We start from the raw sequence: 144,179 nt of genomic DNA, 5'->3' as shown, positions 1-144,179 counted from the left end.
GTCTACCCTAATATTTACACCATTTAGGTGGTAGTGTATAGGATGTACATAATTAATTAAAATCTAAATTTAAACTGTTTGCTGATAACATATTAATTTAAGTTAATTGTAATGAATTTTTTTAAATAATTAAATTAAATTATTGATATGACAATTTTTTAAATTTTATTTGAACCATCAAACATTGAAGAAAAAAGTTTGAAAAGACAAGTTTACAGAATTAGGAAATTATAAAATACTGATTATTACAATTTTTTATCGATATTTTATTTCATGTTTACTCTCCAATTTGACCTAAAACAATAACAATAATTACTGACTAACATGTAGTTATACAATTTTTTTTAATGATTATTTTATTTTTATAAAAGACACGTACTTTTTGATAATTGGGAGAGGAGTGAGTGCTTGTGGAAGGAATAGAATTTACGACCTTGACAATTTGCAGAAGACACCTAATAATATAGATTCATGTGATGGGTAAATATTCTTTTTCATAGACATTTATCGACGCCACAAATATTTTAATCTTAGTTAATTATGAATGTTATTAATTAAATGAATTTTTAAATTATGCAACTCTTTTGTGTATATAAAATATTGTATTTGCTTTTTAAAAAAATATTTATATAGCATTTTGGATTTTTTAGAAATATTAAATTGGATTTTTTTTATCGATGAATTGCAAATTATATTAAAATAACTACGAGAAATACCAAAACAATACAATTCAAAACTTACGCACAAAAAGAAACAAACATGAAGTTGCACACTAAATACTGCGATGTTGAGAGTGAAGATAAACAACCTCACAAATATAAAATAACGTCCGAAATTTTAAAGAAATCCAAAATAGAATAAGAGAAATCCGGATTTTTAAATCTAAAACAAAAAACTGTCTTAAAAAAACAACCATAAATATGATATCATCCGCCAAGGTTATTTTCTGTTGAAAAATATGATTATTCACGCACTTTCAAATATCCAAAATCAAAAAAAGAGTAATCCATAAATTCTGATCGGCACAATTTGGTAAAAGATCCAACCAATTAGCAAAGAATTCTTCAACGCCGTATTTTTGAGCAACGCCGTACTAAAAAAATTTTTGAGCAACGCCGTACTAAAGTCCAAGATAAGCAGAATTTTTGAGCAACGCCGTACTAAACAAATTTTTCTTTAAATCACAATGTGAAAACAAGTGATTTTACTATCCCTCCATACTACAAAAATCACAGACAAAGTTATCATTTCAAAAAATAAGACAAGAAATTAAAAATGAAAGAGTAGGAACTCTACCATGTAAAGTCAACCAAATGAAGAATTTTACCCGAGGAGGTGTGGTAGATTTTCAGTTCAAAGAGTAGATGTTCAGCAGCTGTAGTTAGACGTGGTCTGAATCGCAAACATTAAGGATAGACACAGTAGCTAGCCTGACATTAGCGACAAAAGCTCAAAAGTTGATATTATTTCATATGATTACCAATTTATGGATTGTGGATTTTCTAGCAATTTAATTGAAATCCAAACTATTCTAGACCACTGAATCCCGCTCTCTCGAATTTAAGATCGGAAAAACTATTAATTAACTAACTAATCAACACCTAACTCACTATCGTGTTATTAAGCTTAAATTAATTAATTAAAATATAATTATGGAGCAAACTCTAACGAATATCTAACATTTCACCCACTCTCGTGTTATGATATTTTAGATTTTTAATTACCAGTCTATTTAATTAAAACTCTCTCAAGTCATTAATTCAACACAATTCTATAATCTAGGTGATTAATCTAAATTACGCATTAAAGTCTATAATTAAAACACGATAAACTGCCAATCAATCCAACATCCAACAAATTAATAAAACATAATCAAATATCAATTCTCGAACGAGGGATTTAGCTATGCATACTAATTAAACAATAACAAGGAGATAAGAAAAAGAAGGATTCATAGTGAAACGATAAATACCATATTCATTAATTTTTGCATAAAAAAACTTCGATTAATAGAAAAATCTTCACTTTTCGAACCATGTCTCGATCGAGATATTTATGGTCTCGATCAAGACCTTTGCTATTTCTTTGATTCTGGTTTGGACTTAGCTGCTTCTCGTTCGAGATGAATTCTTTGACAAATCTCTGCCCAAAAACATAACCTGGTCTCGATCGAAATAGAAGTTTATGAATCGAGACAAGCTTAATTTCCTTAAATCCTGAGTTTTCTCGCTCCGCTTCCTCGCGACTTCACCAATTCCACGATTCCATACTCTTTTCCGCTCAATTAGCTCCACAATCGACATAATCGTTCTTGAAACGCTCACACATAATGTGAAACAAAACACTTACAAATGCATGATAAAATACGATAATGCCACATAATTAGACCCATAAAATATGAGTAATTCTAATCCTATCACTAGTGCAATTAACCTTTCCAAGAATTTTATTCAACACTTTAGATGTAAATACATAGATATTCGCCATAACCGATCCCCGACCATCAATCAACATAAAAATATGGGTGAGTCTCAGGAGACGAATCTACCACAGGTCCCCTCACTAAGGCAGGACATATCTCTAACCATACCAGTGTATGTACAGATGCGCACGCTGTCTCGATAATGCCCATCGAGTAGCCTGTTTCAATCCAGATCCATAATAAATTCGAAAACATTTCGAAAGCTGCGTATACATAAAATATAACAAAATATATAATTTACATAATGAAGCAGTAAATAGTAAATAGTAAATATGAACTCATTGCCAGCGAATCCCCAAAAATAGCATGGCAAGCAACTAAATCTAGTTCGACTCTGAAGCACGAGCAGTCGACGGGTCTAAAAACAAAGAATAAATTATAATAAAAATCAACCCCTAACTCTAAAGAGTACTAGACACGACAAAAGACTAGCACAAACAACCAACAAGCCAAAGCATATAACAATCAAAGAGTAATCACACATACTCAGTCCATAACCAAAGTCATACAATAGCCAAGTCAAATTAAGTTCCCGCTTTGAAAACATAATCCGAAAAATCATTTCAAATAACTTAATTAAAACAATTAAACCAAGTTTAAATTAAAGTGGTGAGTTAACCGAGTTATCACAACTGCCAAGTCTATGCTCACAAATTGAGAGACCCAAATCTAACCCAAACCAAATATTTAACCAAAATAAAACAATAAGTTTAAACTCTAGAAACATTTTAATAAACCATAATCTCATTTTGAAAACAAGGAAACTCAAGATTGCTTAACTAACTAACATTTAACAACACGCACACAAGGTGTTCGATAAAAGTCCTCGATGTACAAACATGCTCAAAATGGATAACACAAGCCTCATAACGTACTAGCATGTAAATAACACTCCAACAAGTTCAAACAACACTAATCATCTCATAAGACATGTTTAAACAACCAAAATCAAATTACGGTAACATGCTCAACACTTGGCCAAGTTTGGTTTAACAAGCATATTATATCACTTTAAAGAAACCAATCCATATCTTAATCCATATTCCAATTACTACTTCAGATTCATAGTATTCGCATATATAACATGTGAAACAAAAAATTAGAGTATGGCAATATAACTCATCAATTCTCATAAATCATATATGACCTAACATGAATCAAAAAATAGACAACATAATCCACAACATCATATTAAATTGATTATGGACAGCCCTAAGTGAAACAAAACAGTTTACAACCACAATCGCTACGCGAACTTCAGATTTAAAGATACAACTTCAACATTTGATTCAATAAACAACCGAATAACGATAACCATAATCTAAACATGTGAGATCAGTTGGCAACATGTATAAATAGCCACAAACAAACCAAAACAGCAGCCATCTCACACAACAATCACAATTTTGAAAAAAATGTAACAACACAAGAATCTTTATGCACAAATCAAAGGGAACAAGAAAGCATACCGCATGAATACAAGGAATAGATATTTCCAGATTAGGGACGAATTCCCAAGGCTACGAATATGAATCTACAATGGACCTATGAATTAAAAAACGCACGATACATAACTAATGATTAAGAATGAAGAATAATGAGAGAAATCGCTTACCGAAGCCAAGAATGTGCAAGAATGAAAGAAAAACCAAAGTGACAGTGTAATATCATCTAGGGTTTATAAAAAAACGAGTGGGGACTGTTTAGGTCGAGATAAAAGGATAGACCCCTAACAGAAATTGAAAGGTCAGGCGCGATGAGAGGTGCGATGGGAGGCGCGTTCGTCCCATCGTGCCTCACCCTATGGCGCTAAATGCCTAGGCGCGATACGAGGCGCGCTGGCTGCATCGTACCTTCCGTCGTGCCTCACCTGAACCGGGCCCAAAAACTCGCAAAACTTGGCATAAGGCCCAACAAGCGACGATGTACCGACCCAGAGTTGAAAAGAGTCAAACAAGGCGATCAAAATATGAAAACGATTAACACAATGTCATAACGTTCTCCGAAAACTAACTGGAAAAGTATGGGGTGTTACGTTCTCCCCTACTCAGGAACAAAATCATCCTCGATTTTAACACAAAGCATTTCAAGCATAAAAACCACATAGTGCGCATATAACAAACATAAAAACACATAAACAACAAACACAAAGTACCTCGAGGAAAAAGAAAAGGACAATGCTTCCGCAAATCGGACCCCATCTCCGAAGTGCACTCCTCAACAGAATGATTACACCATTGAACTTTGACCATCAGAATCTTCTTGTTTCGCAACTTACACACATGTGTATCGACAACCTCAACAGGCTATTCCTCATATGATAACTCTTGGTCAATCTAAACACTCTGGGGTACAATCACATGAGAAGGATCAAAAATGCATTTCCGCAACATAGAAAGATGAAACACTGGATGAACTAACGACATATCTGCTGGCAAAGCCAAATGATAAGACACTGCTCCAACACGCTCTAAAATCTCCTAAGGTTCAATGTTTCTCGGTGCTAACTTTCCTTTAACACCAAAACGGACAACCCCTTCATCGGCAAAACCCGAAGAAACACAAAGTCACCAATCTAAAATTCAATATCCTTCCGTTTAGGATCAGCATAACTCGTACGCCGACTAAAAGCAGTCTCCAACCTACGCTTGATCAAAGGTACCTTTTCTGAGGTAATCTCAATGATTTCTCTCCAGAAAGCTTATGCTCGCCAACCTCCTCCAAATAGATAGGAGATCGATACTTGCGCCCATACAAAGCTTCGTAAGGTTCCATCTCGATACTAGCATGGTAACTGTTGTTGTATGAAAACACAAAGAACAGCAAAAAGATATCCCAGGTAACCTTAAAATCAATCACACACATTCTGAGCATATCCTCCAAAGTCTGAATCATCCTCTCAGACTGACAGTCAATCTCAAGATGAAAAGCGGTAGTAAAATCTAACTTAGAACCCAAAGATTCCTATAATGATTCCCAGAACCTAAAGGTAAAAACCGAACCTCTATCTAAAATAATCGACACTGGTACACCGTTAAGCTAACAATTCTATCAATTTACAATTCTGCCAATCTCAAAGCTGAATATGTAACCTTTAATGGTAAAAAGTGAGCCAGCTTGGTCATACGGTCAACTATAACTCAAATGAAATCACACCCATGTCGGGTACGTGGTAAACTAACCATAAAATTCGTAGTAATCCGCTCTCACTTCCACTCTAGTATAGGTAGTGGTTGCAAATAGCCAAACGGTCTCTAATGTTCCAACTTTACCTGCTGGCAAGTCAAACACTTAGACACAAACTCTACAACGTCCTTTTCTATTACACTCCACAAATACATACCTTTAAGATCATGGTACATTTTAGTAGAACCTGGATGAGCACTGTAAGTTGACATGTGCGCTTCCTCCAAATTCTGGTCCCTCAAACAATCTGTATCCAGAACGCACAATTTAGAACCGTACCTGAGAACTCCATTGGAAATCAAAAAAACAAAATTCCCATCTTGAAGAACCTCGTCCATAATTCATTTCAATTGTGGATCCTCAACTTGAGAAGTTTTAGCCTGATCAATCAAAATAGGTTACACTTGCAAATGAGCTAACAAGTTTCCACCTTTAGAATTCTGAAAACAAAAGCCCGAATCTAGAATCTTAAGCCACTCGTGAATCATAGGCCTACACCCAATCTCATATATATGAGTCAAACTGTCCGAAGACTTTCAACTCAAAGCATCGTCTACCACATTAGCCTTACCCGGATGGTATTGAATGGTGCAATCAAAGTCCTTCAGTAACTCCAACCATCGCCTCTGTCTCAGATTCAACTCACGTTGATCAAAGATATACTTTAAACTTTTGTGATCAGTAAAGACTTCGCAAATCGCACCATAAAAATAATGCCTCCAAATCTTCAAGGCAAAAATCACAGCTGTTAACTCAAGATCATGAGTAGGATAATATACCTCATGCTTTTTTGACTGTCGAGAAGCATAGGCAATCACCTTACCATGTTAGTTTTATTAATGGTGCATATATTTGATAGAAATCCTACAAGAAACTACGATAGTAGCCAGCTAACCCAAGAAAGCTCATGATCTCGGTAACTGGCCTTGGCCTCTGCTAATCCATAACTGCCTCAATCTTCTTTGGATCAACCTTAATCCCATCTTTCGACACAGCGTATCCTAAAAAGGTAACCTGATCCAACCAAAATTAACACTTAAAAAACTTAGCGTACAATTGGTGCTCACGCAACATCTGAGCATAATCCTCAAATGGCAAGCATGTTCCTCCTCGATCTGAGAATAAATCAAAATGTGATCAATAAATACAGTAACAAATCGATCTGAGAAAGGCTTAAAACCCTGATTTAACATATCCATAAACGATGTTGGTGCGTTAGTTAAGCCAAAGGACATAACCAAGCACTCAAAATGCCCATAACGCCTTTAGAAAGAAGTCTTAGGCACATCGACATCACGAATCAAAGTTTGTGATACCCGGATCTCAAGTCGATCTTGGAAAAACACTTCACACCCCGTAACTGGTTAAACAAATCATCGATGCGAGGAAGAGGATATATGTTCTTGACAGTAACCTTATTCAACTGCCGGCAATCAATACACAGTTGAAATGAACCATCATTCTTCTTAACAAACAGAACAAGAGCACCCTATGGAGAAGTACTCAATCTGATAAAAACATTACCCATAAACTCTTGTAACTATTCCTTCAACTCTTTAAGCTCAGCAGGAGCCATCCGATACGACGATATTAAAATAGGAGTTGTACCAGGAATAACATCAATGCAAAACTCAATATCATAATCAGGTGGTAATTTAGGTAACTCCTTTGGAAAAACACCAGTGAACTCATTCACTATTGGGACATTGTTCACATTACCAACGTCCGCATCCACATCATGAACCACAATTAAGAAACCCTGACAATCTTTATTCACAATTCGCTTCGCCTTAATAGCAGATATCAGATTCTTAGGCGTCTCCACTTTCTCCCCTTATAAAGAAAAAGGCAAGCCCCCCAGTTCCGAAACACAACCGATTTCTCCTAATAGTCGATAGTAGCATAAAATGACATCAAAAGATAAAACATCAAGAAAAATCAAATCAGCACTTAAATCTCTACCATGTATAACCACAGACCAAGATAGATAAACAATATCAACCTCAATACCATCAGACATGGGTGTAGACACAGATAAAGGTTCAAGCATACGAGACGGTGTCATACCCAATTTCCCAGCAAAACACAAAGACAGAAAAGAATGGATCGCACCCGCATCAAATAGAACTAAAGCATCAACAAAAGATATCGGGATAATACCTTGCACCATGATATTTGATGCACAAGCATCTTGAGGAGTCAAAGCAAACACTCTAGCTTGACCTTGTCCCTGCTGCTGTGATGTCTGCCCAGTACTATAACTACCAGAACCACGACCACCATTGCCTCGGCCTCCATAACCACTACCTTCGGAAACACGGCTCCGCTAGCCACCAAAAGGGAAACCTAAGTGATAGTGTAATATTGCTCTAGGGTTTATGAAAAACGAGTGGGGGCTGTTTAAGTCGAGATAAGGGGTCTGTTTATAGACCCCTGTCAGAAATTGACTAGGTCAGGCGATATAGGAGGCGTGTTCGTCCCATCGTGCCTTACCCTAAGGCGCTCAATGCCTAGGCGTGACAGAGCCATCACGCTTGCCATCACGCCTCACCTGAACCGGGCCCAAAAACTCACAAAACTTGGCACAAGGCTCAACAGGCGACGACGGACCAACCCAGAGTTGAAAAGAGTCAAACAAGACGATCAAAACATGAAAACGATTAACACAACGTCAGGGCGTTCTCCAAAAACTAACCGGAAAAGTACGGGGTGTCACAGATTTAATAAGTCTTCGTTAAAAACTTTATCTTTCGATTTGAGTTCTTTTATCAGGATTGGGTAAAACTTGTATGGTATTTTCTCCTCCTATGGTTCGATTTGTTAGATTTTTCAAGAATTTTTAGTGTTTGCTCGGGGTTTATATTCAAGTTCTTGTAGATATAAGAAATTGAGAGATCTATTTATTGATCTAAGTTTTTAGAATCTTATTGAATATGAAAATTGGAAAATATTAGGCTTCAGTGGATCGTGCGGATCATCTGTCAAATTGGAAGAAGGATATATCGAAATACCCCGTCCAACACAACTTTGTTCACTGTTGTGTTAATTTTACAGGATTCCTGTCAAGATTTTTTTGCTTTCGATTATTTTATTTTAGTTGTATCTGGAATTTTTGCTTATTTTCCAATAGTTTAAAACTTGAAAGATTATATATTTGCTTTTTGTTATATGACTTTCATAATTTGTTTCTAATGTTCATAAATGGATTCTAACTTTCAACAAAAATATGGATTGATTTTTTTGTTAAGAAGGCATAGTTTGATAAAATTTTGGTAATGAAAAAATTTATAAAAATAAAAACAAGTATGTACTTTTATTAATTTGTTGGGTCAATGGAAAGATTCTTAATACGATAGATTTTCTTTGCTTTCTAGTGCTTGGAGTAGAGTGAAATCAGATTACACAAAGGCATGGCCAAATGCCATAAATGTTGATAGATCTTTATACAGATTTTTGGCAGACATACAATATCATCACAACACGAATGATGGGGATTGGACCTTCATTAAATATTTAGGTATAAAACTTGTACTCCTTATCTTTCATTTGAAAACATTAAGCATATTTTCTACTATTTCAGAAAATATAAGTTTATATTTATTAATAATTATAGTAAAATTATTTGGATTTAAAATAATTATGAAAATAAAAATTGAAATAGTATAGTTTTTAGTATGGGATTATATATATATATATATATATATATATATATATATATATATATATATATATATATATATATATATATATATATATATATATATATATATATATATATATATATATATATATATATTAAGAAAGAGAGAGGTGGTTGTGCACGGGTTTTGGAAATTTTCAAACCTAAATCGAAAACCCAACTGAAAGTATCAAGAACCGAAAAATATTTGTTGACCATTGATTTTCTTCGAACCGAATCGAACCGAAAATGTAAGTGGCACAATTCTAAATCTAAGATAAATCCTCATAGCGAGAACCGTTCTGAATCGAAGAACTGAAACTATAACCGAAGAACCAAAACTATATATAACATATATAAATATATTTAATTTATTACATTCATATTATATTTTTATTGATAAACTTTAAAATTAATTTATAATTTTAAAAAATATATAATAAAAATATTTATTTATATACATAAAAGACTATTACATTTAAATGAATTTATATAGAGTCCAGAATAGAGTTCTGCCATAATTCTGGGCAAACGAGAACCTTGAAACCCTTGCTTCCGCTTATAGGTACATTTGTAAGAAATTTGGATAACTCGAAAACTAAACCCGACGACCTGACATGTAATAGATAACATGCTGCCTTATTCGCAAATTTTACTTACGAAAATAAATATCAGTTATTAATTGTTTTGCTAATTAAGTGCAGTTTTCAATCAATTTTCGATCAAATTTCTCCAATCACCCGCAAACTCACAGCATCTGATTCAACTATCACTCTTCTTCATAAAAAAGAGATAACAAAGCCTTAAACAGCGAAAGGACAACAAACCTTACTCAAAGAAAAGACAAAATAAAACATTCGGAAAAAGACAAACAATGAAAAATAAATAAAACTAATATAATTCATAAACGATTCCATTTTGTTGTTGAAAGATCTTCAATCTATTTTCGCTTCTTGATAATTGAATTGCGATTCGTGGATAAATTTTAATCTATCAAGAAAAAATGAAAAATAATTGACTATTTATTATATTTTTTGAAACTAAATAACATAAATAAAGGATGGCGCGTCAACAGAAAAAACAACCAATTGCCGGATAAAAAATAAAAAAAATAGAAGGCTAGGATTTATATAAAGAGAAAATAAAGGTCTTTTTTTTCTTAAATTATAAGTTTAGATAGGAAATATAATATTGATTTTAACGATGTGATATGTAAAACAAAATATATTTGTGTCTAAATAATACGAAATGAGATATATTAGTAAGGGTGGTCGGAATTCATAAATCGGCGGTTTTGATTCGAACCAAGCGGTTTACGGTTTAAAAAACAATTAAATTTGGCCATGAGCTCCCTCGTGGCCGGTTCAAGGTTGGACAATTTTGGCTCATAGTTCCGGTTTTGGCAGTTCCAAAAGTAAAGATTCTCTTTTTTAAATCTAAGATAAATACTTAAAATTAAGTTAAAATTTAAACTAAATTTAATATAGATTACAATCAAATTTTTATTTTATCATAAATTTTGGATAATTAATTATTTATATATGGTTGATATGATTATCTATGGTTATAAAATAAAATAAATGGTTATTATTTAAAAAGAATAATAAATTAAAATATATTGACAAAATATTTTATATGTTTATAGTTGTATATATTATAAATAAATATAGGATGCTATATAAATAATTAATTCTATAAATACAAATATAATAAATAATTTGAAATTTATATTTTAAAAAAATAATATAAGATTCGAAACTAGAACTGACAATCCAAATTTTAAAAATATTGAACCGCCTCGAATCCGGACTCTTTCCGATTTCTGGCCGGTTTTGACCCACTTTAAAATATGAACGAATTCAAATCGAATTTGATCCGACCGATTTATAGTTCTACCCGGTTCATAACCACCTCTATATATGCATGGAGTGATAATTAAAGTTTTGAATTACATTTGTCTTTGGATCCGTACAAACTGAGCTTTTGCCAAGCTGTAAGCATTCAACCATGGGTGGTGGTGGCCTTTTGCTTAAGCTATTATACATTATCCTGTGCAACCGTACATTACATAAATTACAAATATTTAGCAAACGTACAATGCATCAACATTTAATCTCTTTTTTAAATAATGCACATCGTCTAGCAGTACTATTCTTTATTATACATTGTGCTTATGCACCAACAAGGCTGCTGCTAGCGTAGTAGTTAAAAGTGTTTAAATAAGGTTAAAAAGTCTTAAATTATCAAAAAAAAAAAGAGTTAAAAAGTCTTAGTTTAATTTATCTAGTTGCTGTCTTCTTTCACATCTCTACCTCCGCCGCTGTATGCAGCTGAAGAGAAATTATATAGTAGTAATATCTACGGCATGTAAAATTGAACCAAAACCAATTAATGTAACCTATTCGATATATTTAGTTTCGTTTAAAATGATGAAAGTTTCAGAATTTCTAATTGGCTTAAGACATTATTTAACCCCTAAATTTTACCATTTTGTTCTCTGCGACCTCTAAATTAATTTCATGTTCCGTTGGACCTCATAGCTATTTATTTTTGTTCTATTTAACCCCTCAAACTATACTTTTTGTTATTTAACCCCTTAACTATTCTTTTTTCCACCATTAAATTTTACGATGGCGACAGACCGGTGGAACCGGTGGAACACTAACTCCAGCCGACGGAACCAACAAGCTCCGTTCACCTCAGCCGTCAGCTCCCATTCTCAGCATATTAGCAACCACGCAACAGGTTCACAGGAATGCCAGACTTCGGAGAGAGATTTCATCCCTACTGCAAATCATGGAAACCCTAGCATCTTGGATTCTCATGCACGTAGCGAGGCATTAGCCAATCAAAAGTTGATTTACTTCGAAAATTTCCCAAAACGTGGAGGTTTCGAGATTTAGAAAGGTATTCGCTAGTTTTGGAGTTATGGGAAGAGTTTCATTAGCAACGAAACTCTCCAAACGCAACTGCAGTTTCGGGTTTCTTCAGCCAGATTCCGATAAACCAATGGATTGGTTGCTTGGCCAATTGAATATGGTGGCTATTGGCAAGTTTAAACTGCGGGCATACGTCTCTAGATTTCCGGCCAAGAATTCGACTTCATCTCCTAGAGAAGAAGTCAGGAAGATCCTGCCACCAAAGATCATTAGCTCTCCCTCCTTTCGTGATGGACGGTCTTCAAAGGATGTCGTTTCTGTTCAATACAAGCAACCACGGCTATTGAATGAATTGAGGAAGACAGGGAAGGAACAAATTCAGACTATGGTTTGGACAAATACTTTAACTGGTTCAGAGACGATGGAATGGATGTTGAGATCCATTGTTGTGCGAGCCAATGATATTCAGGATATCCTGAAAACGAAAACCTTCCTGGTTAATAAGAATATTTTAGTTCAAAACGTTTCTCTAATGGGGGGGGGGGGGGAATTTTGTTCTCCTAACGTTTAAAACAATTCTTGAAGCTGAGGATTTTATGATTAATATAGGGTCATCTCTCTCCGATTGTTTTCAATCGTTCGCTTGGGCGGAAGATCATAACAATTCGTTTCTGCGTTTGGTATGGATTACTGGAATCCCGATTTTCTTATGGAGTTCAGCAACATTCAAGGCGGTGAGAGATGTTATGGGTGAAACAATTGTCGTTCATTAGTTAATAGAGGAGAGGAAAAGGTTGGACTGTGGCCTTGTTCTAATTTCAACCCTGTAAGTTCATTAATCACTCTATTAACCTGAGAATCGGTAAGGAGATGATCTCAGTTTCAGCATCTGAAACCTGTGCACCATTGAAGTTTGAGGAACCTGCGCTTTCCCTGTTTTCCAATGATTCTGTAGCAAAAGTGGAGTTTTTGAAATCCTAGGAAAGCTCAGAGGAGAGGATGCATTCCTCATTTGGGGGTATTAATTTATTGAGCTCGTTTAATACGGTGGTCCCGGATTCTGCTGTTGACCTTGCAAACCGTGATTCTTTTGAAGAACAGCTTCTCGGAGGGCCGAAGAAAGCCAAGCCGATTTTCTAAGCGATAACAAGAATTCCTCATTAGGAAACGACCCGTTCCTTTTCTTATCTGAGAATATGCCTGTTAGTAGTATGTGCCCTAGGGCCATTTGATCATGTATATTTGTAGAACTAATCCTAATGGCAAAGATATATATGTTCTAATTGAACTAAGTGTCTCATCAACTAAGTGTTCATTTATTACGTATTGTCCTTATCACATTGTGATAGAATCTATTCTTAAGGTGTTAAGAATATGAGTTACAGATTTTATTATACATGTGATCTAAATAACAGTTCATGATCGATGGGGTCCTACGAATAAGGGCATCGTATTATCCCGGAAAGATTGTCACCTCTGTTTATTCTCCTGATTAGTAAGGAGTTACTAATTATAGGAAGTAGTGAGTCTCATACTACTTGATGGAGATCAGGATAAACATGTGGACACTCAAGATGTTGAGTGGGTCGAACAAGTGACGCTAGATGACTTATACATGGTATTTCATCAAAGTCAATTTAATGTCATCTAGTTCATAATTGTACATATGTCCTTTGACTTGCGGTGACACTATCTTGTATATAGGTGATTAGAGTTTGATACTCCTTATCCCTAGATCTTTCATGAGCTAGGGTCGCGGGATGTGTTGGCTCTAGTTAGTTGTATATGGAGATAGGGGTTTAACCAAGAGAGGATTTATCACTCCGGATGAACGGAGAAAAGATTCTATGCTATCTCAAATTGTTCTTGATGGATGATAAAACCTGCGCGGGTGCATATGACTTACTTAGAAAGTTGTTTCTAGAGGAAGCCATATTTATCAAGAATAAGAACTGAGATGAGGTCATATGATTAAGACAAACAGTGTTTGACTTAACCGTGACACTAGTCGAGATCAGAATCTTAGATGAAGGGAATTTTGAGTGTACGGTAATTATGAACATTGGTTCATAAAGAATGCATCGAAACATTCATATCTATTTGGGGGTCGTGATATGTTGCTAGACGTCACTCACGATCTACGAGAATTAATAATTAATGGGATTTAATTATTTAATATAAGAAAGGCGTTTCTTATGACTCTCGTTGCCATATAGATGTGAACCTAGTTAGTCACACACAATAGGGTGTGCAACCGATTGAGTTTACGAGAGATCGATTTCATATAGATACTAGCATATCTCGGAAATTAATCTAAGATGAAAAACAAGTATAAATTAGGGACTAATTTATAAGAGTTATAAATTAGTAAGCACCTAATTGTATTTTAACCAAGTTAATGTGATGATGTCATGTGATGATGTCACGATGATGTCATGTGATGATGTCACGTGATGATGTCATGTGATGATGTCACGATGATGTCATGTGATGATGTCACGATGATGTCATGTGATGATGTCACGATGATGTCATGTATGTCTCTATGTGTGACACCTAGCATCCAACGTGTCAGAAGGTGGCAACATCTATGCTTGATGTGTGACACCTAGCATGTGATGTGTCAGATGATGGTAACACCTATGCTTGGTGTGTGACACCTAGCATGTGAGGTGTCGAATGGTGGCAACACCTTTGCTTGGTGTGTGACACCTAGCATGTGAGGTGTTGCATTCTTAAGCAAAGCTCTACCCTATAAATAGAGGTTGTCTTTGCTCATTTAACACAACAACACACCACACTTAAGAGAGCATATTTGAAGGAGTTCAAGTAGTCATCAATCACAGAAAAGCTTGGAGAAAGTTTTTCATACAACCCAGCAAAGACGTAATCGAGGCGAGAGTTTGAGCTTAGGGTTGCTCGGCAAGAGAAACTCTTGCAGATTACTTCAAGGCAAGGATTCAATCGGACGCATACTCGTGTGGACGAGCTTGAGGTCGCCGTACTATCGGGACTACAAGAATCGTTGGAGAATCGACATAGGTATTCTTCTTACGGTTTCTAGATGCGTGCTTTAATTATTAGATGATACGACGATCCATTTGTTATTGATATGATCAATTTCTGGATCCGAATTGTTGGAATTCCAATTTCCAATTGAAATATACGATTCGGACCCTCACGTCCCGCTGCACCAACAATGCCTGTGAGGAGGGATGTGGAAACAGATTCGAAAGCTCAAGTAGAGGAAATTAACCGGAACAACATTGTTGAGAAATCAGGGACGCTTTTAGTTGATTTATCATCACAAAAGGAAGGGACCTCACTAGACGATACACAACAGATTAATATACAGCCCATTGGAGATCAGTTGGATAGGAGTGACAGATTGGTTTCAGATCATAATGAAGATAACCAGCTGGGAGTATTCGATAGCTTGGGGCAGAATAATTTGACTCTAAATGCAGAAAATACGACCCCAGTAGCACCTAGAACCAAATTTGCATGTAAACCTTTGAGGAAAATCAATATCTTAGGTGCTATAGAGAACTGTTCAGACTCTCAAGTGGAAGACGATAGGGAACTCTCAGATACAGACATTGTTAACATGTGTCGGTTGAACAAAATGTCAATAGTTCAGGATTGCACATATTTACCGGGTGACGAAGCTACTATGATGTGACATGATTTGGGAATTTTTGATAGAAAATCTAAATCAGGAACAAAGTCAAAACTGGCACATAAATTGGCTCAGACAGCCGACAGACAGTAATTTTTTTCCTTTTTAAAGTTTTTTTTCAGTTACTATGTCGTTGCCATTATCTTTTTGTATGCAAGAATTTTTTTTTCAATTATATACATATGCTGATGTGGCACTCATTTGTTGGTGTGATTTTGTTGAGGTGGAATCATTTTTGGTAGCCATATCATCATATTATGACCTCGTGTATCGAATTGAAAAAAAACTTCTTAGATATAATTGACATGTTTTAAAGTTCGTGATTAAATTGAGAAAACAGATATATTTTATAAATTTTTACAACATAATTCTTTTTTTCTATTAGAGTAAATTATTGGAGTTGTAAATAAATTATTCATGTAATCAGTAAAAAGAATTGGATTGATGAAGGAGAAATATAAGGGTTTTACTATTCGCCGCCCCTTTTTACTTAACACCGTCCATGCAAAAGACATTTCTGCCCTTGTAACAAAATTTTTTAAAAAAAAGTTCTCTCAATTCATTCGAACACACTCGAACAAATACGTAAAAAGTCGAGTAAAATGACAGATAACAAGTACAATTCGTCGGGGAACGAGTATCGACGTTCGGAAACAAGTTTTTCCGGCTTTTCCGAGGTAAAAATAGTTTTTTAAAATTTTTATTTAAATTTTTTTAAGGGGGGACGATCCCATTTCATGTCCTCTCCAGAGGAGGGGATGCCGGCGTCCGGTGTCCCCTCCTCCGGAGAGGACGTAAAACGCAACGTCCCCTCCGGAGGAGAGGACGCCAAAAATTGGCGTCCCCTCCTCCGGAGAGGACGTCGGCGTCTGCATGAAGGGGGAGTCGTCCCCCTTCAAGGGTTTCCGGCTCCGACCGAAATGTCGTGGCCGGAAATTATTTTTTTTAAAAAAAAAAACGTTAAAATAATTTTTTTTTAATAATTACAGTGATTTTTTTATTACATATTATTACGATTTGTTAAACGTAATTATTTATGTTTTACAGGTTCATTTAGAAGATTATGGCGGTGACGGAATTGATTACAGCGATTGGTTTAAGCCAGGACATGGGTTTGATACTGATGTTGAAGCAATTACTTGGGTTAAGAGTACTGCTATAAGGATTGGATTTGAATTAGTCATTTCGTCACATAAGAACGAGGGGAAAAAAAGCTTCTACGATGTGCTCGGGGTGAGCGTTACAGAGGTTCGGTCACAGATTTTGATTCATTCGTACGGAAAAATACGAAGACAAAAGCGTGTCAGTGCAAATTTAAAATTGTTGTCAAATTAGGAAAGACTGCATGGTTTATACTTACGAATCCTGGTGTTTCGAGTACACACAACCATGCTTTAGCTGTGTATCCTGAAGGATACCGTCAGATGAGTGGGCTGAGTGGCAAGGCGAAAGAAATTGTGCGAGATATGAGTGCGGCACAAGTGAAGCCGTGTTCTATTATGGCAGCTTTAAAAGAAAAAGTACCATCTAATAACCCTACAATAAGGCAAGTGTACAACTACAGAGAGACTTTGAGAAAGTCTAGTTTTGAGGGTAGAGATGTGGTTGCGCAATTTTATCACATGGCTCAGCAAAATGATTATGTACACTGGACTCTTGCTGAGGAGGATACAGGTGTGGTGACCCATATTTTCATGGCATCCTGATTCAGTGAGACTACTTCGTTCGTACTACTGGATCATCGACATGGACTCCACGTACAAGACGAACAAGTACAAGCTGCCTTTTTTTGAGATTATTGGAATGACTCCTTGCAACAAGAACTTCATAATTGCATATGCAATTATGAAGAATGAGACTGAGGGGAGCTACAGATGGGTATTGGAGAGACTGAGGTATTTGATTATAATTATGTTATTTATTATTTTAAAATTATGATATTCAAATTCAAATTACTTATTAAATCATCGGGCAATACTGCAGGTGCTTGATTGGGGAACATATTCATCCGAGCGCTATTCTTACTGATCGAGAACTGGGGCTTATCAGACCAGTGTCAGAGGTTTTCCCATGTTCTTCTCATCTACTATGTACGTGGCACATAAATAAGGATGTAGAAGATAGAGTGTACAGAATCAGTGGGAAAAACCAAGAATTTGCTGAAATTTTCAAGAATAGTACCTGGAAGAAAATTATCAGAGCGCCAACTTTTGATCAATATAACATAGTTGTGGAACACTTCAGAGATCGGTTTAATGGTTTTTCAGGGTTGATACAGTACATTGAGAGGACTTGGTTGGTGCACAGAGAGAAGTTCGTATCTTGCTGGACGGACTTAGTCCTATATTTTGGAAACACCACCACATGTAGAGTCGAGAGCACACATGCTCAGCTTAAGCAGTGGCTCAACTCTAGCACCGGTGCTCTGGACACAGTCTGGACGAAGGTCGACAAAGTTATACAGTCGCAGCTGACAGATATCCGGTAATATTATTGTCGAGTAATATTAGTACTTATATAAATTATGTTGTCATTATTAATAATATAAATGTTGCATATTTAATAAATTCTCTGGATACTCACATCTAAAAAATAACAAGTCCATAATCATAAAAAAAAGTACTAATAAAATAAACACACAACATATACTAACAGCACTCAGTCAGCACTACGCCAAGCGGCAATGACTCTCTCCCAAGTAGCGCTAGCCTCCTCCGTCTCAGTCTCCAACTCTGGAATGCCGTCAAACTCGCAGTGCTGTCTATGTTGGGCGGTAATTGTGCTGACTTTTCCGAGGAAATGCTCGAACTCCCTGGTCAGCAGCGTCATCCACTGTAACACCATAAAATAGACAAGTTAATTCAATATGTTAAATATATGTAATATTCACTAAATTATAAAATGAAAACTTACATAATCGTTGTTGCTGCGGGGAGGATGTGATCGTGGAAGATCTCCGCCAGGAAGGACACGGGGATGCGAATGTCGCTCGTACCAGTCCAAGTACGCTTGATGACATCCTCCAGCAATAACATGGGCTTCCTCAAATCTCATTAACTGCAGCTTGTAAATGGTCGGAAAAGCGTTCCACATGTCAACCGCAATCGTCACACTCATGTCCACAGAGTACTTGAGTGACCTCCAGGACCTAACAGCCGCTATTGGCCGACAAATTGGCACAGGTACAGTCTGCACATAACCCAGTTGTCGCAGCACCCTAGAAGGCATATATGGCTCGACAATGTCCCGATACGCTATCCACCCATAATATGCAGTGTGCTCTACGCTGGCAGCAGGCTCGCCGCCAAAAGGGAGCCACGTGATCTGTTAAAAAATCAAAAGACAAAAATTAAAATATAGCGATCGTAATAAAATTAAATTTAACTAATAAATTAACAAATTTACATACCTCCTCAGCAGTCAGCAGGTCCAAACGAGCTCGTAAGGACCGAAGTCGGGTGCCTGAACACTCTGACGCAGTAGCACTCCAGCTGGAAGCTCGAGGAAGATGAGACTGGATCAACAGCCGCTCTCGCTGGGGTCGAAAGCATGGAAAGTACTCATAAATCCATGTCTGAAGCAGTGTCAGACACCCAGTCAAACCCGAGCAATTTCCTCTTGATGAGATTCCAAGCTGCCGATAGAGATAAGCAAGTGTAGCTGAGCCCCAGGAAAATGTACTCGTATCTGTGACTTCATCCCGCACCTCCCATATGGTTGCAGGTCTAATCTGATGGCCACTCTTGTCAATGAATAAAGTGCAACCTAACGTCAACCAGATCCAGGCTATCGCCTCCACCTCTATAGTACGGCCACGCCTACATAAATTGATGATCGACTCAATCAACACACCTCCCTGGGCAAAATGCTTGGTCGTCTTACTCACCAGATCCTCTGGTGAAATACCTAAAATCTGTACGCAGTAAGCCATCAGCTGAGCCTTATTCGGCTGACCTGAAAACATAATTTTGCAATTTAAATAAATATCACACAATAGGTATATTAAATTTCTAGAAAAAATTGGGCAGTACTTCCCCTAAAATGAGCATCACCCATTTTTCAGGGAAGTCCTGCAAGGAAATTACAATTCACAAACCAAAACACAATCCACATTAAACAACTAATTGGTCTAAATATTTTATTAAATAACAAAATAACCTAAAATAATTAAATTATCCTAAATAACATTAAATTTACCTAAAATAATAATGTGACCTAATTAAACAATTATTAAACCTAATAAAATACAAAATCTCAAATTAAATATTTTAATAGTAAATTTTAATTTTAACGCAAAATTTAAATGTGAAAAATATAATAAAATATCGCACCTGAAATCATAGCTCCACCAACTGGAATGCGAAGAATATGCCACACGTCATGTAATGTGATGGTCATCTCCCCGAATGGCATGTGAAAAGAGTTTGTATCTGGCTGTCATCGCTCCACAAATGCAGAAAGGAGCGGGATATCCAGATGATCAAACATGATAAAGGGGAGATGTGATAACTCAGTCCCGTCTATCAGCACCTTGACCTCCTCTGAGGCCGTCACATACCATTGTCTCAGCTTCCGAAGAGCTCCATGTCTAGTCTGACACTTCAGCACGCCTCTGTCCGCCCCCATCCCATAGCCGAGAAGCGACATGTCCGAGAAAACTAGGAATAACAGTGTCATCCTTGGGTCCACCAGGTACTGGACCAGTAACGGTCCAGACGTCAACCTCTTCGGGTCGTCTGTTCGACCCTGAAAGTAACATTAAATATAATTAAATTATATTTAAATTTTTTAACAACATTATTAAATTAATTAAAATAATTTAATTATATTTACCTGATGACGAGTCGCCAACGAACCGACCACCTGCACCCTTCTTCCGTTTAGAAATGTAAATTTTTTCACTTGCCTCGTCCTCTGAGCTCTCAAAATCATCAGACTCTCTAAGATCATCAACAGACATGCGTCTGTTATCGGGAGAAGTATGTGTCAGTTGCGTCGATTGGTTCTTCCGTCGAGCTGAGGCAGAAACTTTACGCGTAATAATGTGACGGGCTCCCGACCCCCCTAACTCTGGGGCCAAAAACGACTTCCCTTTCCCTCTACGTTTTCCGCCCTGCAATTATAAAAATTTAAATATAAATTACAGAAATAATATATAATCTATATTAAATCGAATAAATTTCTAAAATCATTTAACTTATTTAAAATAATTATTATTTTATAATTTTTTTTAAAATAAAAAATAAAATAATTATTAATTTTATATTTTTTTGAAAAAAATATATATAATTTCCGGCTGCGACTTTTCAGTCGCAGCCGGAAAGGCTGCCGTCCGGCGTCCCCTCCGGAGGAGGGGACGTGGATCTCCCACGTTTCCTCCGGAAGAGGGAACGTGGATCTCCCACGTTCCCTCTTCCGAAGGGGACGAACGGCGTCCCCTCCGGAAGAGGGGACGCCGTTTTCCGGCGTCCTCTCCTTCGGAGGGGACGTGAAACGGCGACATCCCTTCTAAAACCGAATTTAAAAAAAAAATCAAAATTAAAAAAAAAAACTTACCGGGGGTTGTCGATCTTCATCTCGTTCGGAATCCGACATTTCCGTAGAATATGAGTTTGAATACGGTTGAATGAGTTGAGAGAATTTAGGTTTTTTGTTTATGATTTGGTTTTCTATTCAAAAAGTGAAAAGGGTAAAAAGATAATGTGTATGGGAGTTGTTAAGTAAAAACGGGCGGTAGCAATCCAGAAATATAACTTGTTCGTTTATGCAAATTGTGTTATAAACTTAACGATAATATAGATAATGCTTGTAGACTAAACTAATGAATATTTAGTGAACACTTAATAATGCAATAAGAGAGCAAATATTTGGGAGGATTTTACTACTTTTGTAAGTATATTTTCACTTGTAAATTTTACATGGAATGGAACCTATTTATAGGCAATTTCACCCACCATGTAATTAATGCATTTACATGCATGTCAAATATGGAGGGTTGAAATATTTTCACCTAATTAGATAGGTAACTTGAATTTGTCATCCATAATATTCACACACTATTCATAACACTCCCCCTTGGATGACAAAATGTTTATTCTAAATTACGCTATGTCGTACTGCCTCATTAAAAACCTCACTAAAGAAAAACCCAATGGGATAAAAACTTTAGTTAGGAAAAAAGAGTGCAGTGCGTAATTTCTCCCCCTCATTGCAACAGAGATAATCCTTCATGTATTTCGCAGATGGCGCATTCCAATATTATGAACATGTTTTCTAAATATTGCTGTAGGAAGTGCCTTCGTGAAGAGATCAGATGAATTATTATTTGATTGAACATACTGGATGTCAATTTCTTGATTCTTTATAAGTTCTTGAGTGTATGAAAAGAATCTTGGAGGTATATGTTTGGTTCTGTCACTCTTGACGTATCCTTCCTTGATTTGTGCTATACATGCAGCATTATCTTCATATAGAACAGTTGGACTCTTATGGACTGGAAGACCACAAGATTCTTGAATGTGTTGTGTTATTGATCTGAGCCACACACATTCCCTACTTGCTTCATGTAATGCAATAAGTTCAGCATGATTTGAGGAAGTGGCTACAATTGTTTGTTTCTGTGACCGCCAAGAAATTGCAGTATCTCCACTTGTAAATACATATCCAGTTTGAGACTTAACCTTATGAGGATCAGACAAATAACCTGCATCTGCATAACCAATCAATTCTAGATTTGAATCGTTAGAATAAAATAAACCAAGATCAGTGCTTCCACGAAGATAACGTAATATATGTTTGATTCCATTCCAATGTCTCTTCGTGGGAGCTGAACTGAATCTTGCTAATAAATTGACAGAAAAGGATATGTTAGGACGAGTGCAATTAGCGAGATACATAAGTGCTCCGATTGCACTGAGATATGGTACTTCAGGACCAAGAATATCCTCATTTTCTCCACAAGGACGAAATGGATCAGTTTCAACATTCAGTGATCGATTAACCATAGGAGTACTTAAAGGATTTGCTTTATCCATACCAAAACGTTTTAAGATCTTTTCTATATAATTTGACTGATGCACTAATACGCCATTGTGCATATGTTCAATTTGTAAACCAAGACAATATTTGGTTTTTCCAAGATCTTTCATTTCAAATTCTTCTTTTAAGTACACACTTGCTTTATTGATCTCACTGTCTGTTCCAATAATATTTAAATCGTCAACATAGACGGCTATAATCACAAATCCCGATGTTGATTTCTTGATAAAAACACATGGGCAAATAAGGTTATTCACATAGCCTTTATTTATCAAATAATCGCTTAAACGATTATACCACATGCGCCCTGACTGTTTTAACCCATACAAAGATCTTTGCAATTTGATTGAATACATTTCTTTGGGTTTTCTATTTAATGCTTCAGGCATTTTAAATCCTTCAGGGACCTTAATATAAATATCGCTATCTAGCGATCCATACAAGTATGCTGTTACAACATCCATGAGACGCATTTCTAATTTCTTAGAAACTGCAAGACTGATCAAATATCGAAATGTAATTGCATCCATGACAGGAGAATATGTTTCATCATAATCAATTCCAGGTCTTTGAGAAAAGTCTTGAGCAACAAGTCTAGCTTTATATCTTGTGATTTCATTTTTCTCATTTCGTTTTCGTACAAAGACCCATTTGTAACCTACCGGGTTCACATCTTTAGGTGTGAGGACAACAGGTCCAAACACACTTCTCTTGTTAAGAGATTCTAATTCAACTTGCATAGCGTTTTTCCATTTATCCCAATCATGTCTATTTTGACATTCAATAACCGATCTCGGTTCGGGATCCTCATTTCTATTTATGATATCACATGCAACAGCATAAGAGAAAATTTCGTCAATATTTTTCATTGTGTCTCGATTCCAAACAATCTTTGTATTATTGTAATTAATCGAGATTTCTTCGTTATTCTCATTTGTGTCCTCTTCTAGGGTACTGTCTTGATTAATTACATTCATATCCTCTTCTGGGGCATTGCCTTGGTTAACCTCATTTATTTCTTCTTCTGGAGTATTTTCTTTATCTTGTGTTTCTTCAGGAACACCTTTCTCTTTGCTAGCATGATCGAGATTTTCTGCTCCTTTTCTTTTCCTAGGATTTTTATTTCTTGAACCGATCGGTCTTCCACGCTTCTGGCGTGTCTTTGATTCATGAGCGACTTTATTTTCAGAATTCTCTTTTGGAATCTCAACTCTAGCAGGGGCATTAACTGCTGGTATATATGATTTAGTCACTCTCTTTGTATCTGTAAATGCATCAGGTAATTGATTTGCAACAGCTTGCAAATGCACAATCTTTTGAACTTCTGTTTCACATTGTTTTGTGCAAGGATCAAGATGCAATAATGAAGGTTCACACCATGCAATATTTTTATCTGATTGTTTATTTTCTCCCTCTAATGGTGGGAACTCTTCTTCATTAAAATGACAATCGGCGAAACGTGCTGTAAAAACATCACCTGTTAAAGGTTCAAGATACCTAATTATGGATGCAGACACATAACCAACGTATATTCCCAATCTTCTTTGAGGACCCATTTTTATGCGTTGTGGTGGTGCAATTGGCACGTATACAGCACAACCAAAAACCCTAAGATGGGCAATATCTGGTTCTTGACCAAATGCTAATTGTAATGGGGAGTATTTATGATATGCACTAGGTCTAACACGAATTAATGATGCAGCATGTAATATAGCATGTCCCCATATAGAGATAGGTAGCTTAGTTCTCATCATTAATGGTCTAGCAATAAGCTGAAGGCGCTTAATTAGAGATTCAGCTAAACCATTCTGTGTATGTACGTGTGCAACAGGATGCTCAACTGTGATTCCAACAGACATGCAATAATCATTGAATGTTTGAGATGTGAATTCACCAGCATTATCAAGTCTTACCCTTTTAATTGTGTAATCAGGGAATTGAACACGCAATTTAATAATTTGAGCAAGAAATCTTGCAAATGCAACATTGCGAGTTGATAATAAACAAACATGTGACCATCTGCTGGATGCGTCAATCAATACCATAAAGTATCTGAATGGTCCACATGGTGGATGAATTGGCCCACATATATCACCTTGAATTCTTTCAAGAAATAAAGGTGATTCATTCTCAATTTTAGCCGGTGAAGGTCTCACAATTAATTTTCCAATAGAACAAGCTGTACATGACATATTACTTACTTGGGGAATTTTCTCACCTTTCAGTGGATGTCCTCGTGCACTGTCAATTATTCTCCGCATCATTATTGATCCTGGATGACCCAATCTTTCATGCCATAATTTTAGTATTGAAGCATCACAATACTTTTTCTTTTCAGCCATATGTGATTCGACCACATTTATATATGTATAATATAAACCAGAAGAAAATGTGGGTAATTTTTCAATTACATGCTTCTTACCTGAAACATTTGTTGTAATATGAAGATATTCCATATTATCATCATTTTTTGTCTCAATATGGAATTTATTCAGACGAATATCTTTAAAACTCAACAAGTTTCTTTGAGACTTGGGGGAAAATAATGCTTCATTAATGGTAAGTACAGTTCCCCCTTGTAATAGAATAGTAGCTCTTCCGGAGCCTTCAATTAATTTTACCTTACCAGATATTGTACTGACATTTGTCTGACATCTTTTAAGATTTGAAAAATATTTTTGGTGTTTGAGTATAGTGTGGGTTGTCGCACTATCCACAAGACATATGTCTTCATTACTGAACTTGGACGAAACAACATGCTGAGAATTATCCATATGCTTCTTAATTCAAACAAAGAAAAATTCATCATAAGAAATTATAGAATAACACAACAATACATAAGTAAATAATAAAAACATTACAATACATGCTGGATTAGTTTTCATTATTATTGTTCTCAAGAAAATTAGAAACATCTAAATGTGTCATGTCTATAGAGTCATTATGCATTAGACTGTGGTCAAAATCATCATCAGCAACAAAATTTGTTTCTATATTCTTTCCATTTTCCTTGAGGGAAGCTTGGTAAAGCTCAACAAGATGTTTGGGCGTACGACAGGTACGCGACCAATGCCCAGTCATGCCACATCGATAACATTTACTATCGACATTTTTCACTTGATGTTTGTATTGTCCACTGTTTCTGTTTTCTTGTTTCTCCTCCTTCTTATCCCACTTCTGGTGGTGATTCTTATGCTTAAAGGAGTTATTATAACCGACATGGTTGTAATTATTTCCACCTCGACCATAACCATGACCACGACCACGACCACGGCCACGACCACGAGGAGATCTATATGCGCTCGCATTTACTTCAGGAAATGGAGCAGAACCAGTGGGTCGTGCCGCATGATTTTTCATTAACAGCTCGTTATTCTGCTCAGCCACTAGAAGGCAAGAAATCAGCTCTGAATATTTCTTAAACCCTTTCTCACGATACTGCTGCTGGAGTACCACATTAGATGCATGAAAAGTGGAGAATGTTTTTTCTAATAAATCTTCATCAGTAATTGTTTCTCCACACAATTTTAGCTTTGAGCTAATTCGGAATATTGCAGAATTGTATTCACTAACACTTTTAAAATCCTGCAATCTTAAATGCATCCAGTCATAACGAGCTTTTGGAAGAATTACAGTCTTCTGATGGTCGAAGCGTTCTTTTAAACTATTCCAGAGAACAAGTGGATTATCTTCACTGAGATATTCATTTTTTAATCCTTCATCAAGATGATGGCGAAGGAAGATCATTGCTTTTGCACGATCTTGAGTAGAGGCATTATTTCCCTCTTTAATAGTGTCCTCATGACCAGAGGCTTGCAGATGTATTTTAGCATTTAGTATCCATGACAGATAATTTTTTCCAGATACATCAAGTGCCGTTAATTCAAGCTTTGTAAGGTTTGACATGATTAAACTATCACATGAAAAATAAATATAATTAGAACTAATATTTATTTATGCGATAAAAACATAGAAATAATAATCATTTATTTTTAAGAGTAAACAAACAAGTACAACCATCATATTTTTGGCTTATAAATATGCATAATCAACAATTATTGCAGCAACTAGTAAAGGTAGAACAATAAATACAAAAATACCTAAATATAAATAAAATTCTTTCCACGGAAGATTAAATATACCAATGAGTATTAAATTAAGTAACATAATAAAAATAATCCAAAATAGCTTCATTTTTGAATTTTTGAAGATTAAGAGATGAAAAATTGTGTAGTGAAAATAAATAGTAAAGTGAGTATATATAGAGAAAAATATAACCGTTTTATTACCGTTATATAGCCGTTTGTTACCGTTATGTAGCCGTTAGGTTATTTTATATTTTTTTTTGAATAAAATTATTTAGATGAGGACAACAATGGATTAAATTTAATTATGGTATAAAAATATTTATATTTATACTATTAGTGTCAACTAAATAAAATCGTTTATAGCAAGGGGATTACCACTCAAGCATCAACGATTAAAATTAAATTATCAAAAAATTATTTATAGGAGGCTTAGCCTTCCATATAAAAATTAATAACATAGATATAAACATAATAAATTAAATATTAAGTAAATAAAATTTATAGGAGGTATAACCTTCCATTAATTAAATAATTAGACAAGTATTAAAGTTAGAGATTTACCTTTGGAATACTTTACCGAATTTTCTTGGATTAGAGAATCGTAAACTGATAGAACGATCGTGCTGATAACGTGTTATAAACTTAACGATAATATAGATAATGCTTGTAGACTAAACTAATGAATATTTAGTGAACACTTAATAATGCAATAAGAGAGCAAATATTTGGGAGGATTTTACTACTTTTGTAAGTATATTTTCACTTGTAAATTTTACGTGGAATGGAACCTATTTATAGGCAATTTCACCCACCATGTAATTAATGCATTTACATGCATGTCAAATATGGAGGGTTGAAATATTTTCACCTAATTAGATAGGTAATTTGAATTTGTCATCCATAATATTCACAAACTATTCATAACAAATTGATCATTGATGTACAAGTTGAATTCGAATTTGAATTCAATTGGCTCGTTTCCTATTTTTAGCTTAGAGATGAATAAATTAATAATAGTAATAAAAAGATAATCAAATGATTTAATTATCCCCATGAAAAACGCATGATGCTTGAGGTCCCCCATTATCAATTGCAATATATACTAATTGGGTAAGAAGACGTAAATCACAACCTTGGATTAATTAAAAATAGCTAGAGTATAATTTAGTTTAAACTAAATATTAAAATAAATGCTATCATTCTTGATGGTACGTACTTAAATCAAAACGCAACATATATATATAAATTATGAAAAATAATGGATCTATCAATAAAAACATTATTATTTTAGATAATGGATCTATCAATAAGCGCTAAGCAGCAAACTACTAGATCGTGGGTTCGATTCCTCTCACAAGCGCTCCCCACTCTTCAAATTATAAAAAAAAATATCCAATTTATATATCAATTAAGCAGCTAGCAGATCATAATAATATATTTGTTATAGATAAATTATTTTATCTTTAGAATATCTTTAAATTTTTTTGTATGTCTTTATCTTTTCTTTTAGTTGAGAAAAGAAAAGGCAGATGCATTAAAATGTCAACCTAACAGAAATAATTAGCGGTCGAATAATTTGATTTCTTATCTTATGCTACAAGCAAGCATAGCTTAAAAATAATTATATTTTTTCTTAATTTCCTTTCAAATAAAAACAAACTAACTAAGATATATTATTATTGGCCTGAAATTAATTATAAAAAGTACTAAAAGTTGAGAGTTTTATAGAGACAGTGCAGGTGACGTGAAGAAATGGCATTTTTTTTTTCATGTTTCATAAATAAAAAGACCATAGTCAATAGGACCATAGGCTATACATTATTAAATTTATTTTTACTTTAATTAATAAAAAAAATTAAAAAGTCTAACCCATGCGTGGCTTTAAATGGTCCTCTCCTCTCGTATTTATTTGCAATTTCAATCATATAATCTTCCACACGAACTAGCTTCCCGCCAATGGGTCCCAAAAATTCTTTTGTACAATTAAATTTAGAATCATTTCTTTTAGAAATATTTTTCAAAATTGCATAAAATAATTTATGAAAAAGTATAACCACTTACTAAACTGCATATAAAGTTAGATTTACCATTTCAAAAATATAATAAAAAAAAATCTAATATTTTAAAGATTATATTTCTTTGACTACACTTATATATTACAAATTATACACCTTCAGTCGGAATTTATAGATCACCTTATTATATTTAGCATTTCAAATAAAGGACCACCTTCGATCAGTGACGGATAAGGACTTTACTTTTAGTAGGATCCAAATTTCAAAATAAAATTAAAAAAAATATTTACACAAATTAACATAAATATGTCATAACATTTCTTTTCGATCTTTTATTTGATGAAATAATTGTAGAATTTTATTATTAATTTTTACAAACTCATCTTTTTCAATATGCTAAAATAAAACAATCATTTAGTAAGTTATTTTTTATCTAATCGAACTTCTAATAAAATTCATCATAGAAATTTTTTGTTTTAAATGATGTCATATTGTGATAAGACTTACGCGACTTATATAATCTTTACCTTTAATTTATTAATAACTAAAATGTAATTTTTTTATATAATTTAAATGTATTAAAAAGTTGAATTTTAGATGTTGTGATCAAAATATATTATTTATTTAGTTGCTAATATAGTTTATTTATTTATAAAAACTTTGTTAGCTAAAATTTAATTAGAATTACTTATTAATATTTAGTCTTCGAGCAGGGGGCGGAGGCACATATACTATAGAAGGAGTCCTGACCCCTTCCAACTTTCATTTTTCACCAAAAAAATCCTTTATTTTTTCTGTTTTTATTAAAAATTACACCATTAATATTAGATTTTTATATGGATGGCCCCTCTCAATTGTTATATTATTTAAAAAATATAGACTTATGTATAATTTTGCCCCCCTTTAAAACGCAATCCTGACTCCGCCCCTGTCTTCAAGAAAGATGTTTATTTTAGAAAGACTATTATATATAAAACATTTTTTTTCTCTAATCCGTGCACACATATGCTATAATATTGTTACTACCCTTTTGATATGAGATTGTCATTATTATCAAATTCTGGACATTATCTCTAATGTTAATTAATCAAAATGCACTAAACAAAGCCAAAGAAGAACCATATAAATACGTTGAAAAAAATATTTTCAAAATAAAATTCAGGGGGATCCAGTGATCCGTATTTATATTTGTTAAATAGATTTAATAACTAAAATTTCCATTTATTTTTAATAAATATGTATAATTATTCTCAAATAAATTGATGATATTACATTTCAATATAAAATTTACTAATAAAAATTAGTTATTCATATATTATTTATATATTTATTAAATATAAAAATATAATAAAATAAATTAAAAATGAAGTATAACTAATTTAAGTATATTTTTTAATTTTTTGTGCTGCTCATGGGGCTTATTATTTGAAGATGACAGGAATAATAAAATATAATTTGTAAAAGTCGAGACACTAGAGCCTCTCAGTTTTTTGTGAATGAAACACTAGAAACTGAATTCTCTTCATTTGGCGCGATTTATTGACCTTTGAATTTGATTTTGGTACTTTACAATTTGTTTCCACAACTTTATTTGTTCTAGTCTTCAAAGTACAGCTTTGAATCAATAACAACAATTACTTTGTATATCTTTAAAAGAAAGTTAGGATTTATCACTTATACGTTTTTAACACTGCACTCAGAATATATATATATATATATATATATATATATATATATATATATATATATATATATATATATATATAACTCATTTCTAAATTTCTCTATTTTTTATTTATTTAATTTTGTTAATTTTATTTTTTTAGTTAGTCTCTATAATTTTTACTTTTTATTTATTCAGTTTCTGTATTTTTTTTCATCTAAATCCTTTATAAATTTATTATATATTTATTTTATTAGTTCTTTTAAAAAAATTTATTTACTTCGTCCCTAATCTATTTTTAAAAAATAAATCATTGCGAAATTTAATTGTAGAGGAGTCCAAGTAAACAAAAAGTATAAAATACTAACTATAAAAGTAAAGTAGACCAGAGACCGAGTAAATAAAAACTAAAAAATATAAGGATCTAGGGAAGGGTTAAACCTATATATTTACATAAGTGTACTTAATGCAATGTCGGAAGAAAGGACCTAGCCCCGCAACATTAAAAAAATTATCTAAATCAGTATAAGAAAATTTTACGTCCTGCAACTTGGTCTCTCAAATTTTTAAAAATTATTTCCCCATATATAGTACATAGGGTGTGCGTCGATCGGTTCGGTTCAGTTAATATTTTGAACAAATTCGTGTTTTTAAGTACTTATATTTTAAAACCAAATTATAGAAATTTTATAATAAAACCAAAAAATATACTATCGTAATTTTTCGGTCGGTTCGCTTCGGGTTCGGTTTTGTCATTCGGTTTAGGCCTTCAATTGGGCCAAGGCCAGTGCCTTTATATTGAACAAAAATAAAACCAATTTTACTATTAAGACTACAAAAAAATGAACTGATCTATTACTATTTGTATACATCTTTCCAAAGTTGCAAAAAATATACAAAATTACAATTTAGCAATAAACATATTACAGAATCACAAATTTACAGCAATAAATGTTCATATATGCAAAAAAATATGAACTTCAGAGTTCAGATCGCATCAGATCCCACCAAAATACAATCCATAAGCTGATTGTGTGATTCATCAAGCAGCTCAGCTGTGTGCAGGAGCAGGAGAAGCAGGTAATTACACAGACTACAAAACAAAAACTAAACAATTAAACACTAAACCTACTAAATACTAGTTAATAATTAAAAGATAAACAAAAAGCAGGGGCTCAGAAATATGCTTATTATTTATTCGTAATGCGAACTAAGACATGGTGGCTAAAAATGTGCCATTTCATCATATCAATAAAGAAGGCATGACAAAATCTGAGAATGGTGGAAGTTTCATCATTGCCCAAAACTAAAAATTTCAAAATATCACTTAAATAATTTGAAAGTAAAACTTGAAAGTTGAAACTAGAAATTTCAGAATAGGTCAACTACTTTGAAATAGGACATTTCAGATGAGGTATCTGACTCAGTCATGAATCAGAAAGCAGGAATCAGAAAATAGACTCAATATAAAAAATGCAAGTTAAAACTATAATTCGAAACAAGAAATTTTATTACAGAGCAGTCAATACAAAATATGAAAGTTTGAAAACAGGAATTTCAAAAAAGATCAAACTCAGCATAAAACACTCAAGTTTAATCAATGTTATAGACATTATAAAAGGACTAACATAAACTGTTTTGAAAGAGTCAGAAAACCATACTTTTAGTTTTGCTTCCCACCACCAATTTAGGAAAAATTCAGATTCATAAGGGACATAGCAATTACTGATGCTTTTCAGAAGGGTCAGAGGGAGAGGATCCATCAAAGGGACATAAGCTTCATAGCTTTTCAGAGTCTCAAAGAATCATAGCTTCTGATTTCAAAAGAGGCAAGAGACATTGGAACAGATTAGTTCCTTCAGTTTGGCTTCCACCATATTAAAGCTCCAAACTACATATGATGAACTTGTGTTCCAAAAGCAAAAAGATTGATCATATCATACTTTGTTTCAGAAAGTAGGAGGGCCAACATTTGGCAACTCTGAAAAGCCAAAACCAAAAGAAAAGGAAGTTCAGAATTAAACAGATAATGAGTAATGCCAAACATGAAATAAAAATAGATAGAAGTACATAACCTTACTCAAATATCTGAAGCTCATCGATTGACTCTTCGATAACTAGAGGGGTTTTATTTGCTTGTCTAAGCCAATCCTCGGTACAGATGAGTGCCAATTTAGGAGTCAGGGAACTCCTGAAGAAATCGAGAACTCTACCACCATTACTGAATGCAGACTCAGACGCCACGGTGGAAATGGGAACAGCAAGTATATCTCGGGCAAGTCGAGAGAGAACTAGAAAGCGTGATGAGTTATGCTTCCACCAATTTAGAACCTCAAGATCATCATCATCCTCAATCAAATCCTCACTTAGATAAACATCTAACTCACTCCTTCGAGCACTTGAGGCTCCCATTTACCTCTTGTGCTGCTTGAATTGTGCCTTCATTACTGAAGGATATTTATTTTTTTTAGCACTAGGGACATAATGCTAAGTTCATGCCCTTTTCAGGTTGTGACAAGTGAGTCTCAGAGCTTACCTCAGTGACAGAAATATTGCTCCCACTAGATGCATACAAATTTTTATATTCATTAAACAACAAGTTAAGCTCATCAACAACAGACTTGTATAATACAGCACCATTAACATTCCCAAACATAATACAGAGAGAGTATTCCATGCCCTCTAACTTAGCTGAAGGATCAAACACATAGGCAAAAAAATTTAACTTGTTAATTTTATCAAGATCGCCCTAATATTTTTTAAACTTCAGTTTCATTTCCCCACCCGAATTGTTAACCTCAAAATCCTCACTTAACATCATATCACACAAGACAACATTTAAATAACAGATTTCTTGAAAATGCATGTCTGAAGTAACATACAAAGAACCAGATATTCGCAAGGTGACATAATAAATGTGTGAAAGACAGTCTGCAAACTTCCTAACCACCTCCCAGGTTAGGGAATCAGGAACACTCCCACCCAAATTGCTCTTAAATGAAGATTCATCCTCATCATATTTTTCAAATGCTTTCTCATATAAACAGACAGTTGAAAGCATTAAAAATGTTGAATTCCAGCGAGTAGGTACGTTAAGACATAATCCCTTTTTAGTTTCTACTCCTATAAACTCAGCAGCTTCCTTAAATTTTTTAAGTCTAGCAGGACTATTTCTTATGTACCTCACACAATGTCCAACCTTTTTAACAGACTCATTAACATCTTTCAAACCATCACGAACAACTAAATTTAAAATATGAGCAATACAACGCATATGTAAATATTTTCCTTTAGCTACAACAGTTACCCAAGACAGCATCATTTTCTTAAACACAGAGACAGCAACATCATTACTACTGGCAATGTCCATGGTAATAGAAAAAACATTCTTTACACCCCAATCAACAACATAATTTTTCAAACATTTAGCAATATATTCACCCCATATGATCACTAACAGGCATAAAAGCAATTATACGCTTATGCAATTTCCAGGCATCATCAATCCAGTGACAAGTGACACACATGTAGTTTATTCTTTGAATGCTAGTCCAAGTGTCAGTTGTAATACTAACCCTTTGACTATGATCTTTTAAAAAAGATTTAAGTTTTATCTTCTCATCAGCATAAAGTTTAAACACATCTCTGGATACAGTCCATCTTGAAGGTATTTTAAACCTAGGACATGTTGTACTCATCAACTTTCTGAACCCTATGCCTTCAACAAACCTAAGGGGCAAATCATCAACAATAATCATGTAAGCTAAGGCCTCCCTAATAGCATCTTGACGAAATTTCCAAGCCACTATGTTTACTTTATCACCAACATCATCAAGAGCATTACAATTAACAGTCTGCAAAGTTAATAAGGTCTGCCTAGTTTGTTTACTCTGAGGGTTTTTCAAACAAGCAAGCATATGTGCCCTTAGGGTTGAGGTCCCATTAATTTTACTATGACACTGGCAGACTTTAGCACAATACAAACATTTAGCAGAAACTACCCTACCATCATCATCAAAAATACTTTCAAAATGGTCCCAAACAGATGACCTTCTAACAATAGGCTTCCTTTTTTTTGTATTAGGCTCAACTACATTCTCTTATTGAGTCTGTGTTGAATCCTCAATATTACCCACAGTAGCAGAAGCACCATCAACAGGAGCAATAGGACTGGGAGCAACATTGCTCTCAGTCCCAATTCGCTCAACCATTAGAATCTGCAAAAGTAAGATCAAGCCACAACTACTTAGGTATCCATTTCAGAATCAAAGAAACAACAAACCACAAACAAAATCACAAAGACAGTCTGATCAATCAAGTGCATACCTGTGAATTGGTTTCCATCTGCCAACAGAAGGACTTAGGCTTCCACTTTTATAAAAACCAGATAATCACAGATATACGGGTAGATCACAAGCTTCCATTAAAAATGGCAAATATGTACAGAGAAAAATAAAATTGTCAAATACTGACTAATAGATCATCACAACACATCTCAGAAAATCAACATAATAAAGAGAGCAAACGAATTTAAAAAGATGCTACCTTTGATCAATGGCACAAATCAATAGATTTAGGCTTCCACCCCTTTAGGTTCTCCATATATGTCAAAAGAGAAACACAAACAGAAGTGTCAAAAACCATGAAATCAACCACCAAACTCAAAAAAATAACGAAACAAAGACAGAGACAAAGTAGGTAGTACCTTAGGTCACAAATACCTCAGAAATTGAAGCTTTGCTCCAACAAATCCATTATATCAAGTTCAAAACATGTGTATAATTAAATAAAGAACAGAAATAAGTGAACAATGCAGAACAACCAAAAATCTGTAACTCAAATCGTATATAATAAGTTATAGATCTGGAAAATTTGAAAAACTCGCCATTTGTGAACAATCAGTTCCTTTTCTTCCTGAATCATCATTAACAAATCATTAATAAGATTCTCAGACTCATAAATGACAGAGGCAGAGCAACGAAGAGTCCAAGAGCCACAAATAAAGATCAGAAAATGGCTTAAACAGGCCTAATTAAGTGATGGAAGATGATAATCAATCGAGAAGCCACTGATTTAGAGCAGTAATCGTTAAACAAAGAGATATGGGAGTAATTTTAGGGTTTGGTTGGGTGTTGTGGGTATACAGAGAGTTCAGTTCATCAGAGAGGATGAGAGGATGAGAGAGGCGAGAGACTCAGTTTGAGTGGAAGTGAGAATGTGAGAAGAGAGTGATTTTAGGGTTAGGGTTTTTTTAAAGGGAGTTTATATATCAGGGCAAAACTCACCGTTTTGCCCAGGAAAAATACACGCATGCAAAGGTTTGGAACCTTTTGCACACGTGCCAGGGGTAGGATAAAACGACATCGTTTTATTCCTTCGGTTTTTCGGTTACTTCGGTCAATTACAGACCCTAACTGAACCGAATATCGTTTAACTGAATTTCTTCCCCTCCCCATCCAAATAGCACCGTTTCACCGAATTACCGAACCAAAGACCATGATTCGGTCTGGTTCGGTTCGATTATTTCGGTTGATACGGTTTTTGCACAGCCCTAATAGTACATACTGCGATTTGGCTACCTTATATAAATTTTTGGTTTTGTTACTGACTTAATGCAATTAGAATATAATAACTATAATGACATTAAAAATTCGTATTCACAAGGACTATAAATACTAATAATAACTAAAAATATAAGTAAATAACTAATGAAAATAAATGGCAACTAAACTATCAGATTAAGAAAAAAAATTATCGAATAACTAATGAAAAGCTAACAATCTATATGAGAGTTCTTTTAATATCACGTGCATAAATTTAAACTGATCTAGAAATTTCCATAGCCAAGTTGAATTTAAATAATATTTCCATAACCACGGTTATCCAAATCATGACGAATCGAACGGGCCGATTTGAGTAATAACTTCTCTTACGATTATGATCTGTTGCTCAACCAAATTTTATGGAACAAAAATCATAAAATTGAAGAGAACGTCGATAATTTTAATTTGACATAAAGAACGTCAAATTTTAATGTCGAAATAGGGAGATATGAACCGTTAAAGATAGACGTACTTAAAACCGTCCTTATTGTAATTATCCAAAATATTTTTTTATGATTCCCATATTTTTATGGGCTTCCCCAAATATTTAAATCCTCCTTTTAAATTTAAATATCGCTTCTCATAATACTGGTTGTCAAAATCGTGACACGTAGCTTAATTTAAAAATTAGAAATTTTGGCATATCACGCACGTCAGCAATAGTGGATCTGCCTGCCATGTCAACATGGGTTTCGAGACCAAACCGGACCAGTAATTTCTAGACCCGTTTTCCGCTTTCTTTGGACACAAAATCAACTCTGATTTGAATTAGTGGATTTGTATCGACCAGAGAAGCAATTTTTGTGTTTTGATCGGAATCTGGATGTATCAACAGACAAATCATAGAAAACCGCTAATACTCCAGAAAGAGGTTTAAAAATATTTCTAACTTTATATGTACAACACCTGCAATTGGATATGTTTATATTGTTTATAGCTTTGAATCTATGTACAGACGGACCATTATTAATTGGATTAATCAGACTAATGACAATAACTTAGTATAAAGCTAACAAATCACATAAAAAATTTAGGACTATCATGAAAAATGTAATTAATGGTATATAGAAATTTAAGATGAAAATAATAAAATTAATGTCATATTAATCTCCGGTTTAGGATATTTATGCATGCAAATGGAATAAAATCCACTTATGTTTGTATATATGTGTTACAAAACCCCATGATAAGATGTTTATTTAGGAGTAATTACTACTTGTTCATGTGCCAGTACAGATCGAGTCATATGTGCATTTTATATAATACATGTTTACATTTTCACTATTTTTCAGTTATTTACATTTTCAGCCCTTTAATTTTGAATGTATTGTTATTTGGATTACCTATTTTGATGAGATGTTTTTTCGGAATATGTTTTTTAAATCGGTAAAATCAATAAAACAAGTACAAGTGTTTTGATAGTGTCCATAAATTTGTCTTTTGGTCTGATGCACAATAATCTCATCCACGAGCGTGTGAGGTTATCTAAGTCAGTATAACTATTTTTTATCTTAAACCTTCATCAACATTTACACATAAATGTGCCTATTCATCACCACATCTTCCATTAATACATTGATAAATCAGTCCCATAACTAAATAAAAAAATATAAATTTTAAGATATTAATATTTAATCTTATAAAAATTTGTATATTCCATATTATTTCAAAAAATTGCTATTATAGAAAACTTTATAAAATATTTCTTCATATAAGAACTATGATAAATATAGTTTATAATATAATGAATTGTATCTTATTTTTAATTAATTATATTCTTTTATTTTTATTTGCTTTTTGGATTTAATTGTCATAACCCGTAAATTGACGAACTAAACAATTAAAATTATTTATATCCATTTTAACCATATTTATGGATAGATAAAATAATTTTACCTTTAAATTATCATAATTGAATATAACAATAACTACATCTCATTACAAAATCACTAAATTTATCATACTAATAAAAGTTATTACATGGATGAAGTAAATAAAGAGCACAAATACTAGATTAATAGACAAAAAAACACATTTTAAAATTCAATCCAAACCATTAAATTTATAATCTCAAAGAGAAAACAAATTAAAAAAATTAGCCAACACAAAAATACTAAGTTTCTGAGCGATTTCCTAACAAATCACCGACGTCAAAGGTGCATGCTCCAAATATAAAACCAAAATCAATACAGCAGAGGATATTTTTTATGTTGTCCTAAGTGGGGACACTGCCAAATTTAATTGGTTGGTGAGGGCAAACACAGTCCACTATATTAATATTAGCTACACGTCTTCTTGTCGGACCACCACCACCTCCTCCTCCTCCTCCACCACAACCTCCGCCGCCGCCACCACTACCACCAACAATAAATAAATAAATTATATTTATGTTAATCAACGCCATTTACGCTTGGAAACACTCTTTTATCTTGCACCAACCAACCCCACGACAACAGAAATGGTTTCTTTAATTTATGTGTTTACAACTTTAATCATTGTTTAGTTAGTTAATTACTTATTTTGTCTGAGTTTTCGTCTTCTCACTATGATTTTAATTATATTTTTAAATTTGTTTGGTAGGGAACTTTGGATAAAACAGAATAATCTTTTATTTGTTTATTATTTTGCTTCTTGTAGTGCTTTCTTCAAAGTTTATAATTTGGGTATAGGACAGAATAGGGTTACATTAATATTTAATTCTATACCATAATGATAAATTAAATTAAATAAAAGAGAATGTAGTAGGTTGTATGGCAATGGGGAATATATTATATTAGTTTATTATGCACATCAAGCTCGTTACTACAAGAGTGGTTCTTTGAATTCGGATTTATTCATCAATATTATAAGTTTTAAAGACAATTCCAATAATAAAAAAAGAGTGGAGAACTAGTGCTATTTATCTATGTTAGAAGATGAAGTTTGTACATTCTATTTGAAATACTATAATTATAGAAATACTAAAAAAAACAAAGGTAAGCAATAGAAAATAATTATTTGATTGTTTTGTACTAATTTGTCAAAAAAAATTGATTTTATAGGTTAAATTTAGATACTTAACTGAATCTTTATTCTCCATTTTTTGCCATACTTTAATAATTTGACATACTATATGATCAAAAAATGTGGATATAGAAAAAACAATATTTAGATGTACAATAGTTTTAATATATGTATAAATGACTTTAATAAACACTTCATGTTTAGCCATTTTAATTAATTAATTATAATATTTTTTATTTTTATGTCAAATAAGAATAATATTATTATATTGATAAATTAATTAAAAATAAAATTGAATCAATAATTAAATTTATTGATATAGTATAATTTCATTCGTAATTGAGTTATATATAAAATGTATTTTTTAATCAATTAAAACGAATGAAAATAAATTGTTTGATTTTATTATAAGTTCATGGCCAAATATCTTAAAAAGGTCAGACCTTTTATAAAAGTAGGGATGGCAATGGGGCGGGGTGGGGACGGAGAAGCCATCCCCATCCCCATCCCCGCGTCTATGGGGAAGCCCCATCCCCGTCCCCGTTTAATTAATGGGGATAAAATCATCCCCGTCCCCATCCCCATGGATTCCCCATCTCCATGGGGATCCCCGTTCCCCATACAATTAAATATAATTTATAAATAATTTTATTATTTTTATAAGATATTTGAAAAAAAAATTATTATAGAAAATACTATTACCTTTTATAATATTATATATTTAAAACTGAATAAAAACTAATAAAAAAAATTATGTTAAATTATTTAAAATTATAAATAACATACTAAAACTTATAATATAATATAAATATACATAAATATAAATCGGATTCCCACGGGGACGGGGATGGGGATTCCCATGGGATGGGGACTATACTCCCCGTCCCCTCCCCATCTCCGTGGTTGGGGAATGATTTTCCCCCATCCCCGTACCCATGGGAGTAATTGGTGGAGATTCCCCGCCCCATTAGGGGCAGGTCCCTACGGGGAACGGGGAATCCCCTCCCCATTGCCAGCCCTATATAAAAGTTTCACAAAAGTCCTGACCTTTCAATTTTGTCGATTTTGGCCAAAAATATATTATTTGGTTTCAATTGTGGTCAACTCTCAATTTAATTTCAATTTGCCTATGTGGCTCCTACATGGCATGCACATATATTGAAAGGTCAGGACTTTTGTGAAACCAAATAATCCATTTTTGGTAGAGGTGGCAAATGGGTGGGTATGGGTTGGGTTTAAATGGGTAGGGTTATAAATGGGTGATCTACCCATTTATGACCCGTTTTAATTTTATATGGGTGCCCATACCCATGTAACCCTGTATGACCCTAACCCACCCATTAATCCACTTAATATGTATAATGTTAAAAATTGACTTTTTAAAATTTAAATTATATTACATTTTAATTGTACATCTTGTGAGAATTAATAATTTTTAGAGAGGATATGTTCTAGGAAAAAATACTTCCCGAAAAAAAATTCTGGAAATCCGGGAAAAAAATGTGGGAAAATTTTTTTTTTCGACAAAAAAAAAATTTCTGGATAAAAAAAATATTTTCTGAAAAATAACTATTTTCTGGGAAAAAATCATGGAAAAAATATATTTTCCGACAAAAAAAAATTTCTGAAAAAAAAAAAAGATTTCTAGATAAAGAAAAATCTCTGGATAAAATTATTTTTTGAAAAAAAATTTTAAAAAAAAAATATTTTCTGGAAAAAAAATTTCTGGAAAAAAATATTTTCTGAATAAATAAAATTTCTGAAAAAAATTATTTTTGAAAAAAAAATTCCGAAAAAAAATATTTTTTGGAAAAAATATTTCCCAAAAAATAAAATATTTTCTGAAAAAAAATTATTATCGAAAAAATTATTTTAGTTTATTATGACTTTTGAATATTGATTTTGAAATTTAAAATTTATTTGATATTATAAAAAAAACTCAAATACTCCTAAATTGACATGTGTCATTCAACCAATTTTGCTTATTGAATTATTATGGGTAGAGTGTGGGTACCCATGTTAAACCCTTTTATAACCCCTATTTTAATGGGTTGGAAGATTTTTACCCATTTACTACCCATTTAACATATAACTACCCTTTTATACTCCATACCCTTTATACAATGGGTGGGTATGGGTGAAAATTGCCACCTCTAATTTTTTGCCACAGTTGACAAAATTGAAAGGCCGGGATTTTTGTGAAACCAAATAATCAGTTTTTAGATAAAATCGATAAAATTAAAAGGTTGGAATTTTTGTAAAATTTTTATAAAAAATTTGGCCTTTTTACGACATTTAGCCTAAATTCATTGTGGATTTTGTTTTTGATCGATAAATAAAATCTAATTATGTTAAATTATGTTAGCAGAGTGAAGGTCGAACCTAACCTTAAGATGCGCTTGGAAGGACTCGGCCATTAGGCCAAGCCTTCACTGGCCAGTGTTGACCCTTTTGCTATAAGTTAAAGTACATGAGAAAACGAAAATAATAAATTTAGAGGTATAAATTAATGATTGGTTTTTGTTTTATTTGATTTTCTTTCAAATGGATACGTCCAATATATGGAAAGCAACCGACAATAAAATTCATAAAGATAATAGTAGCATGATTATTATAATAGAGAATAATTTTGATAGACAATAATCAGAAATAAAAAAAATTACATATATTAAAGTATCGGATATTAAATTCTGTAGATCACTAAACTTTCCTCAAATTACAGAAAGATCACTAAAAAAACTTTTGTTACAAAATGGTCATTGAACTATAACTTTTATTACAAAGGGGTTCAACCATCTAAAACGTTGCGTTTTAAGCAAAAACGCAACATTTTTACTTACGTGGAAAGCCAAATTTACAAAAAGGAACATAGTTCAATGACCTTTTTGTAATAAGAGGTATTATCTAGTGACATTTTTGTAATTCACGAAAAGTTTAGTGTTGTTTTTGTAACAACATAAACATTTTTGTAGTAAAAAGTATAGTTCAATGATCATTTTGTAACAAAAAAAATTTTAGTGATCTTTCTGTAATTTGAGTAAAGTCTAATGATCATCAGAGTTTAATATCCTTAAAGTATCTCTAAGTATATATTTTTTAAAAAAAACTTGTATATAAAAATATAAAATTTTCAATTGTAATTCAGCGGACTCTTTAAAATATGACACTTTATTTAATAAATATTAATTAATTTAATTATATATTATTTTTTTTGTTTTTATTTTATTTTATTTTTATTTTTTTATGTTGAAATAAAATCAAAACACATTTTTAGAAATAAAAAGATAATTTATTTTTTTGAATTTAAAATTATAAACAAAACACACTCTCTATTTTAACTTTGGCTAAATCACCAAAAAAAACCTCAATCTTTTATTCCCTTTTCATTTGCACTCCGACGTTGTAATTTTGTCTAATTCACCCAGATCTGGTTCGTTTTTCTCGTGACGAACCAGTTCGTCTCGAGGAAGACGAACATGTTTACGAAAAAAATAATTTTTGTTTAAAAAAAATTATTTGAATTTATAAAAATCATTTGAATTTAGAAAAAGTATTTAATAATAAATTAGATACATTTAATTGTTGTTTCTTAGGTGGGGGACAAAGTATTATTTGGCATTTTTTAAGTAGAAAAACAGGTTTACGAAAAAAATAATTTTTGTTTAAAAAAAATTATTTGAATTTATAAAAATCATTTGAATTTAGAAAAAGTATTTAATAATAAATTAGATACATTTAATTGTTGTTTCTTAGGTGGGGGACAAAGTAATTATTTGGCATTTTTTAAGTAGAAAATGGTCAATTTAATTTCCATGGTGTAATTGGAAAATAAAGGTGCGAATTTAGGTGAATTTGACAAAATTACAATGTATAAATGCAAGCTAAAAGGTCGAGAATTTTTGGTGATTAAACCTTTAAATTTACATTAAAAAAATTCATTGGACCTCTATTTTAACATTAAACTTCAAAATAAGGGTAATTGATTCTGAAGGTTATTGAATTTTCGAGTTTTTTCATTTCAGTCATTAAACTAACTTTTTTATTTTTGATCACTGAACTTTCAATTTTTGCATTTTGATATTTTCCGGCCAAAAATTCTTTGGTGGCAGCTGGAGTTAATTGTTTTTTACCTGAAAACTTGCTATATATGCATAATTTGACTTTAAAACTCATTTTTAAAGTAAAATTATATATATGTGGTAAATTTTTAAAGTAAAACTAGCAAAATCCGGTTGTCACATGTCAATTTCCGGCTGCCACCTAAGCATTTTTGGCCGAAAATATTAAAATGAAAAAAAATAAAAGTTTAATGATCGAAAAGAAAAAGGAAATAGTTTGATGACTGAAATAAAAAAAAAAACTGGAAAGTTCAGTGATGGTCAGAATTAATTATCCCCAAAATAAAGAGTTAGACTATTTTAGACAGTCTATTAAATATAGGTCAAATGTCTAAAAAAATACCAAACCTTTCATGAAAGTTTCACAAAAATTCAAACCTTTCAATTTTATCCAATTTGTCCTCGCATGATTTCGTTTTAATTTTGTCCAATTATATAATTTTGCTCATGTGGCGCTTATGTAGCGCTGATGTGGCATTGCCACACATCAGCATCATATAAGTAAAATTGTGTAGTTGGACAAAATTGAAACAAAATCATGCATTTTATGACAAATTGGATAAAATTAAAAAGTTGCACTTTTGTGAAATTTTCATGAAACATTTGGTCTTTTTTAATTATTTGGCCTTAGAAATACTCTTATGTCCTCACTGCCTTTCCATTAACAGGATAAATACACAAACAATAGAGAAATAGAAACAAATGAGTAAAGGATCAATCCTTTTTTTAACTTTGTGATTCATAGTCAACTAATTTACTTTCATCCATTTTAAAACTTAACCATGATGTGTGATTATCTATCTATACTAGGATTAATTACATATAAAATCACGATCTTTACATGAAATTTTAAAAATAACACGACTTTTAAAACGTGTCAATTCAAGGCATCACTTTTCATTTCTTTTCAAAAACAACGTGGGTAAATTTTTAGGTAAAACTTTACTGACTTGTACACCCGATAAGAGTGCCACGTGTCATGCCACGTCATGATAAAAACGCAATAATAGTTTGCTGATGTTGTTTTTGAAAATAAACGAAAGGTGGTGCCCTAAATTGACACATTTTAAAGATTTTTTATTTTTGCAATTTCGTATAAAGATGGTGATTTTATATATAATTAACTCTATATACTGTTGGAACAGTTTATGAAATGGAACGAAATTACCAAACACCGTTTCTGGCTGAGTCGCGAACTAGGTCGCTCTCTTTAAGATGTTTCGCGGCTCTGCCTCTAATGGTGCAAGCAGTCGTACGTACCACATCGTCCCCAGGATAAAACAGCCACACCTCCGATGAACACTGCACTTTGTTCAGCGGTCAATTACACTCTTTCTATTTCGTATTGCTCAAGAACTGTTTTTGTTTAATGAAAATAGCTGTTGTAAAAGATGTTTTTGTCAGATGGGGAAGACAGCAGTTTATAGATAATAGAAAACTGAAACGGTAAAAAACAATAAATCAAAACGTTTTCCTTTAATAAATCAAAGAGTCAAATCGTGGGAGGAAAATTAGGGATTGTGTTTTATTCAAAAAATAAAACGTTACAAAAAGATTTCAGAAAAAAAAAAAATTTATTAAGTGCTAAAACCAAACCTAACCTGACCAGCCTGCCGACGGACGGACGGACGGCGCGCGCGCGCGTGTGGTAAATTGGGTAGGATGTAACTCCTAGCCCATCCACAAAACTGGGTACCCCTTGGGACCCAAACCTAAGAGTGAGTGAACACATTTATAAGCTCAATTAAATGAGCACTCCTAAGCAATGTGGGATTCCACAATGCTCTCTTTTTTCTCATTAGCACTTTTCTTTTCCTTATCTTTTTAAATTCAATTTTGTACCAACAATTTCCCACTTTGAATTTTAAAAATAATTTCTCGAGCAATTTCTGATCTAATAAAGATTGCGCATAAGCAAAGGTATCTTTCGATTTGAACCTTTGCGTGGTGTGTTAGATTCTGATTCAACAAGAGTGACTCGTAGTCTTAAACTCTATCTCGGACATCTAACCACACACATCCTTTTCTAAGAGTGTATTCAAAAGCCCGTGCATTTATGGCCATGCACGTCTATCCCAGTTAAGTGAACGATCCACAAAGGTGAAGCTATCAAGAGTACTCCCGTAGCTAGGTACTCCACTCCAAATGGAGTATAGACTTCATTAAGAGATTCTATTAACTCATCCTCTAATCGCTTCAGGAATCATGCCTCAATTTTGCATGTTTTGGCTCATATCATTCATAACTTGTTATTACCCATTGAACCTATTTCTTGGGATCTCCAGTCAGTTAGGTTGGGTTACCATTATGGATGATTCATTTTATAGGCAATAGTCACATTCCCTTGGAAGTTTTATGGACTTTCTCTCTAGCTAATCCTTTCGTCAAAGGATCTGCTAAGTTATCATCAGTGCGTACATGATCCACTCTAACAGCTCCTATTGAGATAAATTCTCTAACAGTGCTGTGCTTACGACGTATCTGTCGTTTCTTACCATTATAATAACGGTTCTCAATTTTTGCAATAGCCGCGGTACTATCGCAATGGATCAACACAGCTGGTATCGGTCTTTCCCATAAAGGAATCTCAGCTAGCAGGCTTCTTAGCCATCCTGCTTCTTCACTAGCAGCATCTAGTGCTATCATTTCTGACTCCATCGTAGATTGAGCCAGACTCGTATGTTTCTTTGATTTCCAAGAAACAGCTCCACCAGCTATACTAAAAATATATCCGCTCGTTGCTTTGGAATCATCTGACAATGTATTCCAATCTGCATAATTGTACCCTTCAAGTACAGCAGGATGCTTCAGATAATGTAATCCAAGATTCATTGTTCTTTTAAGGTATCTCATTACCCTTTCAATAGCATTCCAATGCTCAATACTAGGTCTACTAGTAAACCTGCACAATAATCCAACGACATATGTAATGTCGGGTCTAGTACAATCAGTGGCATACCGAAGGCTGCCAAGGATGCTCGCATATTCAGACTGTCGTACACTATCACCAGTATTCTTAAAAAGTTTTACACTTGGATCATAAGGTGTACATGCAGGTTTACAGTCGAAGTAGTTATATTTCTTTAGAATCTTCTCAACATAGTGAGATTGATCTAAAGAAATTCCTTTTTCAGATCTAGTTATCTTTATGCCAAGAATGACATTCGCTTCACCTAGATCTTTCATATCAAAGTTGGCACCCAACATTGATTTCACAGCATTCACAACATGAATATTTGATCCAAAGATCAACAAGTCATCCACATATAAACATATGAAAGTACAAAGCTCATTCTCAGATTTGTAATATATACATTTGTCACTTTTATTCACTTTAAAACCATTTGAGATGACAAGATTATCAAATTTCTCATGCCATTGCTTAGGTGCCTGTTTTAGACCATACAAAGATTTGTCCAACTTGCACACTATCTGTTCTTGTCCATGTATCACAAAACCTTCAGGTTGGTCCATGTCAATTTCTTCCTCCAATTCACCATTCAAAAAAGCGGTCTTAACATTCATTTGATGTACTACCAAATCATAGAGTGCAGCGATCGAAATCAGCACTCTAATGGATGTTATTCTAGTAACTGGTGAATAGGTATCAAAGAAATCAACATTTTCACGTTGTCTATAACCCTTAGCCACAAGTCGAGCTTTATATTTATCAACTGTGCCATCAGGTTTCATTTTTTTTTTCAAAATCCACTTACAACCTATGGTTTTGCAACCGGGGGGTAAATCAGTCAAATGCCAAGTCTTATTGGATTCCAAAGATTCCATCTCTTCATTTATGGCTTCTTGCCAAAGATCAGCATCTAAAGAAGTTAGAGCTTCCTGGAGGTTTGCAGGATCCTCCTATAAAGAATAGACTTGGAAATCTGGACCAAAGTCTTTCGAGATTCTAGCTCTTTTACTCCTTCTGATCTCTGATTCTATATCATCTGTAATCTCATTATTCCTGACAACAGGAATGCTACTAGATGATTCGCCCCCACTATTTCCTAATTTAAAAGGAAATTTCTGTTCATAAAAATCAGCATCCACGAATTCAATAATCACTCGTGTAGTCAAGTCATAAAATCTGTATGCCTTGCTATTGACTGTATATCCAATGAATACACATTCATAGGCTCTACTTGCTAATTTTATTTGTTTTGGATCAGGAATCCTAACATAGGCCAAACAGCCCCATGTTCTCAAATAAGACAAATTTGGTTGTCTTTTCTTTAAAATCTCATAAGGTGAAATCTTATTGTTCGATTTTGGTACTCTGTTTAGCACGTAGCCAACAGTCAATAATATTTCACCCCACCAATAAGAAGCAGCACCTGAGTTTAATAAAATAGACACTACAGCTTCTGTAAATGTTCTATTTTTTCTTTCTGCTTTACCGTTCATTTCAGGAGAATAAGGTGCAGTTCTTTCATGTACTATACCATGCGAGTTATAGAAATCTATAAACAAGCTTCATATTCAGTGCTCTATCACTGCGAAATCTTTCGATTTTCTTATTGAATTGATTTTCAATTTCTGTAACAAATAACTTGAACATATCAAGTGTATCACTCTTATTTTTCATCCAGTACACAAAAGTAAAATCAGAACAATCATCAATAAAAGTGATAAAATAACGCTTGCCATTTCTAGTCAAGTTTCCATCAAGTTCACATATATCAGAATGAATTAAATCTAATGGTTCAGATTCTCTAATTACTAATCTATGTGAAGTTTTCGTTATTTTAGCCTGACTGCAAAATTCACATTTTTAAAAATCATTCAAAGTCATTTTAGGAATTAATCCTAGGTTACTCATATTATTAATAATCTGTTTATTAACATGACAAAGTCTAGCATGCCAAACATTAAAATCAGACAACAAGTAAACTGAAGTAGATACTTTATTAATTTCAACATTCATCTTGAACATAGTCTTACAAGCATAACCCTTTCCCACAAAAATACCATTCTTAGTGATGGTGTACATATCACCCCCAATAGTTTGAAAAAACCCAGTCTTGTTGAGAAGATAGCCAGACACCAGATTCCCTCATCATGGGAGTATGCATTACATCCTTCAAGATTAATGTCTTCCCTGAAGTGAACTTCAGTTCGACACTTCCAATTCCAGCAACAGTAGTGGTGTGAGTGTTACCCAACAGCACTTTCTTATCTTCAACAGCAGTGTATGTCTTAAACATAGCACGATCATGACAGACATGGCGAGATGCGCCTGTGTCTACCCACCACCCTTCTGATCCACCAACAAGGTTGATCTCAGATATCATCTCAGTGATCATAGCCACAAACGGCTCTTCAGTTAGGTTAGCCTGAAGGGCTGCCCCTGGTCTGTTCCGACACTTGCGTGCCATATGACCCGGTTTTCCACAGTTGAAACACAAAAACTGTGGCGGATCATTTCTGATAAGTGGTTGCTGTCTCACAATATGGTTCCGAGTAGGATTACCATTCTGATTATTTCTGTTACGATTCACATTTTGGTTCGAGTTCCCATTGCGATTCTGATTCTTAAATTTTTTGCCATTAGGCTTCAGAACCGCAGAACTGAACTTTCTGTTGTTGTTTGAAACAACAAGCACCTCATCTTTCTGGTCCTGTTTTCTCGTCTCTTCCTCAATACGAAGGCGAGTAATCAAACTTTCTAGTAAAAATTCTTTGGTTTTGTGCCTGAGAGAGTTCTTAAAATCCTTCCACGAAGGGGGCAGTTTATCAATCAATACAGCAACTTGAAATTGTTCATCAAGGACTATACCTTCAGAGATTATCTTATGTGCAATTTTCTACAATTCATGTGACTGAGCCTCGACTGATTTTTCATCCGTCATCTGATATTTCAGATAGCGACTGACAGCATACTTCTTTGTTCCAGCCTCCTCCGTATCATACTTCCTTTGCAGCGCCTCCCAGATTTCAGTAGCTGACTTATAATTATCTGAATTATAATAGTCATACAAATCATCACACAAAGCATTCAGAATATAGTTTTTGCATAAATAGCCATTGTTAAGCCACTGTTGAATATCAGCAGTTTGTTTATCCAGTTCATCACCATCGGCAGTATCAGCAACAACAGGTAAAGGAGTAGTAAGAACAGCAGCAACATTTTTCATGGTGAGAAAAAATAAAGTTTTCTGCCTCCATCTTTTAAAATGGAGACCCTCAAAACGGAACGGTTTGTTAACATCAAAGCGACCAGAATCTAAACCAGAAACATCATCATTAGCCATCGCAGAAACTGTATGCGTCTTAAAATTGTTGGAACAGTTTATGAAATGGAACGAAATTACCAAACACCGTTTCTGGTTGAGTCGCGGACTAGGTCGCTCTCTTTAAGACGTTTCGCGGCTCTGCCTCTAATGGTGCAAGCAGTCGTACGTACCACGTCGTCCCCAGGATAAAACAGCCACACCTCCGATGAACACTGTATTTTGTTCAGCGGTCAATTACACTCTTTCTATTTCGTATTGCTCAAGAACTGTTTTTGTTTAATGAAAATAGCTGTTGTAAAAGATGTTTTTGTCTGATGGAAAAGACAGCAGTTTATAGATAATAGAAAACTGAAACGGTAAAAAACAATAAATCAAAACGTTTTCCTTTAATAAATCAAAGAGTCAAATCGTGGGAGGAAAATCAGGGATTGTATTTTAGTTAAAAAATAAAACGTTACAAAAAAAAATTCAGAAATAAAAAATTTATTAAGTGCTAAAACCTGACCAGACTATCCGGCCGACGGATGGCGCGCGCGTGTGGTAAATTAGGTAGGATGTAACTCCTAACCCATCCACAAAACTGGGTACCCCTTGTGGTCCAAACTCAAGAGTGAGTGAACACATTTATAAGATCAATTAAATGAGCTTTCCTAAGCAACGTGGGATTCCACAATGCTCTCTTTTTTCTCATTAGCACTTTTCTTTATATACTATATATAAAAATACAGATGGGGGAAGACAGACAAATTTACCTAAAAAAAATTTCGAATGTATTTAATAATAGGTTTGTTAGTCTTTTCTTAATTAATAATAAAGATAAGATACTATTAGTAAGGAAGTAGTTGAATTTGATTTTAACAAGTAATTATTATATTGATTAGTATACATAGTACGTATGATTCACTATATTTTCTAATTATTACCTAAAATTGTGGTAATTTCTACTAATTGATAAATTAATAAAAGGTGCGTTTTTTTTTAATTCTGAATGTGCTATTTAGTAACTGGATTTCATTTCTTGTCCAAAAATCGTATTACACTTTTATATGACTTGCTATAATAAAATTTTGTATCCAATGATCTAGATTTTATATATTTTAAAAATTGTAAACTATAAGAATATTTATATCAAAAATTTAATAAATAAATAAATAAATTGACGGGTCAGATTACGAACGGATGGAGGGAGGGACATGCAAAATTACTAAATAGCCTTTTATATATAATTACTAATTGATTAGTTAATTAAAGGTTTTATGGTAATTGTCTAATTACCGATCACTACATGAAATACTAGAATTCACAGCAAACATTTTTAACTGCTAATAGTGCTAAAATTGTTACTATTAACATATATCTACAAAAAAAATGTGGCATGTTGCTACTAATAAAACGTTGCCTTAAGTAATTGATAACAAAATTTACTGTAAAATGCTGATATAATTTAACTAATGGCAGCAACTTTCGAAATCAATGCTGCAAAATATTTTTTAGCAGTAAAAAAAATTAGCTGTAAAAGAATTTATTGTCAAATATAGAATTCCTTGTAGTGGATATAATGTAGTTAGAGTTTAATTTGAATAAGTAAATACTAGTCCTATGTACAACAAAGATTCTATACAAGACAGCTTACTAAGTTATTTTAAACTTCTAATTGCAATAGGATTAGGTAAATGAAAAGAAGGAATGAAGTAAAAACAAGGGACTATCGATAATTTCAAATTCAAACTTCTACTTTACAAAATATAATTACTAGAGTTAGAATAATGAGTAAAATAAACTACTACAAATATTTAATTATTTCATATTAGCAATAATAATGTTTTAATCATTTCAAATTTATTTAACATTTTATACTTAAATACAAATTATAATTAAACATAAATATGATTATCCTAATCTATAGTAAATATTATTGTCATTGTTTGACGAGTCACACTACGAGTCACGTGTGAAACACGTAAAACGACATTGGTTGATTAAAACGGCCGAAAGTGAATTATTTAGCCCCGAATCACAAATTAGGGATCAGATTGACCCTTTAATAAAAAAAATCAAAAATGATATATAAATGAACCAGAAAAGATCGGCCTCACCACCTAGAGGCAATCTATGGCCAATTAGAAATACTAAGACCTCTACTGTTATTGAATCCCTTGGGCAGAAATAGATGGAATATAGCAATCCTGAAGATGAAATAAACAGGCAAAAATTTGATTGATGATTATTATTATACACTATACACAATCCATTACATGGCAAGTTCACTAAGATGAAGAGTATGAGAAGCGACTAGTTTCATTAGTATGAGAAGAAACTAGTATGTAGGGGTGAGCAAAAACCGAACCACTCCGCAAAACCGATCCAAACCGAGTCGAAAAAAATTGTGGAGTGGTTAAATCGGTTTACTCGGTGTGATTTGGTTTGGGATTTTTGATTTCTGCGGTTTTCGGTTCTGATCTGGTTTTAGGGCGCGGTTAACCGAACCGAAAACCGAAATTACAAAATGACGTCGTTTTGTTTTAGGGGTTAGGGGGTATAAATACTCTCCTTAAAATTTTCCTAAACCTAATTCACTCAGAAACACCGACACTCGCAGCCCTAATTCTATCGCTCTCCCCTCTCTCCTCTCTGAGTCCTCTCAACTCTTTTCTTCTCTACCCTCTCTCTTAGTCTCAGTCGATGAAACCCTAAAACACTCTTCTCTCTGGCTTATATTCTTCTCTTTAATGGATTCAATGTTTGTTGAACGCTGTTAGAGACCTGGTCAGTCATCGTTCTTCTCTATTACATCAAAGTGAAACCCTAATTCACTTTGTTGTTTTGCAACTTTGCTAATCGGTTTTCAGAATTTTAATTGATAAAATCTCTGGTGATTTTGAGAAGAAATGCTAGACCTTTAAGGTAAACAGGTTCGATTTGTAATTTTTTTTAATTTATTGCATTAAAATTGGTTTTAAACAATTTGGGCTAACTTTTTTTTATCTCTTTGTTTATTTTGTACAGATCCTGCATTTCTTACCAAAAAGACCAGATTATAAGGTATATTTGAGATTAAATTTTTATACTTTGTGCTTTCTTCGTTTATTATGGGGTTTATCATTCTGGTACTCCATCAGATTTCTATATTTGCTTATTTAGTATCTTCTGTTTTTCTATCTTTCATGAACAACTTCTCGAAGGTTACTTGGCCAATGGTCTTCGGTGGAAGCTTTAAAACGTTAACCTTAAGGTAATATGACTTTTGCTGAATCTAATGGTTGGTTTTGGCTCTCTGAGTTTTGAGTTCTGTTCTGCTTGTATAATTTTAATGGTTGGTTTTGGCTCTCTGAGTTTTGAGTTCTGTTCTGCTTGTATAATTTTAATGGTTGGTTTTGGCTCTCTGAGTACTGATTTATGTTCTGTTCTGCTTGTATATTTCTTAATGGTTGGCTGTCTGAGTCTTTGTTGCATTTTTATCAATTTTGTAGATGGAACCTGATTTGGTGATTCATCAAATCGATAGCCAACTTGAGCCTGCAAATGGCCAAGAACAAGCTGATGTGGAAGCATTAAATGCTAGTCAAGAAGCTATACCTGACCCTGTCCTTGTTTCTGATGGCCAAAAGGAAAATGCTAATGTGGAAGCAAATCAGAAAAAGAGAAAAGTATCACAACAAAGATCAGTGGTATGGGACCACTTTGATTCCATTAAAGATACAAAGGGTGTGATCTTGCAAGCAAAATGTAAGTACTGTGCCCGTATCTATAATTGTCATGCCAAAAAAATGGAACATCTACTTTGAGGGGTCATATGCTTAGATGTACTAAACACCCACACACTATTGAAACTAGGCAAGCCCTTTTATCTTTTCAGCCTGTTGTGAATGATGGTTGTGTTGCTGCTCCTGAAATGTTTAATGTTGCTTCATGGAAGTTTGATCGAGATGTAATTAGGCAAGCTGTTGCATATATGATTATTGTTGATGAATTGCCCTTTAAGTTTGTTGAGAAACAGGGTTTTAGGAAGCTAATGAGTGTTGCTTGTCCTCTGTTTAAAATTCCTTCTAGGTTTACTGTGAATAGAGACTGTTATTCCATGTTTGTTGAAGAGAGATTGAAATTGAAAAATATTTTGAAAACAAGTACACAAAGAATTAGTCTAACTAGTGATTCATGGACTTCCAATCAAAGACTAAATTACATGTGTGTCACTGCCCATTACATTGATGATGATTGGAAGCTTAATAAAAAAATCATCTCTTTTGTGCCTTGTTCTAAACATAAAGGAGAGCATTTGGCTAAGGCATTAGAAACTTGTTTGCAAGAGTGGGGGCTTAAAAACATTTTCTCTGTGACCCTTGATAATGTTGAGAATAATACTGCTGTTCTGACTTTCTTTATGAAAAAATTGTTGACTTGGGGGTGTACTTCTGTAAGATGTAAATATGCACACATGAGATGTATTGCTCACATCCTTAACCTTGTTGTTTCTGATGGTCTAAAGGAGTCTGGTAACTCATTTGAAAAGGTTAGGAGGGCAGTTAGATACATTAAAAATTCACCCCTAAGATTGAGTAAATTTAAAGAATGTAAAGAGTCAACTGAAACTGTGTGTAAGCGTTCGTTGTGTCTAGATGTCCCAACTAGGTGGAATTCAACTTATCTTATGTTGAGTACTGCTTTGTTGTATCAAAAGGTGTTTGAAGAGTATGAGGAAATGGAGTCTAGTTTTAAGAAAGACTTGGGTGATGATGTGCCTAGTAGTAGTGACTGGGAATATGTTAGGGAGTTATGTGGTATGTTAGAGTGTTTCTATAAAATGACATTGAGAATTTCTGGTTCTCTTTATGTGACCTCTAACAACCATTTTAATGAGATATCTGATCTGTCAACAATTCTCCAAGATTGGATTGCTTCTACTGATGTGTCTCTGAGGGCCATGGGACTTAAAATGAAAGCTAAGTTCAATAAGTACTGGGGTGATCCAATAGTTATGAACAAATTGATCTTTTTTGCTAACATTTTAGATCCCAGGAATAGAGTTGTGTACATGGAATATACCTTGAGTGAGATGTATGGTGCCCTAGAAGGGAAATTTTTGTTTAAGTGTGTGATGGATGACTTGGTTGAGTTATTTAATGACTATGATGTGCAATACAAGAAAGAAATGGCTGTTGCTGGCCAGACTGGCTCCTCATCTGAAACTCAGGGCCAATTCTCTCAAGCCAATTCTGTGTTAAAAGAACGGTTCTTGCAGCAAATGTTGGAGACTGGTGGTGTGGGTGGAAGCAAGAAATCTGAACTTGATATTTACTTAAGTGAGGCAGTAGCTCCTAATGATGGGAATTTTGATATTCTGAGATGGTGGAAGTACAATTCTCAGAGATTCCCAGTCCTATCCAGGATTGCTAGAGATGTACTTGCAGTACCAGTCTCCACAGTTGCTTCAGAGTCTGCTTTTAGCACTGGTGGTAGAGTGCTTGATGATTTTAGGAGTTGTTTAACTCCTAAAATTGTGGAGGCTTTAATTTGCACTCAAGATTGGCTAAGGGACCCCTCAAAGCCTGTTTCAATTGAGCAGACTTTGGAAGAATTGGAAGAGCTAGAAGCAGGTAAATCAAATCTATCTATATCTTATTTCTGTTTAATTTTTGTTTTTTTTCTATAATGTTTGCTAACTTGTTCATTTTTATTCTGCAGGTTTTCAAGATCCAGCAAATGCTAAAAATGATTAACAGTTTGTCTTTGACTGTTTAATCTCTTTTATTTAACTTGCTGAATTGAATTCCTGATCCTTGGAAGCTCCTATTGGCTTATGTGATATCCTTACTGCATTTTTGATATTTGATGCTTAGTATATCTATTCTTGCCTTGCTGCATCATAATAATGGTATTTGGCATATAGACATTGTAGAAATCTTGGCTGGTATGATGTTTATGCTGTGATTTACTTTGATTTCTCTGTCTGTTTCTGCTAATGGCTATGATGATGCTTCCACATTTAAGTTAATACTATAAGTTATGAACTGTGAGGCATTTTATTATTGCCACTTTTTTATGATCTTAAGTGTTTATACTTAATGCACTTTTCATATCTGAGCCTTATTAGCAAATGACATTGATGAGATCTGTCTAAAATATAGTCACTGCAATTTAGAGTCACTGCATATTGTGTTTGATTTCTCTGTCTTATGTTAATATATCATTTCATTTTGGCAATGATGAAGCTTCCACTTCAAGTCTAGAATTGCTCAACTTTTAATTGTGTGACATAAGTAATTTGTTGCCTTTATGAAAGTTGAGTGAATCTAATGACTTAACTTATGCAAGCTGAGCCTAATTCTGATTTATTACTAGTTTATACTTTCATTTTAAGTCAGTTTTTCCTTTTTATTTCTCATTCACTGCCTTCTTTCTTTTTGCAGGTTTTTTGACTTCATTTTTTGGGAACTAATTGGTGGGATGAGATCATTTTTTGGTAGAAGAAGTGAAGTGAAGATTACTTCCATTTTTTGTAGATTAGTTCCATTTTTTGTACAACTTATACAAGTTGTTAATTGGCCTGTAAAATTTATTAAACTTTGTGGGCCTGTATTTTTTGTAGTCTGTATTTATATTTAGGTCTATATATTTATAGGCCCTCTATTTTTTTGGGTAAAAGGCCTTACACATATTTCTTAGGCCTTTTAAAACAGACTGTATATTTATATTTGTATATTAAAAGTTTTTAAAAATTAAAGTTTATTATTAATTTTGAATAGTGTGTGAACCGACCGAACCGGACCGAAAATTCGGTTATCCGAACCGAAAAAACCGTGCACCGAAGTAGTGCGGTTTGATTTCCACTTAAGTAGGGGTGGTTTGGTTCGGTTTTAACATTTTACACACCGAACCGAACCGAACCGAGCTCACCCCTACTAGTATGGATTCGTTTTAACACTCGTCGTCATGATCAAATTCGACTTCATAAGCTCAGCGTTTTAACACTCGTAGCCAAAGAGAGGGGTATAACCCGTCGCCAGCCGATTGTAACATTCACATTTTGCTCTCTGAAACAGCCCTTTTTACAAAACCTGCTCTGCAGACTGCATCCATAGTTCATAGAACAAGGGCCAATAACCTGTCACAGCTTGCAAACAATCAAATCTTGGAAATCATCAAGTCAGCCCTATCCTTGCTTCACCAGAAAACTGGGCTGTATGGGTTTTGAGAGAAGAGCAGGAGTTTCAAAATATTTGAGTATAATAGAATACCATGCATCGAAGATTGATTGATTGCCTTCCCGGTAAGAAAGAGAGGACAAGACGCTGTCATCTATCTCGACCAATTTTCATACCATCAAAACTCAAAACCAACTGAGGAAAGGATAGGACCATTTGCAACAATTTGACACATAACAGACCCAAAACCAATACCACTTAATAGTGATTTTGGACAACTTGTTTCTGATCAGGATCAGTGGTAATTTGAAAATCAACCAAGTGCATCTAATTCCTCGTTCAAAGCAACAGCTAAAGAAACAGCATGATCACAAATCCAAGAATTAGGGGGTGGGCAGTATAGCAATTCAATCAAGGCCTGGTTATACTGTAATAAACTAACAGACCGCTTCCCATATCCTTTCTTGTGACACATTCTTCTAACCTTAAAGACATGCTCGCACAGGTTGCCCATTTCTGTCAAACTGCAATCACAAATAGCAAAATCTGAATCAGGATTCCAGACAACATGAGTCTTATCTCTATCAAGCTGGTAACTCACTTTCGCACATTTCCCTTCCATCGCAACATCCATGTCAGCAATCTTAGATGCTTTCTGCCAAGCTGTCAAATCGCTGTTCCACTCATCTTTCCAGTATCTTGCAAATTCTTCCTTTTCTGAATACTCATTAAGCCAGAAGTAGGAATGCACATTTGTCTCTAACGTATCGACCAACCAATCAGCACGCTGATATATGCTAGGACCCTCCTCCTTCAGTATCCTCACTTTCAACTGATTGTGGTAAAGCTCCATCGCAGCACAGGTCTCCTGGCTAGCCAGCGGAAGCGTTTTCAGTGGAGTTGTCCAAATCCAAGAAGGAATAGTTTAGTATTTTAAAAGACAGAAATCTAATTAAAATTTAAGTGTCCCATGCCATCAGAAGCATATTTCAAGTACACCATGCCGTTCCTCTAATCTTCATTGCAACTACTCATTGTCTCTTGCTCTTAGCTAGTGAGACAAAAGAGTTAGACTATAGAAAACAATGGTGCCATTCTACTAAAGTAAATAATGAATTACTTGAAATGACAAAAGAAAAGTTGAAAAACCTAATCTAGGATGCCAGACTGCCTTGAAGTAATCCATGAAATCAGAGCCATCGACAAAATCTCCTATGACCTCAAACAAATCTACAGTTCCGTGTCCTCTACAAATATCATCTATCATATCTCCAAGACGTCTCGACATTTGCACACGCAACTCTGTCTCTATGCATCTCTTTACTAAGTTCTTATCCCAAGCATGACGGAAAAAGAGTACTGAAATACATCCCTGAAAACAAATGAAGCCAGAATTACAGGATCTAAATTTGGAAATCTACTATGAGCACAGAAAACAATGACAAAGAATTCCATCCTAAGTTATGCTCTAGTAGTGTGCCACAGCTACTTAGTTAGACAACATTGATAAGGATTAAACCAATCAACTTCAGTACATTTTAAAATTTAAAATAATTCCATCATCTGATCTAACAGACCCATATTTAATAATTAGTTCTTACGTCCTAGCACTTTATAAGTTAACCACTTTATTGCTTCCAAAATTGTAAGATTTGCCTCAGGTAGACAAAGTTATATAATAATCACTGTAGAATCGTCAAATAGAGAATAGTAGGTTTAAGCATCTGGCATGTCAATGGATAGTATTTGCTAGGCTGCTAAACTTAATCCACAATTCTGGAAACACCAGACTTTGCAAAAACAAGATAAAACAAATGGGAGTACCAAAAATGATCGTAAGGATGTCTGTTAAAGGATTATCCACTATGAACCCAACCAAGTTCCATGTAGGGTCTTTTGTACAAACCCTATTGTAAAGTGCCCTCATCCATTTATATGCTTCTGCACTAGCAAATCTTGGAGTTATTATCCAAGCTACTGGAATGGCCTTCTTCTCGGCATTGAACACGACAAGGCTGTGAACAGGAATCTAAAAGAAATGAAGAATGAGCAAACAGTTAATCTGTTCCATAATATTTACAATGACACTGGGGACTAGACAAAAGCAGAAAGTACAAACCTTTAATTTGTTTGTCCCAAACCTTGAATCAGAAGCTATAAGACTGTGATTGCCAATTATTCTACGCAGTTCGAGCTCGAGCTCCTAAAATAGAAGTTAATCTAGTTCAAGTCGAGTTGCAAGTTTCAGATTTCAGAGTCGAGTCGAGCTTGGCAATGTTTCGACCCGACCAGACTCGATTAAACTAACATAAGTTCATAGTCCAGTAATCAAGTGAATGCTGAATCACTACTACAATAATAATTTGGAAAAACTTACAGTGTGTACTCAAGAATGCCATCAACTTTTTGCTTGTAAGAAGATTGAGGAGGTCGGCGTCGTCTTGCTTCCACATGAAATCTTCTTGGGAAATAATATTTAGCACATTCACCTCTTACAAAAGCAGTCACCCCATCGAAAGGGATAAGAGCAAGTCTATCTATATAGTCACTCCAACCATCAGAAACATGAACAATTATCAAAATAAACTTAATCTTTTCACTACAGGAATTCTTTTTACAAATTTAGGCCCGCAGTAAAAAGAAGAATAGCATTAAATCTTATAATACATACCATGACTAGATAAACTAAAACAAAGGTTTCAAAGATACATCGTAGATTCTATATATATAAAAATCAAATTTTGTGGAATGATGCACTTACAGATTCAATATCTTCTCTCATGCGTCTAAGTTTCATGTTGGAGATGCCTAACCGTTCATCCATGTCATCAATACAATTGGTTGCAGCCTCAAGCCCATGCAGCACCTAAAATATCCAATAATGAACAATCATTAACCAGGATAGAGCAGACAATGTTACATGACTTCACAAGTTACACAAATAAGTATATAAGCAATGAATACAACTGAAGAAGCTAAAGGTTGAATAAATCAACCACAACAGACTTGGGAAATTAACAGTTCACAGTTCACATTCTTCAAGAACTCATACTGAATGAATTCACAGCATAGAATATAGGATATACTAAACTCGTGCACAGAATTATACTACTGAAGGAAATTCCACCTTTTCTATCAAAGGTTCACTTTCTAAGATGGCATGAACATTGGCAGCTTCAAGAGCAAGAAGTTCAAGAGGCAGACTCCATCAGTTCTTACCCGACTTCTCAAGTAAAGGGCTGAAATCCACATAACTTCTACTAAAAAGAACAGCCTGCAACGTCAACACACAGCTTCTGACATTATACATCCACCCTGCATTTCTTTAGCGTTTGACAGCACATCTAACTCCCTCGCTTTTTGAGTAATAATACCAGTAAAGGGAATGGTTGAATTCATCATATTGTGAAGCTTCGAAATCTTCTTCACTTCTCCACAATTAACACGACTCTCAACCAACTTGACAAAATTGGTTAAATTTTGATCTGCAAATAACTCTTGCATCTCGCCTAAAAAGTAAATTGCCTTTTCCACATCTCCCTGTTTACAAAAACCATAAATCAAGGTAGAGTAGGTAATGATGGAAGGAGAAATTCCTTCTTTTAACATCTTGTTTCTCAAATCCAAGGCTTCTCTAGTACTACCATTCTTACAGTATGCATCAATCAGTATATTATAAGTAATAACATTAGGAGCTAAGCCCTTCAAATGAAGTTTATTAAAAAGCCTATGGGCTCGATCCAGATTCCCTGATTTACAAAGGCCAGTCATCAAAGCGTTATAAGTGATTATGTTTGGAGAAAGACCCCATTTCATCATCATCTCATCACGTAATTTGAAAGAATCATTCACATTACCAGCAGCTGAACATCCATGAATCAAGGTACAGTATGTGAAATTATCTGGACTAAATCCTCTCTGCAACAAACTCGAGAAAAATCTTCTCGCATCATCAACCTTGCCAGACTTGCAAAGCCCTGCAATAGCTATATTGTATACCACTCTATTGGGCAAAGCAAAACTTTGGGCACTTCCATCTATAGTGTCTGCAATTTTCTGACTGTCTAGAAATCCATTATCTGCCTTGCAAAACCTATCAAAACATCCACGATCTACAAAAACATCCAAATCCACCATCTTCTGCAACAGCATATTTGCTTCATCTATTCTACCAAGTCGATACAGACTACTGACAATTTTACTGCAAATAGTAACATTTGGAGAAAACCCCTTTTCAATCATATCAAAATACGCACTAAAAGCTTTATCCAGTCTCCCTTCATCACACCAACCAGCAATAAGGGTACCATAAGTGACAACATCAGGAGATAATCCCTTAATGCTGATCTCAGAAAGAAGATCCATCACTTTACTAGTTCTCTTACACTTAAAAAGTGCCCTAATAAGAGAATTATACAGTTCAATTGAAGGAAAAATTGATTCCTTTTCCATTTGCTCTTTAACTCTAAGAGCTTCTTCAACATTTCCAAGTTTAGAATATCCATCACTTAGAGTTCTATATGTTACTCCGTCTGGTTTACAACCGAGTTCCTTCATTTTGTTAAAGATCTCCTCTGCTTCAACCATCTTCTCCATTTTACAGAACCCATTAATCATTGTATTGAAAGCATACGTACTTCTGCCAAAACCCCTTGCTAGAATACCATTCCACAAGGTCGAAGCCCTTGAAAAATCTCCCAACTTGAAGAGCCCATCAAGCAAAGTACAATAGCTGACCTCGTCAGGAGCCACACCTTTTTTTATCATCGACTGCCAAAGGTGCAAAGCATCCTGAAAGGCGCCAACACGACATAAACCCTTTAGAAGAGTATTATGAGCTACAACAGTTAGTTGTATTCCATCTTGAAGCATCTCATTGAAAATCCTGATAGCCTTACTGGTAAGACCCTGCCTTAAATATCCATCCATGAGAGTACTATAGCTGTAAGAATCTGGTTTTAAGCACCAGTCTCCCATATGCATCAACACCTTCTCCGCCTCACAAACTTGACCATTTTTACAGAAACCGTAGACCAAAGAATTACAAATAAATAAATTCATCTTTAATCCCATTTTCAACATCTCATCTCGAAGCCTAATAGCGTCATCCATTTTACCAGCATGAGAATACCCATCAATCAAAACACCATACGCATATTCATCCAGTACAATACCCTCACATTCCTTCATCTCTCTAAGCACCTTCTCCGCTTCTATCAACTTAGATTGCCTACAATAACCTTTAATCAATGTCGTATATGTAACCTCACTTCGCAAAATCCCCTTTTCACTCATCAATCTCAAAACCATATTAGCTCTATCCATATTGCCAACACTAACACAGCCATCAATCAAGCTATTAAAAGTGACAACATTCAACTCAAAGCCAAAATGATCCATTTCCTTGACAAAATCAAAAGCTCTATCCACTTTTCCTTGCTTGCAATAAGCATTAACCATAATCGAACACGTAAAAACATCAGGCACAATCCCTAACCTATTAATCTGATCATAAACAAGAATTGCACTACTACTTTGACCTTGTTTAACCAAACAACTCAGCAAACTATTACAAGACCGCAAACTCGGGACACAGCCGTACTTACCCATATTATCAAACACATAGAGTGCATTCTTGATAATACCTCTCTCACAATATATCTTCAAAATCATATCAAAAACAGTAGGGGAAAACTTAAAATGTTTATAAACCCTAACAAGCTCATTCCAAGCAATAGTAGAAGAGTAATCATTCTTACAAATGGATACCAATTGGTTCAGATACGACCTGGTTTCGTCGTACATTCGAGCGCGTGACAAAATGTGAACGAGCTTGCAGTAGGAGTTGATGTTCGGTCTGAAGTTGGGCTGTGTGGAGGCTAATTTAAAGAAATTTAAGGAAGCATTAGGGTTTAATTTGAGTTTAAGAAGAAGGGAATCGAGAAGAGCATCGGAGAATTCGAAATTCAGTTTGCTGAGAGCTTCGCAGCGGCCGAGAATAAGGAGGCGGGTGATGCGGTTGAGGAGTTCGGGTCGGGTGAGCTTGGATTCGTGGCGGGGCTTCCATTTGTGCATTGGAGAAGAAGAACTGAGAAATTAAGGCAAACCAATTGGGTTTTGGGTAATAATTTAAGGGACCTAATTAATTTTGTTGGAAATGAAAAAAGTGTGCCATGCAAAGATTTAAGGCTGAATACATAGTTTGACCCCTGAACTTGTACCCTTTTACCCATCAAACCTCTAAACATAACGTCTCTCCTATCGAACCTCTGAACTTGTCAAATAATCCGATTTGACCCCTGAACTTGATAAAAACGTAAATATTGAACCCCTCCGTACACAATTTCTTCTAGAATGTTTCAAGTGACAGGTGACACAGAGGGGTTCAATATTTACGTATTTATCAAGTTTAGGGGTTAAATCGGATTATTTAACAAGTTCAGAGGTTCGATAGGTGAGACATTAAGTTTAGAGGTTAGATGGGTAAAAGGGTACAAGTTCAGAGGTCAAACTATGTATTAAGCCAAGATTTAATCGTTTTAATCCAATTATCAAACGAAAATAGAAAATAGATTATCAAATTTTAGATGATGTAAAGGAAAAGAACATTGATGTAGGATATTTTTATTTTTAATTAAGTTTATTTAACTATTCATTCAATATTAAATAACTAATTCTATAATTCCATAAAAAAAATAACTAATTCTATAAAATCTAAAAAAATAAAATTATATATAATTAAATTCCTTATATTAATTTTATAAATTCATTTAAACCAAAAATACTAGAATTTGTTAGTCTAGAATTTAGGGGAAGATTACAAAACTAGACAAAAAGTGGAAGAAAACAACGAAAATGCTAAGCTTGCTGAAATATTACATGAGCACCTTAAAAAACTGAAATTTTACATTTAATACCTTTCTAATGAGAATGCAACACATGGCATACACAAAAAAATAAAAATAAAAGTGAAAACGCGTCAGAATATGTCAGAAACGCGTCTGACATGCGTCTGACACGCGCGTCAGAACTGTGTGTCAGCCACGCGTCAGGTTTTCAAAACTATTCAAACATGTATCATTTATGTATCTGTTATGTATCAGATATGTATCAAGTATATATTTGATTATTATTTTTTCATATTTTTAAAACAAAAATAAATAAATAAATTATTAATATGTATTATTTATGTGTGTCTAAGGTGTATGTATAATATATTTTAAATTAAAAGATATATGTATCACGTGCTTTAATTAAAATTCATACATCAAATAATATCAATAACTTTTTGATATGTTACTATCCACTATAAATTGAAATATAAAAATAATAAGTTATAATTTTTTTAACTCAACTTTTATCAATATAACATCTTTATATAAATGAATATACAAAAAAAGAACTAATAACAATATTTATCCCCTTCATTAAATTTATCGTCATTGATAAACATACTATATATTTTATTTATATATTTTATTTATGTGTCTCAAAATTATATTATTAATATGTATTATTTATGTATCACAAAAACTATTTAAAACGGAAACAATTTACTTCACGACTCTTTTCATTTACTAACTCTAATAAATTACAGTCACTACTATCAACGATGTATCAGAGATCTATCGATAATTTATCAGCGAATTGGAGTTTAATCCATGAAATTTTAGAAACAACTCGGATATAATTTGTGTTCATCTCAAAGACAATTTAAAAACATTCTCTAAAAATAATACGGTATACTAAACTTCTTGCTAAAAAATTTGTTGAAATCATAAATTATAAATAAAAATAAACATATGAGAGAAGTTAACAAATAATAATTTTAATACTACATCTCAAAATACACACATAATACATATATTAAAATAAAAAATATACGTCTAAACAATTTCTGATATGTACAAAAGATGTATCGAATATGTATAGTATTTGTATTTGAGTTATATATTTAACGCATTGAATATATAACTTACGGGTAGTTGAAATGTATTTATAACATATATTAAAATAAAAAATATATCGCATGCTTCATAAATTATATAAATTATTTATCAATGATACATATTAAGGATATATTTATCATGTTTTAATTGTATATGGAAGATGGATCTAAAAAATATATCTAAAAGACACACACACACACACACACACACACACACACACACATATATATATATACATATATATATATATATGTAAATATTATTTGAGTTGTTTCTGATATGTATTGATGATGTATCCGAGATGTATTGAAAATGTATAGAAGATGTACCGAAAATGTATCTCGAAGGCATTGAGATACGACCATTGACGAGAAGACGCATATCAAAAATATATTTATCATGTATAAATTGTATATTAAAAATTTATCTATAAATACATCTAAGAAACATGTCAAACACGTCTAATGAATTAATATATATTTAAAAGTAAATGTATTTGAACTGTTTTTGACATGTATCTGATATGTAGACAGTCACATACTATTAATGAAATTTAATAAAAAAAATATCTCAGATACAGCTATACAACATACTTGATACATAATTTTATATTTATTTAACGTAACAATATAAAAACGATTTATTTACTTCTAGTAGATGGATTGAATGACGAGGTTTATTAGGTTTGGTTGCAACAAACTTTCACAGTTCTTCTGGCTGTTAATACCTGATTACTAGCCCTCTTAAAAGTTCTAATCTCTTCCTCTACATCTTTATCCCACGATGTATTAGAGATGTATAATAATATATCAGAGACAACTCAGATACATTTTTTATACATCTCAGAGATAATTTAGATACATTTTCTAAAAAAACCGATATATTAAACTTTTCATTAAAGATATTGTTAAAACCATAAACTACAAATATACTGATGGTATATCTATGACGTAACTAAGAGACAATGACATAACTAAATTAAATATTAGTCAATCATTAGAGTTATTTGATTTCATAGCAAAATAGAAGTCTTAGTTAACCCATCCTCAAAGCCCAAACCTAACTGATGCACATACTGAGGATTTTCTCCCACAACAATGATTAAATATGCACCTTAATCAAAAGGCTTTCAAAAACCATAAAAATTGAATCTTGAAGAGATTCAGTAGCACAAGGCACTAACAGATCAGTTAATCTGAAACAAGTTAACGACCAATTAACAAGCGACGGGTATGTTCCCTCGGTAATCCGTCGATAGCTTTGATTACCGACGGATAAATCAGGCTATACTTTCTAGTAGTGGAGGATGGTGGTATTTCATGCGGATAAATAAGACAAAACAAATATTTTTTAAAAGCAAACAAAATTAATAAAAATTTAATAATAATTATTACATATAAAATAATTCAATTCGATAGATAAATTATTTATTTTTTATTTGTTGCATAATATTAATTTATTGATAATTATAATGAAAGATCTAATTATTCAAATATATTTATTTTTTATTTTTATCCTATTTTTAATTATTTGTTAAAATATTTAAAAAATATGAGATTTAATTTATAATGTAAAAATCGTGAGCAATCGAGGAAAACATATATATTATTATGAAAGAAATAAAATGATAAAAGAACATGAGAGCAATACACATATTTATGAGAAGGAAAATATAGCTCAGCTATAGACATAGTGGAGTGGATATGTTAATGTTGGAGTGTGTAAATTCTTATCCATGTGTTTTTTTTATCAATTCTACTTCCACGTGGTGGCTTAGGAAGAAAGCGTATGATATGTGATAAATAAATCAACTTAGCTGTTAATTGTAACTGTAAAATTAGCATTAGTGTAAAGATTAGGTAAGGTTAGCATTATTGAAAAGATCACCCGTGTTTAGAATTCTTTTGTAATTTTCTCAGAATTTAGACTTCTATGTATTTGGCAAATCATGAATATTTTTAGAGGAAATTACACCATTTACCAAAAAAAATGAAAATAATTACAAAAGTATATGTTGATTTTTTTCATTTACAAAAATATTAATAATATTTACAAAAGTACAAAAAAATAAAAAATAATATCAAACATACGGTGTATACTGTGGGTATAATGTTAGTATACTAATAAACTAACATTATATCAACATTGTACCAAAATTATACCAACATTATACATACTGAGATTTTATTAATATTAAATAAAAATTTACCAAAATTACATCAAATCGTATACTGAAAATTAAATTAATAATATACCAAAATTATACCATCAGTATATCAAGAGTATACAAATTTTCTAGTTCATTACCAACTATAGTGAAAAATACACATAAAAAAATACATGTTATCAACTAGAAAATATATATAAAAATTTATAATCAATATACCAAAAATATACTGAAATTATACCAATAATAAACCAAATATTATTTTTAAATTATCTGATTTATAGTTTTAATATTCCAAAATTATACCATAATTATACCGACATTATACAAATCGTACTTTTGTAATTAATTTTCATTTTTTGATACTTTTGTAATTAATTTTAAATCAGTCGTATTTTTGTAAATAAAAAAAGTTTACAGATACTTTTGTAAATATTTTTAAAATTTTAGGTACTTTTGTCATCGTCCCATATTTTTATGCTGTTCTCAATAAAATTTAGAGGTATAAATTAATCATTGGACTTTTGTTTTCTTTGATCTTCTTTCAAATGGATACGTCCAATGTGTGCAAAGCAATCGACAACGAAATTCATAAAGTTAATAGTAGCATGATTATTATAATGGGGAGCATTTTTGATAGAGAATAACCAGAAAAAAATGGAAAAATTCACGAAAAAATAAAATTGAATGAGCAATCTTCAAAAAAAAAAAATGGATGAGCAAAGGGTCAGTTTAGTTTTTAAATGTATGACTCGGATTAGATCAATTATTAATAAAATTAAATCATCCCGATTACTAAACTTGTTCATAATTTACAATTTTATCCTTATTTGACAGTGTCCTTAATTGAACAAAAACAATTGAAAGTAAATTATTTAACCCCAATTGCAAGTTCAGAAACTGGACTGACCTTTTTAATAAAATATAAATATATACAAATGGACCAGAAAAGATCAGCCTAACCTGTGACTAACTTGAAATACTAACACCTCTACTGTTGTGTTCTAGGGCAAAATTATATGGAATATATTATATAACCATCCTGGAGATGAAACAAACAGGCAATAATGCATTGTATTTACAGCAAGCACTAAAATTCATGAAAATTTGATTGATGATTATTATACACTATACACCAAGTTCAGGAAAGAAAAATGGATTCTTTCTCCATTCCATGGCAAGTTCAGTAAGATGAAGAGAGTATGAGAAGAAACTAGTTTTTTATTAGCATGAGAAGAAACTAGTATCGATTCATAAGCTCACCGTTTTAACACTCGTTGCCATGATCAAATTCGGCTTCATCTCTTCCAAAGAGAGGGGCATAACCAGTCGCACTGCCAATTGTAACATTCACATTTTGCTCTCTGAAACAGCCCTTTTTACAAGATCTGCTCTGCATCCATAGTTCATAAAACAAGGGCCAATAACCTGTCACAGCTTGCAAACAATCAAATCTTGGAAATCGTCAAGTCAACCCTATTCTTGCTTCACCAGAAAAGTGGGCTTTATGGGTTTTGAGAGGAGTTGTTTCAAAACATTTGAGTATCATAGAATACCAAGCATGCAAGAACGATTGATTGCCTTCCCCATAAGAAAGAGAGGACAAGACTCTGTTATCTATCTCGACCAATTTTCGTACCATCAAAACTCAAAACCGACTGAAGAAAGGATAGGCCCATTTGCAACAATTTGACAGATCAGGCCCAAACCAAGACCACTTAAGACTGATTTTGGATTGGCTCAAATGAGTTCGGTTTAAGCCGAATTACAGTGTGCGCAACTTGTTTCTGAACAGGATCAGTGGTGATTTAAAAATCAACCAAGTGCATCCAATTCCTTGTTCACAGCGACTGCTAGAGAAACAGCATGATCACGAATCCAAGAATTAGGGGGTGGGCTGTATAGCAACTCAATCAAGGCCTGGTTATACTGAAATAGACTAATAGATGGCTTCCTGTATCCTTTCTCGTGACACATTCTTCTAACTTTAAAGACATGCTCGCACAAGTTGCCCATTTCTGCCAAACTGCAATCACAAATAGCAAAATTTGAACCAGGATTCCAGACAACATGAACCTTATCTCTTTCAAGCTGGTAACTAACTTTCGCACATTTCCCTTCAATCACAACATCAACGTCAGCAATCTTTGATGCTTTCTGCCAAGCTGTCAAACCGCTGCCCCACTCATCTTTCCAGTATCTTGCAAAATCTTCCTTTTCTGAATACTCATCAAGCCAGAAGTAGGAATGTACTTTTGTCTCTAACTTATCAACCAACCAATCAGCACGCTGATATATGCTAGGATCCTCCTCCTTCAGTATCCTCACTTTCAACTGATTGTGGTAAAGCTCCATCGCAGCACAGGTCTCCTGGCTAGCCAGCGGAAGCGATTTCAGTGCAGCTGTCCAAATCCCTTGTATAAAAGAAAGGAAAAGTTTAGTGTTTTAAAGAAAAAATTCTAGTTCAAAAAATTCATGTGTCCCATGCCGTCGGGGACATATTTCAAGTGAATCATGCAGTCCCTCTAATCCTCATTGCAACTATTAATCGTCTCTTATTCTTAGCTATGGAGATAAAGAGTTTGACAGTAAAAAAAAAAATGGTGCCATTCCACTAAAGTAAATAATGAATTACTTGAAATGACAAAAGAAAAGTTGAACAACCTAATCTAGGACGCCAGACTGCCTTGAAGTAATCCATAAAATCAGAGCCATCAACAAAATCTTCGATAAAATCGTCAAACAAATCTACAGTTCCATGTCCTCTGCAAATATCATCTACCATATCTCCAAGACGTCTCGACATTTGAACACGCATCTCTGTCTCTGTGCATCTCTTTACTAAGTTCTTATGCCAAGCATGACGGACCCGCCAAAAAGATATCAGTACAGAGCACTGAAATACATCCCTGAAAACAAATAAAGCCAGAATTACAGGATCTAAATTTGGAAATTTACTATGAGCTTAGAGAACAATGACAAAGAATTTCATCCTAAGTAAGGCTCTAGTGTGCCACAGCTACTTAGTAAAACAACATTGATAAGGATTATACCAATCAAGGTGAAAACTTCAGCAGAGTTTAAAACTTAAAATAATTCCATCATCCTGATCTAACAGACCCCCATTTAATAATTAGTTGCTTAAATCCTAGCACTTTATAAGTTAAACACTGTAGTGCTTACAAAATTGTAAGATTTGCTTCACGTAGACAGAATAATATAATAATCACTGTAGAATCGTCAAATAGACAATAGTAGTTATAAGCATCTGGCATGTCAATGGATGGTATTTGCTAGGCTGCTAAACTTAATCCACAATTCTGGAAACACCAGACCTTTCAAAAACAAGATAAAATAGAATGGGAGTACTAAATGGGAGTACTAAAAATTAACACACCAATCTTAAGAAGTTCTCATTATTCTCCAAATGACAAGATCCGAAGAATAATTTCTCTACTCGCCACTACTTCAGGAAGCTCGCACTCATCGCATGCTATATAAAATTTACTAATCTTAAAAGAAAGGTCAGCTGCCAACCTGATTGTAAGGATGTCTGTTAAAGGATCATCCACTATGAACCCAACCAAGTTCCATGTAGGGTCTTTTGTACGAACCCTATTGTAAAGTGCTCTCATCCATTTATATGCATCTGCACTAGCAAATCTTGGAGTTATTATCCAAGCTACTGGAATGGCCTTCTTCTCGGCATTGAAGACGACAAGGCTGTGAACAGGAAACTAAAGGAAATGAAGAACAAGCAAACAGTTAGTCTGTTCCATAATATTTACAATGACATTGGGGACTAGACAAAAGCAGAAAGTACAAACCTTTAATTTGTTTGTACCAAACCTAGAATCAGATGCTATAAGACTGCGATTGCCAAACCGAATCATTTGCTGCAACTGCCACTCCGTTTGGATACCCAAAGTGAAAGGATCTCTATCACTAAAATCTTGATAGTAGAAGACATGACTTTGGTTCTTTTCAACCCACATGCTAATGCTTACTGCATCATCCATGTCCAGTTCATAAGTAGAACGGCGGATGTTCCTTTCTTGTCTCCGTACATACCTATGATTTAAAAGATCATCACGATTGCGCGGACCACCTTGTTTCTCTACTGATTCAGTGTGCCTTTGCATTATTGTCTCCACAGAAATGCCAGCATACAGTAAAGACAGAACCCGAAGGCGAAGCTCCTCAGAAATAGAAGGTGCATACATTGCACGGGTCCCTTCAGCCTTTTTATCCTGCGGACCATGGCACGGTAAGCCCTTCTTATCCACATGCTTGTCCTGATTATAAATAACAAGCGCTACCGATGGTTCAGCTATTAACCGCTTGACAATAAAGTGGCAGGTGCAGCCTCTTTTAGTATTCGGTCGACCAGCATTTTTCTTCTTCGGCACATAAGTAGTCCTACTTGGCCGCACAACGCCACCTTTCCGATGATCATCAGGACCAAAAGAACACCAATACCTAAAATGATAGTACCCAAAACATATATAATTGGAGTCGAGTTTCGAGCTGAATGACTACTACAAATATAATAGGGAAAAACTTACAGAGTGTACTCAAGAACGCCGTCAACTTTCTGCTTGTAAGAAGAATGAGGAGGACGGCGTCGTCTTGCTTCGACATGAAATCGTGTTGGGCAATCTTTATTAGCAGATTCACCCCTGACAAAATCAGCGACCCTGTCGAAAGGGATAAGGGCAAGTCTGTCTATATTGTCACGCCAGCCTTCAATCTTGGACCAGACCAGATCGTCTGCTGAAAATTCCGGAGATGGAGGACTCTGTACTGGAAGAGACAGTATCTCGTCCCATCTCGCCATCTTACCCAATCAAAATTACTAATTTGTCACATTCAGTTCACTCATTCAAATAAACAAACTCCTTCAACTTGGCATAAAATATCCAAATTGGTATTTTTAACTTCTTTTTTCTGGAAAAAAAGCAGACTGAAATTGAAATGTTTAGCACTGTGTAAGCAGTAAGCTGATGAAGCTGTCCCCTAGGGTTTTTTTTTTTTTTTTTTGCCAAATCCCCTAGGGCTTACATGGAGGACAATTGGGGATAATTCGACGATCACGACGTCGTTTTGAGACAGAATAATGAAAGTCATTTAACCCCTTCAACCTGGCATAAAATATCAAAATTGTCTCAAGTGGTATTTTTTGTTGAGAAAATTACACCAAATCACCCAAAAACTCAAAAGTTTGTATAAATCACCTAACTTTTTTTTTTTTGCAAAAATCCATTAATTTTAAAAGATTCTTTTCATCCCTACCTTTTAATAGTTGTGATGAAAAGAATCTTTTTAATGGTTGGTGGTCTGACCATTTTTAATGGTTGGTGGTCTGACCATTTTTAATGGTTGGACCAATACTTGTTTAATAATTAAAAATTAAATAAAACATCATATTGGGATTAGGGGATTTGAACTCTTGACCTCTTACAAGAATGATCAAGTGTTTTGCCATTAAGGCAAAGGCTTATTGTTGTCAACATTTGCTCTATAATGTATATATATATATTATATACATCTGATTATAAATTTATTAGAATGAAATTATTTTTATAGTATAAATTAAATATAAACTAAATATCAGTTTAAATTAAAGTTACTATTAAATAAGTCTAATTTAATTTATTTAATAAATATTTACACAGTAAAAATATAAAATATACATATATTTATATTTTACACTCTTTATTAATACATGAGTAAGACTAGTAAGATATTTCACTTGTTAAAATTAAAAAATATAATGGTTTGTTGGTCAAACCCGAGGTGGTCGTGATCGGATACGTGGTGGTGGGACCCGCCATTGTGGGCAAAAATTCAATATAAACCTAATAACGACTTAATGTCAACTCAATGACAACTTAATGTTAACTTTATTATTTATACTATTAAAAATAATTTATAAAATGACAAATAAAGTAATAGTAATTTAAAAGCAAACTATCTAAGATTTTATTGACATGAGTCGAAAGTAAATTTAAAATAAATGAACTGAATATAAATTTAATATGAACTCAATGTCAACTTAATATAAACTCAAAGTAAACTTAATGTGAACTTAATATAAATTTATGTCAACTTAATGTAAATTTAATGTTCACTAAATATCAACTCAAAGTAAATATTTTGATAAATAATTATAAATTTTAAATGAAATTATTCTTTTATTATAATAGTAAAATTATTTTTTTATAATTCATACTTTTAAAAATAAATTAATTGTAGAATGAAAGTATATTATTTAAGATTTTTCGCAATGATTTATGTAAATTTAATGTCAACTCAACGTCGAATCAATGTAAACTCAATGATGACTCAGTGTCAACCCAATATAAACCTAATGTCAACTCAACGTCGAATCAATGTAAACTCAATGATGACTCAATGTCAACTCAATATAAACTTAATATGAACTGAATATAAACTTAATATGAACTCAATGTCAACTCAATATAAACTCAAAGTAAACTTAATGTGAACTTAATATAAATTTATGTCAATTTAATGTAAATTTAATGTTCACTAGATATCAACTCAAAGTAAATATTTTGATAAATAATTATAAATTTTAAATGAAATTATTTTTTATTATAATAGTAAAATTATTTTTTTATAATTCATACTTTTAAAAATAAACTAATTGTATATTGAAAGTAAATTATTTAAGATTTTTTGCAATTATTTTTGTAAATTAATATCAACTTAACGTCAAATCAATGTAAATTCAATGATGATTCAGTGTCAACCCAATGTAAATCTAATGTCAACTCAACGTCGAATCAATGTGAACTCAGTGATGACTCAATGTCAACTCAATATAAACCTAATATCAACTAAATGTAAACTTAATATAAATTAAACTTAATATCAACTCAATGTCGACTCAATGTCAAGTGAATGTAAATCTAATATCAACTCAATGTAAAATTGATGTAAACTACATGTCAATTCAAAGTAAATGTTTTAGTAAATTATTATAATTTTAAAAATTAACTTAATATCAACTCAACGTCGACTTAATATCAACTCAATGTCAACTCAATGTAAACGTAATGTCAATTCAATGTAATCCTAATGTCAACTCAGTGTAAATATCATGTCAATGCAATGCAAACCTAATGTCAACTCAATATAAATTTAATGTCAATCCAAAAAAAGTAAATTATTTTAATTTTGAAATGTAACTTAATATCAACTCAATGTAAACTCGATGTGAACCTAATGTCAACTCAATGTAAACTTGATGAAGGTTACATGTCAATTTGAAGCAATTTTTTTAGTAATTTATTATAATTTTAAAAACTAACTTAACTTATATAATTTATTTTGAGTTTATATCGAGTTGACATTAAGTTAATTGTGTTTCTAATACATTAATTTATAAATTTATTTTAACTTAATTTACTTTAAGTTAATATTTAATTTACACTAGTATTAATTTAATTAGAATAAATTAATTTAAATTTTAACAAGCGTAATATTTTATTAGTATTTTATAATAATATATTATTTATAATCAACCATTTTAATATGTTTATATTTAGTTTAAATGCTTTCTTATACATTATTAAAGAGTATATGTATATATATAAAAGAGTAAATAAAGACAACAAACATGTCTTGCCTTGATGGTTAGACACATGGACAAAGAGTGAGAGGTCATGGGTTCTATTCCTACTAATAGCAAATTTGTATTTTATTTAATTCTTTTAAAATCTCACCACTATAGTTGATTGTCGTTGACCGTTGGTTGACCGCGGTGGTCCGGCCGTTGACCGGCGTTGACCGGCGTTGACCGCGGTGGTCCGGCCGTTGACCGCGGTGGTCCGGCCGTTGACCGGCGTTGACCGCGGTGGTCCGACCGGTCGGACCGAAAATTGGTCGGTGGCGGTTGGTTAGTTTGTCTAACCAAATCCACATTTGCCACGTGTTATCATTTGATTGATTCAAACATAGACCAATGAAATGTTGACAAATATCAAGGACAATATTGTCTCATTTTTTTTATTTTGGATTATGAGGGATTTTTGTAAACTTTTTATTTTTTTTGAGAGATTTTTGCCAAAATCAAAATGGTGAGGGAAAAGTGAAACACCATAGCATTTTTAGGGGATTTATGTAAAAAACCCTTTTTTGTTTGGGTTCTTTTCATAAACACTTGAAATAGATAACTATATTTTTTTATACGCTGGAAAATAAACTGTGGCAGAGATACTCTTTTCTAAAAGACATGTTTCCATTTATACGCTTTTCTCTCTGGGCTTATTATAACAAAGCAAAAATCAGTCTTTTTTATGGTTAGAAAAATTAAATTCACGCAGATCTTTAACGGTATTTGCTTTCGGCCGTTGGAATTTGGAAAAATTCGACGATTGAATTTGCGGGAAGGAAAAGGAGTAAATTGCAGCACTACTCTCGGTCTCGAGCGCTTCAGATTTCAGTTGGGTTAAAAATCAAAGCAAAATTCTGGCTGAATTTTAATCCAGTTTTAAAACTTGTAGAGATGTTTGAAATTTAAGCCAGTTTGTCTCAACAAGAGATTATGAATTATAAGCTTTTTTCGTGTAGGTAAAAATGTTAGATGATGAACTATGAGTGAGCTTAGAAGCAATATAATTTTGTATTAATATTTTTCATTATTAAACATCTTTTTATTGTTGAATATAATTAGTGTGTGTTTTCGGTTTATAGAGCTGATAACAATAGAGATTGTAAAATTTATTTATTTGTCCAAATTTGCAAATTTGAATATACTGTGAATATAAATTAAGCTTGCTTGTAACATGTTCGATAGAATGTCTCAAAGACGATTTTAACTTATTTTGATGGTCTTAATACATTTGCGACAATGCTTGTTATATATTTACATGTTATTTCCTTCATTTGTGATTTATATGATTGATTTGTTCAACGTTTGTTTTTGATTTGAGAAATAAGTATCTATTTTTTTCTGCATTTTATTTCAGTGATTGTATGCACAACAATGATATGTTTACTTATATTTAAAATGATGTTGTTTATGAACATAACTTAAAGTACAATATGAAAAATATAAAGTGAATGACATTATACTATTTTTTCTTGTCAAATTGTTTATTTTTCTTATTGAAATTTAGAATAATACTGTTTAGCTGGTAACTTTTTGCTATTGGAGCTCCTATATTCTTAATGAATTTACTTGCAATTTCTTAATATAATATTCTAGTATGATTTAAGTAGCTTTTGAGTAGCTCAGTGATTGCTCAATGGTTGTTGTTTTTTTGGTTGCTCACTTGTTGTTTTTTAGTTGTTAATTGGTTGTTTTTTAGTAGCTCATTAGTTGCTTATTTAGTTTTTGTTGCATACAAATATAATCAAACATTTTTAATAACATTATTTATATTAATATTAGTTAAAAATCGATGTCATTTATAATTATCTTACAAAGTTGTAAGATTTTTAGAAATTTGAAGCGACACTTATTATATAGTACAAAAATAAAAATATAAAAATATATATAAAAAATAGGAATGACAATCAAAACAATTATAATCAAGACAATAACAATAGGAGTGACAACCTCAACAATAATAATAGGTCAGTAGTTGATAAAAATGGAAATATATTGTATGACTGTCTCTTCATTAATTTTGTAGCCTCTCTAGATGGAAAAAGTTAAAAACCTCATTTTAAGACAAAGATCAAGAAATTTCATAAACATAGAGAGTAGCATCAAATCTCCAAGATAATAAAGTCTGGGCATTCCTATCCAGTGAATGTCGTCCGACAACCATAGCAAGGCCTGCATTGCAAATCTTTTTTTCAATTATCATTAACATCTCAATCCATCATGTTCCGTTATTACATTAAGTCCAAACAATTGCATATTTTCTGAATATAATCAAAACTTGTACTTTTGACGAAGCTAAAAGATGCAACTATCCTGGTATTTAGTTGAAAATCATTGTAATATCTTCTTATAACATATCAGAAGGTTACTCCGAATAGTGCACAACTAATAAATGTAAGTGTTGAATGGAGTATTTGTTAGAGAATGAAGTTGACTTGCATGAGTCTGTCAAGGGTGCCAACAACTACAGATATAGAATAGTACAGTCTTATTTTTTGTTAATCACCAAAGAAAGCAATTTACTAGAATTTCAAAGAGAGGTAAACCCAGATACATGCCCCAAGGGCTACTCAACTGGCACAAAAGCAACATGCCAAGCAAAACAAAAGCAAAGAAAAACAGACTAAGAACACCAGCAAGATTATCTCCTATCCCAACATCTAGTCATAACTTTAGCCTTGATTCTCTGGAAAATATGACTGCTTGAACTCTTCTTCTGATTGAAAATGAAGTTGTTTCTAGCACCCTAAATGTGGTACACAACAGCTGCAAACATAAGCTTTCTCAACTTAGCTTTTCTGTTTCTGCTACTAGTTCTTTTGCAAAACTATAATACAGAGTCTTGAATGCACCTTTTCTAAAGAATTTATCTGACTGAATAAGAAAACCAAACATAAATAAATTAATGAATCAAGTAAATTCAACCAGTAAAAAGACAACAAAATAAACACCATTTTCATTCTATATTAGTCCAAAAGAAACACCATTTTCTGATATCCAATTTTTTCAGCTTCTTCCTCGGCTTTCTCACTTATGGTTGCCATTGTTTTCTTCTTTTTTATTTTCTTTTTGATTTTTCTAGTGTTTAACAGCTAAATTTATAATTAGTTTCCTTGAATTAAAGAAGAAACATTAAACAAAAACAATTATTATTGTAATTTAGAAATAAGAAATATAAACCTTAGATTTAAAATAATGAGAAAAAACTCTAGATTTTAGATGATTTATTTAGGTATTGAAATCAAAATCTGGTTTGAAGCGAGAGAAGAACATCAGGCTCGAATAATAATTTGATTATTAATACAAAGAAAAGATGAATAATAGATATAAGAAAAGAATCTGTTTTGTTAAAGAAGATGGCTTTAGATTAGAAAGCGTATAACTGCATAAACAAAAGTAAAAAAATGCACGCTTGAAAACGAAAAAGATGAAGGAGTATCTTTGAAAAGAATAGATAAAAAAGCGTAGGATGTGTAATTTCCTCTTTTTGTTTTTTAACAAACAAAGGCTCGTTTTGCCCCTCAACTTGGCACAAAATAACAACAAAAGGTAAATTCGTGGCTTTAGGTACAAACCCCACATTTTGGCTAGTTTGACTCGTTTTATCCATAGCTGATATGGCACAAAATAATTAGAGTAATTGGAGCTGAGCTGACAACTAATTAGGGTAATCGACACAAATCCGCTAAAAGTGGTCAAATTTTATATTTTTACCTCCGCCTTTTTATTTTGGCAGGAATCTCTCAATAAACTAAAAAAGTTTTCACAGTTTCTTCGTAACCCAAAATATATATAAAAAAATAGGACAATTATAACCTTTCGTTAGATCTTTTAACATTAAGGTTAGAACTGTTAACCAACGACCACCGGCAGCATATTTATGGAATAAGCTCAAGAAAAAATGGAAGAAGATAAGGTTTTAAACTGAAAAGGGGTTATTAGTAGAAAACGGAGTAAAAAGGCCATAGAAATTCATATCTATAACTATTTCTTTGAGAGAAATTAGAAATACAAAAAGAGTTGTTGCTCGAAGGATTAGAGACAAAAGGTCTACTTATTTAAATCAACCAGTTAAGAGTCAAAATCAGAATATGGTGGTCGGAGGGAGTATGACGGTGTTCGACAATGAGAGCTATGATGGTCAATATAAACAGCATGACATGGATTGATTTGCAGCAACAAAGCCTTCTGGGTCGAGTCGGTCGGGTCGGTTCAGCAGTTAGGAATGGCAATGGGGCGGGGTGGGGGTGGGGAAGCTATCCCCTTCCCCGCGTCTATAAGGAATCCCCATCCCCGTCCCATTTATTTGATGGGGATTAATCATCCATCCCCATCCTCGTTCCTGTGGATTCCTCATCCCCATGGGGCTCCCCACATCCCCGCATAATTTCCATATAAATATTTAAATCTTTCTATTATTTTCATGATATATTTGAGAAAAAATATGAACTATTCAATATTAATAATTTAAAAAATATAAATTAAATTATACCAAAAATTAATTAATCATCTGAAATATTCAACAATTTTAAATATTAAAATAAAATAATCAAAATAAAATAAAAAATTGTTAAAAATTATTACTCAATATTATGATAATTAAATAAAATTATTAAAAATTATGAATAATATATTAAAAATTGTAACAAATTATATAAAAAATTATATAAAAATAGATCGGGTCCCCATGGGGACGAGGATGGGGATCCCCGTGGGGTGGGGACTACATCCCCCGTCCCCTCCCCATCCCCGTGGATGGGGAATAATCTTCCCCCATCCCCGTACCCGTGGGGACAATTGGTGGGGATTCTCCGCCCCATTAGGGCGGGTCCCCATGGAGATCGGGGAATCTCCTCCCCGTTGCGAAAGGTCTACTTATTTAAATCAACCAGTTAAGAGTCAAAATCAGAATATAGTGGTCGGAGGGAGTATGACGGTGTTCGACAATAAGAGTTATGATGGTCTATATAGACAGCATGACATGGATTGACTTGCAGCAGCAAATCCTTCTTGGTCGAGTCGTTCGGGTCGGTTCAGCAGCAGAGCTAGCAAAGAGGTTGTTCCACACATCATCATCAAGATAGATAAGCAACAAAAGCCTAATGAGATCAACTTGCATCCCTAACACTATTTAGAAGAAGTTATTCCACTCATCAACGAGATGGATAAGGCAGAATGATCCATGTGTTTGCTTAGCTACCTGAAACATGGTCTGAATTAGTTTAATGGCTGATATTGAGGCATTTAGTTTCTTACTTATTTATTAGAAGTCTATGGAAAGAAAAAGTTCCAATTTAATGAGAAGTAATTAGAGTGGTTAACTTTTAAGAATGATGAAACAAAGTAAAGAAATGAGTTGTTTGTGAGTTTTAATATTGTTTTTATTCACAACAAATGTAAAATTGGATTTAATCTTGGAATATTAAAGTTTTCTTGTTCTCATTTTACACAGGATTCAAAGTTTCAACTGGATTTTTCCAGCGTCTACCAAGCTATAAAATGTAATATTGATTGCACCCGCGACGATGAAAAAGAACAGTGCATTCAAGAGAGACGGTATGCCGAATTGAGGATTAGTGGTAGTGTTTTTGGTGAGAACATTGTATCATTTGGCAATCAAACTCAACTTGTGCCTTAACATGTTATTTTTTGGTATGAAAATGTAGAAACCGCTGACCTTTATAATCAATGTGTTGTTTGAAATTTGTAGTTCTCTGTCAAAGAACGACTTTCATAACTATTAAGGTTTAAGAAGATAATATTTGTTTTGAACTATTAAGGTTTAAGAAGATAATATTTGCAATTAAAAACAGATTTTTATGAAGTTTAAGATGACATAATGTTGGCTAAAAGCGCAACTTGTAATAATCCGGAAGTCGGTACCGATCCCACGAGGAGTGAATTTAGAGCGATTGACGAGAGTGAACTTTAGTTGCTAATCAATTTGTTTAGCACAATAAACAATTGGAATTTGAATTCAAGTATCAATCTAACACTAGCAATTAACTAATACTAAACTTGCAATTAACAACCAATCAATTCTACAAGACTAAAGCAATTTAACAATACCGAATAACTCAAATAATAAAGGGGTTAGGAGGTCAAAACTACACTTAGGTCATGCAATCAAAAGGGTTCGAGTCTAGGGCTTCAAAACGTGAACCGAGCGTTCCTAAAGCATAACTCCCGCTCTCTCGAGCCTCAAAGAGTTACAAAACCACAAACAAGCCAACCAACCAAGCCTAATCCACTCTCGCGGTACTAAACACGATTAACAATCCACTCTAAGGTTTCCTAATCTCTAACCCACTCTCATGGTGTCATTAATTAGGATCCTAATTGATCTATCAAATTAATAAACCTTCTCTCAAAGTGTTAACCAACCTAGAATCATGCTTTAGGTAACTAATCTAAAACAAGCATTAGGGATATCAATTAGAACAACAACAATAAGCCCAAACCCTAACCCAAATCATACATTTCTAAACTTCATTTCAACCCCCAAACAAGGGGATTTAGCCAACCATGGCTAAATCAACAACCATCAAACAATAAGAACAATAAATCATTAAAGAGATAGATCTAATTACCTTTGTAGAAACCCAAGCAAATATCATTCAATAAGATAATACTTCAATAATAAATGAGAATAAATCTTCAATAGAAAAACAAAAGCATTCAACAATGGAGTAATTGCAAAATGTAGAAGATGGCTCAAAAGCCCTAGGATTTCTAAAACTAGAAGAATATTCAAAGTACACCAAATAGAATAATGTATAGGGAATGATTGTTAACCTAAAATAGAGATAAGAGGCCTTATATATGGCTCACAAAAGAGGAAATAAAGTTCCTAGTACCTAGGTGTGTTGGGCCAAATCCGGAATGGGTCCACCTTGTCTTTTAGCATGAAAAAGATCCAAATCTCATGTGTCTTCAGGTGGAGCTCGATCGAGCTCCTTCATTAACCAGCTCAGAGCTCGATCGAGCTCAAGGTGCGAAGTTCCTAAGCTTGATTCGAGCAAGACAGCTCGATCGAGCCCTAGGAGCTCGATGGGAAAATCTCTGCAGAACTGCTGACTTTAAATCTTCATAACTCCTCGTAGACACCTCCAAATGGGCTGATTCTTGAACCGTTGGAAAGATCCGGATGTCTACTTTAACTTTCATGAAGAAGACGAATTCATTTGAAGCTTCTAGCTGGTTAAAATTCATCAATTAGTGCAGCGGGGTCAGATTTTCACATGCGTTCTTGCCATCTTTTTGATCCACTACTTAGCCTTTTCTCGGATTTGTTGATTCTAACTTCATTTAGGCCCAAAAGACTCCGTTTTTGCTCCATTTCACCTACAATGCACACACACACGCAATAAGGTACCGAAATAACAGAAAAGCGTGGCAAAACAAGTGGAAGCAATACGGAAAATACCTAGAAACATCGAAGTATTTTACTCCTATCAAACCTCCTCACACTAAACCTTGCTTGTCCTCAAGCAAGAATGTATTAAAAATACAACTCACTAACAAGTTTGGCAATATTGAACAAGTATCAACAATCGTATTCCCGAATCAAGAATGAACAAATGCAAATGTCTAGCATCAACAACTATACACAATGCAAACAAATGATCAATGTATTTGTAATGACATATTCCGGAGACAAAGAGAATACAATTGCATTAGCCTAAGGTCGATCTCGAATAGTCAAGTTATCACCATCATCTACGGGACATGCGAATATTTGGTCAACAAAATATTGGGCAAGTTATGGCAAATCAAACATAAGCATTGAACAAAGGCAATAAAATCCTCACAAGGTGTCACTCTATCACACAAGTGTATAAAGCAAAAGTTGAAGCACACAACACACGAAATTCCCATAGGTTTGCTCATAGTCCTAAACTCCACTACTTAGCTCGGTGATTGACAATTATCATGTGGACTTTGCATGGGTTGTAACGTGGCCAAGGGTCGGGGTAGGTCAAAGTTGATAATTCAGGCTAAAACTTGACTTGAAACTAGTTATTATATTAACATCGAGTTTTTAGGCTAGCTTGGAATTTTAGCATAATTGAACTTTTCTTTTTATTCTAACGCCTTTATTTCTTTTCTTGCTTTCTATTTTTGTATTTTTCTTTTCTTTTCTCACTTTTTTGTTTTTTTAAATTTTTTCTTTCTTTTTCTTCCTTAGGCGTAGATTAGAATTTTTTTCTTTCTTTGGAGCTCAAGTTCACACTTCTTCATTTTCATCAAGCTAATACCCTCTCCTCCTCACACTAGTTCTCAAGTCAAGTTCGGGTGATTAAAAGTGGAAATTGAAAAACGGATTATGATGTGTATGTGGAAAATATCAACAAAGGTCTATGCCCAAATTTGGCTATCTAGAGGTAAAAGGTAAGCTTTAAAGTGGTCTCTAGAAATGGTTACACCTAATGCCACACTCATCTAATTATCAATCACTTAACCATGCAATCTCGAATGGACACCGAGCAAATTCTAGGAATTTCGGACAAAACGACACTCACAATAATCAATTAGGCTAAAAAATGCTCAATCATAAATGTGGTGTTATGCCTTATGCTCAATTCCTATGTTCTCATGCCAAATTATGCCTAAAATTAAGATAACAAATTTTTTTCAAAATTACCGCAAATCATGCATCCGTATTAAGCTAAACCGTCATTTTCAAGAATCAACAACTAAAGGTCAATTTCATCCCTATCCCTTCGCAACATATCATCCCAATACACATCTCGTTAAGCAAGCATTTGAGAATAATTGTTTAGGCTAGAAACATGCATCATAACATTCAATCACAAGAGAGAGCAAAAGTTGATACATTCAAATACTTGCCAAATTCACTAACTTTCACTACAACATTTCACGCTTGGTACAAGAGTTTAGTGGAGGCGACTCAAACATCCTACAACATACTAGACTCAAAACGACACAACATAAGGAAAACACACCAACAAAAAGCGATAAATAAACACACAACATAAAGCGATAAAGATAAAGCGAGATACAATTTCACACCCCTCCTCACACTATTTCTAGCTTAGTCCCTAAGCAAGAAATAACATAAAAGCAAGAAATTGTATGAGATATAGTTAGAAAAAGCAAATCTCGCTAGTCAAATGTCGGTGGATCTGGAGATGGTGTAGGTGAAGGATAGCGTGGCCCTCCTTGGGCATTGAAGTAATCTCTAAGCTTCTCCTCTTGGCGTCTTTGCCTAGCCCGTATGTATTTCCACATTTCCCTTTGCTCTTTCATGAATCGGCGTTGTTCCGCCTCGAAACTTTCCGGCGCTTGTGGTTGCTCTTGAAATTCGCCCTCGGGAAAAGACTACCACACCGGAAATTGCTCACCACCTTGATCTTCACCTTGGGCGCTTGATTCTGCCACGTTTTTATCTTTCCTCCTCACACTCTCCTTTTGTGGCCTTTAAATAGGTGCTTCCTCTTGCTCTCTAGTAGGCTCCTTTCTAGCACCATGGCGAGCCACATAAGCGACCCTCTTAAAATAAGGCACAATTTTGCCATGTTTGACAAATGATGATGCCGCAAGGTGCTCCACATTTATCATTCTTGGAGCTTCTAACTTCACCTTGCTCCAATCGAAATCCTCAATCTTCCTTGCTAAAAACGTCACAAACCACCCATAACCATTCTTCTTGTTTGTCTCCGGTGCCTTAAACAACAACTTCATGAACCGGAAAACGGAGTTCACTTGGCACTCAATATCTTCAGGATGGAGCATTGCATGAAATGCTAGCAAATCCTCCCTTTGCACTTTACTATAGTCATTCCGGCCACAAAATGTGTGACCATACCATTTCATCACTACTACCCACGCGGTATCCTTGACCTCATTGATTTTTTCCGTGTTGGAGTTGTAGGGAGTAAGATCTGTGAGCTCCTTCCAAACAGTGTTCACATCATATTCCATCCCCGAATGCCAAGACTTGATTCCGCTATCGACCATGTTGAAATCATCTTCCATTTCCTCCCATGAGTAAGTACATTCATGCCCATTTAACCGATAAGAAAATTGATACTTGAACCCTTCGGTTAGGTGTAGTGTGGTAAAGAACTCATATGTCAAAGCTTCACTATATTCATGTGATAGTTCCGCCACCTTATCCAATTGCAAAGTATCGAGATAATCCTTGACTTCCTCTCGAATTCCCAATTTGTCCATCGCGTCCCAATCAATTTGAAAAGGAGTTGCAAGCCCTTTTTTGATAAGTTGCTCAAATCGCTCGCCTTCCGCAACGGAGCGAATTTCAAAAGGTGCATTAAATCGCTTGGTGAGCGAAGCCGGCGTGTTGGAACTGAAAGTCCTTGAACCGGAGGCAGTGAGCTTTCTTGGAGCACGAGTGGTTTGAGTAGGGCGATCTTGAGGTTACTTGGAGCTTCCATGAGATCGGGTTGGCTTTTTAGTGTTACCATAGCTAGAGCAAGCAAAAAGGTAGACGGAAATGCGATAATATTGAAGCTTCGCCGGAGTTTAGTGGTGTTTGTAGGTGATGGAGAGTGTTTAGCTATGGTGTTCTTGAAGAGAGATGAAAAGTGTAGAGATTCTAATCTTGGAAAAGAAGTGAAGAAGAAGATGGAGTGGGAATGGACATTTATGGCAAAGAAACACACTTGCTTTTGAATTTGAAAGTTGAAAGGCGTAGATTATGCCACTTCACCTATCCAAGTCACATGCATTTCTTTTAAAAGGTGTAGATGATGCCAACTCACCCATCCATGTGAAATTTCTTGGACCAATAAGCTTAAGACCCCAAAAAATCAAATTTCCCCCTTCTTTATAAGTGGGGCTCGATCGAGCCCCTTCATTTAACTCTAGGGCTCGATCGAGCCTGTGGTGCGTGTTGGTAAAAATACGCAAGCGTACGTATGCCAACTTGTAATATAGACTGCGAAGTCCAGATATCGTACCCACAGAGAAAGCTTCTAAATACAACCAGTTAGGAGACTCGATTTGGATAGTTGAAAAGATATTTTTATTTTGTTGTGTAAATTAAAGACAAAATTAAACTAGTGTAAATTAATAAACTAAAGCTGAAATTAAATTGATGTTAAACAATAATAGGTAAAGCAGGGATTATTAACTTTCATTATGTTGTTCAATCAGATTGGAATATGGATTTGGTTGTTTTACTAAGGTTCATGCTAATCGTAAGCACCTAAAATTCTCTCTCGAGCAATTGCAGGCAAAAACGGTCAATTAAACAATCAATAGGCAACTACTCACTCTCGTGTTATAATTAACCTAAATAATTAATTGATTGATGTTTGTGAAGCAAACCCTAAGAACACGTATTTGTCAATTCACTCTCGTGCAATTAACTCCTACGTTCTTAATTATATTGGTCTATTTCAGTTTTACTCTCTCAAGCTAAAACCAAAAGACAGGACAATGAATAAATTGGCCAAATAGATTCAAGCGTTAAGAACAATAATTAAAACATAATAACAACAACCCACAAATCCAATTTGTTTAAACAGACATAAATCCCATTAATAATCCCCACGATGGGTTTAGTTACTCATGATCAAAGATAAACCAACAATATAATATATGAAATTCATAATTGATAAGATAAACAATGATAAAGATCTCTCTGAATTATCGTACCTTAATTGCATAAAAATCCCAATATAATATTGAAGAATAAAATCCAGCTCAAAGAGTAATCAAATCGAAGAACGATGAACTAATACTGAAATTAAGCTAATCTAGTGTTTTTAGTCTAATACAATGGTAGCGAACTAAGCGAACCCTAATTTGGTTGTAAAAACCACTATATATACCCGTTGTCAGCCTTAAATTCGTATTTTGGTGAAGTCCCGAAGTTGCCCTTTCATAATTTTAGAATCGGAATGAAAGATCGGGGTCAAAATGTAATTTTAGACAACTCAGCAGGTAGGCACGTTGCTACTATAGTGCCTTCCATCTCGCCTCCTCTTCAAGTAAAAGACCAAACAGAGGCACGATGCGAGGCACGATGCCACCATCGTGCATTCCATCTCGCCTTCCACAAAACATGAATAAAACTAGGGGCACGATGCGAGGCACGTTGCTTCCATCGTGCCTTCCATCTTCCCTCAGGCAAAATCTCAGAAACAGCTCCGAAACTAACTCGAAATGCCTATCCGACTCCAGTCTTGCTTAAACTTCACCGTATTGCTCCGATTAGGTCCGAAACTCCGTGAAATCTACGTGGTAGTACCTGAAACGCTCAAACAAGAAATGAGACCCAATATGCATAAAAATGATCACTAAACACACGTAAATAACTCGTAAAACAACGGTAATATAGGAGTAATTCTACTCCTTTCAGTGCGAAGCTCATAAGAGCTTGGGGCTGTCAATTGCTCGATCGAGCCCTTCTTTTAAAAAGTGGGGCTCGATCGAGCTCCTCCGTTTGAGGCTCGGAAAAAATCGATTTTTTTCGCAAAATTCCTACACACCAAAAACGAAACACACCCGGCATTAACTTGAACAAAAACAAAGAAATCAAACACATAAAAACAAAGAAATCAAACACCTAAAAATGCAAAATCACAAACTAAAAACATGAAATGAAAGCTGAAAAAAAAAATCGAACCTCTCGAGATTGCGTCTCGAGTGCGCTTGTTTAAAGTCGAAAGCTCGACTATCACACGGTGGACTCAAGTAGGAGTAGTGAAAGAGACCTCGTCTTCCACTCGGTTAGTCAAAGGCCCAAGATACGGCTTACACCGGTGGCCATTAACCTTGGAAGTTTCACCCTTAGAATTCTCCAATTCCACCGCACCGTGATTCGCCACATTCCGGATTTTGAATGGGCCACTCCATCGAGATTTCAATTTTCCCGAAAACAACCTGAAACGTGAATTGTAAAGAAGTACAAACGAACCAACCTCTAAGACCTTTTGGGAGATGTGAGAATCATGCCATCGCTTCATTTTCTCTTTATAGAGCTTTGCGTTCTCATATGCCATGAAGCGGAATTCATCCAACTCATTCAATTGTAGCAACCGCTTTTCCCCCGCCGCTTTAAAGTCGAAGTTAAACTTCTTTATAGCCCAATATGCTCTATGCTCAAGATCTAAGGGAAGATGACACGCCTTCCCATAGACAATACGGAACGGAGACATCCCAAGTGGAGTTTTGTAGGCCGTTCTATAAGCCCACAATGCATCATCCAATTTCAATGACCAATATTTCCGTGATCCATTCACCGTCTTCTCTAAAATTCTCTTCAATTAACGGTTTGAAACCTCCACTTGGCCACTAGTTTGGGGATGGTACGGTGTAGCTACCCGGTGATGCACATTGTACTTCCTCATAAGAGCTTGAAATTGCCGGTTGCAAAAATGCGAGCCACCGTCACTAATAATCACTCTAGGAGTCCCAAACCGATTCATTAGCCGCTTAAGAAAATTCAATACCACCTTGGCGTCGTTAGTAGGTAAAGGCTCCGCTTCCACCCATTTCGAGACATAGTCCACACACACCAAAATATATTGATTTTTAAATGACATGGGAAAGGGCCCCATAAAGTCTATACCCCATACATCAAATATCTCCACTTCTTGAATTGAGGTTAAGGGCATCTCATCACGCTTGGATATGTTACCCACCCGTTGACAACGGTCACAATGGTCAACAAACTCCTTGGCATCCCGAAATAGAGTAGGCCAAAAGAACCTGCTCTCAAGCACTCTAGCGGAGGTTCTTACCGACCCATAGTGTCCGGTTTCGTGAAAAGAGCTTAAGATTGGCATCATTTCTCCCAATGCTACACACCTTCGAAGCATCCCATCCCCACAAATATTAAACAAAAAAGATTCATCCCATAAGTACCTTTTAACATCGGACAAGAACTTCTTTCTTTGATGAGATGTCATCCCCGGAGGCATGACTTCTGATGAAAGGTAATTAGCAAAATCGGCATACCACGGTGTTTCCACTTCCCGAATCATCATGAGCGTTTCATCCGGAAACCGCTCATTAATCTCCACGGCAATAGGAATTGGCTCCGGATTCTCGAATCTCGATAGGTGGTGTGCCACCACATTCTTCGTTCCTTTTTTGTCTCAGATCTCTATATCAAACTCTTGCATTAGGAGAATCCATCGAATAAGCCTAGGCTTTGCGTCCTTTTTAGTGAAAAGATATCTCAAGGCGGCATGATCGGTATAGATTATGGACTTCGATCCAAGCAAATATTGCCGAAATTTGTCCAAGGCAAACACTACCGCCAACATTTCTTTTTCGATAGTAGTGTAATTGAGTTGTGCTCCCGCTATTGTCCGACTAGCATAGTAGATCACATGCACCTTCTTATCTTTCCTTTGACCCAATACACACCCCAGGGCTTGATCGCTTGCATCACACATAAGCTCAAAGGGCAAGCTCCAATCCGGAGGCGAAATAATAGGCGCGGTCACAAGAGCCTCTTTCAATTTCTCAAACGCTTCATGACACTCTTTGGTAAAATCAAAAGGGGCATCTTTCACTAGCAAACTTGTCAATGGCCGTGCAATAGATGAGAAATCCTTGATGAACCGGCGATAGAAACCCGCATGGCCCAAGAATGCCCGGATACCTTAAACCGTGACCGGAGCAACTAATTTCTTAATAACCTCCGTTTTTGCTCTATCAACCTCAATACCCGCTTCCGAGATCTTATGCCTAAGTACAATTCCCTCCTCCATCATGAAATGACATTTCTCCCAATTAAGCACCAAGTTGGTCTCCTCACATCTTGCCAACACACGCTCTAGATTTGCCAAACAACCATCAAACGAATCACCAAAAACGGAGAAATCATCCATAAATACCTCCATTATGTCTTCAACCATATCATTGAAGATTGAGGTCATGCATCGTTGAAATGTGGCGGGTGCATTGCATAAACCGAAAGGCATTCGTCGGTATGCAAAGGTACCGTAGGGGCATGTGAAGGTTGTCTTTTCTTGGTCTTCCGGGAAAATTAATATTTGGTTGTATCCGGAGTACCCATCAAGGAAGCAATAGAACTTGTGACCCGCTACTCTCTCTAACATTTGGTCGATAAATGGTAGCGGAAAGTGATCTTTGCGGGTTTCCGCATTGAGCTTTCGATAATCGATGCATACCCGCCAACCGGTTACCGTCCTTGTGGATATTTGCTCTCCTTTTTCACCATTGTGATACCACCCTTTTTAGGCACATATTGAATTGGGCTTACCCACTCACTATCAGAAATAGGGTATATTATTCCGGCGTCGAGGAGCTTGACAATTTCTTTATGCACTACCTCCTTCATATTCGGATTTAGTCTCCGTTTTTGTGGACTTATACCTCGAATGTCGGAGATTTGCCACCCGATGGCTAACACATGCTCTTTCACTACTTGCACAACCCTACTCTCTTGTTCCTTAGAAAGCTTGTTGGAGATGATTATCGGCAAGGTCTCATTCTCCCCAACAAAGGTGTACCGGAGATGAGATGGAAGCGGCTTCATTTCAACAATAGGAGGTGCCTTATAAGATGGTGGCGTCACACCCGTGCTCTTGCCCAATTCCTTCGGTTGAGGCTCATTTTCTTTGGTATAATCATCACTTGGCTCATCGGATTAAAACGTGACTTGAGCGACCCCAAAAGAAAACTTTTTTTTCTCAAAACTGGGGAGCTCGATCGAGCTCCTTGTGCGAAGGGTAGAGCTCGATCGAGCTTCTTGTGCGAAGCCCTCCTTTGTGCAAAACTGGGAGGGCTCGATCGAGCAGATAGGAGCTCGATCGAGCTTCACTGATGAACCCTCACTTTTCTCGAAAATTTCCCCCGTTTCTTGATTCAAAGCTTCCATGTTTGCTTCAAGTTGATCCGTCACAAGATTATCCACTAAATCAACTCTCATGCAATCCTCCTCCTCGATGGTACCCCTCATAACCTTCTTCATATCAAACACAACTGTTTCTTCATCAATTCGCAAGGTTAACTTCCCACCATGCACATCAATTAAAGCTCTTCCGGTGTTCATAATGGGTCGCCCTAAGATCACTGGGCACTCCTTATCAACCGCATAGTCCAATCAACCGGAAAGATGAACTTATCTACTTTGACAAGCACATCCTCAATAATCCCAAACGACCTTTTCAACGAATGATCCGCTATTTGGAGTACCATCGAGGTGCTTTTCACGGTTTGGTCTCCACATAGTGTCCTAAAAAGAGTTAAAGGCATAAGATTAATACTAGCACCAAGATCACATAGACAATTTATTGAACTCATATTTCCTATAGTGCAGGGTATAGAAAAACTCCCTGGATTCTTCAACTTAGCCGGTAGATCATTTAAGATGATTGAGCTACACACTTCCGGAATGGGAATTGTTGCGCTACTCTCCCAACTCCGTTTGTTGGTAATGATATCCTTCAAGAACTTGGCATATTGTGGCATCTCTCGGAGTGCATCCGCCAAGCTAAGATTAATTTGCAATTTCTTGAAAATCTCAAGGAACTAATGAAACTTTTCGTTCCCTTGAGCTTTCCTTAACCGGCTTGGGAACGGAACCGGTGGTACAAACGGTGGCGGCAGCGGTGGCCTCACATAAGGCTCTTCAACCTCAATAACCACTTCCTCACAATCTCTTGGTAACTCTTGACTTGAGCTTGCTACATCAACAACAACTTGAGGCTCATCCTCATCAACAACTTGTTTCTTGCCATTGGCCTTTTCCAAGTTCCTCCCATTCCGAAGCTCTATCGCTTTTAGGTGCTCCCTTGGGTTGTTCTCCGTAGTAGAGGGCAATCCCCCTTGTGGTCTACCTTGAAGATTGATAGCAAGTTGTGAGATTTGAGTTTCAAGCATTTGATTAGTGGCGGCTTGGTTCTTTTGAAGTTGCTTCATCTCTCTAAGCTCCTCCATCAACTTGGCAAGCATATTCCCTTCATCCATATTTCTTTGAGGTTGAAAACCGGGGGGATGTTGAGGTCTAGCACCCGAATTGTTGCCATGACCTTGATTGTGATGGTACTTTCCTTGTTGTTGGGGAGGTCTATTTCCACCTTGGAAGCTTGGACCCGCTTGATTAGACCCTTGAGCATTGCCTTGCCCCTCTTGATTTCTCCACCCGAAGTTTGGATGATTCCTCCATCCGGGGTTGTAGGTGTTAGAGTAAGGGTCATTAGCTTGTCTTTGTCCCCCAATGTAGTTTACTTGCTCACTCAAGGCTTGACCCGTAATTAGGCACTCTCCTCCCGAATGGCCAAAGTCACCACAAAATTCACAACCGACTTGAACATAAGCCACCGGAGCGTTTCTTTGCATATGAACGACTTGTTTCTTGAGAGCATCCACTTGAGCTTGGAGCGAAGCATTTGCGGCTTTTATGGACTCCATCTCCCTCACTTGATCAAGAGTCATGAGTGACTTTTGAGTGAGTGGCGCTCTTCTCTCCATAGGACCCCAAGTACTACTAATCACGGCTAATTTTTCCACCAATTCAAGAGCTTCTTCATAAGTCTTTTGCATAAGCGAACCGCCCAAAGCCGCATCGATAGTAGCTCGGGTAGTGACATTTGTCCCATAATAGAATATTTGTATAATGTGCTCTCTATTGAGCCGATGATGAGGCACACTCCGTTGTAAATCCTTGAACCGCTCTCACGCCTCATGAAGTGATTCTCCTTCAAATTGAACAAACTCAAGTATGTCTTTAGTCAACTTTGTAGTCTTGTCATGAGGGAAATATTTGTTGAGAAAGGCTTGAGCCAACTCCCTCCAATTGTAAATAGACTCATTTGGTAGAGAATGTAACCAAATGCTAGCTTTGTCCCTCAAGGAGAAGGGGAACATCCGAAGCTTAATTTGGTCCGCCGTTATCCCATGAAGCTTGAATGTGTTTAGGACACCCAACAACTTGGCGATATGCTCATTAGGATCCTCGTGACTCAACCCAAAGAAGGCACAACGATTTTCCAAAAGTTGAATGGTACTCGGCTTGATCTCAAAAGTTGCCGCTTGAACCGCATTGCGAAGCATCCAAAAGTGGCATTATCCACATCCGGCAAGAAAAACTCGCCCAAAGTTTGTCTTTGTTGGTTTTGCACTTGTGCGTACACTTGGGGTCGATCATCCCTTGGGCGGTCTTGTTGCCTTGGTCGGTTCACATTCCCTAATGGAGGAGCGGGTGGAAATTGTTGTTCCCCTCCATCCATTAGAGGATTGAACCTCTCTTCTTCATCATAATTGTTTCCCTCGTTATTCATAACTTCGGGTATACGGGCTCTTCTTCTTACACCTCTTTCGTAGTTACCGAGGTTATCTTGGAACGGTTTTAGCGGAAGATTGGCCCTTCGTGTATTGCGCATACACTATAGTCGATCTCCTACACAAACAACAACAAACAAACCACGCGTAAACCCGGAAAGAAGCAAAAACAACAATAGTAACAAAAAATAGAAAATAAAGCAAACTCGACCGAACGACAACTAATATCAATCAATCAATAAACACTCGTCACTCCCCGGCAACGGCGCCAAAAACTTGTTGGCTAAAAGCGCAACTTGTAATAATTCGGAAGTCGGAATCAATCCCATGAGGAGTGAATCTAGAGCGATTGACGAGAATAAACTTTAGTTGCTAATCAATTCGTTTAGCACAATAAACAATTGGAATTTGAATTCAAGTATCAATTTAACACTAGCAATTAACTAATACTAAACTTGCAATTAACAACCAATCAATTCTACAAGACTAAAGCAATTTAACAATACCGAATAACTCAAATAATAAAGGGGTTTGGAGGTCGAAACTACACTTAGGTCATGCAATCAAAAGGGTTCGGGTCTAGGGCTTCAAAACGTGAACCGAGCGTTCCTAAAGCATAACTCCCGCTCTCTCGAGCCTCAAAGAGTCACAAAATCACAAACAAGCCTACCAACCAAGCCTAATCCACTCTCGTGGTACTAAACACGATTAATAAGCCAATTAGCGATTAACAATCCACTCTAAGGTTTTCTAATCTCTAACCCACTCTCATGGTGTCATTAATTAGGATCTTAATTGATCTATCCAATTAATTAACCTTCTCTCAAAGTGTTAACCAACCTAGAATCGTGCTTTAGGTAGCTAATCTAAAACAAGAATTAGGGATATCAATTAGAACAACAACAATAAGCCCAAACCCTAACCCCAAATCATACATTTCTAAACTTCATTTCAACCCCCAAACAAGGGGATTTAGCCAACCATGGCTAAATCAACAACCATCAAACAATAAGAACAATAAATCATTAAAGAGATAGATCTAATTACCTTTGTAGAAACCCAAGCAAATAGCATTCAATAAGATTATACTTCAATAATAAATGAGAATAAATCTTCAATAGAAAAACTCAAGCATTCAACAATGGAGTAATTGCAAAATGTAGAAGATGGCTCAAAAGCCCTAGGATTTCTAAAACTAGAAGAATATTCAAAGTACACCAAATAGAATAATGTCTAGGGAATGATTGTTAACCTAAAATGGAGATAAGAGGACTTATATATGGCTCACAAAAGAGGAAATAAAGTTCCTAGTACCTAGGTGTGTTGGGCCAAATCCGGAATGGGTCCACCTTGTCTTTTAGCATGAAAAAGATCCAAATCCCATGTGTCTTCAGGTGGAGCTCGATCGAGCTCCTTCATTAACCAGCTCAGAGCTCGATCGAGCTCAAGGTGCGAAGGTCCTAAGCTTGATTCGAGCAAGACAGCTCGATCGAGCCCTAGGAGCTCGATGGGAAAATCTCTGCAGAACCGCTGACCTTAAATCTTCATAACTCCTCGTAGACACCTCCAAATGGGCTGATTCTTGAACTGTTGGAAAGCTCCGGATGTCTACTTTAACTTTCATGAAGAAGACGAATTCATTTGAAGCTTCTAGCTGGTTCAAATTCATCAATTAGTGCAGCGGGGTCAGATTTTCACATGCGTTCTTGCCATCTTTTTGATCCACTACTTAGCCTTTTCTCGAATTTGTTGATTCTAACTTCATTTAGGCCCAAAAGACTCTGTTTTTCTCCATTTCACTTACAATGCACACATGCAATAAGGTACCGAAATAACCGAAAAGCGTGGCAAAACAAATGGAAGTAATACGGAAAACACCTAGAAACATAGGAGTATTTTACTCCTATCACATAATTTGGAAGATTATAGTTCCAAATTATGATCCAGTCTCCTCTCAATTTGATTACAAGTAGTTTAAATTTGAATTATTGATTTTCATATCCAAAAACACACAAAGGATGTGCCACGTCATTTTTACAACAATCTAATAAACATTTGCAATAGGGAATCTTTATTCATTGTTTTATCATTAAATATTCACACATTGCAAATGCCTTAATTGTTTAATGTACAAATGATGTGGTACAATTGTTGCGTTGTATAATTATTCTATCCAAAAACTACATTAAAGCAATAGTTACTACAATGTTTTTCCTCGAATGTTGGGAAAAGCATTTCATTTCAACGTTGATTTGATTCAATTTGATTTTTTTTAAAAAATGGGTTTACATTCGGTTTAAATATGATTTATCTTAACTTTATATTCAGTTTATTTTTGATAAACCTAATTTTGCTGCCCTTCTGGATCTTTAAAGACCAAACAGATATCTGCGGCCCCTATCGTCGGGAGTCGTCCCCCCTCCTTATTCCTTGGAGGTCTTCGAGTTTCTTCTTTATCCGGATCAGGCTCCCTCATGTGGTCTAGTAAGCTTTCTCCGTGATTATATTGGCGTACGCTCCTGGATTTACCGATATTCTCCGGACCTCACGTCCTCCGATTTCAGCCGATACTACAAGAGATACATCACGTTCCTCCTGATTGAGGTTCGGAGTTATATTGCATTCAATCGTTGACAAGAGAATCCTACTCTGCTTGTAACCTTGTCTACGGCCGTCTGTACTCATTGCTCTCTTCCTTTTAATAGTTGGCATTTTTCTGGCGCATCCATTTCGGCTAGGCTTCAGGCAGTGCTTATGGGTTTGTTTGGTTCTTGCCGTTTATCCTCGCTTCTAGCAATAGAATTTGTTTTTGAAACTGAATTCCCACAGACGACGCCAAATGATAGATGTGGAGATTTTACAAAGAATTCTTATGGGGTTACTAATATAGGCTTAGATCAAAGATATGAGCTTCGAATCCAAGTTGAGTAATAACGAGGTATATATGAGTGTCCTGACCGAAAATATGGATCCCTTTGGTGATTTGGGATTGGCCTATTTATAGGCGAGTTTTTGTTTCTTCTGGGCGATGTGGGATTTGCGTGCTCCGTAGGCTTTGTAATCTCATTCCATCATTTTTAATAAACCTAATTTTGCAATCAGTTTATATTCTAGTTTATAAACAATTATTTTATGTATTATAAATTTTTAATAAATAATTTTACTTGAATTGGGTATTAGTTTATTTATGACTTTATAAATTTATTTCTTATCACGACCCAATCTCATGGGCCGAGACGGCGCTAGGGAATGGGAGTTGTTGCTCCGAAATCCGTAGCAAGCCTAAAAATGTAAATAAATTTTTTGCGAAATCATACGTCATACATGACAACCATAAACACGTGTCATGCTATAAACATGCCAGGTATACATATCATCTTCTAGCAAACTAAACGATAAAACGCAGCAAGCATCATATATATAAACATAGGTTTGAAAACATCAGAGTGATAATTACAGACAACCTTTGATATAACAAAGGCACAACTTCCATCTACTGCAGCTCTAAGAGTAAAGTACTGTTTCTTTACATACTTTCAAAATACTGGACTTCTGGATCAAGGATAGAAGTCCGCTGCTTCAAAAATTCTTTCACCTGAGAGGGAAAGCTGTGAGGGGTCAGTATATGGGAATATACTGAGTGAGTTCATATATTTACTAGTAAGTATTCAAGTAAAACGTAAAATAATGCCATATCGTTCAAATCATGTGCAACCAAGTACAAGATCTGATTGAAACCCTAATCCTCGAACATGGCAAACGTATATAAACGAATCAAATTGATTCAAATGGTCCGGCCCAGGAGCTTTTCTGATTCAACCACGTCGACCGCGACCAACCTCTTAATCCCAAAGTGTGGGTCCAACCCACTAGATACGGGGCTCAGGTTACTTTAACCGAGTTCTCGCTCGTATCACATTCATATATCCAACTTCGAAATTCATATTCATAATCAAGTTAACAGCTGTATCAGATTAAAACTGGTGATTACACAGTTCTATTGTCGCCCAATAGGTTGCACGTTTCATCGGATCAATACTGGTTTCAAACCAACATGTATGCAATTCATATAAAGAATTAACATTGCAAATGCTCAAAACAAATGTAAAGCAATATAGGATATTTGCTTGTGTAAATACTTTAAAAGTAAATTATATAAACTCACAAAAAACGCTTGTCCAAAAATACTTCAGTGCTCAGAAACGTCAAGATTCTCGAGCTCCTGTTCAAGCTGCTTCTTGCCTCACCGGATCTAAAATGATTTCAAAACATTTGACTCACATCAGAATCCTATTCTAAGATTGACTCTAGACTCGAGACATAATATACTATTCTTATTAACCATCGTGTTTCTCACGTTTATATTACGATAACGGTTTCTAACTCATTTACAGTTCGTATCTTTTCTCTGAATCAATTCTCCTATACCCTTATTAGGTCAAACAACTCACGTTAATCAATTACTGATCTATTTCAACCTCGATACGCGTGAACGACAAATTTCTCAAAAATGGTTCGTTTGGCGGATTCAATGTGCGTGCGCATGTTTGTCTGTGCGGCTGCACAGGGGACTGTGCGCTTGCACAGTATAACTGTGCGTTCGCACAGTTCTGGCAGCAAACTGTGCGAAGACTGTGCGCCCGCACAGTCGACTGTGCCCCACAGCCACGGGCTTTCGCCCGGCCTCGTTTCCGACGTGCTTCCTATTAAATTCCACATTCCCGCGATCCGATTAAAGCCCAAACACCTCGAAAAGTCAAAATCTAAACTCAAAACGCTATAAATCAATCATATAATCGTTAAAACGATAAAACCCTTCCGTGGACTAAAACTTTAACTTAATATAACTTTAAATTCTTCCATCCAAATGATAAAACGTCAAGTTTACCGTGATTTGCCACTGAAATATGTTCAATTCGAGCTATGGAACGTCGAAAACGGACGAGAAACATAATCGTGCGACGAGAACGATGGATTTTAATGATGAAAAGGAAAGAAACTGATTTTGGTTTCTGAATCCTTCATCTGGAGGGAATCATATATATATATAATGGTCAATTTGCACTTTGGTCCTTGAAACTTTTCAAAAGTTTTAATTTAGTTCAAAACCTATTCGCGTCCAAATTTTAAACGGTCTCTGATTGACTTGAAACTTTTACCATAAATACTATACAACATTTCGCGGACTTTGGCAAAATAAATTCCATTACGGGATTTATAATATATTTTATATTAATTTTTGAAGTTATTTCTTTAATTCTCGTTAAATCGCTTAATAAAAATTATTCCAAATTCCCGATATAATTAAATTAAATCATTCTTAATTTAATTTATCGAAAATTAAGACACGTGACATGACTTAATTATTTTAAAATATTTGGAGTATTGCACTAATAGTGTAATATTTAAATAAATTAATTTGATTACAGTAAGTTAATTTTAAATTTATAGTCAATTTGCTAAGAATTTATTTTAGATTAGTTTACATTGAATTACTATTAAGTTTACATTAAGTTTACATTAGGTTCATATTGAGTTTATATTAAGTTTTACACCGATGTTGGTCATTTACCGTAAGTGCATGATATAGCAACGCGTAATAGAATGGACAAAGTCCGGTGTCGAACCCCACAAGGATGAGAATGATTTAATGAGAATGAAGTGTAGCTGATTCACAATTCGTTTAGCACAAAAGGTGGATTAGATTGTAACACTTAAACAACTACGTACGAACATACCAAAATAAACACTAACAAATCACTAAATAATACTTGAAACTAAACACGGAAATAAAAACTAACAATAAAACGAGAATCCAAATAGGTAAAGGGCGTTTAAGGGTTGCCAAGTCAAGCCATATACTAATCATGCATAATTGGGGCAACTAGTATTTTTCTCTAGGGTCGAGCTATTCGAAAACATCAATCCCGCTCTCTCGAGGCTCAAAGATCAAAAGAATCAAAATTCAATTAATAAGTCAAAATCCAACTCACTCTCGTGTTATTGAATTTCGAAAAACCAATTGAATCCGATTAATTATGCAAACTCCAAGACCACCTAAACCCTAACTCGCTCTCGTGTAATTAAGTCTTAGGCATGCAATTCACTAGGCCGGCTTAATTAACAAAATCTGGGAGTTAGACCATAAACACTACCAATAATAGCATATTTCCATCGTTCTTCTTCAATCAGAGTATCACTGTTATCAACCTTGGCTATACGCACTCCATTATTAACAATAGGTGGAATATATTTCAAAGGGCGTTCTGGATCTTTGCTTCGATTAGACTTCACAAGATCTACCCCATTTCTTCTTCTCCACCCGAATCTTACTTGATTCATCCTCTTTAATCGTAACACTTCCCTCAGCCCCTTTAACAACTACAACTTCTCCATCTTTTTCAGTAACCATATCTTCCTTAATCGTTTCATTGGTTTCTTCTCTCACCTCCTTATTAGCAATTTATTTCTTTAGATTTGCTTTTCTTCCCTGTTTCTTTGCCATTTGAGAAGCCGTATAATAACAGAATGCTATTGTGCTCCCAGAGAAAACAGGAGAGAGAAAGTCACATGATTTAATCAATCAAAATATTAAAGTTCAATTATATGAATAAGAATTGAAAAGCTTTTTGAGAAGGAATAAAAGAAGATCATAAAAAGGATATAATAGCAAAAACTTACTAATAGTTTTATCAGTGCTTGTATTTTTACTGTGCCTATACTTTCTTGCTTGATAAACCCAAAATCGAAAACTGTAGCAAGCAACAAGAAGCAAAACCGACAAATCCACTAGTTAAATTTGAATTATTATCTTTTTATAAAGTAGGGATTACATCAAAACTCTTAATAAACAAGTAAGATTGTGATTTATTTTTTCATTTTTTAAAATAATAAAAGAAAAGAGAAGAAGAAACAATTTACATAATAAAGAGAGAAGAAAATGGAAAAGAACATGGCACAAAATTGACAACATGAAAAGAGGAGTAAAAATGAAAAGAGAAAGATCAAAACAGCGTACGCTTGAAAAATAAAACTTTGATAGAGTATTGTTGTAATAATTTGAAAAAAGAGAGTTCACCATGTAATTTTCTCAAGATTTCTTTTTATAGTGAATTAGCTCATTAAGTCTATGCAACGTATCACACCTCTGAGACTCTAAAAGATTTTCGAATTTATATAGATAATTCTTAGAAGTGTTTATAGATTATTTGGGATAATTACGATTCAAATTTGTTGATACATATCGATATGCTCTTTGAATTTTCTCAAGCAGAGCAACAGTTCATCATCCAGACACATTTATCTGAAAATCATCTTTGACAACTTTAATTCTTGATTATAATTTTTATGTATTCGAAAAATAGGCGTCCATGCGTTATTATTTAATTGAGGCATGTGTTGCTTTACATGTGTGTTTTTTTTTTTGCCAAAAATAGAGTATGACTCTAAGAGTTTCAATTTGTTAGTTGTTAGTTACGGAGGCAGATGCGAACTCATAACCTCTTTATGCACTTGGAGACGTTTTAACCATCTAGGCTAGGCCCACAATGGCGTTGCTTTACATGTTTTTTTTTTTTTTTATCAAAGATAGAATTACACTAGGTTAGGTGTTAAGTGTTAGTATTTTAGAAATTCATTTTCAGCCCACTGGCTGGCAGAGGGGTGGGTCGAACCCATGCCCCTCTGCTTTACATGTTGACTCATTTAATTTTAATTAAAAAAATAAATCAAATTTTCAGATCAGAAAAGTTTGGCACCAATGTTGTAATTATCTAATTCCAAGTTAATTTCTCTTTGAGTGAAGGTTCAAAAACCCCCCTGAACTTGGCATGAAGGATCAAATAAGTCCAACCTCGCGAAAGTAGATCATATCATCCCACAACTATGCAAAAACGGATTAAACACCCCATCCCCTACTCTCACCCTAGAGAGTGAATACACTCTTCGGTTTTAGGTGGTTTTGAATGATTAAAAATTTAAAATAGTCCTTAATATTTATTTTATTTACAAAATTCACATTTAATTATTTTTGAAAATATATTATTTCTTTATAATTTCAAAAGTTTAAAAACTATACTAATTTTTATTTAAAAAAAATACCTTTTGTAATTTTAACCAATAGAAAAAAATTACCCCATTAATTTTTCAGCCACCGCGTCCCTGGAGACGGCAGACTCAGTGGGTTTGCCTTGTCTCCAGAGACAGCTGACCCATCTGGGCCAGACCCACTGAGTCCGGATTGATTGGTGGTGGTGAGGTAGCCGGAGTTTCGGTTGGCGGTGGTGGGGTTGCCGGTAGTTGATTGTGAGATAGATTAGAATTAATTAATTAGGATTAATTGTTAATTAAAAAAATAATTAAGTTTAATTAGAGAAAAAGATAGAAAAGTCCTCAATTTTGTGTTAATTATATTTTAAACGAAAAGAGATTAATTAGTGTTTTAATTAAGGTTAATTAGCTTTGGCAAAAAAAAAAAATTAAGGTTAATTAGGGTTAATTTTTAAAATTAAGCTATTCTAATCTTTTTTTGGTCAAAAGGATGAAACCAATCCGGTTTTACATAATTATGAGGTGAATTGATCTGGTTTTATGAGGTTGGACTTATTTGATATTTTGAGCCAAGTTCGGGATAAATTAAACCTTCACTCATCTCTCTTTTCAAAGTCTAGGTTTGGTATGCTAGACCCAACGACCCATTTTTGGACCCAAGAACATAGCTGGACACCGAGTCTTGTACTCTTAAACCCTTTGCTTGAAAGAAAAAGAACTCAAAAACTTGATTTTGGTAACTCTTACTTCACTTCTTCACCGCAATCTCCCTAGCGAAAGGGAATGTCTTTTTGTATTTCTGTGGCAAACCCGCCTATTTTTCCTATTCAAAAAACACTCCGTTTCTCTGTAAGTCTCCTTCTCTGTATATATACACCATATTGTTTGTAATTTTCTTAAAATATCGTCTGTTTTATATGTTTATGAGCAGAAATTTGATGGGAAGAAAAGGGTAGTAGTAGTAAGGGCAGGGCCCAAAAAGATATATTTTGATAAAGAATGCAGGCACGCTTTGCAGTCTGGAATTGATAAGCTAGCTGATGCTGTTTCTGTCACTTTAGGACCTAGAGGTAACTACCATTGCCCTTTCTATATGTTCAATATGTACCCACCTTCTTGTCAGTGGCGGAGCTAGAAAGTTTTTATAAGGTGGGCAAAATTGTAGGAAAAGTTTATAAGCTGGCTAAAATTGGCAAAATTTAAAATGTAAGGTTGGCATACTATAAATTTTAAGGTGGCAAAATTATATTGTTTTAATTGTGTATTAATATTTTTTTAAAAGATTCAAAATTGTAATTGTCCACCATATGCTCTTTCTAGGTCTGTCTGTGGTAATGGTGATGTTCTTATGTATTATTTGTTAATATGGGTTTGTAGGAATGTTGAATTTATATATGTAAATATACTTATATGTAATTTGTTACTATTTAAACACAATGTATGTATATAAACACGCTCGCTAAGAGAGGAAGGACCTCAAATTTATGGCCATTAGCTACAATTTTAATTGATGTAGGAAGTATGGCTATAGTTTTGTATGCTAATTGTGTGGCAAGAATTATGGTGAAAGTTGTTATTTTGGTTAATTTTTCTTTGAATTTTGTGTTGACGAGTCCGTATATGCTACTTAAGAGTTTTAATTGCAGGACGTAATGTTGTTCTTTCTGATTCTAAGACATTAAAAGTAGTGAATGATGGTGTCACAATAGCTCAAGCTATAGAGCTTTCGGATACAATGGAGAATGCTGGGGCTTTGCTAATCCAAGAGGTTATACATGGTTTGCTACATAATCCCCTTCCTGAAGTATCTTTACACATGGAATAGAACTGGATATTGATGTAAAATGAAAATGACTGCGGGCAGGTTGCAAGTAAAATGAATGATTTAGCTGGCGATGGTACTACAACTGCCATCATTTTGGCTCGTGCAATGATCAAAACGGGCATGTTATCAGTTGCTTTTGGGGCCAACCCTGTTTCCTTAAAAAAAGGAATAGACATGACTATAACAAGATTAGTCGAAGTCTTGAAAAGCAGAAGTGTTGAAGTATCAGGAAGAGAGAATATAAAAGGTTCTTTCTTCACCACTAATTTAAGTTTAAACATTTCAATTGATTATAATAATCTTGGAATTCTTCACTTTTATTTATTTTCTTTGTTTGCAGCGGTTGCTTCAATTTCTTCTGGGAATGATGAATTCATTGGAAACTTAATTGCCGAGACTATTGACAAGATTGGCAGTGATGGAGTTATCTCAATTGAATCATCTTCCACGTCTGAAACCTATGTGATCATAGAAGAAGGAATGAAGGTGATTTACCTGATTCTTGTCTTGAATGTTTGTTTGAATATCTTGCTAAATAGCTTATTTGAAATTGGGCATCATGACGCTGGCTTGGTTAAAACTTTTGACATCACTTTCTTTCATAATTAAAATATGAAAAAAAATATTGTGCCAATTTCAGAGAGCAAAAGTGCTCGAGAGTGGAGAATTGATTGAACATAATCTCATTCTTCGTGCTTTGGTCACAATCAGGAAGTATCTGTGTGTTGTCTTACGAGTAACTTTGTGCAAGCGAGCATTTTTTAGGAACATCACTGACCTTTACGACCTTATCTTTAAACTCATTTTTAAACGTCCCTTTTTGTCATACTGTTATATTTGCAAGTGAATGAATATCTATTGTCGTAAAAGAACATCTTAACTTCAGTGGTTAAAGATGTGCGACATCCTTTTTTTTTTTTTTTGCAATTTCACACCCTTTCTTTTTGCGGCACTTGTCTAATTGCTTTCTGGTTTCTTGTGCTAGAACATTGAATTCTTTTTTTCCAACTCTTTCCTTTTGTAGTTTATGTTTGTTGTTATGCTGCACTACAGGTTGACAAGGGCTACATGTCACCCCACTTTATAACGAACCAGGAAAAATCTCTCGTGGAGTTTGACAATGCCAGAATATTAGTAACTGATCAACGGATTGAAACCGTTAAAGAAATAATCCCTTTGATGGAAAAGACTGTGCAATTGAGTGTCCCACTGTTAATTTTTGCTGAGGATATATCAAAGCAGGTATTGGAAACACTAGTGGTGAACAAAATGCAAGGTTTGCTTAATGTTGCTGTTGTCAAATGCCCAGGATTTGGAGAAGGAAAGAAAGCTTTATTGCAAGACATTGCCCTTATGACAGGTGAACTTATCTTGCTTTCTAAGTAAAGTTTTGTCAGTCTATACATATGAACTAGGGACTAGAGGTGGCGTTCTTCTCCTGACTCAAGTCTATCAGTTTTGATAAATTTGTAATGTTAGTCATCTCATCAATGCTACACTTAAATCAGAAGAGATTACTGCCCCTCCGCGTGTTGCTCCCTTTCCTGTTTATTGTTTTGGGGGTAGTAATTTCAAATGCATCTGGAGTCACAGTCCAATTTCAAGTTCTACATTACTTTGTGTTCACTGTTATAATTTCGTGTTGTTTAAATAATTTTAGGTGCCGATTTTCTTTCGGGAGACTTTGGTCCGACTCTCATAGGGGTAACCTCAGATCAACTTGGCATTGCACAGAAAGTCATTATAACAAGTAACTCAACAACCATTATTGCCGACTCTTCTACCAAAGCTGAAATACGAGCGAGAATTTTGCAGATGAAGAAGGATCTTGCTGAAATAGATAATAAATACTTGTCAAGAAAGCTCAAAGAAAGAATTGCCAAATTGTCTGGTGGAGTGGCTCTAATCAAGGTATGTATTATAATACATGTGTGGGAAATCATGTGGATCTATATGCTGAATCAATTCCTTTGCTCAGGCAGCTTACTAGTTGGTTTAGGCCTTTATGGTACAGTTAAGCGTAGTAAGACACTTAGTAACTAAATGATGTGGAATGCTTATGATCGGGAATTGGGTATGTAACAGTTATTGTTCTAAAAGTAGCTTGGATTATGTATTGTCAATTTTGATTTGCATTTCTTATTGTTTATATGTTATGTATAAAAGTTTCTTTTGTATGCATTCCTTGCAAGAACCATTCACCTGGGTAAAATATTTATTGTTGTGAAATTTCTCTCTATAGTAAATTTGTAGGGGCTCTTTCAAAGCATCGCCGTTGTTAGATTTTGTTTAATTTTCAAGAAAACAATAATAATAATTTTGTATGTCTGAATTTCATCTTCTGAAGGAAGATTGAAAAGGTTTTCTTAACTTTTAAAAACCAGTTTCGTCCACTTCCCCTTGGTCATCTTATCATTACTGCTTAACACCTCTGGAAACAAAAATTAAAAGGATGAAAAAAGGAAGATGTGTCCTGTAAGATTCTGGTTACCGATGTAAACTCAATATTATAAGAAAAGAATAGCAAACGACTCAATCTATGTCATAAAGAAGGTTTGCAAGGTGTAAATGTGTAATATTCTCAACACTCAAAAGAATGATTTATTGGCCATGACAACATGACTTGCCAAAGGTGGCGGTTATCATTGACGAGTGTCGTAGAAGAGCTTGGTTGATCTGTCAGTGTGGTACTGAGTATATGAAAAAAGTGAAAACCATAGCAAGAGATCATTTTAGTTTTGATATTATATTGCATTTTTATTTTTGCTATTTTACTTGATTTATTTAGGAAAGATGTAAATGCGTTTCAGGTCGGAGCACACACAGAGACAGAACTTGAAGATAAGAAACTCAGAATTGAGGATGCTAAGAATGCAACATTTGCCGCCATGGATGAGGGGATAGTGCCCGGTGGTGGTGCTGCATACGTGCATCTCTCAGAGCAGATATCTACCATCCAGGATTCCTTGGAAGATGAAAGTGAGCAGATTGGGGCTGATATTGTGGCAAAGGTATGTTAATTCTATTGTTTTCTAAACCATAAGTTCATTTGGTATCTATTTAGCACTGTTTCATGTATTGGACATGATGGGGGATAGTTGCGGCTGTTTGGTAGCTAACAAAAAGCCAAGAAAGGGGGTGAGAAAATAGAAGAAAAAATAAAAATAGAGAAAGATAGATTGAGACAGAATAGGGAATAAGGAGAGATTAGAGAGAATTAGGAAGAAGAGAGAAATATGTTTAATTCATTGATCGAATAATGCTAATTTGTTATGCAAAAGGACAAACACAAGTAATACCAACATTAAGAAATAACAACCAAACAATATTTTTTGCGCTAATCGCCAATAGTCCATTATTTCTTTCTAGAATACTCTTGAATATTCTGTTCCTCCTATATCCATTCTACCCTCACCTTGGTATCTGACACACGGCTGAACAGAAACACCGAAACAAGAAATAACCAAATGATATTTTTCACAACAAAATATTATAAATATAGAGTTTCGGAGTTTCAGAAGCATCCATGAAAACAAAAAGTAAATGCCAAAACATAAGATTTAAAAAGTTTCCGTGCAACATAATTTTGTATAATTGGATTTCCCAAAGGAATTGTATGAGAATGATTTAATATGGTCAATGCACAAGTATCAACAATGTGGTCCCTTCATAAACTTTTTCAAAAAACAAAATGGCCTCTCGAGTTTTGAGTGAATTATTAAGCTTATAAGAGTTATTACTGTAATTTGACAAAATTGTGAAATGTCATACCTATACCTGAAATCACTTGCTCAGTCAAAGTGCCTTTCCCCACTCCTAGCTGTTGTGCAGTTAAAATTTGTGTTAGACCGCTGGTGAAATTGCTTGTAAACCAGTGTCTGGCTGGGAATATTCTGAGCTAGGCGCCCAGAAAAGCTATATTCATGTAAATTGCAAAATTTATTAAAACCTGTAATCTGTTCATTTTTTAATACAACGTAGTTTTGCAGAAGCAGCTCTAGATGAGGGTGTGCCATCGGTTTTTGGTTCGGTTTGTGAATCTTTCAAAACCAGTCAGTTTTTGAAGGAAATTTAAACCAAACAGATTTAGAGGAGTGAAAATTCAGTTCCGTTCTCAGTTTTATCAAAATCCAAGTATAATTTTTCCATTTTAAATTTTTTTAATGATAAAATAAAAGAAAAACACATAAAATAAGAGATTAAAGTTAGAAATCAAATCTAGACCAAATAATAGTACTTCATCCCTTTCTAATTGTCAAGAATCTTTTACACATTGTTTAAGGTAACTCATCAAATGGAGTCTAATTTTACTTTTATATGCCAGTTAGAATGAGATTAGAGAGTATATAATATACTTTAGCACTTGAATACATAAGAATCTAAGATTATTTTAAAAATCTATATTATGCATAGATAGTTTTTTTTTTTTTTTTAAAAAATTGAAAACTGAACAGAAATACTTAAATATTTTGAATGAACTGAATCTTTCATTTTTCAGTTCAAAGGTTCAGTTTTTTCAGGCAATTTGCTTTGGTGCACACCCCTAGCTCTAAATAATCATCAAAGAGAAAATTCTGTGCAATCCAACTTTTGTATTGTGCATTAAAAGTTTGGTGTGTTACAGGCACTTCTTGCCCCTGCGAAAACAATTGCAGCTAATGCCGGGGTTGACGGAGAAGTTGTGGTGGAGAAAATTCGATGTTCTGATTGGAGAATTGGTTTCAATGCAATGACTTGTGAATATGAGGATCTTTTGGATGCAGGGATAGTAGATCCTTGTAAGGTCTCACGATGCGCGCTTCAGAGTGCTGCCTCCATTGCTGGATTAATTCTAACAACTCAAGCCATATTGGTCGAGAAGATAAAGAAGCCTAAGCCTGCTGTACCTCATGTTCCTGGAATTACACCATGACCAAATAACTGAATTGACGAAACCTTTTGTTTGCGTTGTTATGAAAGAACGGTTACAAGCTTGAGCTCTCGAATTATGACGAAACTTGGAGGTCAAAGAATCTCTTATCAACACAAAGCTCCAAATGGAAGGATACTAGTTTTCTGGCTAAATCTGGCCGTCTACTTTTTGTTGTTACAGGGTTAATACCTACAATCCAGACAGTATATTTTCTGTGTCCAACTTTCGTAAATGACCCTGGGACAAAGTTTTGTTACAGCTTAGTTTAGTTGGGAAATATGATGGAAAGAGATGAACATTATGGTAAGTTCGGTTTCCATAGACTAAATTTGATTTTACAGTTGCTGATAGCTGTGCTTGTAAAGTTATCGAGTAAGATAATTTTGTAGTGTAAATGAGAAGATCAATTCGTAATGTTTACAACAACTCTATAGGCTAATGTCAAAAAATTACATTGCTGATACATCTCTGATACCGAGCATATATAAAGGGAATTATTTTAAATACAAAGTAAGATTTTTCCTTGGGCACGAAGCAAAAACTTCTTTCAAAAAATACATCTCTAAAAACTATAGTCGGATTTTAGCCAATTTTATAATTTTTCCTTTTTCTTCATTACAAAAACAGAAAGGGAAAGATACTTTCATTATAAGGCAAGTAGATATTTTTTTATTATTGTATGTAACAAGATAAAATACAATTCAAGCATAAAATTTCTGAATTTGAATAACATGTCCTCATCTTTAGAGGCTGACTATTTTTACAGGGACTTCAAATTTATTTAATAGAATACATAAAAGTTTATATCATTATTAGAAACTGGTAATACGCTACAGGGAAACAACTGCAAATCGTTAAAAGGTCGAAACAGTAAGCCACTCGAGGCGAAATCCAACTCGAAAAAGGCCCTGGTCATAGACATGATTATTGATTACATAAACGTATAACACGGATTCTTGAAACCGGCCAAGTAATCGGAAACGTTACTTGAAAACAGAACATATCTAAAGCTCTTCCTTATCCTCTAGATGAGAATGTTTGCTGGTAGAGCCTTTGCCTTCCAAGAATTTCTTAAACCATTTAACCGAGAGTTTTGGAGTTCTCGTCAAATTATTGTTAGCGTACAACCCCGTCCTTAAAGTATAGCCATATGCCCACTCAAAATTATCTATAAATGCCCAAACAAAATATCCTTTCACTCTCACACCCTCATTACTGCCAAACAAGAAGAAAGTTACAATAATAATAATAATAATAATAATAATAATAATAATAATAATAATAATAATAATAATAATAATAAGGCTTAATCATCAAAACACATCTCTCCATTTTGACTTTTTTCATTCATACCACTTGAAAAATGTTCAAATATGTCCTTCATATTTGACACATAGTCTTAAATTTTTAGTACTTTTAAAATATTAAGGGATTATTTAGGCTACATGCCGAATACGGACATAATTGAATCTTTTTTAGATTGAAAAATTTTAATTTGAAAAACTTAATACATTTAAATCTAAAAATTGAAAAATAAGATAAAAATGACAATTTTAAATATAAAGAAAAAACGTAAAAAAAGGAGTATTTTTGAACAATTTGGTCTAATAATTATAAAAATCATTTTACCTCATGGCTATAAGCAGTTTCCACAGATGCTGCTTATGATATGATATTCTCCATTTATCTTTAAGCGCATCCTTTGCAGAAAGGTCTATTCCATCAGCAATTCCTAAATATATTTACATTTTCAATATCTTTGACCATAACTTTCCAATGGAAAAAGATTCATTTATTTAAATTTTTATTCTAACAAACGAAATTTACCATTCTCAGTTATATAAATGATTGGATTCTCATATGCGTCTTTAATATATTTTAAAGAACTTTCAAGTCCCTCCGGGGCAACATACAACCAATCTGGAGAACCCTGCAAATTTACTTTTTCTATGTTAGCTAAAGATATTTGTTCTTTTGTTCCTAAAATATTTTGAAATATACTTTTTAGCTAGCAATTTTAAGAGATTTAGTATCTAGTGCAAACATATATATATATATATATATATATATTTACACATAAAATGTAAACACAAACCTTTACACCAATGTATGTTCCATTTATATCTTGCTCTGTAAACAAAAACATGAATATATCACTAATATTTAAAGATACATTATAATGGTGAACCAGTATTGATAAAGCTACTTACCCGTCAGACAAACACACATATCTGTTGTATAACTAATATGACTAGGATCAGGATCAACATCGGAGGTAAATTTTGAAGTATAATAGTTTATACCGATAAAATCATAGGATCCTTTTAGAGAGGTAGATTCAGCTTCATTGAAAGCGGGCAGTCGATCTCCAACTAACTCTCGCATTATTTCTGGATATTCGCCGTCGCTTATGGGTTTCATAAACCTGTGAACATGATAAAATATTTATTAGATCTTCTTAGAGTTTTGTTTTTATAAATTACTCCACAATATATGTATATATAACTTTTGTGGCAAGTAATACTAACCAACCAAATGTGAAATCAAGGTATCGATTCACGGATTCGATATCATTTGACGTGTTGGAAAAAGATTTTGCCCCTGTTATATCAAGTGTTATACCAATCTTGCCATCAAAACCCTACAATCAAAATAACAAGAAAATAATTAGTAAGTTTTGGCTAGCAATTGAATATTCTTAATAATAATGAACATTGTATTATTTAAGTACCTGTTCCTTATATGTTGCAACAGCTGCTGCATGAGCAAGGAGCAAATTATGAGCCACTATGTAAGGTTCTGTTCCTGAGTCTCCTTCAGTACACGCCTTATTCACCCAAGCTGAGCCTCGGCCTGGAGCTAAAATACCCAAATCATAGCCTTGTGAAGTAAAAATATGCGGTTCGTTGAAAGTCGCCCAGTACTTCACTCTGTCTCCAAATCTTTGGAAGCAAAGCTCCGCGAAATCCTTATAATCGGACCTATTGGAAATTTACAAAATCAGATAACTTTGCACGACACAACTCAAGACAAATACGAAGTTATGAATCCATGCTTACACTATGTTACGGCTTCTAAATCCACCGTAATTGCATTCAAGTTCTTGAGGAACATCCCAATGAAATATAGTTACAAAAGGCACCATTCCTGCACATCACATTTCACACGAGAGGAAATTGCTTACTTTGATTTCTTAGTTCCCGTAAAAATGTAACCTATTTTATCTTTAAGACCGAGATTGCAAGATTTAGGATATATTTGGTTCAAAATGTAACCTTTCCCTATAATTTTATGGAAATAAATAGATTATATAATATGTACCATTTTTAATAGTTTCATCAATAACACTATTATAAAAGTCAATTCCTTCCTCGCTTACTCCAGCGCTTATGTTGCCACCTGCATTTTACAAAAGACGTTCCATAGTAAGGATTATAAGTGATGGGGAGGAAGCAAAGCAAGAATATATATAGAAATAATCCATTTTGAGGTCCTTAAATTATATCTGTTTTGTTTATCTGTTCCGCAAACTATTTTTTGTACTTATATGGTCCTTCTACTCAGCAAAATCGCATTTTTAAGTCACTGAATGACAAAAACGACGTTCTTTCGTTATTTTCGAAAATACAAATTGTTACCCTAAACGGCGTTGTTTCTGTTAATCAGGGATTAAAAAATAATTTTTCGCTAAGTGGAAGAATCAGATAAGGATAAAAAATAATAGTTTAAAGACATGGAAATGAGTTTTTCAATATATATACTACTTACTTACCTGGTATAACTCTTGACCATGCAATGGAAAATCTGAAAGCATTCGTACCCACTTCTTCCTTCATTCTTTTGATATCATTCTGAAACATCAAATATTCATTATCTGCAGCATATACAGCATAAAAATATATCATTTCATGATAAATTAATTTACTTACTTTGTAATTATAATAAAATTCAGTTGCGATATCTCCATTGCTGCCATCGGCTATTCTTTCTACAACATTAAAACACAAATGCTCATTGGTATAAAGAAGCACAATTTTATTGAAATATGTAAATATATAATTACACATAGAGAAAACCTGGATAGTCCCGGGCAAATGTATCCCATATGTTAACTTCTCTTTTATCTGCTGCACCTTCCATCTAAATATATCACACAAAGGCATTAAAAAGTTGAGCAAATTACATTGAGATCCTTGAGATACATTATAATTAACAGTTTGATATTTCTTGTTTTAAAAGTCTACTTAATGGTCCCTCAGTTTTAATTCTGTTAACTGAGAGCAGTGGCGGATCCAGAACTTCTATGTGGTGGGGTCCATTTATATAATAAAAATTTAAATTATAAAATAAATATAAATATTAGTTAAAAGTCTAAAATACATAATCACAAAAACCTATTACATATTAACTCTTGATGATTTTTTTATAATAAAATTCATTGAATAAATTTATTAAAAAGAATAACGATTCAATATATATAATATATATATAAGGACAAATTTAAATCAATAAAATAATTGAATAACAGAATTTTTTAAATATAATAAACATCATTAAATAAAAGTACTATAATTTTCTAAATCTTTCAATTGAATTGGTTATTTAAAATATTAATTTATAAGTTTTCAATTTAAAAATGTAGAAATGGTAAATAGTTTTACATAGTTGTTGCCTATTTTATCTATGGTTAAATTATAATTTTTGTTACATGAATGCTGCAACTTTAGATTAATTAGGATTTTTTTAGTTTTATTTTTCTGATTTCACCTAAATATGTGGGTAGGAAATTTTTCATGTTAGAAAAAGGATGGGGTCCATGGACCCCACCATATATAGAGTGCATCCGCCCCTGACTGAGAGAACCTTCCGTTAATTTGAGGGAGTAAATCGTTTAACAGAACTAAAACTGAGGTACCAAATCATTTAAGAGTGAGGTACCAAATCGTTTAATAAAATTAAAAGTGAAGAAGCAAACTGTTCACGCAATTAAAGATAAGGTATCAAATAGTTTGCAAGTAAATGTCGAAATTAACGGAGGGACCTAGTAGTTAACGGAATTGAAATTTAGGAACTATTAAGTAGACTTTTAAAATAAGAGGTATCAGACTATTAATTATGATATACTTTAAGGATTTTAAAATAATTTGCTCTAAAAAGTATGACTAGAATAGGAAAAAATGAAAAGATTTTGCTTTTTTTATTGTTTGAAATAAAAAACCTAAAAAACAGATTGAAATGATACGACGGAGGCGGAGCCAAACTTTTGAAAAAAAGTGTTATAAGTTTCATTTTTTACAAAGATATATAGTTATTGACTTTGAATTTACCCCTAACATTTCTTTTCATCAAAAGCTAGAACCCCTTCAACTTTTGTTTTTTTATTTAAAATATAGTAGTTATTTACTTTAGACTTTTTAAATAATTTTCCTCCGTAAAATTCAATCATGGCTCCGCCTGATCTCATTACGATATTAAGCTTTTTTTTTCTCAATAAATAATTTGCTATAAAAGGTTTTTTTTTCTCCGAAACTCTAAATGATTATTTTTCTTCGTATTTCGATATGTCAAGTAACATAGACAAACCAATAAGACCGTGATCTGATTGGTGTCTAGTTAGTATTCAAAAATCGCGAGAATGAGATTTCGACTAACATTTTATTTAGATAATACTATTAATTTTCAAATTGATACCTGATAAGCAGAAATGCCAGTTCCCCAGAGAAAATCATCTGGAAAATAACTACTGTTAAACACAAGAAGATGGTCAGGATCCAGCTCAGGAATGGTTGCTTCCATAATGCTTCTTTATTTCAATCTTTGGTGTGTCATTTCTCATAGCAATACACCATTTTTATATATTCTTCAACCCAAATATAATAATAATACAACCAACTAGCTCTTCATTTTCAACTAAAATATAATAATAATACAACCAACTGGCTCTTCTTTTTCACCCACTGGATCGCCAGACTATTTCCTGCACCCTCCGATCATACATTCTTAGTATTTCCGTTGACAATGATGATATATTAATAATAATAAAAACTATTCTTGATTAATGACTACTCCATATGATTTAGTTTTTTAATAGATCGACTGATTGTGATATAATGGGGATAATATAGAACTTCTACTATTGAAAGAATTTATAATTTAATTACTGATTAATTCTATATTAATATCAATCAGATTTAAATCTATATCTATACTATACAATAATTCTGAATATCAAAAAGTTTTTGACAAATGGCATTTTAAAATTGCAAATAAAATTATGGATTTTTTAATTTTCATTTGACTTTTGTTAACATAATTTATTATAATTGAATTTTTAAATTTATTATAAGTAAATGTATGATACATTCTTAGTATTTTAGATTATATTTATAAATTATCGTGTATTATTGGTATGCTGTTGGCGTATTTATGGTATATTTGTCATATTTTTATGGTGCATTTTTCATATGTTTTGTTATATATTAACTTTGATTTACAGGTAAATAGTTGTTTTCCACTAATACTGATTAATGATGATTCGCGCTTGCATTTTATTTTGAATTGAAAAATTATAGAAATATAGATATGTCGGAATATGGTTAAAAATTCTAATTATGTTAAGACTTTATTAGTGAAGTATTAGAGAAAAGGATAACTTTGTTATCATTGACTAATTAGGAAGTATAATCCAATTAAGTTTAATACTCCTACTGCCATATGGATTTTCCGTTCCCTTTAAATACCCTAACTTGTTCACCTTTTAGAATAATACCAAAAAAATCGAACACAAAATGTAAGCACACTATACAAAATACAATATTTAGCAACAATAATTTTGCAGCTGTTTTTTTTTCTACTAAAAAACATATAGTATGACAGTAATAATTTTAAAAGTTGCTTTCATTAGTTAGTGATGGAGTCTGCCTTCTGAGCCGGTGAGTAAGACCTGCAAAACAGGGTAGAAGCTAACCGGACGGTGGTTGTCCGATTAACTCTCCGATGCTAAAGTCAGTTTAGAGCTTTGAGCAGCGTTTTGTGTATATGAATGTAATTGTGATTCTAGGCATACCTCGTGCTCCTTTTATAGTAGTCGAATATACCTTGTAGAGTCATAGTAGGTAAGTGAATCCTACTTTGTAGGGATTCAGCAATATAGTAGGGATTCTCCTGATTTGTCGAGATCTACCTTAATCTGATAAGAGTCCTATTTAGGAACGTCATCCTAAATAGTCTTATCTTCCTAAGGTAGAGCTTATCCTTCCATATTTGGTGTTTGTGTCCGAATAGGAAAATACTTCCATTCTTGGTTGTCTACCCGAATCCCGGACCTAACGCGCTTTGGACGGATCATGTGGGATTCGGTCTTTATTGGCATATCACCGAACCTCAGGGGATTCGGTATCTGTTGGTATATCACCAAATCTCAGGGGATTCGGTGTCTCCTTCATATCTTCAGATCTTCGTGGGGAGTCCGGTATCACCTGAGAGCGGATCTCATGTGACTCGGCTCCATTCTATTTACTGTAGGATTCGGTATCCATCATTAGCCCCCCCCGCAAGTGAGCTGAAGTAATTGGTATTCATGCCTTAGTAGATTTTAGCTCTTTTGGAGCTGAGTCTTTTTATATCACGGGCGAGTCGTTTTGTATTCCGGGCGAGCCGTTTCATATATTTGTGAGTAACGTTTCTTCTCTGGTAAAATTCTTTGTGTTGCCACGTGTCGCCTATCAGCGAAGGGTTATAACTGGATGAAGGACAAGTGTCTTCGTGCGCCATTTGTTGGTCCTCTTTTGTAATTATAGGATCTCGTCTTTTCAACTTCCTTGCCTTAGGCTATATAAGTGTTCATCTTTCTTCTTCTTCCATTTTTGCTTTCTTTCTGCAACTGTTATTCTCATAAAAGAAAATTTCTCTTCAAGCTTTGTGTGGGTTCCTTCTCCGCCTTCAAGATTCCTCGCTTTCGAGTTGCTCCTTATCTTTCTTTTGATCCTGCATATTTGCTTGCGAGGTATTTACCCTTTCGTTAATTTGATTTCTTGTTTTGGGTAATTCTTTTGCAGTTTTAATTCTGCTTGTTCTTGTTCTTCCTGTTCTTCGTCTTTTCTTTCTTTTGATCTTTTGGAACTTTAATTTCGCTATCGTTCCTTGTTTCCCCCCTTTTTAAAATTTTTAAAATGTCAGAAGTAACCGAGGGGGCGAAGGGTGCTCGTGACGAGTTAGAATATACCTGGAGCTCCTTGTCGAGAGAACAGATAATTAGCTACGCCGAGGAATTTAGTTTTCCTGGGTCATATGTTATTTTGAGACCTGGAAAATTGTATCGGGCGAATCATAGCACCGATTCGCCTTCAAAGATATTAATTTTCCATGAACAGTTGTTGGCGGGTCTTAGGTTCCCCCTAGAGTCTTTGATCGTAGAGGTCTGTCATAATTTAGGTATTCCTTTAGGTCAGCTTCATCCCAACGCGATTCGCCTTCTTTGTTCTTTTATGGAATCTTGTAGGGTTCGGATGCAGGAGCCTTCGCTTGCTCTTTTTAATTATTTTTATGTTTTCTCCCGCCGAAAGGGTGAGGAATTTATTTTTGCTGGTGGTCGACCGAATCGGTCTCTTTTTAATCTTCCGTCTTCTCTGAAGGGTTGGACCCCTAAATTTTTCTTGGTTCAACATTCCTCTTTTTCTTCTTTTTCGCGGAGTTTTACTTCTAGTAAGGTTTCGCTTACTGATGTTCCTGATTTGACCGATGGGGAGAAGGATTTCGCCTTGTCTTTGTTGTCGGACTGTCGCTTTGATAAGCCCAAGTACAACGTTCTTTTAGAACGATATTTAAGTCGTCGTGAAATACTTTTGGCGGGTCTTCCCTTAGAAGGTATTTTTCTAACTTTGCTATTATGTTTTTGTTTTGTAGGATGTCGACTTCTCTTGAACATTTGCTTGATAATTTTCATGTCAATATGACTATAGATATGGGCGAGGTCACTAGCGGCGCTCCTAACCCCTCTACTATCGCCGTGCCGAATCCGTCGCCCGATTCGGTAGGTCTTGATCCTGCTACTGGCGATCAGGTTCCTGTTGCGACTCCCGAGTCGTCTTTGCTTCCTTCGAAGGATTCAGTTCCTTCTCTGACGGAGTTGCCTACCACTGGCAAGAAGCGTCCTGCTGAGGATCAAGCTGGAGCTTCTTCTAAGCGTCCTAAGAAGAAGAAATCTTCTGGGGTGTTTGTCGATGAGGCGCCTAGGTTTGCGGCATGGGCGGATGCGCAAAATCCGCCTCGACTTTCCAACGTTGCTATTCTTCATGCTTGCATGGAGAATATTATGATCAAGGAGGTCATAGAGTCCATTGATCGTGAACATGGCGATGGTTTGGCTGAGTTCGCCTGTCTTGGCGGTTTTTCGGTATGTTTTTCTTCTTTTATTTTATATCGTAATTTGCTGCTTTATTTTTCTTATTTTGTTGCTTTATTTTGTAGGTGGTCCAATCCATCACTGTTTTGGAGCGTCGCCGAAGGGATGCGGTGGATCAATTGAAGAAGCTTCAGAAAGATTCCGAATCCTGGCTGTCCGAAAAGCAGAAGATGGAAGAGGAGGCTAGCGAAGCGACTGGTCTGATCCAACAGCTAAGGCCCTCCGTATCTGCCAAGAGTCGGGAGATTTCCGCCTTAGAGGCTCGGGTTCAGACTTTGTCTGATGAGATCGAGTCTCTAAATTCTTCCTCAGATGCTCTCACTAAGGAGAGGGATGATCTGAAGAAAGAAGAGGGGCGTCTCCGCCGGCGTTTGGGTGACTCTAGGAGCTTTTATTCCCAAGTCATGACTCAGTACCGGTTGGCGATCGGGGCGAAGCTGCGGGAGCAGAATCCTGGCATCGATCTTTCTGGTGTCAATCAATTGGATCCTGCCTCTTTGGCGAAGGAAGTGAAGGCGAAGCTTGATTAGCAGAAACAAGATGCTTTGAAAAAAGCTTAGTTTTTATTTTCTTTTTGTATTGGATCTAGGCAGATCCTTTGTAATTTTTTGCTTGTGAATAGAATGATCTTTTGACCATTGTTTTTCTTTAGTCGTAGAGTTAATCTAAACTCGTTCTTTATTTTGGGAAGTTAATCTAAACTTCCGTTGGTGTGATTTATTCGTAGGTCCGAGTGGATCCTTTTATTTTTATTTTGACTCAGACAAGTCTAAATTGTTTTTAACTAAGATTCAAACGATTCTTGTTAAATTGTATATATTAGGACTCGAGCGAGCCTTTAAAATTTACTTCTCAACGCCAAATCGCCCTTTATTTCAAAAATGGGAATAAGTACATGCCATGAATTAATCTATTGATAATACTTTCTCATATGCTCTACATTCCAATATCTGGGTACCATGGATCCGGTTATTGTCTTTAATTTATATACGCCTTTGCCAGTAGCTTCTTCTACAATGTAGGGGCCTTCCCAATTTGCTTGCATTTTCTTTACTCCTGCGTTTCCTCTGCCAATTTCTGCGTTCCGTAGGACCAGATCGCCTTTTTGAAATTCTCTCGAATTTATTCTCTTGTTATGATATCTTGCAGCTTGTTTCTTATATGTAGCGGCTCAGACCACTGCTTCATCTCTTCTTTCCTCTAGCAGGTCTAGACATAGTCTTGTTCTAGCCTCGTTGGTTTCTTCTTCCATATAGTTCATCCTGATGCTGGGTATGCCAATTTCTACTGGGATTACCGCTTCGGTGCCATAGACGAGTCTGAAGGGTGTCTCGCCAGTCCCCTTTCTAGGAGTTGTTCTGTATGCCCACAGAACGCTGTATAGTTCTTCTGCCCAGTTTTCCTTATACTGAGAAAGCCTCTTCTTTATTCCTTGTGCTATGGTTCGGTTGGTGACTTCCGTCATTCCGTTTGTTGAGGGTGCGCCACCGAAGTAAATTTCAAATTGATCATTAGCCCTTTGCAGAACTCCTTGAACCGTTTGCAGTCGAATTGTTTGCCGTTGTCTGCTATCACGGTGTGGGGTATGCCAAATCGGCATATTACTTCGTTCTTGAAGAATTCTTCTACTCTAGCTGCAGTGATGGTTGTGACTGGCGCTACCTCTACCCATTTTGTGAAGTGCTCTATTGCGACGATTAGGAACTTCAATTGATGTTTTCCCGTCTCAAACGGTCCAACTATATCGATCCCCCATGTGGCGAACGGCCAAGGGCTTTCCATTGATCCTTGAGGTACTGCTGGTTTGCGATTGAAATTGTCGTGTCTTTGGTATTTATCACATTTCTTAACTAACGTTTTTGCATCTTCTTTGATGGTCGGCCAGTAGTATCCTTGGAGTATTGTTTTCCTTGCTATGGTGATTGCTCCGCATATTCCTTCGTGGATTTCCTTTAGGATGGATTCTCCTGTCTGGGGCGAGACGCACCTTGACCATGGATGAGTTAAGGAGGTTCGGTAAAGAACTCCGTTGTGAAATGAGTAGTTGGCAGATTTTCTGATGATCCGAATGGCTTCGATTTTGTCTGTTGGTAATTCGCCGTGGTCTAAATATTTGATTAATGGGGTCATCCAGGAATCGGCTTCTTCGATTGCCATGACTTCTACTTCTCTGGTGCTTGGCGATTCGAGGCGATTCGAGAGTTTCTTTTAACTGCATTTTAGTGAATAGGTCTCCGAGTTCCGATGCCGATTTGGCAATGGCGTCGGCCTCAGTGTTTTCCTCTCTTGGAATTTGAATGATTTCCCATTGCCCTCCTTGTGCTTCCAGCTGTTGGAGCTGTGTCATGACTTTTCCCAGATATTTGATCATCCCTGTTTCTTTGGCTTGATATTCTCCCTTGACCTGATTAACCACCAGCTGGGAGTCGCAATAGATCCTTAGGATTTCCGTTCTTATTTCTAATGCTAGGCCGAGGCCTGCGATTAGGGCTTCGTACTCAGCTACGTTGTTGCTGGCGGTGAATTGGATGTTTACTCCATATTCGATTTTGATTTTTCCGGGCCCTCTGAGGATGGCTCCTGCTCCGGCTCCTTTTTCATTTGATGCTCCATCTACGTGAAGTTCCCATACTAAGGCTGGTTTGGGCTGACCAGTTTCGGTTGGAGTTATTTCTGCTACGAAGTCCGCCAAGGCTTGCGCTTTTAAAGTCGGGCGAGGTTCGTATCTTATGTCATGTTCGCTGAGTTGGATGGACCAGTGGACCAATCTCCCGGACGTTTCTGGTCTTTGGATCGCCTTTCGCAATGGTTGATTCGTTCTTACTACCACGTTGTGGCTTTGGAAGTAGTATCTCAATTTTTTAGCTGTGGTTAATACAGCCAGTGCCATTTTTTCGATCTCGGGGTATCTTGTCTCCGCGCCTTTCAGGACTCGTCTAATGTTGTAGATTGGCTTCATTTCATTGTCTTCTTCCCTCACCAGCACTGTTCCGATAGTCTCGTTTGTGGTGCTGATGTATAGATACAACGTCTCCCCTTTCAGCGGTCTGCTGAGCAATTGAAGGGTGACGAAGAACTTCTTTATTTCTTCAAAAGCGTTTTCGCAGTCTTTGTTCCATTCAAATTTTTGTGTTCCTTTGAGGGCTTTGAAGAAAGGCAAGCATCTTTTTGCTGAGCAGGACATGAATCTACCGAGTGCTATGATTCGCCCGTTGAGTTTTTGAACTTCGTTTATATTTCTTGGTGCCTTCATGTCCATAATTGCTTTGATCTTCTCAGGGTTCGCCTCTATTCCTCTTTGAGATATCATAAATCCCAAGAATTTCCCGCCCTGAACGCCGAACGTGCATTTATCTGGGTTCAGCTTCATTCCGAATTTATTCAGTATGTTAAATGTTTCTTCCAGATCTTTTGCATGGGTTTCTTCGTTCTCGCTTTTGATGATTAAATCGTCTACATACACCTGAACTCGCTTTCCTATCTCGTCTTTGAACATGAAATTCATAAGCCTTTGGTATGTTGCTCCTGCGTTTTTCAACCCGAAGGGCATCGCCGTGTAGCAGTAGGTTCCTCTCTCCGTGATGAATGAAGTTTTTTCCTGGTCTTGTTCCTTCATCTGGATTTGGTGGTAGCCTTGAGTTGCATCGGCTAGGCTATACATCGCGTGTCCGGCAGTAGAGTCCACGAGTTGATCAATGTCTGGCAGTGGGTAGCTATCTTTAGGACACGCTTTGTTCAGATCAGTGTAATCTACACACATTCTGTTTTTTCCGTTAGCTTTTTTCACGATAACTACATTAGCTACCCATTCGGGGTAGTGGACTTCTCGAATGAATCCCGCTTTCTCCAATTTTTCTACTTCTTCAGCGATTATTTTTTGTTTTTCTTCCGAGAACTTCCTTTTCTTCTGTTTTACGGGGTTCGCCGTTTCTGCTACATTTAGATCATGCGTAATGACCTCGGGGTCTATTCTGACAATTTCTGATGCATTGGCGGCGAAGGTTTTGATGTTGTTTTTCAGCATGGCCGTGATTTCGTCTTCGATTTTTGGGTTCATGTTCGCGCCGAGATTTACTGTTTTTTCCTTGCCAAGTTTTAGTTTCTTTGTTTCGCCTTCGGGTGCTGTTTCTTTCTCTTCCATGTCGTGATTAAGGATTTCTTCTATGGCCATCGCTTCGCCTGATTCTTCTACTGATCGTTCGTAGCACTTCTTTGCCTCGGCTCGGTTTCCTTGTATCGTGATAATTCCCTGCCTTGTTAGTATCTTCATGGTTAGCGCTCTTACACTGGTCACAGCTGCTGAGTCGTGGAGGAAAGGTCTCCCCAACATCGCGTTGTACGGCAAGTCGATTTCTACGACACTAAACCGCGTAGGTAATTCCTCGCTTTTCCTCGTCCTTCCTAGCTTGACTTCAAGTGTGATTGTTCCGTTGGGCTTAATTGGTGAGCCCCCAAATCCTACCACGGGTGTGGCATTTCTTTTTAATTCTGCTAGCTCTCTTCCTAGGCTTTCGTAAGCCTTTCTTGTTATTAAGTTTATTGCGCTTCCTTCATCGATCATGATTCTTTCAACATTCCAGTGTTCGATGACCATGGCTACCACCAGAGCTTCGTTATTCTCTTCAGCTATTCTCCCGAAATCCTCCCTGTCGAAGGTTACTGGAGGAGGAGTTGAGAGTTCTACTGCTTTCCGTTTTCTCTGTGACGTTTGATTCTTCAGGTTCACTCTTTCAGAAGTCATCTTCTTTAATGAAATTTGTTTTTGAGTTCAGAAAAGCTCCTTCGATTTGAAGTTTAGTTAAGCTTTTTCCACAGACGGCGCCAATTGATGGAGTCTGCCTTGTGAGCTGGTGAGTAAGACCTGCAAAACAGGGTAGAAGCTAACCGGATGGTGGTTGTTCGATTAACTTTGCGATGCTAAAGTCAGTTTAGAGCTTTGAGCAGCGTTTTGTGTATATGAATGTAATTGTGATTCTAGGCATACCTCGTGCTCCTTTTATAGTAGTCGAATATACCTTGTAGAGTCATAGTAGGTAAGTGAATCCTACTTTGTAGGGATTCAGCAACATAGTAGGAGTTCTCCTGATTTGCCGAGATCTACCTTAATCTGATAAGAGTCCTATTTAGGAACGTCTTCCTAAATAGTCTTATCTTCCTAAGGTAGAGCTTATCCTTCCATATTTGGTGTTTGTGTTCGAATAGGAAAATACTTCCATTCTTGGTTGTCTACCCGAATCCCGGACCTAACGCGCTTTGGGCGGATCATGTGGGATTCAATCTTTATTGGCATATCACCGAATCTCAGGGGATTCGTATCTGTTGGTATATCACCGAATCTCAGGGGATTCAGTGTCTCCTTCATATCTTCAGACCTTCGTGGGGAGTCCGGTATCACCTGAGAGCGGATCTCCTGTGACTCGGCTCCATTCTATTTACTGTAGGATTCGGTATCCATCAGTTAGTTATAAGCAACATTTTATAGCAAATTTTATTACCAATTATTTAAGACAACGTTTTATTAGTAGCAACGTGCCACAATTTTTTTTGTTACTATATGTTAAATAGTAACAATTTTAACACTATTAGCAGTAAAAATATCTTCTGTTAAATCTAGTATTTCTTGTAGTGATATTGGTGTGAATAAGGAGAAAAGAGGGTTAATATTTCTCTTTTTAAGGGTTAATATTTGAGTATGAATTTTTAATTGATTGGGTTTGAATATATAATAATTTATTGTATTTTAATTATTATTCGTAATGCATAATTTAAAGGGTTAATTTCATAAAAAATCACGAACTATACACGAAATTTCATTTTAATCACGACCTTTAAAAGTTGCCAAATAAAACCATGACCTTTCATTTTTTTTTCAAATCTATCATCTTAGTGTATTTTTCCGACTAACTTCTTATTAAACCATTAATTAAATATCCAAATTATAAATCGACGCCAAATATTATTATCTTTTGGTTAGAGTATGTAGGATTAGTAATTTTTCGTCGGAAAAAATACACCGAATTTTACTTTGGTGATAGATTTGAAACAAAATGAAAGGTCGTGCATTTAAATGCTAACTTTTAAAGGTTGCGATTAAAATAAAACTTCGTGTAAAGGTCGTGATGTTTTATGAAATTAACCCTAATTTAAATTCATGACTTAAATTATTGATTTGTGTTTAGTTTATGACTTGAAAGAGTTTAAACTTAATAGACCGACAATTAAGAGTTTAAAAAATCATAATACGAGAGTGAGGGATTAATTAAGTAATCGTAGAGTTTGTTTCACAACTAAAGTTTAATTAAGATCCAATCACGAAAAAAGATCAAACCTCTAAAGAAAGTTTCACAAAAGTTTAAATCTTTGAAAAGTCTCTATTTCGTTTTAAAACGCAAGTTTTCATTTCAAAAATGTTTAAACCTTTCAAAAGTATCTGTATTGTCCTGAATCACAAGTTTTTGTTTCAAAAATGTCCTGAAACGATTTAAAATTTGAGGGTGTAAATATTTTTAGCAAACATTAAGAATTTATTTGTACTTTTAACCTGGTGTTTACCATGGTGGCATATGTATGGCACGCCATGTAAGCGCCAAATAAGTAAAAGCGTGTGTATTTTGAGGGTTGAACATTTTTAAAATAAAAATTTGCGTTTCAGGGCGATATAGATATTTTTAAAAAATTTGAACTTTTATAAAACTTTCTTCAAATGTTTGACATTTTTTCGTTATTTGGCGTTTAATTAATTATTTGCATGTTTAATAACATGATAGCGAGTTAGGTGTTCGATAATTTGTTAAATTATAATTTTTTCAATCTTGTACTTGAGAGAGTGGGATTGGTGTGTTAAAATAACTCGATTCTCAATTAAATTGCTTTAAAACCCATAATCCATGATGTTAATAACCATACTACATAATATTAACTCTTGACACTATAAAAAAATATTAGAATTAGCAACAAATATTTTTACTGCTAATAGTGCTAAATTTGTTACTATTAACATATAGCAATAACAAAAATTATGGCATGTTACTGCTAATAAAACGTTGTCTTAAGTAATTGGTAACAAAATTTACTGTAAAATGCTGCTATAACTTAACTAATGGCAGCAACTTTCAAAATTATTGTTGTAAAATGTTTTTTAGCAGCAAAAAAATAAAATTAGCTGCAAAATTATTGTTACCAAATACATAATTTCCTATAGTGTGATTTTCTAATCCATTGTTTTAAACCTTAATTTAGATAACTGTTTATTTGTTTGTTATTTAGTTACTAATTTAGTTCAATTCAACTAAAACATTTTTTTATTGCTAAATAATTGTTAAAATAAATTAAATTGATGTTTAAAATTTTATTGTTTTTGTGGAATTGATATTCACACTTTTTAAGTCTATGCTACTTGTTCCATACCGTACACTTATGATATTTTCTCAACAATAATTTAGTTATTATAGCAAAGCAATGTTAATAGACAGACGACTGTTTTATTCTGTATCTGAAGTGATTACTAGACTGCCTTATACATCCGAGCAGAGATATATAAAACGTCTTAAAGATAGCAACTCAACAACTTCATTCATTCGGTAATTGTGCTCCATAACTGAACTCTTTCAACATTATATGATTAGAGCAACCGATTTCTACAAACCAAATAGTGTTGGAAGTTGTTGCACTCTCATGATATTCCATGAATAACTTGACCTCATCCCTTCTCCTACTCTTCACAATTTACTTGATTTTGCTTCTTCCTATATGCAACATTTATATCCCTAAATCTATTATAGGATAGCATTAGACCCCACTTGTATTGCCTCTTTAATTTTCAGCTAGCTGATTTTGCTCATCTTTGCGTTATCTACCTTGTTCATTATCATTACTAATTTCATTCTTTCTTCATGAGATTGCAATGACCCCATCATTTCATCAAAAGAGTAGGCCTAGTCACTCAAAAACCCTTCACCGTTTTTTTTTTTTCAATTGCACCCTGACGTTGGAAAACTCTCTCAAAACCCTCCCACGTTTAAATTATATTCCAATTGCACCCTGACGTAGGAAAATCCTCTCAAAATCCCCCCATCTTTAGGTTTATTTCAATTATACCATAAATTGAAATTTTTTATAGTTTTGATTTTAAAAAATATTGGATATAATTTTAAAAAGAATGATTTTTTACATTATTAATAATATTAGTATTTAATTAGAATAGAGATTATAAATGAAAGATTATTTTAAATTTTTTTTATGTGAAAATAGGTCAATTTAATACTTAGGGGTACAATTGAAAAAGAATTTAAAGGTGGGGGGTTCTGAGATAACTTTCCTACGTCAGGGTGCAATTGAAAAAACGTTTAAAAATGGGGCTTTTTAGTGATTAAGCCAAAAGAGTATAAAGCCAAATATTTGGACTCTTCAACTACTACAACTACACGATTAAATTTTGGAGTTAACTTTTGGGGTTGAACTATTTTGCGCTTATCGAATTGTAAACTTTTTATACTTTTGCTAATCAACCTTTTATTTGTTATATTTTGGAAATTCAACTTTTAGTTTCGTTATAACAAAACTAGAACCAGAGAAAGTTTCTCTTACGTGACAACGGAAAATTATTAGTCAAGCCTACTTTGCCACATAAGCAAAATTTATACAAATTCGAGTTTTTTAGGGGAATGATCATATGCTAGAATTAAATCATACGTGATAGAGTTAATTAAGTAATTTCTCTAACACAGGTTATGTGGCTAATACGTGTATGTTGATGTGGCAAAGTTGAATTAGTAAATAACTTTTTGTTGCCACTTAAACAAAACTTTGCTTGAAATGAATGACCAACTACTCCCATTGTCACGAAAATAAAAATTGAATTAGCAATATATAATAAATAAAATGTTGGCTTTCGAATTTTTAAAAGATTTATTGCTAGCAATGAGTTATAATTCAAATGGTATAAGCGCTAGACAACAAACTGTTAGGTCGTGGGTTTAAATTTGTTGGATTTTCTAGGTTATTAACGCAGCGGAATTTCAAATTTTTTATCTAAAACCCAAACCAAGATCTATATAATTCGAATAAATAGATTAACAACAGAATTAGTACTTACTTGTATGTCGAATTCAACAGTAATGCAGGAAGGAAGGAGGTGGTTCACTTTGGTGATACCTGACCTCGGATCAGAAACGCCTCCAAAAAAATGCGTGCTCTACGAGTATCCACACGAACAGATCTTAGCCAAAACTAGTGCTTGTGTGCTAGCACTATTGCTTCACCAGCAATTTTGAATTTTAGTGATTTAGTGAATAATGAATTTCGTGATTCTCAAACCTATTCCTTAATGTGTATTTATAGTCATACAACAACATTAGAATTTGAGACAAATTCGTATTTCAATCTCATTACAACTCTTATAAATTTATGTTTATCAAAATCTCATTTTTAAATAATCATTCATATATATTAATTATTATATTTATTATCTTAAAAAAAATAATAAATTAAGGAAAACACTTATCCTTAAATTTCGAATTAATATATATCTTTACTATACTACAATATGAACTCTCTCCTGTGTAGAAATACTTCTTTCTCTAGCTCTTCTACAGTCTCTAACGAGGCTAAGAGGATTGTCAATAGTGAAGAAATCACTATTGAGGATTTTGACAAATCCATCGACAATTGGGATATTCCCAAAATACAAAAGGACCAGATTTACAAGACATCAAAATTTACAAATGTTTTCAAAACAGACTTTACAATTAAAACTGAGGAAAGAGATATACAGCTTTCTAAGCCTTTTGAAACTATACATCTTCTTTCTCAGAATTCTTTACAAAAACATAAAGACAAACAATACAAATACATTCATATAGGTTTAGTCCAGGTTGGCATTAAACCTCTTACAAAGGAAGGATTGAACACCTCAATCCTTGCAGTCCTAAGAGACAATAGGTTCCTAGACTTCCAGGATTCTTTACTGAGTTCGGTTGAATCAAGTCTTTGCAATGGTCCTGTTTCTTTTGACTGTTATCCAAATTTTACAGTGTCCTTAAATGACAAAAATATTTTACAATCTTTGGTTTTACAAATAAAGACACATAATTACAAGATGATGAGAGGCTCACTACCCGTTGCATTAATTTTCAAAGTTCATTACAAAGCTATGATTTCTGCGTTTAATACTAAGCACATGTGTCATAGTAGGAAGGGAGAAACACCACTTTTACAAACAGATTTGGCGAAATCTAATGCTGTAATCCCGCGATTTATCCAATGGAAGGATATAGCATTGCCACAAGAATGGATCCTTGAAGGAGCCGTTAGATCTGAGCAGCCCGATCAATCTGCCCCGAATACCCATATTAGTGAAATAAGCCAGTATTCTGATGGCAGAGTCAAATTGACCTTTAGTAGACCATTGGTTAGCTCTAGGTTATCTGACGCCTCATCTTCTGGTAGTACAAACGACTTAGGAAGAGTCTCTAGACTTCCTTCAGTCATCAACCTTCCATACGTCTCAGTAGAACCTGAAGAAGAACAAATTCCTAGTTTAGTTCATCGTAGGAGAAATCCTGTTAACTACCAACCTAGGTATTCTACTTCAGACTTACCGAGTCCAACCTTACAAAATGTTGACTACACAACTAGTGTACCTCAGGCGGTCTATGCTAGTCAATCTGAAAGACAATCCTTCAGACCTCCCTCACCAGCTTCTCCAACTTTTTCTGCAATAACAGAAAATGTTAACATTGAATTAAATGTTCTGGAAAAAGATTTTGAGGTTGACAAACAATCTTTACAAGATGAATTTTATGCTTTTCACAACACCAAAAAAAGAATATGGTTTTTCAAACATTTTCTTAAATTGCGAAAAGAAATTCAACAAAAATTTTACAATTTTCTCTACGAACATAAAATTCAAATACACTTTTTTTGATTGGTTTGAATTTTATGCGAAAGAAAACGGGATATCTTATCCATTCTTTACAAAATCTGCAAATCCTGTCACTATGAGAAGAAAGGTCCCTGAATGGGAATTAGCTGATGGGAGAACAGTGGAGTCAGAACATCCACCCCTCAGAATACTTACAATAACCCATCTTGATCAACCAATAGAAGCAACACCTTACAAGAATGTTTTGGAAAATGATTCTAACAATATTAGAATCATTGTCAAACAAAACAATTTTACAAATACTCATTTACATTCCATAGGTAATTAGCTATCTAGAATCGAAACGCATATTCAGAAAACTGTAATTACCCAGGATGTCGGTCCGAAACCACTAGACAAGAAACTTAAAAATCCAATTTTTAAGCCATTTCAAGTGTCTAGGACTACCCAGCTGGACTTCCAGACTAATAGGCAAGAGTTTACCTCAGCCATTAGAGATCGATTGAGTAGGATACAATCCTCCGTGTCAAATACAAACCAGGTAGTACAAGACACTACTCAAAATAACACTGGCCCTAGAATCATCAATGCCTTAGGCCAAGACTCAGACATAGATTCCTCAGACATAGGAGCTTTTCAAGAGTCTCAACCTACAATTCATAAATTACAATGGGAATTAGCAAAAACCTCTGCTAACCCAGACATAGGCCCTCCTGTCATGACTCTTGGACAGTCAAGGTTCAATTCCAGTTCTGTTTATGAATAGAACCTAGATGGCCTTCCGGAATACAAAATCCTTAGTCTTCTCCAACAGATGACTATGGCAGCCAATGCTTACAAAACCCAAACAAATGTCCAAGACAAAGCCATTGCTGAGCTCCTCATAGCAGGATTCTCAGGGCAGCTTAAAGGTTGGTGGGACTACCATTTAACCCAAGACCAACATTTAGACATTCTCAATGCCATACGGGTTACTGAGGAAGGCACCCCTATCCTTGATGAGTCAGGAAATCCCTTCCAAGATGCAGTATCCACCTTGATCATTATGATCTCTTTACATTTCATTGGAGATCCAGCACACCTCAAAGATAAGAACACTGAACTCCTATCCAATCTCAGGTGTAGAAAGTTGAGTGATTTCCAATATTACAAAAACACCTTCCTAACTAGAGTCATGCTTAGGGAAGATTCAAATCAGCCTTTTTGGAAAGAAAAGTTCCTAGCGAGCCTCCCAACCCTTCTCAGCATTAAGGTTAGAGACCTCATCAAACAAAAGTTTGGCGAACCAATACCTTATAACATGCTCACATATGGCGAGTTGGTCAGCCTAACCCAACGGGTAGGATTACAAATTTGTCAAGACCTTAAATTACAAAAAACTCTTAAATGGGAACTTAAAAGAACCAAACAAGAGTTAGGTTCTTTCTGCAAACAATTTGACATTTCCACTGAGAAATCCCAACAAGATTGTAGTGGAGATTGCTCCAAAATTAAGCCTTACAAAAAAAAGAACATTTCATAGATATTCTAGGTATTCGAAGCCTAGAGATGAAAACTATTACAAGAAACCATACAACAGGAAGACTAGAAGACCTTTTACAAAGTACAAAGAGCAGTCTAAGTCCAAATCCAAAGATGTCACATGTTTCAAATGTTGTAAAAAGGGGCACATTGCCAAATTCTGTAGAGTCCGTAGGAAAATACAAGAATTACAATTGGAAAAAGAGGTCTTGTCTAAAATAGAAGCTCTCCTTACAACCAGTTCTTCTGAACATGAATTTTCTTCAGAAGATGACTACCCCTTACAAATAGATGAGCTAGCCAATACTTCCTCATCTACCTCAGACATAGAATCTACTACAAAATGTGTTAGTGTTTTAACAAAGGACCAGGAAATACTCCTAGAACTAGTAAAACACATTCACGACTCAAACGCACAAAAAGACTATCTGGACAAACTCCTCCAGTCTTTTGATCCAAAACCTGTAGAACAACCATCACCTTCTAATTTGCCTAATATAGGACCTAGTACGTATGACCTTACAACTATTTTGGCAAAAAAGAAAAAGAGTCATGTTTCTACAATTCAAGATTTACAAACTGAAATCAAAGTAATAAAAGGGGAGCTGAAAGACCTTAAAGAAAAACATGCTCAGCATTCCGAAACCATACAAATGCTTTTACAAAAGCAATTTGATGACACTGAGGAATCTGATGAAGATCAACATGATGATTCCAAGGTTGAAAGTTTAGAGAAAATTCCAGAAGATTTTCTAAATGTTTTAGAACAAATTACTTCTAGAAAATATCTCATTCAGGTTACAATCGTCTTTTCAAGAGATTTCAAAATCAATACTATCGCCTTATTTGATACAGGAGCAGACCTCAATTGTATTAAAGAAGGAATAGTCCCTAAAAACTTTCATGAATTTACAAAAGAAAAGCTCTCAGCAGCTAACAACTCCACTGTTCTCCCATCAGCTAATTCCCATTCAGGGACCTTTCTTCTCATAGTGACAGGATTTGCAGATTTTGTAAAGAATGGATAAGATATCCCGTTTTCTTTCGCATAAAATTCAAACCAATCAAAAAAGTGTATTTGAATTTTATGTTCGTAGAGAAAATTGTAAAATTTTTGTTGAATTTCTTTTCGCAATTTAAGAAAATATTTGAAAAACCATATTCTTTTTTCGGTGTTGAAACATAAAATTCATCTTGTAAAGCTTGTTTGTCAACCTCAAAATCTTTTTCCAGAACATTTAATTCAATGTTAACATTTTCTGTTATTGCAGAAAAAGTTGGAGAAGCTGGTGAGGGAGGTCTGAATGATTGTCTTTCAGATTGACTAGCATAGACCGCCTGAGATACACTAGTTGTGTAGTCAACATTTTGTAAGGTTGGACTCGGTAAGTCTGAAGTAGAATACCTAGGTTGGTAGTTAACAGGATTTCTCCTACGATGAACTAAACTAGGAATTTGTTCTTCTTCAGGTTCTACTGAGACGTATGGAAGGTTGATGACTGAAGGAAGTCTAGAGACTCTTCCTAAGTCGTTTGTACTACCAGAAGATGAGGCGTCAGATAACTTAGAGCTAACCAATGGTCTACTAAAGGTCAATTTGACTCTGCCATCAGAATACTGGCTTATTTCACTAATATGGGTATTCGGGGCAGATTGATCGGGCTGCTCAGATCTAACGGCTCCTTCAAGGATCCATTCTTGTGGCAATGCTATATCCTTCCATTGGATAAATCGCGGGATTACAGCATTAGATTTAGCCAAATCTGTTTGTAAAAGTAGTGTTTCTCCCTTCCTACTATGACACATGTGCTTAGTATTAAACGCAGAAATCATAGCTTTGTAATGAACTTTGAAAATTAATGCAACGGGTAGTGAGCCTCTCATCATCTTGTAATTATGTGTCTTTATTTGTAAAACCAAAGATTGTAAAATATTTTTGTCATTTAAGGACACTGTAAAATTTGGATAACAGTCAAAAGAAACAGGACCATTGCAAAGACTTGATTCAACCGAACTCAGTAAAGAATCCTGGAAGTCTAGGAACCTATTGTCTCTTAGGACTGCAAGGATTGAGGTGTTCAATCCTTCCTTTGTAAGAGGTTTAATGCCAACCTGGACTAAACCTATATGAATGTATTTGTATTGTTTGTCTTTATGTTTTTGTAAAGAATTCTGAGAAAGAAGATGTATAGTTTCAAAAGGCTTAGAAAGCTATATATCTTTTTCCTCAGTTTTAATTTGAAAACATTTGTAAATTTTGATGTCTTGTAAATCTGGTCCTTTTGTATTTTAGGAATATCCCAATTGTCGATGGATTTGTCAAAATCCTCAATAGTGATTTCTTCACTATTGACAATCCTCTTAGCCTCGTTAGAGACTGTAGAAGAGCTAGAGAAAGAAGTATTTCTACACATGAGAGAGTTCATATTGTAGTATAGTAAAGATAGTACTATACACTGCCTACAACCGGAGCTAAATGGACTTACTCCCTTGAAATTGGTCTTACTGCCATAAAATCTCCCCAAAATAACTCAACAGATGTAAGTTCTCAAGGTACTATACTATAATATTAACAAGTACTGTTTAGATTTGCTCCTTCCTCGATGGCTCTGATACCAGAAGTGCGGAGAGGATGTTTGCGTGTACTGTTCACAAGAACAGTAAACTCTTGAGTAGTGTCTTGTACTACCTGATTTGTATTTGACGCGGAGGATTGTATCCTACTCAATCGATCTCTAATGGCTTAGGTAAACTCTTGCCTATTAGTCTGGAAGTCCAGCTGGGTAGTCCTAGACACTTGAAATGGCTTAAAAATTGGATTTTTAAGTTTCTTTTCTAGTGGTTTCGGACCGACATCCTGGGTAATTACAGTTTTCTGAATATGCGTTTCGATTCTAGAAAGCTGGTTATCTATGGAATGTAAATGAGTATTTGTAAAATTGTTTTGTTTGACAATGTTTCTAATATTGTTAGAATCATTTTCCAAAACATTCTTGTAAGGTGTGGCTTCTATTGGTTGATCAAGATGGGTTATTGTAAGCATTCTGAGGGGTGGATGTTCTGACTCCACTGTTCTCCCAGAAGTGCGGAGAGGATGTTTGCGTGTACTGTTCACAAGAACAGTAAAATGGAACTAGAGTGTGGAAATGCAAATGAATGAAGTAAAGAAATGATAAATGATGCACATTAAGGAATAACAATGAACAGTAAAATTAATTAAAACAAAGGCATGAATGGAAACACGAATTGTAAAACTTAAGCATAAAGCTTACTTGTATTGAAGATTTGTAAAGGTGCTTTACAGTTTCCCGTAACACCAGATTGTAAAATAAGCTACTGCTTATTACTTGTAAAGTACAAAATTAAGAAAATGATTGTAAAAACGAGATACAATTTCTGGGGGTTTGGGAGAAGAACTGGTTCTAGAGCTTTTGAATATGTCACTCCAAATGAATGAAGATTGAACAACCCAAAAGCCTATTCGCAATTCTCTTTTCTTTTCTCTCTAAGAAAGGTCCGTGAATGGGAATTAGCTGATGGGAGAACAGTGGAGTCAGAACATCCACCCCTCAGAATGCTTACAATAACCCATCTTGATCAACCAATAGAAGCCACACCTTACAAGAATGTTTTGGAAAATGATTCTAACAATATTAGAAACATTGTCAAACAAAACAATTTTACAAATACTCATTTACATTCCATAGGTAACCAGCTTTCTAGAATCGAAACGCATATTCAGAAAACTGTAATTACCCAGGACGTCGGTCCGAAACCACTAGACAAGAAACTTAAAAATCCAATTTTTAAGCCATTTCAAGTGTCTAGGACTACCCAGCTGGACTTCTAGACTAATAGGCAAGAGTTTACCTCAGCCATTAGAGATCGATTGAGTGGGATACAATCCTCCGCGTCAAATACAAATCAGGTAGTACAAGACACTACTCAAAATAACACTGGCCCTAGAATCATCAATGCCTTAGGCCAAGACTCAGACATAGATTCCTCAGACATAGGAGCTTTTCAAGAGTCTCAACCTACAATTCATAAATTACAATGGGAATTAGCAAAAACCTCTGCTAACCCAGACATAGGCCCTCCTGTCATGACTCTTGGACAGTCAAGGTTCAATTCCAGTTCTGTTTATGAATGGAACCTAGATGGCCTTCCGGAATACAAAATCCTTAGTCTTCTCCAACAGATGACTATGGCAGCCAATGCTTACAAAACCCAAACAAATGTCCAAGACAAAGCCATTGCTGAGCTCCTCATAGCAGGATTCTCAGGGCAGCTTAAAGGTTGGTGGGACTACCATTTAACCCAAGACCAACATTTAGACATTCTCAATGCCATACGGGTTACTGAGGAAGGCACCCCTATCCTTGATGAGTCAGGAAATCCCTTCCAAGATGCAGTATCCACCTTGATCATTATGATCTCTTTACATTTCATTGGAGATCCAGCACACCTCAAAGATAAGAACACTGAACTCCTATCCAATCTCAGGTGTAGAAAGTTGAGTGATTTCCAATATTACAAAAACACCTTCCTAACTAGAGTCATGCTTAGGGAAGATTCAAATCGGCCTTTTTGGAAAGAAAAGTTCCTAGCGGGCCTCCCAACCCTTCTCATCATTAAGGTTAGAGACCTCATCAAACAAAATTTTGGCGAACCAATACCTTATAACATGCTCACATATGGCGAGTTGGTCAGCCTAACCCAACAGGTAGGATTACAAATTTGTCAAGAACTTAAATTACAAAAAACTCTTAAATGGGAACTTAAAAGAACCAAACAAGAGTTAGGTTCTTTCTGCAAACAATTTGACATTTCCACTGAGAAATCCCAACAAGATTGTAGTGGAGATTGCTCCAAAATTAAGCCTTACAAAAAAAGAACATTTCATAGATATTCTAGGTATTCAAAGCCTAGAGATGAAAACTATTACAAGAAACCATACAACAGGAAGACTAGAAGACCTTTTACAAAGGACAAAGAGCAGTCTAAGTCCAAATCCAAAGATGTCACATGTTTCAAATGTGGTAAAAAGGGGCACATTGCCAAATTCTGTAGAGTCCGTAGGAAAATACAAGAATTACAATTGGAAAAAGAGGTCTTGTCTAAAATAGAAGCCCTCCTTACAACCAGTTCTTCTGAACATGAATTTTCTTCAGAAGATGACTACCCCTTACAAATAGATGAGCTAGCCAATACTTCCTCATCTACCTCAGACACAGAATCTACTACAAAATGTGTTAGTGTTTTAACAAAGGACCAGGAAATACTCCTAGAACTAGTAAAACACATTCACGACTCAAACGCACAAAAAGACTATCTGGACAAACTCCTCCAGTCTTTTGATCCAAAACCTGTAGAACAAATGTTTAAAGGCCGCAGAATTTGTCACCTCCAAAATTGCTTGGTAGTAGGGCTGGGGTTTTTGTAAATCCCATGGTTTAAAATACCAGCCCTTTGGAAAAACATTTTGTACTGCCACGAGGGGGTTTTTGTGGAAAAATTCTTCCTCCATGGTTAGTACGTTTTGGAAATTTGTTTTCAGAAAATACTGAGAAACTGATTTTGTAATGTGTTGACTTAAAACAATCTGTGAAGATTGTGTTGAGTCGCTTTGTAAATTTTTTTGAGAAGCGGGTTTTTGTACTGAAATTTCCTTCTCTTTGTTTGTAGAAACAAGTTCAGTTGTCATACCTGATGTTTCTGCTGGTGCTGGCTGACTTGTAAGATTTTGTAATGCCAGTAGTATTTCTGGCGACTTGGAAAGAGATGCTACCCAGTCTTGGATAGCTGAAGAACTTGGTTGAGTACTTGAAGAAGCACTCTCTTGTAATTTATTTTCATTCTCCCCTTCTATGACCATATCAATCCATGATTTGATTGGTGTTGTAGAGGGCAATTGTAAAGGTTTTTTTTCCTTACTCTTTTTGGGAGGCATTAGGACCTGTTTTGTAAGAACTCTCTGGTTAGGAAGTCTGGGATGAAATTTGTATCTCCTTTGATATATTCTATATCAAAATCAAAAATACTCAAAATAGCTTGCCAACAAGCAAAAATTTGCTTAGAAGCTATATTTTGGACATCCTTTTGTAAAACTTCTTTTGCAGATTTACAATCAATTCGTAATAAAAATTTCTTATTGAGTAAATCGCTTTGAAATTTTGAAATGCACTTGACAATGGAAAGAATTTCCTATTTTATTGTTGAATAATTCTTCTCAGTGTCATTCCAGTGTGCAGATGTAAATTGTACTATGCATTCTTTTTCGTCTTGCAATTGTTTTAAAATGCCGCCATAACCTAAATCTGATGCATCAGTTTCAACAATTTTAGGTGCAGTTGGATCAGCAATATGTAAGCATGGGATGCATGATACTTGTAATTTAATTTGTTGGACTATCCGAGTGTGCTCGTCTGTCCACGGTGCCGGATTTGTTTTTAACCTATCATGTAATGGTTTAGCAAGGCGATTTATATTTGGACAAAAATCCAAAACATAATTCAAGCTTGAGAACTTACATCTGCTGAGTTATTTTGGGGAGATTTTATGGCAGTAAGACCCATTCCAAGGGAGTAAGTCCATTTGCTCCGATTGTAGGCAGTGTATAGTACTATCTTTACTATACTACAATATGAACTCTCTCCTGTGTAGAAATACTTCTTTCTCTAGCTCTTCTACAGTCTCTAACGAGGCTAAGAGGATTGTCAATAGTGAAGAAATCACTATTGAGGATTTTGATAAATCCATCGATAATTGGGATATTCCCAAAATACAAAAGGACCAGATTTACAAGACATCAAAATTTACAAATGTTTTCAAAACAGACTTTACAATTAAAACCGAGGAAAGAGATATACATCTTTCTAAGCCTTTTGAAACTATACATCTTCTTTCTCAGAATTCTTTATAAAAACATAAAGACAAACAATACAAATACATTCATATAGGTTTAGTCCAGGTTGGCATTAAACCTCTTACAAAGAAAGGATTGAACACCTCAATCCTTGCAGTCCTAAGAGACAATAGGTTCCTAGACTTCCAAGATTCTTTACTGAGTTCGGTTGAATCAAGTCTTTGCAATGGTCCTGTTTCTTTTGATTGTTATCCAAATTTTACAGTGTCCTTAAATGACAAAAATATTTTACAATCTTTGGTTTTACAAATAAAGACACATAATTACAAGATGATGAGAGGCTCACTACCCGTTGCATTAATTTTCAAAGTTCATTACAAAGCTATGATTTCTGCGTTTAATACTAAGCACATGTGTCATAGTAGGAAGGGAGAAACACTACTTTTACAAACAGATTTGGCGAAATCTAATGCTGTAATCCCACGATTTATCCAATGGAAGGATATAGCATTGCCACAAGAATGGATCCTTGAAGGAGCCGTTAGATCTGAGCAGCCCGATCAATCTGCCCCGAATACCCATATTAGTGAAATAAGCCAGTATTCTGATGGCAGAGTCAAATTGACCTTTAGTAGACCATTAGTTAGCTCTAGGTTATCTGACGCCTCATCTTCTGGTAGTACAAACGACTTAGGAAGAGTCTCTAGACTTCCTTCAGTCATCAACCTTCCATACGTCTCAATAGAACCTGAAGAAGAAAAAAATCCTAGTTTAGTTCATCGTAGGAGAAATCCTGTTAACTACCAACCTAGGTATTCTACTTCAGACTTACCGAGTCCAACCTTACAAAAGGTTGACTACACAACTAGTGTACTTCAGGCGGTCTATGCTAGTCAATCTGAAAGACAATCCTTCAGACCTCCCTCACCAGCTTCTCCAACTTTTTCTGCAATAACAGAAAATGTTAACATTGAATTAAATGTTCTGGAAAAAGATTTTGAGGTTGACAAACAAGCTTTACAAGATGAATTTTATGCTTTTCACAACACCGAAAAAAGAATATGGTTTTTCAAACATTTTCTTAAATTGCGAAAATAAATTCAACAAAAATTTTACAATTTTCTCTACGAACATAAAATTCAAATACAGTTTTTTGATTGGTTTGAATTTTATGCGAAAGAAAACGGGATATCTTATCCATTCTTTATAAAATCTGCAAATCCTATCACTATGAGAAGAACTGGTATATATATATATATTTTCATTTAATCACATTGGATTTGTACAACCCATAACTATTTTGGACCTGTTATTTAGTGTGCGACCCTGTAGGTTCATATAACGTTAGCAGTAGGCCCGAGATTCCTATTTCAGCCCACAAGTCATAAGTGGTCTCTAGCAAGACATTATGACTACCCAAGTTATATGAATATCGACAATCCGATTAACCATTTACAATAATATTTTAATCCCTTTGTCACTCGATATCCAGATTGAATATAAGGCATAGTCCTGTCATCCTAATAATATTCAATTATTAGTTTCTTGATTCTAAGTAGGCTGAAAATGATAACTCTTTATCAATTCATTTAGCATGGCCATGCATTTCCTTCAGTCTTCTTCTTCAAGGGCCCATAGATATCTTACTCAAATAAATGAGGGACAAATTCCTTCTCAGTCACTCACATTTCTCACATAGTTACTTTCATATCCAATGACAATCTATTCCATTATCTTGTTAAAGATAATGAAAGACTGTATCAAAATATGAAATAACTATGTAGAAATCCATGATGATTTCAAGGTCAAAGGATTATACTAATAGAATTGTAATGAAAATTACTTATGACAGTGATCTATGTAGTATTCTCATAGTGGGTCATCCAGTGCCTTTTTTCTCAAATAGCACTTATGATTTGACTTAATATCTCATATACATGATTAGTAAAACATAATCATCAGTCAACATCATACTAGTCTCAATGTTCAATTAAGACTAGGGATAGATGATATATAATTCTTTTATAAAACCTAAGGGTTCTACTATCAAGTTACATACTTGATGACCTTAGAAAGAATTAACCATTCAAGTATTTTAATCATTAATATAAAATGATAAAAACTGCCAATCAATAAATAACAAAATGATAAAGTCAAAACATGGTCAAACATGATTGACTTAGTGCACATCACTAACAATCTCCCACTTGCACTAGGCCCAATCTACATTAAATCTACTTCCCATGGACCTAGTATGACTCTCATGCTTAGGCTGTGGAAGAGCCTTAGTTAGCGGATCAGCAACATTATCATTTGTCGAAACTCTGCATATCTTCACGTCTCCTCTCTCAATGATTTCTCGAATGAGATGATAACGTCTAAGTATGTGTTTGGATCGCTGATGTGATATGGGCTCCTTTGCTTGTGCTATGGCCCATTGTTATCACATAACAAGTTCACCGGATCGGATATACTAGGAACAACTCCTAATCCAGTTATGAACTTCTTAATCCAAACAGCCTCCTTAGCTGCGTCTGAAGCAGCTATATACTCAACTTCTGTTGTAGAATCAGCAACGGTGTCCTGCTTCGAGCTCTTCCAGCTGAAAGCACCTCCAGTGTTTAAAAAACCGAACCGGTGAGGCCACCGGTTTAACCGGTTCAATGACTGGTTCAACCGGTTTAATAAATTTAAAAACATTTGAAAAAAATTCTGGTTCACTGTTTTTTTACCGGTCTAATCTGGTTCAACACCCGGTTTTTTACCGGTTCATACCGGTCCAATCCGGTTCAATCCGGTCCAACCAAAAAAACCAGTTTTTTACCTTTTCAGACCGGACCACTGACCGGTTCGCGGTTCAACTGGTTCGACCGGCCGGCCTGGTCCGATTTTTAAAACACTGAGCACCCCCATTCAGACAAAACACATATCCTGACTATGATTTATAATCATCAATGTCAGTTGGAAGCTAGCGTCTGTGTAACCCTTTACAATCAGCTCATCTTCCTGACCACCATATAGCAAGAATGCATCCTTGGTTCTTCTCAAGTACTTAAGGATGTTCTTAACTGCTGTCCAGTGACTTTCACCTGGATTTGACTGGTATCTGCTCGTTGTACTCAAAGCATACGAGACATCAGGTCGAGTGCACAACATTGCATACATGATAGATCCAATAGCAGAAGCATATGGAATCTTACTCATGCGGTCTCGCTCATCCTGTATCTTAGGACACTGAGTCTTGCTGAGACTGATGCCATGTGACATTGGCAAGAATCCTCTCTTGGAGTCTTGCTTACTAAAACTGTTTAATACCTTATCAACATAAGTGCTTTGACTTAGGCCAATGAGTCTTCTAGATCTATCTCTATAGATATTGATGCCTAATATATAACCAGCATCGCCCAAGTCTTTCATTGAAAAACACTTCCCTAACCATGACATAACATTTTGCAGTATAGGAATGTCGTTTCCAATTAGTAGTATGTCATCAACATAAAGCACTAAGAAAACAATCGCGCTCCCACTAACCTTCTTGTATACACAAGGTTCATCTTCATTCTTGATGAATCCAAACTCTTTGATTGCTTCATCAAAACAAAAATTCCAACTCCGAGAAGCTTGCTTTAATCCATAAATGGATTTTTGAAGCTTGCAAACCTTTCCAGAATTCTCTAGACTGGCAAAATCCTCAGGTTGTGTCATGTACACATCCTCAAGTAAGTTTCCATTAAGAAACGCTGTTTTGACATCCATTTTCCATATCTCATAGTCATAATATGCAGCTATGGCAAGAAGAATTCGAATGGATTTGAGCATAGCAACTGGTGAAAAGGTTTCATCATAGTCTATACCATGTATTTGTCTGAAACCTTTTGCAACTAGTCTTGTTTTATAGGTATGCACATTGCCATCCATGTCAGTCTTCATTTTGAAGACCCATTTGCACCCAAAATAATAAAGTCAAAACATGGTCAAACATGATTGACCTAGTGCATATCACTAACAAAATCCTCCCACAAACTCTCTCCCTCCCCAATTATAAAAAAAAAGGTTTTTAACTCGATAGAGCAAAATATTTTAATCCTAAACTCAGTAACACTTCTACAATAACAAAGTCTAAACAAAATATTTTAATCCTAAACTCAGTAACACTTGCCTTTTCATCTGGCTCAGGATACCCAATTTGGACCTTGTGGTCTAAACAAAGTCTTTTTTTTTATACTCTAGATTTCAAAACTTTCACCTTTGGATATCAAAATCTATGGTTAGCAAATGTTCACAATATTGAATTTTAGTTGCCATGAATTAGACTCCCAATTACAACCTAAAAGCTGGATAAATGAATATAGAGTTGATAATGAAAGCAATATAGAAAAGTACATATTTGAAGACTTAATGTTTCAAGTGATTCTTGCTTGTTATTGAAGGCAGAAATGTGCCATTAAAATAGGCATTACAAAGCAACTAATTAGCATGATAAAAGGATAAATATTTGCTACTAACATAAATAATTTTGAACAGAAAATAGAAGATGAAGCAACTCAGAATCATATCCAATTTGAATCCATTTGCTACACTAATATGCTGCAATGGAAGAGCTCATTGATGTGCTATTAAATAAGTAAAATGTTTGAGGTCTCATCATGCGTTAATACGCATAAGCTCGAGTGCTTGGCCTGTTATTAGTTTAGTTTTCAAACGAAACTCTCTATAATCATTAAAAGTGAAAGGGATATAAAGTCTAGGGTTTTCGAAATCAAGAAGTTCGGGCGGAGCCTCCACAACTGAGTCTTTGGGTCCGAGGAGAAATGAAGCAATTGAATATCGTACTGCTGCTTCCTTGCATTGCACTCTATGCTTTACATTCCAAAGTCTCCCGTTGCTCCATGCCTATTGTTCGTTCATATAGCATTATAAAATATAATCATTAAAAGAATATAAAATGATTAAATACATCCCATTTCACTTTTATAAAGGGATTTCATTTATATAAAACATAAAAGCCAAGAGAAAAATAGTGATTTTTGAAAATTACAAAGGGAAACTGTAGTTCCGACGTAAACGAATTGGTTAACGTTAATTAACCCTTTTATTAATTAGGTCGTTCATTAGTTTTATTTGTTGTTTGGAATAGTTGATTCAAAAAGTAAAATTGCTAGACCAACACAGTGATTTATTGGCATTTTTTTTGTTCATAGATATTGCTAAATTGACAAAAAATAAATTCTAAAAATTGATTTCAATATTGATCTGTCAATTTTGGTAATCTTTACAATTATATCTAAGATGAAATTTCAATATTATATCTTATTATGCATCTCATATTATTTCTAAGATATACTAGTCTATATTTGAAGAAATAATTTATGAAATTCTAATAATAACAAAAGCATTTTAATAAAATCATAAGCAAATCTTATTAAATTAGATGGATAGTTTTAAATTTTTTTAAAAAATTATATTTCAATTATGAAATAATTTATGAATAAAATTTTCCTACAACCATTGATATGACACTTGTTGATTGGCCTCTTTTAATACATTTCATATATCTATAAAATTACATTTTTAATTCCCATCTTTTACATAAAATATGTTCGCACAATTTATGCCTTTTAAAATTGCATATTGAATAGTAGTATGATTATTTATTTACAATTGATAATCTTTCTCTATATTTTAGTTTTTTTAGACGGTAGTGTTGCATATAATAAAATGCTAGTTGGAATAAAATTAAAAAAAAATTAACAAAGATTATTAAATTAGTTAACTAATAATAATTATTTATAAGTTCAGCTACTAAAAACTTTTATTAATAATTTTTTTTAAAATATACATTATTTTAGATAAGCATATATTTCATCCATTTTTATTTTTTAAAATTATGATAAATTACTCTTAGATAATTGTTATAATAGTAAATTAAAATTTAGACTATCTTATTAACAATATATGAGTTAATTTTCATTCATTTAATTTGTCATTTATGATAAAATAATAATAAAAATTATAGTTTTAGGAGTATTATTTGAAAAAAAAAAATTATTCTAGATAATTAAAATATAACTTCTAACAAAATATAGGAACTAAAGTTATAATTTTGTAGATATATTAAATATATTAAAAGAGTTCAATCAACAAATGTCATGTCAATGGTTGTAGGAAAATTTTATTCACAATTTATCATAAAAGTAAGTTAAGTGATCAAAGTATATTTTATTACTAAAAAATAGATCTCCCATTTTTAAATTCACTGCTTGGATATAATTGTGTGGATTAGTAATTAAAATTGACAATTCAAGCTGTCAATTTTTTTTTAAAAAATATGTCTATCAATTTAGGCATAGCTATGTATAAATCTATTTTAACCATAATATATTAAAAAATGTATATTGCATCCTTTTTTCAGCATTTGCCAAATATATCATTTGCGGCTGATGTGATACGATGTTATACGTCTACATGCACAAAACTAACCATACATAAGTAGCATATGTTACATCGCGCCATAATATCGGCTCTAAATTGATTAGGACTATATTGGTAAATGTCGAAAAAATGATTGTATATTTGAAAAACAGGCTTAAGTTGTACAAATACATTTTACCTTATAAATATCTTCATTTCATTATAGGTATGAATATCAAATTATTTTGGGAAAATAAAAGTTAACGGGGATAAAGGCTTACCCTAGCAACATCGCCAAGATTGACAAGGAGGGTTCCAGGTTGATGATCAACAGGGATAAATGAACCAGACTTGTCCATAACTTCAAGACCGCTAACATTCTCATCAACTTGCAATATGGTTAAGAATCCAGAATCTGTGTGCATCTCAACTCCACTGCGGCCCGTTTTTGAAGTGAAGTCATACTTGTTAAACCTAAATTGAGAAGCCCATCCCTCGAACAAATCACTTCTCACCATCCCTATACTTTGGCCTAGCTTACCCGCCAAATCCATTGATAGCTCGTGGATCGCTTTCGCATACTCGGATATCACCTTCCTGCATATCATACCAACCATCACCATATCGATAAATTGTCGAAACAATAGTTTTTTAAAAGATATGGGTAAAAGGTTATTCCGGTCTTTGATATAAATATGGTATCGACTAATGAGGTAATTGATTTTGAAAGTTAGCGTACTTTCTGCTATTTGCAATTTGGTTACCGAATTTCAAAACGTTATAAGTTGGTTAAGGATACTATACCGTTTTTTTTTTTTTTTTTTTATAATTGGAGAGGGGAGAGCGCTTGTGGAAGGAATTGAACCCACGACCTAGCAGTTTGCTGCCTAGAGCTTATACCATTTGAGCTATAGCTCATTTACTATACTTTTATTGACTTTGGCATGCGTCTTATGAAAGCCCGTCAATTTATGCTATGTGAAAGCCAGTTTATAATAATATGGGCAGTGATGTAGTAATAACTTAGCCGAATTTCATTTGGAAATCTACCGCATTCACTAAAAATATAGTACGGTAACCAATTTATATATATTAAAATTCAATAAACAAAAATGTCAATAACGAAAAGTATAATAACTCTTTAATTAATTGCCCCCGAATAATAATATCAATAAAAGTTATGTGGTATAGTATGGAAAATGAAATACCTTTGATAAGTAGAAATATCCAATTGAGAGCAAAAAGAGTTGACAGCATGGGAGGAAGCAATGTCAAAAATACCGAGAGCCTCATACATAGGTTTAGTATGGCTGGATCGCTCATAGCCACTGCTTGCTACTACAGCAGCGTTGCGACTCTTGACTTCCATGGGAAGGTCCAACAGTGATCTGACCACATCCTTCATCTCCAACAAGAGTGTTGACGGGATATTATGATTATAGATTCTAAAACATCCCCACTCTTCGGATGCGTTTCTTAGTCTTTCGAACTCTCCC

General features: G+C 34.5%; 11 protein-coding genes across 16 annotated transcripts in view; 2 read left to right on the top strand and 9 right to left on the bottom strand.

Moving 5' to 3' along the window:
- Window positions 1–18,563: 18,563 nt before the first annotated feature.
- LOC126681592 (protein MAIN-LIKE 2-like) lies at window positions 18,564–20,521 on the bottom strand. The gene is made up of 4 exons (XM_050377138.2): window positions 20,237–20,521; window positions 19,315–19,859; window positions 18,819–19,229; window positions 18,564–18,737 (listed from the first exon to the last, which is right to left on the bottom strand). Exons 1-4 carry the CDS (start codon window positions 20,316–20,318, stop codon window positions 18,564–18,566), a joined length of 1,212 nt encoding a protein of 403 aa, XP_050233095.1. The 5' UTR covers window positions 20,319–20,521.
- Window positions 20,522–25,817: 5,296 nt separating this feature from the next.
- Window positions 25,818–26,849, bottom strand: LOC126681591 (uncharacterized). The gene has a single exon (XM_050377137.1). The coding sequence runs from the start codon at window positions 26,847–26,849 to the stop codon at window positions 25,818–25,820; it is 1,032 nt and encodes a 343-aa protein (XP_050233094.1).
- A 24,888-nt stretch (window positions 26,850–51,737) lies between these two features.
- Window positions 51,738–55,383, top strand: LOC126683171 (zinc finger BED domain-containing protein RICESLEEPER 2-like). The gene is made up of 7 exons (XM_056105869.1): window positions 51,738–51,809; window positions 52,673–52,708; window positions 52,786–52,898; window positions 53,000–53,078; window positions 53,137–53,396; window positions 53,501–55,260; window positions 55,349–55,383. The coding sequence occupies exons 1-7, from the start codon at window positions 51,738–51,740 to the stop codon at window positions 55,381–55,383; spliced, it is 2,355 nt and encodes a 784-aa protein (XP_055961844.1).
- A 1,512-nt stretch (window positions 55,384–56,895) lies between these two features.
- Window positions 56,896–58,084, bottom strand: LOC130015498 (uncharacterized). 2 transcript variants are annotated; one of them, XM_056105765.1, is made up of 2 exons: window positions 57,958–58,084; window positions 56,896–57,680 (listed from the first exon to the last, which is right to left on the bottom strand). In XM_056105765.1, the coding sequence occupies exon 2, from the start codon at window positions 57,659–57,661 to the stop codon at window positions 57,122–57,124; it is 540 nt and encodes a 179-aa protein (XP_055961740.1). In that variant the 5' UTR covers window positions 57,662–57,680; window positions 57,958–58,084; the 3' UTR covers window positions 56,896–57,121. The 2 variants fall into 2 exon arrangements, with proteins under 2 accessions (XP_055961740.1, XP_055961741.1); XM_056105766.1 differs by having other exon boundaries at window positions 56,896–57,676; window positions 57,958–58,081.
- A 548-nt stretch (window positions 58,085–58,632) lies between these two features.
- LOC126682613 (putative pentatricopeptide repeat-containing protein At1g19290) lies at window positions 58,633–62,977 on the bottom strand. Of its 4 annotated transcripts, none has more exons than XM_050378346.2 (5): window positions 59,936–62,976; window positions 59,570–59,674; window positions 59,186–59,345; window positions 58,928–59,011; window positions 58,633–58,837 (listed from the first exon to the last, which is right to left on the bottom strand). In XM_050378346.2, the coding sequence occupies exon 1, from the start codon at window positions 62,881–62,883 to the stop codon at window positions 60,091–60,093; it is 2,793 nt and encodes a 930-aa protein (XP_050234303.1). In that variant the 5' UTR covers window positions 62,884–62,976; the 3' UTR covers window positions 58,633–58,837; window positions 58,928–59,011; window positions 59,186–59,345; window positions 59,570–59,674; window positions 59,936–60,090. The 4 variants fall into 4 exon arrangements, with proteins under 4 accessions (XP_050234303.1, XP_050234306.1, XP_050234305.1 ...); XM_050378349.2 differs by having other exon boundaries at window positions 60,028–62,976; XM_050378348.2 differs by having other exon boundaries at window positions 58,736–58,823.
- A 5,040-nt stretch (window positions 62,978–68,017) lies between these two features.
- LOC126682614 (uncharacterized) lies at window positions 68,018–71,968 on the bottom strand. Its single transcript, XM_050378351.2, has 5 exons — window positions 71,490–71,968; window positions 70,752–71,403; window positions 70,462–70,661; window positions 69,589–69,833; window positions 68,018–69,338 (listed from the first exon to the last, which is right to left on the bottom strand). Exons 1-5 carry the CDS (start codon window positions 71,759–71,761, stop codon window positions 68,740–68,742), a joined length of 1,968 nt encoding a protein of 655 aa, XP_050234308.1. The 5' UTR covers window positions 71,762–71,968; the 3' UTR covers window positions 68,018–68,739.
- An 18,630-nt stretch (window positions 71,969–90,598) lies between these two features.
- On the bottom strand, window positions 90,599–92,074 carry LOC126681590 (uncharacterized). Its single transcript, XM_050377136.1, has 3 exons — window positions 91,760–92,074; window positions 91,128–91,657; window positions 90,599–91,022 (listed from the first exon to the last, which is right to left on the bottom strand). The coding sequence occupies exons 1-3, from the start codon at window positions 92,072–92,074 to the stop codon at window positions 90,599–90,601; spliced, it is 1,269 nt and encodes a 422-aa protein (XP_050233093.1).
- A 9,444-nt stretch (window positions 92,075–101,518) lies between these two features.
- Window positions 101,519–107,948, top strand: LOC126682939 (chaperonin 60 subunit alpha 2, chloroplastic). Of its 2 annotated transcripts, XM_050378715.2 has the most exons (9): window positions 101,519–101,710; window positions 101,793–101,931; window positions 102,508–102,629; window positions 102,726–102,933; window positions 103,027–103,172; window positions 103,740–104,046; window positions 104,347–104,597; window positions 105,497–105,697; window positions 107,311–107,948. In XM_050378715.2, the coding sequence occupies exons 1-9, from the start codon at window positions 101,645–101,647 to the stop codon at window positions 107,596–107,598; spliced, it is 1,728 nt and encodes a 575-aa protein (XP_050234672.1). In that variant the 5' UTR covers window positions 101,519–101,644; the 3' UTR covers window positions 107,599–107,948. The 2 variants fall into 2 exon arrangements, with proteins under 2 accessions (XP_050234672.1, XP_050234673.1); XM_050378716.2 differs by lacking the exons at window positions 101,519–101,710; window positions 101,793–101,931 and having other exon boundaries at window positions 102,551–102,639.
- A 340-nt stretch (window positions 107,949–108,288) lies between these two features.
- LOC126680142 (beta-glucosidase 24-like) lies at window positions 108,289–113,435 on the bottom strand. The gene is made up of 13 exons (XM_050375199.1): window positions 113,290–113,435; window positions 111,675–111,738; window positions 111,528–111,586; window positions 111,371–111,449; window positions 110,920–110,997; window positions 110,658–110,745; window positions 110,330–110,579; window positions 110,127–110,239; window positions 109,902–110,023; window positions 109,694–109,728; window positions 109,426–109,528; window positions 109,228–109,330; window positions 108,289–108,813 (listed from the first exon to the last, which is right to left on the bottom strand). The coding sequence occupies exons 1-13, from the start codon at window positions 113,392–113,394 to the stop codon at window positions 108,603–108,605; spliced, it is 1,410 nt and encodes a 469-aa protein (XP_050231156.1). The 5' UTR covers window positions 113,395–113,435; the 3' UTR covers window positions 108,289–108,602.
- A 27,481-nt stretch (window positions 113,436–140,916) lies between these two features.
- LOC126679739 (2-oxoglutarate-dependent dioxygenase DAO-like) lies at window positions 140,917–143,306 on the bottom strand. Its single transcript, XM_050374709.2, has 2 exons — window positions 142,965–143,306; window positions 140,917–141,165 (listed from the first exon to the last, which is right to left on the bottom strand). The coding sequence occupies exons 1-2, from the start codon at window positions 143,304–143,306 to the stop codon at window positions 140,917–140,919; spliced, it is 591 nt and encodes a 196-aa protein (XP_050230666.2).
- A 341-nt stretch (window positions 143,307–143,647) lies between these two features.
- The window catches only part of LOC130015535 (2-oxoglutarate-dependent dioxygenase DAO-like), a 701-nt gene continuing 169 nt past the window's right edge, over window positions 143,648–144,179 (bottom strand). Inside the window, exons 2-3 of the mRNA XM_056105867.1 lie at window positions 143,892–144,179; window positions 143,648–143,741 (exon numbers count right to left, since the gene is read on the bottom strand). The exon at window positions 143,892–144,179 is cut by the window's right edge and continues 78 nt beyond it. Coding sequence (XP_055961842.1) covers window positions 143,648–143,741; window positions 143,892–144,179 — 382 coding nt within the window. The remainder of the gene's footprint in view (window positions 143,742–143,891) is intronic.

The sequence above is a fragment of the Mercurialis annua genome, linkage group LG5 (genome assembly GCF_937616625.2).
Source record: "Mercurialis annua linkage group LG5, ddMerAnnu1.2, whole genome shotgun sequence".
NCBI lineage: Eukaryota > Viridiplantae > Streptophyta > Magnoliopsida > Malpighiales > Euphorbiaceae > Mercurialis > Mercurialis annua.
Note: the sequence above shows the minus strand (reverse complement) of the source record. Positions and strands in the feature narration are given on the sequence as shown.

Coding starts and splice junctions, on each gene's coding strand:
- LOC126681592 (XM_050377138.2), bottom strand. CDS start 20,318: ATGCCATTCGGGGAGATGACCATCACATTACATGACGTGTGGCATATT. Junction 19,860..20,236: donor TGGTGGAGCTATGATTTCAG/GTGCGATATTTT, acceptor TTATGTTTTCAG/GTCAGCCGAATAAGGCTCAG. Junction 19,230..19,314: donor ACCTGCTGACTGCTGAGGAG/GTATGTAAATTT, acceptor ATTTTTTAACAG/ATCACGTGGCTCCCTTTTGG.
- LOC126681591 (XM_050377137.1), bottom strand. CDS start 26,849: ATGTCAAACCTTACAAAGCTTGAATTAACGGCACTTGATGTATCTGGA.
- LOC126683171 (XM_056105869.1), top strand. CDS start 51,738: ATGAACCAGAAAAGATCGGCCTCACCACCTAGAGGCAATCTATGGCCA. Junction 52,709..52,785: donor CAAAAAGACCAGATTATAAG/GTATATTTGAGA, acceptor GTACTCCATCAG/ATTTCTATATTTGCTTATTT. Junction 55,261..55,348: donor ATTGGAAGAGCTAGAAGCAG/GTAAATCAAATC, acceptor TTTATTCTGCAG/GTTTTCAAGATCCAGCAAAT.
- LOC130015498 (XM_056105765.1), bottom strand. CDS start 57,661: ATGGAGCTTTACCACAATCAGTTGAAAGTGAGGATACTGAAGGAGGAG.
- LOC126682613 (XM_050378346.2), bottom strand. CDS start 62,883: ATGCACAAATGGAAGCCCCGCCACGAATCCAAGCTCACCCGACCCGAA.
- LOC126682614 (XM_050378351.2), bottom strand. CDS start 71,761: ATGGCGAGATGGGACGAGATACTGTCTCTTCCAGTACAGAGTCCTCCA. Junction 71,404..71,489: donor GGCGTTCTTGAGTACACTCT/GTAAGTTTTTCC, acceptor CTATCATTTTAG/GTATTGGTGTTCTTTTGGTC. Junction 70,662..70,751: donor TTGGTACAAACAAATTAAAG/GTTTGTACTTTC, acceptor CATTTCCTTTAG/TTTCCTGTTCACAGCCTTGT.
- LOC126681590 (XM_050377136.1), bottom strand. CDS start 92,074: ATGCAAAAGACTTATGAAGAAGCTCTTGAATTGGTGGAAAAATTAGCC. Junction 91,658..91,759: donor GTCAAGCCTTGAGTGAGCAA/GTAAACTACATT, acceptor AGAAATCAAGAG/GGGCAAGGCAATGCTCAAGG. Junction 91,023..91,127: donor AGGCCACCGCTGCCGCCACC/GTTTGTACCACC, acceptor AATTAATCTTAG/CTTGGCGGATGCACTCCGAG.
- LOC126682939 (XM_050378715.2), top strand. CDS start 101,645: ATGTCTTTTTGTATTTCTGTGGCAAACCCGCCTATTTTTCCTATTCAA. Junction 102,630..102,725: donor GGGCTTTGCTAATCCAAGAG/GTTATACATGGT, acceptor GACTGCGGGCAG/GTTGCAAGTAAAATGAATGA. Junction 103,173..103,739: donor TCATAGAAGAAGGAATGAAG/GTGATTTACCTG, acceptor GCTGCACTACAG/GTTGACAAGGGCTACATGTC.
- LOC126680142 (XM_050375199.1), bottom strand. CDS start 113,394: ATGGAAGCAACCATTCCTGAGCTGGATCCTGACCATCTTCTTGTGTTT. Junction 111,587..111,674: donor ATTTGCCCGGGACTATCCAG/GTTTTCTCTATG, acceptor TTAATGTTGTAG/AAAGAATAGCCGATGGCAGC. Junction 108,814..109,227: donor AAACTGCTTATAGCCATGAG/GTAAAATGATTT, acceptor CTTGTTTGGCAG/TAATGAGGGTGTGAGAGTGA.
- LOC126679739 (XM_050374709.2), bottom strand. CDS start 143,306: ATGGTGATGGTTGGTATGATATGCAGGAAGGTGATATCCGAGTATGCG. Junction 141,166..142,964: donor ATCTTGGCGATGTTGCTAGG/GTAAGCCTTTAT, acceptor AACGAACAATAG/GCATGGAGCAACGGGAGACT.